Raw genomic sequence first — 144,179 nt, 5'->3', positions numbered from 1 at the left:
AACTACAAGCCAGTCAAGCACTCTACCTGCTGTACTGTTGCTCTGGCCCCTCACCTGTAACTTTATATTTTAATAATACATTAGTAAGCTTAGTTTGATAGGCATTTATTGGGGTCTTTCCCAGTCCTCTCTCGAGTAGATCCCCTTGACCTGCAAGGAGCTATCGCGCAGAGGCCTGAATGCCAAGCCAAAGAGAGGGGTCCAGGTGACTGCTGCTTACTCAACAACTGAAAAATGATCACACGAGCACAGCGGAGGTTGGGGGGGTGGGAGGGGATGGGGGGGTCCTGTCAAGCAGTTCCAACTTTATTAGGCAATCAGCATGGCTTATATTGGCTGAGAATACAGGGGAAAAATGCGAACACTCACATAGTCACAGTGGTCAGAACAAACATGTGTTTCATCACAGATCTATAGATAAGGTTACATTTTTCCTGTGTGATCACAGTGGTTAAACTGTCATCCGCACATCTGCCAGATGCATCCTATCCACAGTTGCACTGAGCCGTGATCATAAGTATGCATTGCAATAGGCTTCCTGAGTGAATCTAAGAACATCCACCCTGGCCGAGCCTAAGGATTAGTGTGGCACTTCAAAGCAGACCAAAAGGGGCTTTTCTCCTAACAAGGGTTTATTTATCTTTAGGCATATCGTTTTTATTAACTATTCAATATTCACTATTTTCATCATCATCATCATCATCATCATCATCATCATCATCATCATCATCATCCTGTTGATCCTCAAATTTCTTGAGCAGTCTCAGTAATGTCTCCATTCGTCCAAGCCCTGAGATTTTAGAAGCCTCTCTCTACTCATCCTTCCAATGATGCCATACTGGAGGCTCTTTCTGGGTCAGGGAAATGAGACCCAGCATTGTTACTGGTTTTGGCATATTAATACACCATGGGGACCTTGTGAAGCTCTCCCATGTTGGCAGGAAACTCCCGGGAGTTTGCCAGTTTCTCCCAGAGGGAGAAGTAGGCTATTAGATGTCGCTTCTGGGAGCTTGCTTTTAAATTTCTGGATGCTGGCCATTAACAGGATTACACGATGCCAGGGGCAGTCCCTGAGTGTGACCACCTGTCACTGTCATCCCGTTGCTCATCGATTTGTTCGAGTGGGCACCAGTAACGTCTCTTATTGAGAGACTTATTGTTACTGTTTTTGGCATATCCAATACACACGGGTAGCTTGCCAGGCTCTGCCGAGCAGGCTCGATACTCTTGGTAGCTTGCTGGGCTCTCCGAGAGGGGCGGAGGAATCAAACTCAGGTCTGCCATGTGAAAGGCGAACGCCCAACCACTGTGCTATCACACCTAGCTACTGGTAAATGGGAAATATGGCCGGAGGAGGCCCAGTCCCATCCGAGCAGGCTTGGAGGTCTCAGCCCCGGGTCCCAAAAACCTGGGTTCTTCTGCTGGTTCCTTCATGCATGGGGCTCGTCTGAACGTGTGGAGAGAGAGGCCTTGAGCATGGCTGTGGCTGGGTTCCGGAGGGCTTCAGCCACCAGGAGCTCTGCTCGGGGTGGGGAAGGAAGCTGGAGCCCATCCCCTTGAAGGAGGCCCCGGGGAAGACAGCCAGGCGCACGGGCAAGAGACTCTCTGCCATTCACTATTTTACTATTTAAATATTATTAATTTTTAAATTTAAATGTTCTCAATTTTGCTTTTGTTTATTTTATTTCACCACCTATGTTTTGTTCTGTTTATAGCAACTTTTTTGAATGTCAATAATTACATGAAGGTGGTACATATGATCCTCAAGTCCATGTGGTACCTCTGCCCATGTGTTGCTGCCGAATGCATGTGGTGCCCAATTACATGTGTTACTTAATATAAATTTTTATTTAATATAAATGGAAAGTATTAAAGATGTTAATTTAATATTTTCATATCTAATGCTGGAATGTGTACTGGGGTTACCTCTCTGTAGGATAACATGGCATTTGTTCTTTTAGTCTTGCTGCAGGGAACTTAGTTTACCTTAAAGCAATGTCCTTTCTGTGTAGACACAGGAAGACAGTTAATAATATGCTTTGTAACTTGGGAGCTGATTGACTCCAATAATATGTACTCCTGGGCATCTGCTTTCTCAACTCAGTTGCCCTTAGTTCCTAGCACCCCAAAATCAGGGTCCTGACAAGGGACAGAATGGACCCAGGGCAAGCCGTGAGCTACCCCGGCATCCAAATGGGCCAGGACAAAGCGCTATAATACTCAACTGTAAGTTGAGAGCATGGTCATAGACAAATGCTGTCATGTCCAAAAGTAATGATGAGGGTAGGACCCTGAGGAGGTTAGGAAGACTCACCTGGCCTGAGGACTGTGGTCTGGAATATATGGTGAATGTCCTCAGGAAGAACCAAAGTCTGATATATCTCTTACTGTGCTCATACAGAATGGCATTGCTAGAAATATTGGAAGTAAATTTACTATAACTAGCTGAGGAAGGAAGAAAGGGAAACACCTCGACACACCCTTGTTTGGACCCCACCCTTGAGCGGATTTCCTAGTAATCTCCTTAGATGAGATTTTATTAATCCTCTTGAGAAATGGTTTTACCCTTCTTTGTTGATTTATTAATGTTCAACTCACATTTGTGTTACCGCCCTATGTAATTTGCTATAAAACTAAGACTCTGGGGGAAGATGGGGGAAGACAGAAGAAGAAGACGGAAGAGACAGAAAAAGACACACGAGAGGGAGAAGAACAGAGAAGACACAGGAGCAGGGCAGGAGACAGAGAAGAGACAGAAGACATAGGAGAGGACACATGGGAAGACACGGAAGCGAAGGAGACAGCAGAGACAAAAGAAGAAGCAACAGGACACAAACAGAGGCAGCAGGAGAGAGAGAAGACACAGGAGCAAGAGAGAAGACACAGAAGCAAAGACAGAGAGAGGTCGGAAGAGACCAGAAGAGGAGACGACAGAGACAGAGACCGAATTAGAGAGATAGACAGAAGAGAGCACAGCGGCACACACAGAAGCAGAGTGCAAGAAGCAGCTGTCCCAATCCTGTCCTTACACAGCGGCTAGAGAACACCGAACTCGTGCGAGAGAGAATTGCCCCAAGTGCCCGAGGACAACAGAACAACACAACACATATCATCTTCCCCTCCCGTGCTCGCCTTTGTAATTTTACACCTCTCCACTCTGGAGAAGCCCAGGTTCTCTCTTGAGTGTATTATTTTCTCTTCTCTCCTTTCCCCTGTCTCCTTCTGTCTTTGACTCTCTCTCTCTCTCTCTCTCTCTCTCTCTCTCTCTCTCTCTCTCTCTCTCTCTCTCTCTCTCTCTCTCTCTCTCTCATTCCCCTTCCTCAAAACTTCCAAATGAAGCATATTTTTCACTTCAAAAATTTCATATGGTGGTAAAAATGAATTCAATTCAATCTTAATTTATATTAAACCTTCACAATTAGAACTTTAAGTCACTGCAAAATGAAAGACAAATTTCTATGCAGGTGGAACCAATGTTTTATATTGAGAGGAGACAGATTTTCACAAGTCCAAGCAAATCAAGGGATTCTTCAGATATTTAGCAAGAAGCAGACATGATGAAGTGTGGATTGTATTGGTACTAGATGAAAAATTGATCATTTTAACTGATTTTAAAATCTTTCAGCATTCAATGACCTATACGATGCTTGCTTGACAGATTCCTGTTGGCATTTCATTTTCTATTATTTATTTATATATTTTATCATTAGCATTTTATAATTATTCTATTTTACATATGCTGAGGTATTTGTCAGGATTTTCAATTCCAAGTGCTGAAACTTAAATTATAAGCACAAGCAAAAAATAGGCAATACTGTGACTCAAGAAAGAATTTATGCCCAGCTCTGGTGTGCTTATTACCATTGATTTAGAAGTTCATGGTGTACACAGGAATTGACGATCCCACTTAGCAAAGCATGCTGGCCAAGAAAACAACATGCCCGGTTCACTGCAAATTCATGCCCATTATTTTTCTTCCAGGAGTCTGCATTGAGATTACATATGCTTTTTATTATGGTTTTAAATCTTACAACACAAAAGTATCAAATGCTGATGCTATTTCCTCTCGGACTCAAATGACTGTTTTATGCAAATCTTGTCTAAGTGTAAAGTGAAAATACTAAAAGTATGGCAAATATGAAAAGTTGACCTCCCCAAACAGTTCATTTAAAATATATGCAATCAAAATAACTTGAAAAAGACCAACATTTAACATCTTAGAAAAAAAATCACTTTTCAGCACGTAGAATTTTAAAATATTACTCTTTATAGAATTATATATAAACAAAATTGCTTTTGGATAATTGATATAGAACTGTATGAAATTGTTCAATTTTTCAGACACTTGTCAGTCAAATAAGGCAAGCATAATTTATTTAAAAACTTTTAGTCATTTATAAATTTAAAGCCCCCAAAAGTTCTGAAAAATAAAATATTTAAATTTGTGATGGTTATTATAAAACTGACTCATGCTGCTTTAATGTTTTAATTATATAAAAACAAGCAATGGGGAAAATTTATTTTTAATAAACTAAACATCTTGACCAATTTAATTTTAGCCTTTCCATTTACAGTTATTGAATATGAGCACAAAGTTTAAAATTAGAAAATGGTAGTGATAATGCACATTAACATTCCCAAGAATTAAAAAAATCATTATTCATTTAATTTAGTTTTTCTTTTTATGTTACTTGTTGATGGGATGATGCATTTTTCCCCTATTATTTTGTCATCTTCTTTACAGCTATTGTTCTTGTGTGTGACTTGCCTATCCTATCCTTTCCTTTTTATTTTGATACTATTCATGGAGACATTTATGATGTATTATTCGTAGCATATTATTTGAGTAATGGTTATTGATTACAAATTAAATACAATAGAAAAGTTGAGGTCAATCCATATCATTTTGTCTGGCTCTGTTATGTTTTTCATGGTATCCTATGATACTCAGAAAAACTATAAAATGTTGCATCAAAATTATCTTTACCTGTAATTTAAAAAAATTATGTTAGTTTTCAAAATTCCTGAGCTTTTGTAATTTAACACTGCTTTGGGAACTTAGGCTTTAGATATGGGTATAATGACTTATTTATACTTTTGTATACTACTCTTACTAAGTATAATGACAAATTCTAAATATTATACAAAAAACAAACATTAAAAAACTCTTAGAGACAAAGAGGACTCATTAGTGATATCAGTGACTGAAGAGCAAAATGACAGTGAATGATTTTAGCTTTCTTTCAGTTCATACTCCATATTTGAGATTGAAGAAACCAGCCTAGAAACCAAAAAGTGCTAAAAAATACACACCACACACACACACACACACACACTCACACAGAGTCCCCAATAGAGCCTCCTCCTCTGTAGTTAGGTGACAAAGAACAGGATTGAGAACTTGTCTAAAAGGAAACTTTCAGACAATACTACTTCACTCGCAATAAAATGGAAAGTCTTAGCAAAAACATAAAAGACATCAAGAAAGATCCAGGTGGAAATTTTGAAACAGGAAATATATACACAACACATAAAGTTTTGTGGATGTGCTTACAAATAGAATGGAGGAGATAGAGGAAAGAATTTGAGACCTAGGAGATAGAACAACACGATGTAGGAAAGTAGAGAGGGAAGGGCCCTTATGGCTATGGACTTCTTAGTGTGTACTAAAATCACCTAGCCCTAGGGCCCACCTTGTGAGCAAGGAAACTAAGACCTGTAAGACTTTCACCTGGCACCAGCAACAGACCCAGAGAAAGTTGGATCTCCCTCAAAAAGATGCTCCAGCAGGAACAAAAGACCAAGAAAGAAATTTCAAAGACTATCTACCACTCCCCACTCTACCCCCTTGGCAACCACCCTAGCAATGAACTCTTACCTAGCTAGAAACCCAAAGTGGAGGCAGGTTGGAGAAACCCTATAAAGGTCACTTTTTTTGTTTTGTTTTGTTTTTGGGTCACACCTGGCGATGCACAGGGGTTACTCCTGGCTCTTCACTCAGGAATTACCCCTGGCGGTGCTCAGGGGACTATATGGGATGCTGGGATTAGAACCCGGGTCGGCTGAGTGCAAGGCAAACGCCCTACCCGCTATGCTATCGCTCCAGCCCCTATAAAGGTCACTTTAAACAAAGAGAGAGCACCTACAATCTGAGCGCACATACCTGAGCACATGTGCTGCTTATGCCCACATGGCCGAGTACATGTGGGTCCCGTAATCTTTTCTCTTGTGATGTGAACTTTCTTGTATGCCCATCTTGTGATGTGAAATATAAATATGCTTTCAGATTTAATGCTGGGATGTGTACTGGGGTTTTCTCCATCTTTGGAGAAGCCTGTGTTCTCTCTTGAGCATATTACTCTCTCACCTTCTCTCCCTCCTTCCCCTTTCTCAAAGCCCTCTAAATAAAATCTGTTTTGACTTCACTGCTCATCTACTACTGAAATTCTTTTCTGTAAGATAAGATAAGAACCCAGTAATCCTGGATAAGGCCTAGGACTGACTTTTCTGTCCTGCAAAGAGCAAATCTTTACTCCAACCTGAGTCCATGGTTCCCTGAGAAATTGGGTGGCATGATCAACTCCCATACCTAGAAGACCAAGTGGACTCCAGGTGTGACTTGACAGCCAACTGGTGGGACTGGTGGGGCTCTGGCCCATGCAGTACAGAGGCTCATCTCAGACCTTATTAGTCCCAATCTTTAGGTCCTAGGGTGGCACAGGCAGATCAGGAGAAAGTGACTATCTCCTCTCCACCTCACAAAAGCCATCCATCGGGGCCCATCGACTTCAGCTGGAAATGATCCTATCTGAAAAACGAAAAACATGCAGTGCCTAAGATATGCAGGGCCATAAGAAAAGTGCCAACAATTATCTCCTATGCATCCAGAAAAGAAGAAAGAAGAAGGAAAAGGTGATAAAATACTGGAGAATAATGATTAAAAGCTTCCAAAATCTGGTCAGAGACATTAACTTACGAGATCAAGAAGTTGAACAAACTGCAAATCAGATGAATCTAAAGAAATTATTTCTAAACCTTATGACAGTAAAGTTCTAAAAACTAAAACTTATAACAATAAAGTTCTAAAAGTTCTGAAATTTGTGAAAGCAAAAGAAAGAAAAACAAAGCCCAATGTATTAATGGAGGAAACCAAGGAGAAAGAAAAGTCAGTTTGGGAAATTGGCTCAGTTGGTTGAAAGTTTGGTTTTAAAGTAATTGGTCAGGGAGCTCAATTATAGCCCAAGTAGGAGGATACATTCCTATCATGTGTAAGGCTGAATTTGATCTCTGTATTACTTGGCCGTGAGCAATGCTGTGGCCTCTGCAAAAAAATAATATTGTTGGTCAGTTGTCTTGTATATGGATGTCAAGACATTTCTATTTCTATATTTGAGAGGTTATTTATCATTCTACAATGCAAAAAATGAAATTCAAAAAATTAGGAGATAGGAAAACTGACTTAATTGGTAAATTAACATGTTGGCTCTGATCCTATTATGAGTTTTGTTGCTGTTTCATCTCAGAAATACACAAATACACAAATACTTTAAGGTAGACCTTAAAGTCGCTGAACTTTTCATCAACATATTGCTTGTATCCAGATTTATAAGTACTTTCTGATATGATTCTGTCTCCTTCACATATGAAGAATGAGATACTGTTCTTAAGAATATCCTTTGAAGATGATGTTGAGTAGTTGATATTCTCACACAAAGGTCTCTCAAAGAAGCATTTTTTTTTCTAATTTCTACTGATTCAAAACTTTTAATAGTTTCACTGGGTTATGTGTACCTGAAGGACAGTCACCTGATCTTAAATTCTTCGAATGAAAGGCAAAGTATGGCATACTGTATCCAGTGTTTATAGAAAGCATGCATGAATAAATGAAAACCAGAATAAATAAGAAGAATATTTGTATAACTAGACACACATATGTTCAAAGTACAAAAAATAAATCTCTCAGAAAATGCAACCTTTTTTTGTACTTTTGATGAGAAAATGAGAAATTTCATGTAAATTTTTGTTTTACTTTTCTAGGTAATTCCCCTGACCCTGAAAGAACCTCCAATCTTTGGGAAAGATGAGTAAGGAGAGCTGCTAAAATCTCTGGGCTGGGACGGATGGAGACATTACTGGCGCCCACTCAAGTAAATCGATGAACAACGGGATGACAGTGATACAGTAATACAGAGGTAATCTTTCTTTTAAAATCTAAATAATTCCTAGCATTATGTGTAACCATGGATTACAAATTAATTTAAATAGTATTGAGAAACTACTGAAACAGCTAAAATATGGAGGTATTTTATAATTTGTCAAGCAATGATTATTGACACTTTATTTTCAGTATTTATAGAGGCAAGGCTAAACATTATTAACATAATTAGGCACTGCACTGTAGTACTGTCATCCTGTTGTTCATCGATTTGCTCAAGCGGGCACCAGTAACGTCTCCATTGTGAGACTTTTTGGCATATCAAATATGCCAAAGGTAGCTTGCCAGGCTCTGCCATGCGGGCGGGATACTCTCGGTAGCTTGCTGGGGTCCCAGAGAGGGACAGAGGAGTCGAAACTGGATCCGTTGAAAAAAGAAGTGAAAAAAGAAGAGGCACTCCAAAAAGGTTATTAGCCAATTTCTCTACTGCCATCAAAAGTCTGAAATAGTTTAGCAAATCTCTTGAACTAGTCTGGGCCTAATTTCCCTGCCATTCTTGTTTGCTGTGATGATGCAATTTAGTATTTTTGCCTGAGACTTCAATTTTGCAAAATGGGAAAGCATTGGAAATGCTATTTTTAAAGCAAATGACTACTAGTCAACTCGGTATTTTGGTCCTTTACATACTAATGATTAGAGCAAAGTAGAAAAAGAACAGCTGGACCATATTATCCAGAGCCTTCGGGCAAACCCAGGCCAAGGACCTTCAGAACAGCTACTTTCCAGCAGAGTCCAGTTCCTGTCCCGAAGCAGATCATAGACAGAGCTATCTTTGAGAAAGGCTCAAGTTCTACCTAACCTTCGGAGAAGCCGGTTAAGCATCAGCATATCAATGAAACCAAATTTGGTCCTCAACCTTTCACCTTCAACCTCCTTTCACCTTCAACCTCCAACAAATGCCACCGGCACTTTCTCAAGCAGGGCGTCATTTCTCTCAACTCCAATTCCGATGTCACCAACCACCAATAGATTTCCGTGAAATGCCATCCCCCCATCCCCCCCAAGTAATAACAAATGAAGTTTCAGATTGCATTGTGGTCAGCGCCAATGAAGTGATGCTTCCAACCTCTGAGGAGAGGTTGCCAGCATCCGTATACCATGGTACTGGAGGAGGGAAAAAATGCTTTTGATGTGAGAGCAAAAGGAGACTTTTGCAAACAAGTGGAGCACAACTGAAACGTGTTCATCGTTGTCAAAAGACGCCAGGGCGGCCACTTCGAGAAAGTGCATTCCTCTGGAGCCGCGGAGTCGGCCCTGGCTCCAACTAAAAATATTATGAATAGTCAGATAATAAGCATCCCAAAGGCAGAGTTGGAACCAAGGGTGGCGGGATTGCACATTGGAGAACTACTTACTCCCCTAGTGGTGAGAAAGAGTCAGAGCACAAATGTGTTTATGAAAGACTAAAAGGAGGCAACATAAACCCAATTTTTCTGGCTGTTTGGCGTCTTTGTCAACTCCGAGCCACTGGGCCATACACAAGAGCCTGGGAATGGAGAGGGGAGCTGGGCCTTTGTTGGGGCCGGGCCATGGCGTTGCACGTTGTGCAGCTAGAAGAATGTGAATGAGGTTGCGGGCTGCCGTAAGTTGCAGCGTAGGACCAAAGCTGCCGCACAGCCTTGGGGGGAAGCTGCCATCAATGGGGCTCTTCTGGATAGCAGCAAGCCCAGATGAAAAGCCCCAAAGAGAACCTCCAAGACAAGCAGTTTGGCCTTTTGGGTTTTCTTCTGCTTCATCGAGGCCCCAGTTGTCCTGTGTCTCCTGCCCCTTGCCAGCAATTGGTGTGCTGTCTTCAGTGGCTAGCCCAAACCCCCAAACTGAATGCTGACTGGCAACAGGGACACAGATGCGAAGAGGTGGGCAGTGAGTCCAATGGATGCTAATATAGCGACACGAGGTGACGAAGAATGAATTGTCCCTGCATCTAACAAAGGACGCTGTACAAAGTGGGAGAAAATGTGTGCAGGCATAAAAAGAGAGAAGAGAGATTTGGTTTTCTTTTTCAAATGGAAGGTTTCATACAACCATATTCCTTTTTAATTATTATTTGATGAAATTTTTTTTTGGGGGGGCACACCTGGCAACACTCAGGGCTTATTCCCGGATCTGTGCTCAGGGATCACTCCTGATAACACTAGTCTAAATATTATATCTAAAATATGTGATATAACTGATTTTAACTAAAATGTTTATTTCTGCTAAATAATTCTTAGTATATAAAATTATTTTGAATGATTTTGGTTCTATAAAGGTATAAAAGCATCTAAACTTTGTATGACAACACTTAAGATGCATTAGTATGTGTGAATACGTGTGTGTTTTTATAACAACTTTATTGAGATATATTTCATGTCATTAAGTGAATTCACTTAAAGTATACAATTCAGTTGCTTTTTAAATATTTGCAGAATTGTTTGATCATCATCACTGCTTAATTCTAGAATAATTTCACTACCCTCCAAAGAAACAGAGCTAATTAGCATTCTCTCTTTATTCTTCTTTTCCCCTAGTGTATTTTAATCACTTACCTACTATTTCTATTGGTAATTTGCCTATTCTGGATAGTTGACTTAAACAAGCATCTTTTGTGACCTGCATCTTGTATTTTGCATAATAGTCTTTAAGTATCATTCATGTTATAGTATATGTCAAGACACCCTCTTAAACTTAACCCTCATAATATACTTCTGCTTACTTAAGTGAACTGGAGGTTAACAATTCTAGGAATAGTCATAAACAGATGAAATAATCACCTCTGCTTATATTGTGTGGTAGCTATCAATTATACCTAACTTATTTATTCTGTCATGGCTGAATTATCACTGTTACAATAGTATTCGTGTCAAAGCACTTCCACTATAAACCAAAGTGCCAAAGACCCTCCTTCACTGTCCTTATGTTATTTCTTCTCTGCCTCTTCCTCAAATACATTCCTATCCCCAACCAAAATCTTTTCCTCCTATTCTTAGAAAACTCAGATCTGTGATAAAAGTGCAAGGGTACATCACTCTAAGTATTTTTGAATTGCAAAATTGTAATATAGGGACACACACAATGTAGTTGACAGATCAGATTGTCTTTCACCTCTTACTATATTGTTTATTGCTAAATACGTATTTGTATGTGGATTCCAGTTTAGCCATCACGTTTCTAATCAGTTGGGCTGGAAACCTAATGCAATTTAGAGAAGACTGCTGGACTAGAGCTGCTACTGACTGGATTCCACGGGACATCAAAAGAATGCGTGGCTGCCCACCTACGAAATGGTCAGACTTCTTCATCAAGACCCTAAATAAGCAGTTTGAGGCTCTTCGTGTTCCTGGAGCAAGCAGATATCATTGGGCTACACTAGCATGCAACAGGGATGAATGGAGACGTTACTGGCACCCGCTCGAGCTAATCGATGAACAACAGAATGACAAGTGATACAAGTGATATCCCATATATGTATGTGTCTTTATCTTTCTCCATCTTTTTTTCAAATGGTGTATAATGTGCTGTACTTTTTTTAAAATTTTATTGAATTACCATGAGACAGATACAAGCTTTCATGTTTGGTTTACAATTACACAATGATCAAACACCTATCCCTCCACCAGTGCACATTCCCCACCACCAATATCCCCAGTATACTCCCCCTTTCCCACCCTCACTCTGCCTCCATGGCAGACAATATTCCCCATACTTTCTTTCTACTTTTGGGCATTATGGCTTGCAGCACAGACACTGAGAGGTCATCATATTTGGTCCATTATATAATTTCGGCATGCATCTTCTAACCCGACTGATTCATCCAGCCATCAAAGTGAATGAAGGGTATGAAGAGGCTGTCAGCTCTAAACTTGTTCAGTCTCAATTGTTACTGCATTTCGTAACATTCACCAATGATGTTATGATTTAAAAATCCTATCATGGTTGAATCATATCAATGAAGCAACAGGTTATTTGCAGGGTGGTTGGTAGCTCAGGGATCAGGGACACATGGAAGGTCCTGGCTTGAAACTTGGCACCACCTGGCCTCAAGCACAGCTAGAACTATCTTTGGTGGTCTGCGCCACTACTGATCATGACTAGCTCTGTGCTGTGGGGGAGAACAGACTTGGCCTGCCTGGTTGGGCAAGTATTGTGGAAAGTAGATCCTGGGCTTTCTAAGCATTACTTGTGCCCAGTTCTGCTTTCACTCCTTCTAAGAAAACCCTCTCATATAATTTTAAACATAAGAGGAATAATGTTTCAACCTAGTAGTTTATAGATGTCCATTTTTAACACCACTTATGGTCAATAATAAACACAACGGAGAAATACGATGAGTCAAGTGGATGAGAATAGATGAAAACCCCAGCTCCCCAGCAGCTGCACTAATGTCTACTTTCAAGAACAACCTGCCAGAAAACCAATTTATCTTGATGGATACTCTGAGAACTACCAGAATCTTCACAGTGAGCATCCTGTACCTGAATGACCATTACAGTTTTTCATTCTCACCCTCCAAGGGGACATAGAGGGAAGCACCAACTGTGTGAAATAGTAGAAACACGGCAAGGGGAGTGAGATGAGATTCAGATAAAGTGGAAAGCCTTCAAAATACCACCAACAATCTTCTAAATCAGACATGTAATATGAAAATAAAAGTTTTAGAAGAAAATAAAGGCTGACATATGTTTTTAAAGAATCAGAAGCTCCTGTAAAATGAAGGTCTTAGAATAAAGCTCTGCAAGTTGCAAATATTCTGTGAAATTTTGCAGATCTTTTTCCGCCAAACAATAGTAGTATGAAAATGTCAGTTGGATTTGGGAGTATTTCATGTTATCTTTGTGGATGATTCGACTGACTTTTGTTATTTGCCGAGGGAACACAAGCTAAAGGATGCAGTTAAGCTTAAAGGCAACAATAATTTGCATGTAAAGTCTGTGATCTTTGTCAAAAGTGCTTTTCAAATCCAATTTACAAAATAAAAATACCAGAAAGCACAGAAAGAGAATTAAATTGCATAACTATTCCTACTCTGGTGGAATGGTGATTAGTTATGAAGTTTTTTCCAGGGAGATATGCTTTTTTTGGGACAAATTCTGCTGTGCTCCGGGCTTACAACTTGCTTTATATTCAAGGATTACTAGATGCTTAAAGGATCATATATGGAGTCTGAGACTGAACCTGAGTAGGCCACTTGCAAAGCAAGTACCTTCTCCGCAGTACTAACTCTCCAGTCCACTAGTTTGGAACTACTTAATGTAATTTTTTAAATTTATTTTATTCCTTAATTAGTGACTCACCATGAGGGTACAGATACAGATTCACATATTTTCGAGCTTGTTTTTCCCTCATACAATGTTCGCAAACACATCCCTCCACCAGTGCCCATTCTCTATCACCAATAAGCCCAGTATCCCTCCCACCCCGAAATTCCATCCACCCCCACCCCACCCTGCCTCTGTGGCAGGGCATTCCATTTTGTTCTCTCTCTCCAATTGGGTATTGTGGTTTGCAATAGGGGTATTGAGTGGCCATAGTGTTCAGTCTCTAGTCTACTTTTGGCACGAATATCCCTTCCCAGGCGGGATCTCCAACCACATTTTACTTGGTGTTTCCGTCTCTATCTGAGCTGCCTTTTTCCTCAGCATGTGAGACCAGCTTCCAAGCCATGGAGCCAACCTACTGGTACTTATTTCTACTATTCTTGGATATTAATCTCCTACTCTGTTATTTTATGTTCCACAGATGGGTGCAGTCTTTCTATGTCTGTCTCGCTCTTTCTGACTCATTTCACTTAGCATGATAATTTTCGTGTTGATCCACTTATATGAAAAGTTCATGACTTCATTTTTTTCTAACAGCTGCATAGTATTCCATTGTATAGATGTACCAGAAATTTTTTAACCAGTCATCTATTCTCGGGCACTTGCGTTTTTTCCAGATTCTGGCTATTGTAAACAGTGCTGCGATGAACATATAAGTGCAGATGTCATTTCGACTATAATTTTTTGCTTCTTCGGGGTATATTCCGAGTAGTGGTATTGCTGGGTCAAATGGGAGCTCAATTTCTAATTTTTTGAGAAGCGTCTATATTGTTTTCCAGAAGGGCTGAACCAGTTGGCATTTCCACCAGCAGTGTAGAAGGGTCCCTTTCTCCCCACATCCTCTCCAACAGTGGTTGCTTTTGTTCTTTTGGATGTGTGCTAGTCTCTGTGGTGTGAGGTGGTTTCTCATGGTTGTTTTGATCTGCATCTCCCTGATGATTAGTGATGTAGAGCACTTTTTCATGTGCCTTTTGGCCATTCATATCTCTTCCTTGGGAAAGTTTCTGTTCATTTCTTCAGCCCATTTTCTGATAGGGTTGGATGTTTTCTTCTTGTAGAGTTCTACCAGTGCCTTATATACCCTTGATATCAACCCCTTATCGGATGGGTATTGGGTGAAAATCCTTTCCCATTCTTCAGACTGTCTTTGTATTCTGGTCACTGTATCTTTTGCAGTGCAGAAGCTTCTTAGTTTAATGTAGTCCCATTTGTTTATCTCTGTTTCCTCTTGGTTGGTCAGTTGCATGTCATCTTTGAAGAAACCGTTAGCTTCAATATCAGGGAGGGTTTTGCCAACCTTGTCTTCAATGTACCTTATGGTTTGTGGTTTGATGTTAAGGTCTTTAATCCATTTTGATCTGAGTTTTGTGCATGGTGTGAGGTCGAGATCTAAGCCCATTCTTTGGCATGTGGTTGTCCAGTTGTGCCAGCACCATTTATTAAAGAGGCTTTTCTTGCTCCACTTCACATTTCTTGCTCCATTATCAAAGATTAGATGGTCATACATTTGGGATTGTGTGTAGGGATATTCCACCCTGTTCCATTGGTCTGAGGCTCTGCCTTTGTTCCAGTACCATGCTGTTTTGATTATTACCGCTTTGTAGTAAAGTTTGAGGTTGGGAGGGTGATGCCTCCCACCATCTTTTTCCCAAGAATTGTTTTAGCAATCCATGGGTGTTTGTTGTTTCATATGAATTTCAGGATTGCTTGATCCATTTCTTTGAAGAATATCATGGGTATCCTTATAAGGATCGCGTTGAATCTGTATAATGCTTTTGGGAGTATTGCCATTTTGACAATGTTGATTCACCCTAACCATGAGCAGGGAATATGTTTCCATTTTCTCACGTCCTCTATTATTTCATGGAGTAGTGTCTTGTAGATTTCTTTGTAGAGGTCTTTTACTTCCTTAGTTAAGCTGATTCCAAGGTACTTGATTTTCTGGGGCCCGATTGTGAATAGGATTGCTTTTTTCATGTCCCTTTCCTCTGTCTCATTGTTTGCATATAGGAAGGCCATGGATTTTTGGGTATTGATTTTATAGCCTGCAACTTTACTGTATAAGTCTATTGTTTCTAAGAGTTTCTTAGTAGAGGCTTTAGGCTTCTCTAGATATAGTATCATATCGTCTGCAAATAGTGAGAGTTTGATATCTTCCCTTCCTATCTGGATGCCCTTGATATCTTTTTCTTGCCTAACAGCTATCGCAAGTACTTCCAGTAGTATATTGAAAAGAAGTGGTGAGAGTGGGCATCGTTGTCTTGTCCCTGATCTTAGAGGAAAGGCCCTTATTTTTTCCCCATTGAGGATAATGCTTGCCATAGGCTTGTGGTAGATGGCTTCTACTATCTTGAGGAAAGTTCCTCCAAACCCCATTTTGGCGAGGGTTTTCATCATGAAAGGATGTTGGATCTTGTCAAATGCTTTCTCTGCATCAATTGCTATGATCATATGGTTTTTATCTTTACTTTTGTTGATATGATGGATTATGTTGATTGATTTCTGGATGTTAAACCATCCATGCATCCCTGGGATGAATACCACTTGGTCATGATGTATGATCTTCTTGATGAGTTGTTGGATCCTATTTGCTAATATTTTGTTGAGGATCTTCGCCTCGGTGTTCATTAGGGATATTGGTCTATAATTTTCTTTCTTAGTGGTGTCTTTGTTTGCTTTTGGTATTAGGGAGATATGTGCTTCATAGAAACTATTTGGGAGAGTTCCTGTTTTTTCAATTTCCTGGAAAAGCTTGAGGAGAACTGGCAAAAGATCTTCTTTAAATGTTTGGAAGAATTCGCCAGTGAATCCATCTGGACCTGGGCTTTTGTTTTTGGGGAGGATTTTGATTACAGTTTCAATTTCCTTGATATTAATAGGTCTATTCAGTTATTCCAAGTATTCTTGGTTCAGTCTTGGAGATTGCAGGAGTCAAGGAATTCATCCATTTCTTTTAGGTTCTCTTGTTTCGTGGCATATAGACTTTCAAAGTAGTCTCTGATGATCTTTTGAATTTCATTGGTTTCTGTTGTGGTGTTCCCCTTTTCATTCCTGATTCGGTTTATTAGGGTTCTCTCTCTCTCTTTCTTTGTGAGTCTTGCTAGCGGTTTATCAATCTTGTTTATTTTCTCAAAGAACCAGCTCTTGGTTTCATTGACCTTTCAGATTGTTTTCTGGGTTTCCATGTCGTTAATTTCTGCTCTAATTTTTATTATTTCCTTTCTTCAGTCTGGTTTGGTTTCCTTTTTCTGGTCCTTTTCTAAGGCCTTGAGTTTTGAAGTCAAGCTATCTGTGTAGGCCCTTTCTTCTTTCCTAAGGAATGCTTGCAGAGCTATAAATTTTCCCCTTAACACAGCTTTAGCTTCATCCCACAGGTTTTGGTAGCTCGTGTCTTCATTTTCATTTGTTTCGAGGTATCTCTTGATTTCTTCCTTGATTTCCTTCCTGACCCACTCACTGTTCAACACTGAGCTGTTAAATTTCCAGGTGTTTGCTTTGATTCTCTGTGTCTGTGTGTGGTTAGCTTCTATCTTCAGTGCATCGTGGTCTGAGAAGGTAGTTGATACAATTTCTATTTTTTCGATTCTATTGAGGTATGTTTTGTGGCCCAGTACATGGTCTATTTTGGAAAATGCTACGTGTGCACTGGAAAAGAATGTGTATTCTTTCTTTTGGGGGTGTAAAGCCCTGTATAGGTCTATTAGGCCTCTCTCTTATATTTTTTCCTTCAGTGTCAGTATTTCCTTGGTGAGTTATATTCTTGCCTATCTATCCAGAGGTGAGAAAGCAGTGTTGAAGTCTCCGACTTCTATTGTGCTGCTAGCAATGCCCTCCTTAAAGTCTGTTAGGACTTGTTTGAAGTATGTTGCTGTTCGCTCATTAGGTGTGTATACGTTTAAGAGTGTGATTTCTTCCTGTTATACATATCCCTTGATAAATAGAAAGTGATCTTCGCTGTCCCTTCTAATATTTTTCAACCAGAAATCTATATTGTCGGATACTAGTATGGCAACCCTAGATTTTTTGAGGGAATTGTTTGCTTTCAGGCTTGTTTTCCATCCTTTGACTTTGAGTCTGTGTTTGCTCTGACTGTTCAGGTGTTTCTTGTAGGCAGCAGAATGTTGTGTTTTGTTTCTGAATCCATTTTGCCACTGTGTCTTTTAATTGGTGCATTTAGGCCATTGACATTGAGAGAGATTATTGTCATGGGATTTTGTGTCATCTTTCTACGGGGTTTGTTGTTCTTGTAGGGTTTTTCCTTGTCTTACAAAAGCCCCTTTAGTCCTTCTTTTAAGCTTGGTTTTGAGTCTATGAAGTTCCTTAGTTGTTGTTTATCCATGAAACTGTGTATGATTCCTTCGAGTTTGAATGAGAGCTTAGCCGGATAAAGTTTTCATGGTGAGGCGTTCATTTCATTGAGCTTTTTCACTATATCCCACCACTGTCTTCTGGCTTGGAGGGTTTCCTCTGATAAGTCTGCTGTGAATCGAAGGGGTGCTCCTTTGTATGTGATTTCTTTTTTTGACCTTGCTGCTTGCAGTGTTGTGTCCCTATCTGTGGCATCCATCATTCTGACTATGATATGTCTTGGGTTCTTTTTATTAGGGTCCCTTCTAGCTGACACCCTTCTGGCTCCTAGGATCTGGACATCTGAATTATCCAGCTCTGGGAACCTTTCAGCAATGATTTCTTTAACTGTGGCTTTCTCATTAGGGTTGCCTCCCTGTTTTTCTGGAACTCCAATAATTCTTATGTTATTCCTCTTGGCATCATCCCCTAGGTCTCTGATTCTCCCTAGAGCTATTTTAAGATCTTTTCCAATTGTCTGTTGTAGCCTGTGGGCTTTCTGTTGCTCATCTTCAAGATCACTAATTCTCTCTTCAGCTGTAGAGAGAATTAGTTCTACTGTTGAGGGCTCCCACTGTGTTTTTTATTTCATCTACAGTGTCTTTTATTCGTGACATTTCTGAATATAGCTTTCCTATTTCTGCTCTCATTTCATCCCGTAATTTCTTCACTGACTGCTCCACCATTTCTTTAAGTTCAATGAACATTCTCAGAATTTCTTCTCTGAGTTCTTTATCAGAGAGATCACATTTGTGGGAAACCCCTGCTGAGGCTTCTGGACTCTTTTCTTCCTCCTCTCCTTGCAGTGCGGATTTGCGCTGTTTCTTCATACCATCATGGTTATATGGAGGTGGGATCTTCCAGTTCACTAGACCTAATCTCTCTTTTCATCAGTTTTCAATATTTTGGTGCAATTGGAATAGGCTAGTGGTTAATTTAGCCTTTTGTGTTTGAGGTAACTGGGGAGATCTCCACAAAGTTAGTTAATGGGGATTGTGACGTCTGTCAAGTACATTAGAACAGGGGTGGGACCCTTCTTCACTGCTGGTGGGAATGCCGACTGGTTCAGCCCTTCTGGAAAACAATTTGGACGACTCTCAAAAAATTAGATATTGAATTCCCATTTGACCCAGCAATACCACTGCTGGGAATATATCCTAGAGAGGCAAAAAAGTACAATCGAAACAACATCTGCACATGTATGTTCATCGCAGCACTGTTTACAATAGCCAGAACCTGGAAAAAACCCGAATGCCCCAGAACGGATGACTGGTTGAGGAAACTTTGGTACATCTATACAATGGAATACTATGCAGCTGTTAGAAAAAAGGAGGTCAAGAATTTTGTAGTCAAGTGGATGGGCATGAAAAGTTTCATGCTGAGTGAAATGAGTCAGAAAGAGAGAGACAGACATAGAAAGATTGCACTCATCTATGGTATACAGAACAACAGAGTGGGAGACTAACACCCAAGAACTGTAGAAATAAGTACCAGGAGGTTGACTCCATGGCTCCGAGGCTGGCCTCACGTTCCGGGGAAAGATCAACTCAGAGAAGCGATCACCAACTACATTGTAGTCGAAGGCCATGTGGGGGAAGGGAGTTGCGGGCTGAATGAGGGCTAGAGACTGAGCACAGCGGCCACTCAACACCTTTATTGCAAACCACAACAGCTAAGTAGAGAGAGAAAACAGAAGGGAATGCCTTGCCACAGTGGCAGGGTGGGGTGGGGGGGAGATGGGATTGGGGAGGGTGGGAGGGACGCTGGGTTTACGGGTGGTGGAGAATGGGCACTGGTGAAGGGATGGGTTCCCAAACTTTGTATGAGGGAAGTATAAGCACAAAAGTGTATAAATCTGTAACTGTACCCTCACGGTGATTCTCTAATTAAAAATAAATAAATTTAATAAAAAAAAAAAAGAACAGGGGAAAATAACTGTGGCTGCTCCCAGAGACCACGCCCACTGAAGCGTGGCCACGCCCGCTACCAAAGAGGCCAAGCCCCTTTTGGCCACTGGTCACTGGCTGGAGATGAGGTCTGGGGGCCACGAGCAGAGCGCAGGGGCACTGACTGCTGGGGAGCTCAGTGAGGGAAAGAGGCGCACCTGGATGAGGAAGCAGGAGGCACAGGTTCAGTCGCAGCGAGGGGCGGAGTCCCTGTCCACTGGACACTGGCTGGAGATGGGTTCTGGGAGCCGCGCGCTCAGTGTGCGGGCACCTTTGGCTGGGGAGCTCTACTCAATGTAATTTTAAAGTATGACCTGGACACAAATAACTGTACTCAAAGTTAATAGTTAAGTGACTGTAGAATTTAGACTAGTCACTTCAGAATTATTTAAAATATGAAGAAAAATGTGAAGAGTCATAAGTTGAACATTATTTTTAAAACTGTAGATAAAATTAAATTTAAAATATCTAAGTTTGGGGTCCAGAGAGATAGTACAGCAGAGTAAGGTACTTGCCTTGTTTGTTGTTGATCAGGATTCAATTCCTGGCACTTCTCTTGGTCCCAAGCCTGCCAGTAGTGATGCCTGAGCACATAGCCAAAAGGAAGCCCTGAGCACCCTGGGTGGTACCCCCCACAACAAATTTAAGTTTTCATTATAAGTATGGAAGTTTTTAATTTATAAGTGGCTAATTTTGGCTTAAAATCCAATTATGAATTGAAAATTATAACTGAATAAACCAAACATATTTTTCTTAAAACTGCCAGATATAAACTGTATTATATTTGTTCACATATTTGTCTCTTGTTTTTTCATCAAGGAATTACTTTTCAAAGTAATCATAATAGTTAGGTTCCTATTTTTATAGTTCCCATGTAACATGATTAAACAAAATTGGTGGCTACCTCATCTCTAAGTGTTGTGTGATAAAGGGTCTTTATTCAATGTGCCCAAGATGTACTTCCTGTGTGCAACAAATTTCTACTCTGGCAGAAAAGACAGACATATTATTAATATTCCATTTAGTATTCTACAGTGTCACTGCATGATCATTCCCATATAAATTTATACAAGGAACACTTTTCCTAGACAAAGGGTCAATTTAAAATGCAGGGGTATTGGCAAGGGAATCTCATCTGGAGGACACTATATCTGAACTGAGATTTTAAAATGCCAACAACAAAATTTTCAGATAAAGACATGGACCCTCCATGTTCTTAGACAAGAAACATAAAAACAAATATGTTTTGAGATGCAGAGAAGCATAATCATTGCCATTTGAGATGCATCTTTCAAAATAAAAATTAGAATAAGTCTTCATATGATACAATCATCAACTTGACACTTCAAAACAATATGGGCTAGAACATCCTTTTTGCCTAAAATGCTGCTATTTTTCATCTTTAACAATAAATAGATTTTTAATGCATAGATCCTTTTATATATCTATATTTGATATGAATGTATGAAATATATTCTACCATGTTTAGAATAAGATTCTAGTAGCATAATTTATATTATTTTTAAGCCTGAACTTAGAATGCAGGATGCATTATGCATTGCAAATCCTAGTCTTATCGATTAATAGATGTGTGACTTTGAAAAATCACTAACCCTTGTAAACATCTGTGAAGTGTATAATTCTGTCAGTTATGGCCATGCTTGATTCTGCCTCTTCTAAAGGAAGCCACTCCGTTTACAGACTCACGTTGTTATCTATGTGACCATTATTTGCATGAAATTATGTGATATTTCAATTTCATTCATTTACCCACTGACTCCTCAGGAAATATCTGGATTATTTCTAAAAGACACGGAGAACTTTGAGAGAACACACCTACAGTATTCACCACAACATAAAACAAATTAATAAGGGCAGAGAGTAGTTGCCAATATTTTTCTTTTTCTTGATAGAATTAAAGGGTAGGAATAATTAGTTACTTCAGGCTGTCAAAATAAACACCCTAGATTGGGTGGCTTGAACAGAAGTTTATTTACTCTCAACTCTGTTTTAAGTTGACAGCATAGTCAGATTCTGGTGGGAACTCACTTATTGGCTTGTACACAGCTGTCTTCTCACTATGTCTTAACATGGCATAGTGAGGGTAAACACTCTCCTATTCTTTTAAAGTCCTTAATCCATCAGGTAATTTCCACCATTGTCATCTAATCTAACCCTAATCACCCCTTAGAGATTCTATCTTCCAAATAGCACAACATTGGGAATTAGACTTCAATATATGACTCTTGGGGGTACAAAAACATTTAGATCATAGCAATACTTATTTTGATTTTTGTTACATAAAGTTTATGCATTAAATCTTAGAGAACAAGATGGGTTAAAAATGATTAGAGTTCCAATAATATCTATTGTGGTTTGGACAGTTTATTTCACTTTTGAGTCTCACCTTTAAAATCTGTTAAATAAATGATAGTCCTAATCTTTTTCTTCCATTCATTGAATATTTGCTATGTAATTTTATTTTTTAATAAAAAATAAAATTTTATTATAAAATGTTTTAAAATTCTGACATGTTTTACTCCTATTTGCAAAAGACACCAAAGCTCAGAGGGATTAAGGGATATTTGTTATCAGGTCAGTGAATAGATATGAACTCATTTGAAACTGATTACAAAGTCTGTGCCTTTAACACTATATTTACTGCCATCATATTAAAAATTGTGAATAATGAATTAGATAATATATACAATGAATTATGATTTTCTGACAAAGAGTCAGTACATAAAAACTGTCACATCCCATTTCAGTTTCCTTTATTTTTTATCTTTTATATGGGCCCTAGAGAGTGGAATGATCAATGTGTTTTACTACCAAAAAAAAAATCATACAACAGCAAAAAGGTCTTAATGGATCACGGAACTCATTTATGTGAGATTTAAAAAATATGATTTCCCTTTGGTCTCCAAAATGAGTTCAAATGGAGTCCTTAACCATTAAAAAATTAATTTTCTTTATGACACATTTTTGATAAACTGGAGAGATTTTCTATAAAATACTAGTGACTCCTCTGCTATCCTCTTGCAGTATTTGACTGCTTCTCACAGACACCCTCAGATGCTGCTGAAGCTAAGTCATGTGGCTGCCTGATTCTCTGGGGGAGAAAAAGGGCTGTGCTACGTGAAGTGCATTTAATGAAAACAGTTATGAGAGAATAAGAAAAGAATGTGTTACCTCACTGACAGTTCAACTTTTCAGATTTTAAGTTTCTGTAGTAAGTAAAAGGAATGAAATGTTAAAGCACAGAAATGTATGTGAGTCAGCCATCTTTATATTCCTTCTGAATTAAAACAGATCTATGCCCATGTCATAAACCATAGATTAGCCCTTATTGCTGTGTGAAGGGAAGGCTGGATTCTCATTGGGGTAAGATGTGCAGTTACACATTATATAAAAGAGCCACCACATTTTTTTTTAACATCTGAGAATATAGCATAGTTTGAGTTATAATAGAGAATGACTTCTCTTTGTTCCTGAAGGGTTCATCAACTTCAGGCTTTAGTTCTAACCAAGATATGAACATAGAAATATATTCAAATATGCTGGAAAATAGTTTTTGCCCTCAGATAATGACTTGGAAATCTCAAGTACGCAAAAAAAAATTTTTAAGGATTTTCGTTGATGGTATAATAAAACTTTTGTCATGTCTGATAGAATATGAACAGATAAATTTATCAAGTCAGTTATACATACTTTACAACTCCCTCTTTGGTAATATTCTAAGTTATTAATTGCAGATGTCATACTTTGAGTTATTCTGAAAGCTGTAGTGACCCAAATTTGTTATATGTAAATATAGTTACAAGTTAAGTTAAAAGTACTTATGCCTTTCCTTCTTTATATCAGTGTAGGAAATGGAACAGAAATAACAACTCTTATGAATTCCTTAGAATATTCAGTTGGACATTTTTGAAAACTAAAATTTGTCTTTCTGATTTTTGCCAAGAAATATCTTTTTTTATGGTCAGTGGTCTGTAGTGAGCTTTAGTATTAGTTTTAGACTTGGAATAGCTTTTTATTACTCCCGCAACTAATCTGGTCATGAGCAATGGGGCAAAAGCAGGAAATCAAATTAATTCAACAGGCATCTCAATAGTTATGAAAAGTCCTAAGGACATGGACTAAAATCCATTGTATTGAATTTTTTTTTCTTTTTGGGTCACACCCGGCGATGCACAGGGGTCACTCCTGGCTCATGCACTCAGGAATCACTCCTGGCGTATTGAATTCTTAATAAAAAGATTCATTTCTTGGAAACAAGTCATGAAATTAAGTGACAAGCCACAATCACTGCATCACTGTCGTCCCATTGTCCACTGATTTGCTTGAGTGGGTACCAGTAACGACTTCATTTGTCCCTGTCACATGCTAGTGTAGCCCAATGGTGTCTGCTCACTCCAGGAACATGAAGAGCATGTAGCTGTTACTGTTTTTGGCTTATCAAATACGTCATGGTTAGTTTGCCAGGCTGTGCCATGCAGGGAAAAAAATAAAATAAAATAAATAAATAAATAAATAAAAATAAAGAGGTCATGTGGCCGCAAATGCGGCTGTGCGGTTCAGGAAAAATTACATTGCTCTCTTCTGGGAACTTTGTTTTATAGTCTCTGGATCTTGGCCTTAGATGAGATTACATGGTGCTGGAGGGGTGGGAAGTTTGTGGGTGTGACTGCCAAGCTACTGGAAAATTGGGGATATAGAGTGGAAGAATGTTGTTTCTGTTCCATTTCCTACACTGACATTAAGTACTTTTAACGTAATTTGTAACTATATTTACATATAACCAGTTTGAGTCGCCAGTCCCGATCTGAGCAGGCTTGGAGATCTCAGCCCTGGGTCCCTCATTACCTGGGTTCCTCTGTCAGTTCCTTCATGGGTGAGGTTCATCTGAGTGTGTGGAGAGTGGCCTTGAGCATGGCTGTGGCTGAGTTCTGGAGGTTTTCGGCTGCCACAAAGACAAGTTCAAATATAATTTTTAGAACACTTGTCGAGTAATTTCTCTTCCAAAGGTGACCTGAGAACAAAATAATCAGTGCTGGAATCTGAGTTGTTGTTATTGTCGAACTGAATATGAAGGTTAAGTTAATACTGAGTTAATTATAATATATTGCTAAGAAGTATGGTATCTTCCCATAATGGTAGAAGGCTAAACAAACCATATTTATCGACTTTGTACAACTCTCTCTACATTGGAAGGTACCTACAATTTGTATTACTTCTCAGTGAGAACCAATGCAGTTTGAGGTAGCAGAAACAAATATTGTTTTAGTGCCTACTTAATTCTTTCCATAACCCAAAGAAGTAAACATATTGCAACTTAATGGGTAAGGGAATGATTGTAAGGTATAAAGTTATGGGGTCTGGACTGATATAGGGGGAAGGGTACTTGCCTTGTATGCAGCTGACCAAGCTTTGATCCATGGCACCCCATATGGCCCTCTGAATCCCTCTAGAAATCCCTGAGCACCAGAGGGTATGGCCCCCAAAGCAAACAAGCAAAATAAAAAGATCTGAAGTATGGTCCCACAATTAGGTACGGTGGAGTCAGGTTTCTAATTTCAGAAGATATTCCTAATAACTCATAGACTTTCTTTTTTTTTTTAATTGAATCACCATGTGGACAGTTACAAAGTACTCAGACTTATGTCTCAGTTATATAACATTCAAACACCCATCCCTTTACCAGTGCCTATATTCCACCACCAAAAACCCCAGTATACCTCCCGCCCCTTCACCCCCAACTGCATAACTGATGAATTTCACTTCATTTTCTCTTTACCTTGATTAAATTCCATATTTCAACACAAAACTCACTATTGTTGTTGGAGTTTCCCCCCAAGAAGGACAGCCCTACTACCAAGGAAGCATTTGATAATTAGTTTTTCATTGCTTAGAATGAAGAGATATGTAGCCCCACTGCTTCAAGTACATAACTCTTTATTTTTTCCTTTTTCCTTTTCCTTTTTTATTTCCCCCCCCCCCTCATGCTCCTTCCCGCGCCTCATAGTATGGTGGATGCCACGCTGCGTTTCTCCCCCAAAATGGGAAACAACCGGGAAAGAGGGATATTTCCTCTTCTCGGCTGACATGGGGCTGTTGCTTAGTTCAGTCTAGGGAAATGGCTGCTACTTTGACTACCTTCAATATTTCAACAAAAACTCACTGTTATTATTTGGAGTTTTCCCCCAAAGTCAGGCCTGCTAAAAAGGAACCATTTCACATTGCTGACAATTAAGAGATGTCAAGTTGTGCGGCTGCGGTAGTGGCTGCGTGGTTTTGGAATTCTGTATAAAGTCCAGGGAAAATTCTGCCAGAAATTGCATAGCCCATCTCACAGTCCCAGTGCATTGCTGTAAGAAGCTGTGCTGGATGCCAAAATGTGTTAGAAGGTCTCTGGAATCAAAGTCTTTAGGCACAGAGAGTTGGTTTTGCTCTCAGCAGCTCCGGATTTATCTGGGCCTAGGACGTGCCGGTTACACCCATTTCCCATGATTCCCTAGGAGCCACAAGTGTAAAAACCGTATACCTCTGGGCTAGGAGTCTTAGAAGGTGGCTCTCACCACGTGGATATTGCTGCCGCTGCCATTTTCCGTGCAGAAAAACAGGGTGGGGAGGAAAGATCCATCCCCGGGCAGCGCGGAGTTGTAGCCCAGCTCACAGTCCCAGCACATTGCTGTAAGAAGCTGCGCTGGATGCCAAAATGTGTTAGAAGTTCTCTGGAATCAAAATCTTTAGGTGCAGAGGGTCTCATAGACTTTCTTGTCAGAGGTAACCTCAGAATTTAGTGAAAGCAGGGTTCTCTACTGTGATCTCAAAAATAATTTTTGGAGGCCGGAGAGATTGTGCAGGGGTTAAGGGGAATCTCTGAACATGTGGTTTATCCGAGTTCAGTTTGTTGTACTACATGGTCATGCCACTGATGGATGGTTGCCAAGATGGTCCCTGGCATTGGATGGCCCAAGCAGCACCATCTCCAATATTGCTAGAAGTAGCCACTGGGGCTCAATATTTGCTAAATACTGCTTAAGAAGTATCTCCACCAAAAAAGAGGACTGTCAAAATTTTACTTAGTTTTTCTGAAAGTACAAAACTCCTACATATCCCCAGACTGGTAGTGTCTTCTTTTCACGCATTCCTCTCTAAGGGAGAAATATTTTTTTTAGTAATCAATAAGACATATGGTTGTACCTTAAAAATCATAACAATTAATATAATTTCTCTATTTAGGGAAGAGTAGAGCCCTGGCAGCTGAAGACCTCCGGAACCCAGCCATAGCCACGCTCAAGGCCACTCTCCATCACTTGGATGAGCCTCACACATGAAGGAACTGGCAAAGGAACCCAGGTGTGCAGGATCTGGGACTGAGATTTCCAAGCCTGCTCAGACTGGGACTGGACCTCTTCCACCTAGATCCCCCATTTTCCAGTAGCTAGGCAGTCACACCCACACACTGCCCCTGGCGCTGTGTAATCCCATCAATGGCCAACATCCAGAGACTATAAAACCAAGCTTCCAGAAGTGCACATCTTATAGCCTAGTTCTTCTCAGAGAACCTGGGAAGCTACCAAGAGTTTTCTGCCAGTACTGGAGAGCCTGGCAAGCTCCCGTGGCATATTCATATGCTAACAACAGTAACAATGGTGGGTCTCATTCTCCTGACCCTGAAAGAGTCTCTAACGCGGCACCATTGGGAAGGACGAGTAAAGAGAGGGTGCTAAAACCTCAGGGTTAGGACGAATGGAGACGTTACTGGCCCTCTCGAGCAAATTGATGATCAATGGGATGGCAGTGATGACAGTGATGATTTAGGAATTCCAGTTTTAGCCTTTTATTTTTTGTGGCAGGAAGTTAAGGATACTTAAATGTTTAATCATATTATTGCTCTATGTGGCATTCCTATGTAGATGTTCTAATGTAGGTAGAGAGAATGTGCCTCATAATTTGTATAGGAATTTAGAATTTTGAGAGATTGGATAGAAAAATTGTTACCCTGAGACCAAATTGAGTATTTTGACTTTTGTGGGGGAGGGTGGGGGTCACAGCTGGTGATGCTCAGGGGTTACTCCTGGCTTTGTACTCAGGAATCACTCCTGGGATTATTTGGAGGACCATATGGGATGCTGGGAATCGAACCCGGCTTGTCTGCATGCAAGGCAAATGTCCTACCCGCTGTACTATTGATCCAGCCCCCTCAAATAGAGCATTTTGAATTAGTCTTTAATGCTTACATAAATACTAGCAATCAATCAATGGTAGTTTGAAATTTCATTTTAATTACTTATGTAAAACCTTCTTCAGGGTTCTCTTTAAAGGTAGAAGTGGCTTGGGTATTGTGAACAGTGCTGCTTTTTCTTTTGGTACTGTGAATTACAATACTGCTGATAAAACTTTAACTGTGTTTTTAAAATTTAAATAATCAGGAACCAGAGCAATAGTATAGCGGGTAGGGTCTTTGCCTTACACATAGATGAGCCGGACTCAATTCCTGGCACCCCATATAGTCCACTGAGCCTCACCAGTAATGATCCCTAACAAAACTGCGTGTAGCCCCCAAATAATAAATTATTTATTTTTTTTATTTATTTATTTTTTAATTATTTATTATTAGCCCCTAAAATAATAATAAAATAAAAAGATTACAAAGATTAAAATTTAAATCATCATTGCATGTGGAATTAATTTTTATAAGGTATATGTGAGGGATGTAACTTAGTTGTTATTTTCCTTTTTTTAATGTAAAGGGATTTAGTTCTATGGTCATTGATTAATATTATTAGTTTTCAAATTCCAATTGTAATAAATCTACTGTGTGCCTTTTAAATTCTTGTCTGCAAACTAACACACTTCAACATAATTTGTTTGATTTAAACATCATATTTCTTTATTTAATAACATGCTAAATATGCATATGTTCCTTTGGAACCATAATAAATACTAATGTTTGATATACAAATGAGAATTATTTATTTTCCCTAATGATTTTTAAATTTTGTATATTTTTAATAGTCACACTGATTACTCTAGTTTTTCCTAATTAGAGATATTGTAAGAGATGGACTACAGGAGTTTCTCTGTAGATTTGGGGCAGTGACACCCCAAAACTGTTTTCATACAACAAAGATAATATAAGTTATAATTTTTTAGAAAAGACAATGACATCTGTTCTGTTAAATATTAATCTGAGAAATATGTCACTGATTAAAAGAATGCCAATTCTGGTTGAGACCATCAATACTGGTAGAATATCAACTCCACATTTGACAGATAACCAGATGGGGATTATTCAAACAAAAGTATAGATATATGCATAAAATTCAGATTAGACAAAAAGATAATAATTTTATCACAAATTATTTAAATATATCTGATGCTGTAGATTCTATGTGAGGTAGCAAGTAAGTTATAAATGAAACGGACCACAGTATCATTTTCATTTTTAATTGAGAGCACTGAACTTCAGAGTACTCTAGTAATTTACTCATTTTAAAGAACCAGTCCATGGTACAGTCAGAAATTGGATTTATACTTAAATTGTTTCATCTAAAGTATGAGCTAATATTTCAGTTTGCTCGTTTATTCCATCTTTCATTTTATACCTATGCTAAGTTCTTCAGTACAGTAATGGCAGATGATAAGTTGAATATTATAATCTAAGAAATGCTTTCCATTGAGGATATCTGTTCAATGAGTACCAGTAAAACTTTTTCTGATACACTGCAGGGTAGTCACGGAAAAGAGCTTTTTGTGAAGTCACTATTTATGTTTAATAAAGATAGAGTTATGGATGAAAGATTTTTGCAACTCTTTTAAAGACATTTATACAATTATATGTATTTGCCTATCGGGTAAAAGTGTAGGATTATCTTAGATTTTTGCCATATATTTGAAAACTTTAAACTCTGTAGAATACGTTTATGTTCTTCATGGTGAACACCATTCTTTAAATTTTAATAAAATAGAGATATTTTGCAATAACAATTTCATTTAAAGGAACAGTTTGAAATTTTCTGGGTATGCCTTCTGGGCTCACTTAATTTATAGACAGACTGTTTCAATTTTCTCTAGCTTGCACCCTCATGGTTCAACTAGATTAAATAAGCTTTAAAAATTGAAAAGAAGTAGGGGGGCTATTTACTGAGTGAAATGGAAAATCGTAGAATAAACTTCGATTGCCCTCACCCTAATTTCCCAGCTGAGGTGCCAGAGGTAAGTGACCGGCCTGGAGATGAAGGTTATGTTAGTGTCCCTCTTGGATCAAGGCTGATTTGGGTTCCTCACTTTGGTTGCCTGGTTTGCTGTATATTGAAGAAACTTGGAGGTGTTGAGTAGAGTGTCAAATCATTTAGACATGACAGTTGTACACTGTGAGCACTTTTCATTTGTTTAATTATCCGTTTCTCCCCTCAAGTGTTATCCATCAAATTAGGGCTATATTTTTCTCCAGGGCAGAAATCAGAAATGGCAGAGCCAGTGTAATGACTCAAACTCAAATGTGTCACCCGTGGATTCCACATTTGACAATGTTAAAAATTAAATATGCTTTTAAGCAGACTACAACAACTAGTGAAAGTTATGTCTAATGTATTAATTGTGCGAAATCCAAATACTTACAGTTTAAGAACTAAACTAAGTCAGAGCCCGTATTTCCATTTTTATACAATATAAAGAACAATTATTTGAATGCTATTAATGTAAAAGTACATTGAAAAGTGTCCAATTCTTTACTCTTGTATTGTAATTTATATTAAAGCTTTCCAATTAGAATTTTAAGAAATCACCACTTCAAAATGAAAGACAGATTCTACCCATGAGGAACTAATGCCTTTTACTGGGAGAGGATCGACTTGCATAAATCCAAGCAAATATAGGAACTCCTTAGATTTTTAATAAGAAGGAGATGTGATAAAGTGATGATGCTATCTGAACTAGATGAAAATTTGAGATGAGAAATATAAGTATCATTTGTTGCAAACTACTCTCAATATTTGACTTTTCAGAAAAAGGAAAAATGCAGCCCAGAGCCAATACCTTTCATCATTTGAGTTTCATTATAAAAATGACAAAAACTTACTGGCTTGGAAATATTAAAGGCAACAAGATAGGATGTTGGATCCTGTTAAGTTTTGTCAAATCTAGAGAAATTCAAGTCAGAGAAGAGGGGAGGTGGCAAATGGGAAATTTCTGAGGCTTTTAAAAATGAAGTCATTATATAACTGTTCCCCAGATTCTCTTTCTCTTTCCTTCTCTCTCTCTTCCTCTATCTCTCTCTCCCTTGCTCCCTCTCTCCCTCCCCCCACCGCCCTCTCTCTCTCTGGGATAAAACTTATTTTCACTGGAATGTTCCCCACTTAAAGATAGACCCAGCACTTACTATACCTTAAACTAGATTTGCTGCACTAACAAAGGCAGTTAAACAGGTTAGCAATGCAAAAGAAGACTTAGAATTGCTAATACAGTGCTTGCAAAACTAGTTTGTTTCAAGAAAAGGGCACAATAGCAACATCTTTAAATATAAGGATATGCATATGCATGACCACCAAAAGTTTTCTGCCTGCAAGGGATCCAGAGAGGACAGATGTGACCTCCAGTTGCCTTCCACTGAAAGGGCCGTTTGGGGAACAACTTTTGTTAAAATCTGGAATCGCTGACATGTGGACACAGACCACCTGGGAGCTGGAAACCCCCAAATGGAGCCTAAATTGGGATTTCTTATCCCCTGCTGGTCATGCAGGCACTTCCTTGAGAACAAAGAGCCAAGCTCCACTTTCACACCTCTTAGCCTCAGGAGCGCCATTGAGACCAGTTGTAAATCACTAACCTCACTATTATCAATAAACAAAGCTGACAAGAAGGCATGAATGACCCTGAAACTTCTCACACTCCTAGCTGCAAAGGCAACACGATTAATCAATATCTCTCATGCTCTGACCAAGAATTGTGCCTTGCAAGGTACTTTAGCAAAAACAATTCAGCTCAATTCCAGGTGGTATTAAACCTTGAAGATAACTACAGATTTACTTGCCTACGGGAAATCACTGTAATGTTGACTTGTTTCTAGGCAATTTCAACGCTATTATTTGTCTAGATATTAGACAGAGAGGTTTTAAGAATTCTACTTGCTGGTTGTAGAGGACAACAGTTGTTGTCACTGTTTGGCTTTGTTTTTAGGGCCACACCCAGTGGTGCTTAGGGCTTACTCCTGACTCTGAATTCAGGAATTACTTCTGGTGGTGCTCAGGGACCCACATAGGGTGCTGCAGGATCAAGGCCATGGGAGCGTGTGCAAGGTGAGCACCTTATGGGCTGTACTATCTCACTCTCATAACTGTCTTGAGAATCATTTTATATACGCCACATTTCTAGAACACAGCCTCCTTTCTTGCTATGAAATTTAAACATTATTGCTCTCTAGGAAGCTCATGTTCTTTCATCCAATATATAATTGAAGTTTCATGAATTAAGAAAAATAAATGTATTCTAGGTTTTTTTTTTTAATTTGGATAATGGCTTTTTTAATTGTGCTAGTTAAAAATTTATTGATTCTTGTCTCCAAGTAAACTCTCCATTGTTCTGTGGAGGACACTGTAATATTTTTTCCTATCACTAGTTTACATAATGCTCATATTTCTCAGGGAAGGACTTAGTCGAGGACCACTGAAAGAGAAGGGGGGTTTCTCTGGGTTGATCTGCTTTGCTTCTGTGTTTATAGTGCTACGCCAGGGAGTAGGACAATCAGTGGAGATTGTCTTTGATGTGCTGAGCAGGTCGTTTTGTGAACTTCAGTGACACTACAGTTGGCTTTCTAAGAAACAAGATTAGTAGTACACCAGTTCCGGGGAGGGGGGTCTCTAGTGGATACAGCAGCTACAGAGAATATAGAGCCCGCACAGCAGAGCCTGACAAGCTACCTGTGTGTATTGGATATGCCAAAAACAGTAACAATAAGTCTCTCAATAAGAGATGTTACTGGTGCCCGCTCGAACAAATCGATGAGCAACGGGATGACTGTGACAGTGACAGTGAGGTACAAGAGCACACCAACTATATTTATGAACCCTTTCCATGATGGATGGTCTTTTTAGTCAGTTCCTGGATAGGTTCTTGGGTTTACCAATTGATAATCCAATTGACTTCCCAGCCAGTTCAACAGTAACTTTGTTCAAATTTGTAGCTTTGTGGAGAAATAGGTGATCACTGAGACGACATTTTGTTTCTACCTTGGCTGCTAATTGGAATAAATCTAGCTCATGATAAAGCAAAGATTTTCTCTGCCATGCAGTGGTTTGTAGTCTACTCCCAGTGAAAATTTGAGTCCCTACCCTAATAAGAAAACTTCCTACCCTCCGTTTCTAAATTTTCCACTTTCCAGGTAAATGTCCACAGACTATAATACTCTTAGAGTGTTTTTTTTTTTTAAATCCCATCGTTAATGGTTTCCCTGTAGAAGTTAGCAGTTCTTTATATTAAACCTTCCCTGTCCAAATTACTGTGAAGTTTCTGGTTCATATATTCATAGCCGATAAAGTTATGAAAGATAAACATGGCTAGAAGGTATTTGTCATGAGGTCAAGGAGCTCTATTGAAAAATGACAAGATACTCTAGCTAAATTGGTAATTAAAAAAAACCTCCAAGAATATCTTCTAAGACTGTAATGCTCTCCAGACTTTATCATCTTCCAATTTAACCTCATATTTACAGTGTAAAATTTCATGTTGCCTGATAGAAGTAGAAGCAGTAGAACACGAACCAGTGTCTTAAGAGTTTATTAGGTTACTTTTGAATAGTCAGTCATATAATACATAGAGTGGACCTTCTTTTATTTCTAGTGCTAATTACGTTTCCAAATCACAGAGATCTTTAACATCATCTAGTACAGAGGTTCACAAACTGATTTTGGTCTGTAACTCCCTTTTCAGGAAAAAAGAATCACTTAGTATCATTCCACCCTTCTTTCCCCTGTCCCCTGCCTCCCCCCAGGCTCCCTTCTTTGAAATTTACCTTTAATCGAACAAACAGAACTTGTCCTGAGTTGCATCCAAAAGGCTCAATCCAGGGCTGCACATTTTGGGAAACTCTTCTTAGGAGGAAAGATGGAAAGCTTTATACGAAAATAACGGAATCCTGGTTATCACTGGCTGTTTTCATTTGAAAAGAACACAGAGTGGGAAGACTATTTTTTAGTATAAAATAGTGGGGATTGAATTTTTTCTGAGTAACAAAAGGTGATAAAACTTTAATCAGATCATCCTGACGGTTATGATCCAATTGATGAGTCCTCCTCCTGAGCCTTTGTACATAAGGAAATGCAATTATGTAAAAAGAAAGAAATAGATGCAGACACTAGATCTTTGTCTCCAATAGCTGGAATAGTAAGAACAGTTTGAGTACTGGTGCCTGTCGGGCTGCTCTGCTGAGTAGTGGTTACCTGTTACCACTTTCCACCAGAGTGACTCTGCCCTCTGCAGGCAAAACACGTTCTTCACCTAGGGTCTTTTTCCATTTTTTCTTTTCTTTCCCTCCCATTTTAACCGCACAACTTTTCAAGCTTCAGTTTCTGACAGCCAGAAAGTCAGAGGTCTCTGGCCAAAACTGTAGAAAAAAAATTACTCCTAATTATTGGAACATTAAAGAGCAGTTCTGGTGCACCATTAACGTTTTCCCAAGAGCCAAATTTTATTCAATTTTAATCCCCTCTGGAGAAAGAGCAATCAGGGAGTCAGTCAGCAGCACACCATTAAGTGCACTGAGTCCTCAAGGAGATGTGACTCAGAATGGAACAAAGGAAAAATGCATTTCATGTACTCATGAAATGGAAGCATCAAGGGTCGGGATATTTTGTTTAATAAGGAGAGCTTTCAGGGTATTACAGCCTTCTGCTACCACCCTCTTTTGTCTTTTATTTCTTCCTGTTTCTTATAGATTGAAAAGGAAGGCTATTTTTCTTTGCCTCGAGGGAAGCCCACTGGCTAGAACCTTGGTTTCCACTATTTTCCAGCTCTTGTCAATAAAGGGGAATGGTCAATTAGAATTTTCCAATGAGGAGCCAAAACCATTGCTTTCATATCCATTCTCCTGTCTTTCTCCCTCAACAGCCCACAATATTGCAAACTCCCTCTTATTTGACATTTTCCTTTTACAGTGACTTGTAATTTCTCACTTCCTTTAGATTTAGTGGTTGCAGTAACCAAGGCACACAAAAGGGAAAATTGTATACAAGTCATACAGCAAGTATCAGACATCACTTCTAAACACAGTACCACTGTATCACTGTATCACTGTTATTCCCTTTGCTCATCAATTTGCTCAAACAGTCACTGGTAACGTCTCCATTGTGAGACTTTGTTGTTATAGTTTTTGGCATATCAAATATGCCATGGGTAGTTTGCCAGGCTCTGCTGTTCAGGTGGGATACTCTCGGTAGCTTGCCGGGCTCTCTGAGAAGGGCGGAGGAATTGAACCTGGGTTGGCCATGTGCAAGGCAAATGCCCTACCCACTGCTGTGCTATCTCTCCACTGCTATCTCTCCACTGCTAAACAAATTACAAAGACAGGACCTGGACGCTAGAATCCCTAGATTCTTATCTCTGCATAATATGCTGTGATTCTAAAGGAGGACAATCTTTCTTTTTTCTTTTCTTTTCTTCTGTTTTTTTTTTAATTTATTTTTTAATTAAGTCATGGTGAGAACAGTTACAGGGCTTTTAGAATCTAGTCTCAGGCATACTGTGCTCAAACACCCATCCCTTCACCAGTGCACATTTTCCACCACCCAAAACCCCAGCATACCCCCCCTCCTACTCCCCCTCTGCCTGTGTGGCAGATAATTTTCACTTTACTCTCTCCTTACTTTGATTACACTCAATTTCCGACAAGAAACACTATCATCATTTGGAGTTTTTCCTCCAACAGTCAGATCTATCAGATGGCATCATTAGATCATATGTTTTCTATTTCAGGAAATATTTGTTTATATTTATGAAATAAACATTCAATTTCAGGTTTGGAGATGTCCCAGTCCCGCATCCTGGAGCCGTGTTAGTAGAAGCTCAGTGTCGCTGGGGCTCCATCTGGAGAAGGTGTGCTGGCTGTACCTTCTCCGTCTGACACTCTGGTGTTGCTGGCCTGGTCTGGGGTCCGGAGCAGTCTCCAGCTTGCGTGCTTGCTGGAACGCCCGGATTATTCCCTGCTGGATGTGGCAAGATGACGCCGAGGCAGGTTGAGGGAGGACGTTTCTTAATTTTGTCTCATATATGTCTTCTCTTGTCTCTAAACATAAACATTTCAGTTTGGAGAGATAGAATAGGAGTTAAGGTGCTTGTCTTCTTGTCTGCCCTGGTTTGATCCCTTGTATCATATAAGGTCCCTCAGCAGCAGTCCTCCCAAGCTTTCCCTACCACTTAAAAGTAAAACTTTTAATGAGTTCCAAGTTCTAAATGCTCTGTACTTTATGTTTGCTTTTTGAATACCTTCTATACAGTCATTGCATCAAGTAATGGAAAATGTCTTAGTTTCTGAATCGTACAGAAGAGCAACTTGCTTCTGTATTCACCAAGAAGGGAATTAGTGAGACCCATACTCACGTTATGGGTACCATCTAGCTAAAGAGTCGACTCTTACTCTATTCAATCTCCTTCTTCCATTCAGGGGGTGGGGATTTAATTCTTGGACATATAATGTTTTGAAGATTCGGGGAGAGTTGTGTGCCTTGTGGCATAGAAGAGAGAGGAACTTAACTCACATGCATTCACCACTAAAATTCATTTTTCTATTGGTGTTTGGTTAGATTTGAACAAGGATTTCAAAATTACATTTTGTTTGTATGTCTTTCTTTCTTGGTAGAGAAAAAGGTATCCTTTGAATTTTAGTTCATTTGTTTTTGGACCACACCCAGCAGTGCTTGGGGCTTGCTCCTGGCGCTGCACTCAGGGATCATACCTGGCAGGCAAAGAATTGAACCCAGGTTAGCATGTGTGCGAGGCAAACACCCTACCCACTGTATTATCACCCCAGCCTCCATTTCTTAATTTATTTTTTGTTTGCTTGTTTGGTTACTTTGTTGTTGTTGTTGTAAGGAGTCTCAAAGTTTCCCTGCCTTGTCATTTCTTCAAGAGATGATATTCTATTTTTTTTTTTTTTTGCTTTTTTGGGTCACACCCGGCAATGCACAGGGGTTACTCCTGGCTCTGCACTCAGGAACCACCCCTGGCAGTGCTCAGGGGACCATATGGGATGCTGGGAATTAAACCCGGGTCGGCCGCGTGCAAGGCAAACGCCCTACCCTGTGTGCTATCCTTCCAGCCCCCAAGAGATGATATTCTTATGCAGTCTATCTTTTACCTACCATTCAGTGTCTACCTATGTTTGCTCTATTCATGAAATTATTCTGAAAGAATTATACTCATGGGTTTTTGGTTGCAACAGGGAAAACTTGGCAAGAATGAATTCCTTTATATTTACCTGAAACGGAAGTCTCTAACCACGTTGATTCTACTCAAATTGGAATTCTTCTATGTTTAAGCTTTCCAGGCACACTTTTATTTGCTTCTTTTTTCCCTTGGCAGTTATCCATCCTAACTTTACTCTCAAGGGGAAAGTGTTAAAGCAAACTTCATTTTGAAAACCAAAACTACTGCTTTTCTTTCTCCAGATTTATCCAGGGAATACAAGTATAATCTTTGCTTCAAAGATTATTTCAGTTACACATCTTCATCGATGACTTTACCAAAGGTTTACCCTTTGTATCCCTAAGAAATGTTTCCAAGGACACATTTTATTGTCCTTCCATCATTTATCCTTTTTCCTAATGTGTGCTTATCTCTTAGCTTTTATATATCTGTGAATACTATAAGATGTCTTAATTATGAAACTTTGGAATCATCTTTTTTTTGGAGCATTCAAACCCTCTAGGGGTAATTTTATAATGTCTCCTTTTGCCACCTGCTTTTCTAAGATGGATTTCTTTGTTCTCTAATACAAACTTTCTTTTATTAAAAATTTTTTTTATTAGTGATTCACTGTGAGGTACAGTTACAAGCTTATGAACTTCCATGTTTGCATTTCAGTCATACAGTGATCATTTACCCATCCCTCCACCAGTGCCCATTCCCCTCCACCAATGTTCCCAGTATTCCTTCCACCACCCTCACCCCAACCCCCACCATCCCACCCTGCCTTTGTGGCAGGGCATTACCTTTTGTTCTTTCTTCCTTTTGGGTGTTGTAGTTTGCAATAGAGGTATTGAGTGGCCATCATGTTCGGTCTATAGTCTACTTTCAGCATGCATCTTTCAACCAGAATGGGTCCTCCCAACATTCTCTACTTGGTGTTCCCTTCTCTATCTCAGCAACCTTTTCCCCAGCATGTGAGGCCAGTTTCCAAGCTGTGGGGCAAACCTCCTGGTCCTTATCTCTACTACTCCTGGGTATTAGTCTCTCTCTCTTCTGTTACTTTATATTCCACAGATGAGTGCAATATTTCTATGTCTGTCTCCTTCTTTCTGACTCATTTCACTTAACATGATACTTTCCATGTTGATCTATTTATATAAAGTAAATTTACATGTAAGTTGCATAGTATTCCATTGTGTAGATGTACCAAAGTTTCTTTAACCAGTTATCGATTTTTGGGCTCTTCATTTTTTTCCCCAGATTTTAGCTATAGTAAACAGTGATGCGATGAACATACAGATGCAGATGTCATTTCTACTATACCTTTTTGCCTCTCCGGGATATATTTCCAGGAGTGGTATTGCTGGGTCAAATGGGAGTTCAATTTTTATTTTTTTGAGAATCATCTATATTGTTTTCCAAAAAGGCTGAACCAGTTGGCATTCCCACCAGCAGTGAAGGAGAGTCCCTTTCTCCCCACATTCATGCCAACACTGGTTGCTTTTGTTCTTTTGGATGTGGGCCAGTCTCTGTGGTGTGAAATGAATCTTTCTGATTCCTAGTAAATTAGCCAGAATTTTTCAATAGCTAGAAAAAAGTATTAAAATTTAAAATTGTCATAGGGAAAACTGAGGAATATAAATATATGATCAAATTAAGGCTAGGTATTTCAGGCATAGATAGATCCAGGTCTTTGGGTGGTATAAAGTATGTTATTTCTTTGGTTTTTGCTCTGCTTTATTCTTTGTTTAATTTGTTGATAGGACATTTCCTTATTCATGAAGAAAGATTATTTACCAGACACTTATTTCCTCTCATTTAATAATTCTTATTGAGTGCCTTTCCCACGATCTTTAGTAATGTTTTGAACATTTATTTATCAATGGTTTGGTCATGGTTATTTTAGGAACCAGAGTAAAGTGATTTCAAATTGGTCTGACACAATCCATAAGGAGTAAGAATAGATCCCCTAGAAAAAAAAAGATTTTATGATTATAAGTAAATAAGATTGACAATAGATTTTCACTACCCATAGACTAGAAGTTCCTAGAAGGTATGGACTTTGTTTTCTAAAAACTTTGTATTGAAGTGACTTTGAGTTATAACATTATGTAAATTTCAGATTTGCATCATAAAACTTCACATATTGGGACCCTCTGTGCCTAAAGACTTTGATTCCAGAGACCTTCTAACACATTTTGGCATCCAGCGCAGCTTCTTACAGCAATGCACTGGGACTGTGAGCTGGGTTGCAACTCCGCGCTGCCCGGGGATGGATCTTTCCTCTCCACCCTGTTTTTCTGCACGGAAAATGGCGGCGGCAGCAATATCCACTTGGTGAGAGCCACCTTCTAAGACTCCTAACCCAGAGGTATACAGTTTTTTTTTTTTAATAAATTTATTTATTTTTAATTAATGAATCACCATGAGGGTACAGTTACGGATTTATACACATCTGTGCTTATGCTTCCCCCATACAAAGTTCCGGAACCCATCCCTTCACCAGTGCCCATACTCCACCACCAGTAAACCCAGCATCCCTCCCACCCTCCCCAGTCCCATCCCCCCCCACCCCACCCTGTCATTGTGGCAGGGCATTCCCTTCTGTTCTCTCCCTCTAATTAGCTATTGTGGTTTGCAATAAAGGTGTTGAGTGGCCACTGTGCTCAGTCTCTAGCCCTCATTCAGCCCGCAACTCCCTTCTCCCACATGGCCTTTGACTACATTATAGTTGGTGATCCCTTCTCTGAGTTGCCCTTTCCCCAGAATGTGAGGCCAGCCTCCTAGCCATGGAGTCAACCTCCTGGTAGTTGTTTCTACAATTCTTGGGTGTTAGTCTCCCACTCCGTTATTCTATATGTCATAGATGAGTGCAATCTTTCTATGTCTGTCTCTCTCTTTCTGACTCATTTCACTTAGCATGAAACTTTTCATGCCGATCCACTTAAATAAAAAATTTGTGACCTCCTTTTTTCTAACAGCTGCATAGTATTCCATTGTATAGATGTACCAAAGTTTCCTCAACCAGTCATCCGTTCTAGGGCATTCGGGTTTTTTCCAGATTCTGGCTATTGTAAACAGTGCTGCGATGAACATACATGTGCATATGCCATTTCGATTATACTTTTTTGCCTCTCTGGGATATATTCCCAGCAGTGGTATTGCTGGGTCAAATGGGAGCTCAATTTCTAATTTTTTGAGAATCGTCCATATTGTTTTCCAGAAGGGCTGAACCAGTCGGCATTCCCACCAGCAGTGTAGAAGGGTCCCTTTCTCGCCACATCCTCTCCAACAGCGGTTGCTTTTGTTCTTTTGGATGTGCGCTAGTCTCTGTGGTGTGAGGTGGTATCTTGTGGTTGTTTTGATCTGCATCTCTCTGATGATTAGTGATGTAGAGCACTTTTTCATGTGCCTTTTGGCCATTCGTATTTCTTCTTTGGTAAAGTTTCTGTTCATTTCTTCGCCCCATTTTTTGATGGGGTTGGATGTTTTCTTCTTGTAGAGTTCAACCAGTGCTTTATATACCATTGATATCAACCCCTTATCTGATGGGTATTGTGTAAATATCCTTTCCCATTCTGTGGATAGTCTTTGGATTCTGGTCACTGTATCTTTTGCGGTTCAGAAGCTTTTTAGTTTAATGTAGTCCCATTTGTTGATCTCTGTTTTTACTAGATTGCTTAGTTCTGTGTCACCTTTGAAGATACCTTTATCTTCAATATCGTGGAGGGTTTTGCCGACCTTGTCTTCAATGTACCTTATGGTTTGTGGTCTAATGTTGAGGTCTTTAATCCATTTTGATCTGAGTTTTGTGCATGGTGTGAGGTCGAGATCTAAGCCCATTCTTTTGCATGTGGTTGTCCAGTTGTGCCAGCACCATTTGTTAAAGAGGCTTTCCTTGCTCCACTTCACATCTCTTGCTCCCTTATCAAAGATTAGATGATCATACATTTGGGGTTGTATGTAAGGGTATTCCACCCTGTTCCATTGGTCTACGGCTCTGCCTTTGTTCCAGTACCATGCTGTTTTAATTGTTACTGCTTTGTAGTAAAGATTGAGGTTGGGGAGGGTGATGCCTCCCATCGTCTTTTTCCCAAGAATTGTTTTAGCTATCCTTGGACGTTTGTTGTTCCATATGAATTTTAAGATTGCTTGATCCATTTCTTTGAAGAATGTCATGGTTATACTTATAGGGATCGCGTTGAATCTGTATAATGCTTTGGGGAGTATTGCCATTTTGACAACATTGATTCTCCCTATCCACGAGCAGGGTATATGTTTCCATTTCCTCATGTCCTCTTTGATTTCATGGAGTAGCGTTTTGTAGTTTTCTTTGTAGAGGTCTTTTACTTCCTTGGTTAAGCTGATTCCGAGGTACTTGATTTTCTGGGGCACGATTGTGAATGGGATTGCTTTTTTTATGTCCCTTTCAGAGGTATACAGTTTTTACACTTTGGGGCTCCTAGGTAATCAAGAGAAGTGGGTGTTACCGGCACGCCCTCGGCCCAGATAAATCCGGAGCTGCTGAGAGCAAAACCAACTCTCTGTGCCTAAAGACTTTGATTCCAGAGAACTTCTAACACATTTTGGCATCCAGCACAGCTTCTTACAGCAATGCACTGGGACTGTGAAATGGGCTATGCAATTTCTGGCAGAATTTTCCCTGGACTTTATACAGAATTCCACAACCACGCGGCCTCTACTTAACATCTCTTAATTGTCAGCAATGTGAAATGGTTCCTTTTTAGCAGGTCTAACTTTGGGGGGAAACTCCAAATAATAACAGTGAGTTTTTGTTGAAATATTGAAGGTAGTCAAAGTAGCAGCCATTTCCCTAGACTGGACTAAGCAACAGCCCCACGCCAGCCGAGAAGAGGAAATATCTCTTTTTCCTGGTTGTTTCCCATTTTTGGGGAGAAACGCAGCGTGGCGTGCACCTTACTATGAGGCGCGGGAAGGGAGATGAGGGGGGAAAATAAAAAAGGAAAAGGAAAAAGGAAAAAATAAAGAGTTATGTACTTGAAGCAGTGGGGCTACATATCTCTTCATTCTAAGAAATGGAAAACTAATTATCAAATGCTTACTTGGAAGTAGGGCTGTCCTTCTTGGGGGGAAACTCCAACAACAATTGTGAGTTTTGTGCTGAAATATGGAATGTAATCAAGGTAAAGAGAAAATGAAGTGAAATTCATCAGTTATGCAGTTGGGGGTGGGGGGCGGGGGCGGGAGGTATACTGGGGTTTTTGGTGGTGGAATATGGGCACTGGTGAAGGGATGCGTGTTTTAATATTGTATAACTGAGACATAAGCCTGAGAACTTTGTAACTTTCCACATGGTGATTCAATTAAAAAAAAAAACAAACTTCACATATTTTTATCATTGTCACTGCCACTGTCATCCCGTTGCTCATCGATTTGCTTGAGTGAGCACCAGTAATGTCTCCAATGTGAGACTTGTTGTGACTTGTTTTAGCATATCAAATACCCCACAGGTAACTTGCCAGGCTCTGCCTTGCGGGTGGGATACTATTGGTAGCATTTGCCTTGCATGTGGCCGACCCGGGTTCGATTCCTCCACCTCTCTCGGAGAGCCCGGCAAGCTACATATTTCTATATTAGATTAAATCTACAATGTGGACTTTGCTTTATTTTTCAGCACATGAATACTTGCTTGTCATTTAACATGCCCTCAGTGTATATTTGACAGGTTTTAATTCTTTTTACATATCAAAGCCTTCGTTATTATTGTGCTTTCCTCTTAGAATGTCTCTCTACTCATCTATATTTCAAATCTACACTTGAGTCTTGCCTTCCTTAGATTACATTTTTAATCACTGCAGACATTATCAAATTCTTATGATTTCTTTTAGCTTTCAAATTCCTTCATACTGTGTTTCATTATTACATCTATGTTTTTATATATATTTATGATGATCAAATCTAAAAATAACTTAAAGATAGAAAATTACACTTTGCCTTCATGAGATTCCCCATGCTATTTCGTGTTGATTTTTCAATTTGGATGCAATGAAATATGTAGTAAAGATGTATAAATGTAATAAACATAATAATAAATGAAATAAGATAAATGCAACAAAATTAAGAAGAATAAACATGCAATAAAAAAGAAAAGACATTATTGCATGGTTTATAAAATTAAGCTTGTTTTACAGCAACAAAAGATAAAGTTTAAGGAGTATTAATTGTTTTTATTTACACAAATGTCCTATAGTACCAGAGCTATAAAGTCAATTTGAAAAAACGTGAGGAGTGGACAATTTAAAATTGTTGTTGGAAATTTTAATTATGCTTTATGGTTTTAAGATGGTTTTTAGCTAGTCGGGCCCGTGCTCGGCTCCGGCAGGCCGGGTTTTCGGCCCGGGCGCCCATGCCCCTGCAGAGCCGGTGGATGTGGAACAAGCGGGAACCAGAGACAGCTTTAGGAATTGGGGTTCCAGCAAGTGCCTGCACCCATGTATGGAGACTGTGAATTAAGCCTTTGCCCCACGCCGGCTAACGGAGGAAAGAACCTTCCTTCTTGGTCTCTCTCCCCTCCGGGAGAAGGCGTGGTGTCCGACATTTTGTGGGTCCGTTGAGAAGGTACGAACTTGGTGGCGCAGAAAAAAAAAAAAAAATGTGTGCTTTGAACTTGAAACAGCCGCAGGATACAGAGCCAGCCCTAGTCGGGCCCGTGCTCGGCTCCGGCCGGCCGGGTTTTCGGCCCGGGCGCCCATGCCCCTGCAGAGCCGGTGGATGTGGAACAAGCGGGAACCAGAGACAGCTTTAGGAATTGGGGTTCCAGCAAGTGCCTGCACCCATGTATGGAGACTGTGAATTAAGCCTTTGCCCCACGCCGGCTAACGGAGGAAATATGTAATTTCTGGCAGAATTTTCCCAGGACTTTATACAGAAATCCAAAACCGCGCGGACGCTGCCGCGTCCGCGCGACTTAACATTTATAATTGTCATCATGTGAAAGGGTTCCATTTGAACAGGTCAGACTTGGGGGGGAAACTCCAAATAATAACAGTAAGTTTTTGTTGAAATATTGAAGGTTCTTAATGTAACAGTCACCCCTGGACTATGAGCTAAGCAAAAGCCCCACGCTGGCCAACGTGGCGTGGAGTACACCATACTATGAGGCGCAGGAAGGGGGATGAGGGGGAAAAATTAAAAAAAAAAAATGGAAAAGGAAAAAGAGAAAAAAAATAGAGAGAGAGAGAGTTATGTCAACTATAGTGAGTTTTGTGTTGAATTATGGAATGTAATCAAGGTAAAGAAAAAATGAAGTGAAATTCATTAGTTATACAGTAGGGGGTAGGGGGTGGGGGCGGGGGGTAAACTGGGGTTTCTGGTGGTGGAATTTGGGCACTGGTGAAGGGATGGGTGTTGGAATATTGTATAACTGACATATAAACCTGAGAACTTTGTAACTTTCCACATGGTGATTTAATAAAAATTTTTTAAAAATAAATAAATAAATAAATAAATTAAAAAAAAAAGATGGTTTTTAGTAAATTTCTATATTATAGTAAAGTTCATTGGTTAATAAATTTCTTCTGTTTGTCTAACATGGAATATATTTTCTTTGCATTATCTTTGGAATAGTTATCATGCCTTTGATGCATCTTCTTTAGAATAACATCTTTATGTTCACTGCTTTTGTGACTTCTATATTAAAACCTTTTCTGCCATATATATATTTTTTCAGTTGTATTCTAGCTACTCAGATCCAGTGGAACTGGGTGAAGGCAATGTGATGTCTTAGATAGAACTTAGAGCCTCTCTCCTGGGTGTCATCTACTCTACCTTTTTGAGCTGTCTCTTCAGCCGAAAACAGATATTCTTTTCCTATAACTTGAGTACAGTATCCTTAGTCATTTATTATGTAGAACATGTTTTACTTTTTAAAAACCCGGTGGTAAAGATTATTGATATTTGCATAAGCACACAAGCCAGAAATGAAACCACAATGAATCAATGATATAATATGATTTTATTATTTAAAGATATCAAACTGTAGCTTGGGACATATACAGAAGAGAAGTTCAATGCAAATGAAATGAAGGTTCTTTATTTCTCTCCCCCTGCTTTCACCTCAAAATTTAAATTGTTATCTGGGTATTCAAATTTGTAATTATAAACATGACTATTGTATACTTAAATATATTTTGAAATTGCATGATATAGTGTTTCTGTGGTGTTTATTGCCTCAGTACTTCATGATAATCAATCATTACCTTTAAGCTAGCAATATTTCTCAAACAGTAGCATTTTTGTAAAGATTAGGTGAAAAAGATCCATAAGGTCTCCTTTGGTCTAAGTAAACTCGTGGAGTCACTGTTTTCCTCTTGAAAGAAGAGTGGAATACTGTATATATGCTTTATTTGACATTGGACACATGTTCCTTAAATACAAAGGTGTTATCACATGAAAAGCAGTCATTTTAATGAGTAGAATATTCAAATTTATTTTCACAATCTTACTTGTCTTCAAAACAAATCTTAGCTCCATTAGCGTGCTAAATTGGGATTTGTATTTTTTTCAGTGAAACTTCATCACCTTTTAATTAGCTGTACATCAGTCTATGACATGTTTTTATGTTCACAGGGAATTAACAAAATATATTTCTTTTGTTCAGCTATTTCTCCAATTCTAATTAAAATGTCTTAATTTTTAAAGTTTTTTTCCCCATTTATTTTTTCATTTTTCTTAGGGAATGCATCATTTAAAATTGAAATCACAGACGATTAATAAATTGCTGTTTAGGACTGGAGAGGCAGTTAGAACTGGGAATAACTAAAAGAACTTTGCATGTACCCCTCCCCGCCCAATGCTTCAAATCTTGCACAGCATGGTCCTTAGAGTAATAAACTTGGAGTAACCCCTGAACATTGATAGATATGGCATACAGATAGAAGGAAAGAAAGAAAGAAAGAAAGAAAGAAAGAAAGAAAGAAAGAAAGAAAGAAAGAAAGAAAGAAAGGAAAAAAGAGAGAGAGAGAAAGAAAGAAGGAAAGAAAGAAAGAAAGAAAGAAAGAAAGAAAGAAAGAAAGAAAGAAAGAAAGAAAGAAAGAAAGAAAGAAAGAAAGAAAGAAGTTATTGATTAACCATTATTCTCATACCCTAGATACTAAAATTTGGGGGAAATTAAGGACTCTGCTTAACTGGGATTCTTTTTCATTGGTTATATCTTTATTCTATTGGTCTCTTTTAAAACTGGAAGTTGACTATGGTCTCTTTTTCATTGCCCCGAAGTTGTATTTAGTACTTTAAGTTTATGGGGCATCTGTAAGCATGTAAATAGTGAGCTCAGATAGTTCTATAGAGTTTCTGTCATAGTTCTAAAATATATTCCATGGAGACCACTTTGAGAGCACTTTCTTAAAGTAGCATCTCAAAGATTCACCAAAACCATTTTGGGGCTATTTAAGAAAAAAAAAATCTTTGTCTAGAGAATGGCTAAGAAAAATATTTGTTGTGGCTGAAATGCTGCATGTGATAACCAGTTACCATAGTTTCAACAGAAAGGAAATCATCCAAAGCTTCTATCTTCAGGCCTTCACATCTTAGTAAAAAGACTCAGAAGACCTTTTCAGGTCTACATTCTGTAGACTTGAAATCGCATAAAACTTCTTCGTAAGTTTGTCATTTGGGAAAACTTATGTAATTTTTCCCAAATGGCAAACTATAGTAGTAGCAAACGACAGACTCTTTGGTCAACTTATTTTCCATATTGAGGAAGCTTTCGTTTCTGACTATATATTTAATAAGTACAATTAATAGATACTTTTTAAATATATGTGCTACCAAAATACAAGTATTGGGGCTGGAGCGATAGCACAGAGGGTAGGGCGCTTGCCTTGCACGAGGCTGACCCGGGTTTGTTTTTTTTTAATTCTTTTATTGATTCACCATGTGGAAAGTTACAAAGCTTTCAGGTTAAAGTCTCAGTTATACAATGCTCAAACACCCATCCCTTCACCAGTGCACATATTCCACCATCAAGAATCACGATATACCTCCCCCTGACCCGGGTTTGATTCCCAGCATCCCATCTGAGCACCGCCAGGGGTAATTTCTAAGTGCAGAGTCAGGAGTGACTCCTGTGCATCACCAGGTGTGACCCCAAAAAGAAAAAAAATACAAATATCCTTCCACCATTAGACCCTTACATCCCTCTACCCCCTTGGTAATCTCAGTTCTAGGGCCGAAGTTCAAGAATCAGTTTTTTCCTGGTCATTGTCTATTCTCTTACTTCATTTCTTTATGTACCACATGTGACTGACCTTATTCTCTATTTGTCTTTCTCCTTTTGAATTTTTCACTTAGTTGATGCCACTAGGCCCATTTGGTTGCTTTGGGGATTTTGGATGCTGTTTCAGTTTCACTGCTCATAAGTGGTTTGGGTTCCCAAGTTCTTCATTTCTTGTTCAGACTTTGAAGAACAAAGTTTAATTCTAATAAAATTCTGTCCATCTCTTCCAAATTATCTAGAGTATTGGGATGTAATGTTCATAGTAGTCTATTATCATCTGTTGTATTTATATAACATCTCTTTTGATAACTTCTCTTTCACTTCTGATTCGATTTATTAATATTTTCTCTATATTTTGTTGAGTCTTGCTAAAGTTTTGTCAATTTTATATATCTCTTCAAAGTACTATGTTTTGCCTTAGGGTTTTTTGGTTTTTGTTTTCTGGAAGACCTCCCAGGAGTGTTCAGAAGGGCCTGGTCCCTGCCAGTGATAATTGGCTAATGCTTCAGTGTGAGACAAGGACCCAAGGATGCAGTATGTTGCTTGGGCCCTGCAGGGATTCTTTGCTGGTCCTCTGTCTTGTTGATCTGTGCATTTGATGCAAATGAACTGTTGAAATTCTGTATTTCTACCATTTTGCTGTCACTGTCTTACTTTAGGGCTTTTGGTCACTGCTTTATATAGTTTGATACTTCATTTGCAGTGTGTGTATTAATAAGTGCTATTAATTATGGGTGAATTAATTATTCTATAATGCCTATCATATCTCTTGTTATATGTTTACTTGAAGGTCAGTTTTATGTATATAAGCTTTGTTGTCCCTGCCTTTGCTTGCAGAACTCTACCCCCAATCTTTTATTTTGTGTCTCTGGCTATTTTTGAAACTCAGAAGCATTGCTGATAGATAGCATAAGGCTCAGTTTTATTGGTTAATTCCTACACTTGCTTTCCGCTTGTGGTCTGTTAGTTCAGACCACTGATATTTGCAAAAATTGTTGATATAAAAGTATTTATTGCCATTTTTATTAATTTCTTTCAGGGTGTTTTTGTCCTATTCTTTTTTCTCTTATTTTCTTCTCTTTTACTTTGATAGCTACTTTTGGTTTTATGTTTGGATTATATTCTCATCATATTGCATATAATTTGTTGTGAAGTTATCAGGATTCTTCCAATAGCTTCACATAGAAAATTCTGGGCTGATAATCTGTTTAAGATTGAAAGCAAATTAATCTCAAGCCCATAGTTTAGTCTCCTACTTCCTTTCTACATATCATAATTTTACTGCTTTGTTGTTTCTAAATGCATTTCTTTAAAGTTTATTAAGCTCCGTTAGAGTTGATTGCAAGACTGGTTTAGTGGAGACAGACTCCTTTAACCATTATTCATAAAGTTATTTATTCTTTCTATTCTGCGTGATATTTTACTTGAAAGAATATTCTTGGCTAGAGGTCTTTTCAGCTAAGCATTTTGAATATTTCATTTCATTATCTTCTGAAATGAAGATTTATGCTGATTAATTTCCTACTTGACTTGGGTGTTCACTTATGTGTGACTCATTGCTTTTCTTTAGCTGCTTTTAAGATTTTTCATTTCTCTTTAATTTTGTTTTCTTAATTATAATGTGTCTTTGTGTACATCTTATTTTGATTTATTGTGATTGGAATGCAAACTATTTTGACTTACCAATTAAGACATTCATTTCTTTCTCAGTTTTGTAAAGTTCTTAACTACTGTTTCTTCAAATAATATTTTTACCCCTTTTTCTTTTTTATTTCTGGGATGTCTATGATATGTTGCTCTTTTTCATACTGTCATAACTTTTCTTTATCTTCATTAATTGTTTTTTATTTTTTATCTTTTGGGTACATTCCATTGTGTACTTATTTTATTATTCTTTACTCCATTAGGTCTATTGTTGAGCATAACTATTGCTTTTTTTTTAGTTCAACTATTATGTCATCTAACACTGTGATCTCTCTTTGGAAATTTTTTATATTGTCTGTGGTGTTCTGTAGTTCTCATGCTATTTATTCCCCGTTATTCCAATTTCAGTATCATTAAGAAAGCTACTTTCAAGGAGTCTTGAGTTTTGTTGCATTAAGAGTTTTTTCCCTCCATGATCCCTGGGAATTTTGCCTTGTTCTATCAGTTGGAGGAAAATCCCCCTTTTTTCATTCTGCTTAGTACTCTTGTGCTTCTTTCTTTGTTTTAGATTAAACAGCTTTTGTTCATAGCCCTAATGCAATAATTTTGTGTCAGAATTTTACATTTCTGCATATTAACTTATGATGTTGACTTAAGATGCTGGGTATATACTTTAGATGCTACGTATATATTGAGATAAATACAACAAGAATGTTGTGTTTATTGAAACTTCAATGTCAGTTTGGATGACTGCAGTTCAAAAGCAGGAGAGGGGTGGAGGCCTAGAACCAAGGCTCATGGTGATGGTCCAAGGAGGTGGATAAAATTCCTTCACACAATCTGAAGACTCACACTTTAAGTATAGTTTCTGGCTTCCTGAGCTATTACCACAAATATATATGGCCACTGTCAATGCAAGGCAGATTTTATTAGCAGAATTTTTCTTAGTAGCCTTTGGGTGCAAGTGACCCTTAGTTGTACCTTAGCTCAAAGGGTTGTTCAAGAAGAATTCTCTTCAGAATCACAGGAAAGAGTGAAAGAGTTGGGGTAGGAGTCTGTGATTTTGACCTATAGGGAGTCATTTGGGGAGATTTTTTACTAGTTACAGGCTAACTTCCTAGACATATGTAGTTTCCAGGCAGAGGATGGTCAGGCATTTCATGGGGAGCTAACAGTGGGAAAATCCTAATAGGTTGTTTTGGTCCTAAAATTTTGTACAAAGTTTTCTCTAGATGCATATGATTTGGAGAAGTATGTCTTAGTAGTCACTGTCACTGTCACTGTCATCTCATTGCTCATCGATTTGTTCGAGTGGACACCAGTAACCTCTCCCATTGAGAGACTTATTGTTACTGTTTTTGGCATATCCAATACGCCACGGGTAGCTTGCCAGGCTCTGCCGTGCGAGCTCGATACTCTCGGTAGCTTGCCGGGCTCTCCGAGAGGGGAGGAGAAATCAAACACGGGTCGGCCACGTTAAAGGGCTAGCCCTAATGGCAGGGGCATGAGAATTAACCCCCTGACTCTGTTTGCTTATTTGATTTTAACCAGTGTGGCACAGTGTGGCATACTCTGTAGTTTCAACAACAATAGAAACTAGCCTTTAGCCAGTTGTGTCTTTATTTACAAAGAGACTGTTTTGTCTTTTGCTCCTTTATTTTAAAAGTGCAACTTCTGTAAAGTCTGTCCTACAGAGAATCATGGTGACTTAGTGTTGTCTTCACTCCCTCTGTAATCAGTCCTCGGAATCTCAAATTCCTAGTACTATTTTATTCTTTTGTGATTTTATACATTTTATTTTCATAAAGCAGTTCACAATAGTTCATTACAGATAATATTCAAACACCCCACCCAAGCAGCAAGCATCTTCTCACCACAATAAGAGGGAAGTGTGTAAAGGTTGTTAATTTTATTCTGGGGCCCTTTAAGCCCGTATATAAGAGAATACAAGCAAGTATATTAAAACCAAATGCATGTGTGCTGCTTTAGGTACATCAGTGGGCTAGAGTATAAGAGAATATCCAGGAAAAATTGTGTTGCTCTCTTCTGGAAGCTTTGTTTTATAGTCTCTGGATCTTGGCCATTGATGAGATTACATTGGGGGATGGGTGGGGGAGGGGTTGGCGGCAGCTTCTGGGTGTGACTGCCAAGTTACTAGAAAACTGGGCTGGGGCTCTGAGTGGAGGAGGCCCAGTCCCAATCCGAGCAGGCTTGAAGATCTTAACCGCGAGTACTCTTTTTGTCGAAAGGAAAAACCTCTGTTTTCCATATCAACACAAGGGTATTCCCTTTTCTTTCCATTTCCCAGTGATGGGCATCTGATGTAGCAGAAACCGTTGAGTACTCAGGAAGAGACTGTTCTGTGATCAGACTCTGTCTCTGACATTTGGTTCAATCTTGGGTTCAGTGCCCTGGGATTGCTCCTCACAAGACTGGCATCTTTTCCCATTGATGGCCACTTTTCCTTGTAATGAGACTGGTCCTACATAGCTCAACCTCCAGTACGATACCTAATTATAAAGAGCACATCCTGACCATCCCAAACACATTAGATCATAGACCACTAGTCAATTCCAATCAAAATATACTGAAAATTCACCAAAATAACAGTGAACACAAGAATCTGAATAAGACTTACCCAAAATAACAGACCCCCTGAAGCTGCAATACTGGACCAACATACGGCAAAAAAGGAGCACCAAAGAGGGAGTATTCGTAAAGAAAAGAAAAGGAGACCACCATCTATCAAGCCCATCAAGAATCCTCTCTTTCACTGTCATGAAGAGGGGGTCACTGACAGTGAACTTGAGGGACTCATCTCCATAATATCACAGCAATATGAAGAAACAGCGCATATCTCTACCATGAGGAGTAAATGAAGAAAAGATTCCTGAAGCCTCAACAGGGAATTTCCACAAATATAATCTCTCCGATAAAGAATTCAGAGATGAAATGTTGAGATTGTTTAATGAGCTCAAAGAAACAGTGGAACAGGCATTCAGCAAAGAGGAAGACACGAAAGAAACAGTGGAACTGACAATCAACAAAATACAGGAAGAAATGGGAACAGAAATAAGAAAGCTACAAACAAGTGTCACTAGTAAAAGATTCAGTAGATGAAATTAAAAACTCAGTGGGTGCCCTCAACAGTAGAATGACAACAGCTGAAGACAGAATCAGTGAGCTTAAAGATGAGCTGCAGAAAGCATACAAGATACAAGATAAAATGGAAAAAGACCTCAGAATAGCACATGGGCGAATAAGAGACCTAAGGAATGAATTCAGGAGGGACAACAGAAGAATCATTGGAGCACCAGAAAGACAGGGAGGCAACCCCAATGAAGTAGCAATAATTAAAGATATCATCTCTGAGAAGTTCCCAGAGCTTAAGAATGCAGGCATTCAGGTCAAAGGAGTTCGAAGCTAAAAGAGACCCTGATAAAAAGACTCCAAGACATATCATAATCAGAATGACAGAGCCCACAGATAGAGACACAATACTGTAAGCAGCAAGGTCAAAGAAAGAAATTACATACAAAGGAGTATCCCTTAGATTTACAGCTGACTTATCAGAGGAAATCATCTGAGCCTGATGACAATGGAGGGATATAGTGAAAAAAATCAATGAAATGAATGCCTACCCAAGAATACTCTATCCGGCTAAACTCTCACTCACACTCAAATGAATTATACACGATTTCATGGATAAACAACAACTCAGAAGCTTCAAAACCAACCTTAAAAGAAGGTCTAAAGGACTAATGGGGCTACTGTAAGACAAGAAAAAAATCACAAAACCTTACCAGCACAATAAACCCCTACAGAAAGATAGAACAAAACCCCATGACAATAATCTCTCAATGTAAACGGTCTAAATGCACCAATTAAGAGACACAGAGTAGCAAAATGGATTAAAAAACTGAACCCCAACATTCTGCTGCCTACAAGAAACACGTCTTAACGGTCAGAGCAAACTGACTCAAAGTCAAAGGATGGAAAAAAATCCTGAAAGCAAACAACTCCCTCAGAAAAGCTGGGTTGGCCATACTAGTATCCGACAGCATAGACTTCAGGCTGAAAAAGATCACAAGGGATAGTGAAAGCCATTTTTCAATAATCAAGGGATATGTACATCAAGAAGAATTCACACTAGTAAACATATATGTAAACATATAGTGGCTTTCCTATGTGCAAATAATGAGAGAGAAGAAAGTGATACCAAAAAAAGACAATACTGTTCACAATCACACCTCAGAAAATCAAGTACCTTGGAATCAACTTAACCAAGGAGGTAAAGGACCTGTACAAATAAAACTATAAAACACTATTTTAAGAAATAAAAGAAGACATGAGAAAATGGAAGCATATCCCCTGCTCATGGATTGGGAGAATTAACGTTGTCAACATGGCAATACTACCCAAAGAGTTATAGAGATTCAATGCGATCCCTATAAGGTTACCCATGATATTCTTCAAAGAAATTGATCAAACACTCCTGAAATTCATATGGAACACCAAGCCCCCACGAATAACTAAGGCAATTCTTGGGGACTCACTCAGCAGTGTTCAGAGCTTACTCCTGGTTCTGTGCATAGGGATTATTCCTGGAGAGGCTTGGGAGACCATACAGAGTGCTGTGGACGGAACTGGGTAGACCATATGCAAGGAAAGCACCCAACCTACTGTACTATCCTTTTAGTCCCTAAAAATTTAGGGTTTAGGATACTTTTGACACTAAGAAGTTTTTATAAGATCACAAACATTTTCTTAACTTTAAGGGTAGCTTTCTAAACCATCTTAAAAATTTTTTTTCCTTACTTTGGAAGAAAAATTAAGTTTTGCTACATAAATTTTCCATATGCCCAAAGGGTATAACCCTGATTAGATTTCATAAGGTTAGAACTATTTTCTCCCTGGGTTAATCTTATACTTCTCTTTACTCCCACATCATAAATCTATGACTGCTTTCTAATTTTTAGGTCATCTCCTTTTTTGCAATGTGATAGCACAAATGGAGTTTGTTTTAATTATTGAGATTCAACTGTTTAGATGTGTTTTGAAGTTTCAAAATAAGGATTTAAGGTATTTTCAAGAAATGAAGAAATTTTAGACTTACTAACCAAGTCTTCTATAAAGCAGAAACTTGGTTTACAACCAGCTTTCATGTTTGGGCAATAGGTCCTTCACTCTGCTTAGGTGATGGAAACAAAGGCTCTGGGGAGAGTGAAGATATATTCCACACAGAGGTGAGTTTCCCAATGGCTAACCTGACAAGAAATTTTGCTACAAATGTAAGGACAAGTTTGGAACTGTGTTAGAATACTATTTCTATTTTTTTTCCATTTCAGGCAGAGGGCTTAATCTTGAAGAAAGAGTTTCTTATTTTTTTTCATGTATTTGTTTGGTTTGGGGGCCATAATTAGTGGTGCTCAGACTTATGTGCTCAGGGATCACTTGCTCGAGGGACCATATGCAGTACTGGGGACCTTACTGGGATTGGCTGCAAGGCAAGCACGTATACCCTGTATTATCTCTCTAGCCTGTCCTGTATGCTAAGAGATCGCAGATGTTAGGCATACATAACATATTGTTGTGAGTGAGGTAGACCATCTTCTTAGTTCGTGGTTCTTGCTTCTGTTTCCTGGATAGTTTCCCAAATAGAGATGTAGGCATTTTATTCTGCCAGAAATAGCGTAGCTAAGAGAGAAAAAGAAAAAAAGAGAGAGACAGAGAGAAAGAAAGAGAAAGGGAGAGAGAAAAAAAGGGAAAGAGAGAGAGGGAAGAAGGGAAGGAGAAAGAGAGAGAGAGAGAGAGAGAGAGAGAGAGAGAGAGAGAGAGAGAGAGAGAGAAAGTGCCTGCCATAGAGCAGAGCCATAGTAGGGATGGGGTGAGGGTGATGGGAGGGAAATTGGGCGCACTGGTGCTGGGAAATGTTCACTGGTGGAGGGATGTGTGTCGGAACACTGGCTGACTGGACCCTAATCATAAACAGCTTTTCAAGAGTCTATCTCACGGTGATTCAATAAAAATAAATAAATAAATAAATAAATAAATAATATAAGAAAACAAAAGAACGAAACTCAAAAATCAAAGAAATTTGAAGGGTGCTGTCTCTGCAAAGTCCGGAAATTTTAATTAAGCCTGAATGATATTTAGATGCAATTTAGAATAATATGGCATTTATGTGTGAAGCAGAGAGATTATGATCTTTTGTACGTAAGAAAAAGTCAACATGGACATTGGGTGAATATGATTTATTTATGTTTGGGTCTGAATAACCCAAGAGCCAAATGCTGGAACAATACCAGTGCAGAGTCATCTTGCCAGAGTTCTGATTTTGCTGCCTGGCATATTTATTCTTTTATATGTATTTATAAAGAATACTCGCTTTCTCAATAAAGCTAAACCATATTGTGAGAAAACAGCGCTTTCCTAGATTCTTGCTCAAATAATGCAAGTCTTGATCTTGTGCCTTTGACCTAATGATGTTTTGCTCACAGTTCACTTCATTATAATGATCCTACTGCTAGTGCCTGCATTTCTCCCAGCCCGTCACAGCCTCAGGCATATCAGCACACAACCCGCTATCCTGCATGCTACCCAATATCAGTGGCAGCTCAATTTTGTCCCAAACTCTAGGGAATAGTGGTAATAAATGGAATTTTTCTGAACGTTCCATTATCAAGGCATAACGCGTCCTTTCCCATTATTTCAAACCTCTGGGGAAAAATTTTCTCCTTTTCAAAAGAGAGAAAGGAGCAGATAGATAATAGAAAGCGCAGATAAAAGAGAATTCCTAACCTCAGGCTTCTGAAATTTGACCTCTTCTACAGCAGTTGGTTGCTTCAATGGTTGATTATATTATTAGAGCCATCTCTTTTTGAATACGAATCCTCTATTCAAGGACATGTTGTTTTTTAACATAGGTGAGCACCAAGGACAGGACAGGTAATGAACAAATTGGGGGGGGGGGATAAATTAGATTCTAGTAGTCTTTAAATTCCATGTATTTGTTAACTTTTGCCTTCAGTTTAATTTAAAATAAAATTGGTTTGGGGGCCATACCCAGAGGTTCTCAGGGCTTACTCTTGGCTCTGCACACCGGAATCACTCCTGACAGGAGGACTATATGGGTTCCTGGGGATGGAATTCTGACCATATGCGAGACAAGTCAGTCAGTACTACGTCTCTGCTTTACAAACTCTCTGCCCCCACCTTGTCTTTAATTTAGAGTAGCACTGTCGTCACGTTGTTCACCGATTTGCTCAAGCGGACACCAGTAATGTCTCCATTGTGAGACTTGTTGTTACTGTTTTTGGCATATCAAATATGCATAGGTAGCTTGCCAGGCTCTGCTGTGCGGGCGGGATACTCTTGGTAGCTTGCCAGGCTCTCTGAGAGGGATGGAGGAATCGAACCCAGGTCAGCCACGTGCAAGGCAAATGCCATACCCACTGTGCCATTGCTCCAGTCCTAATTTAGAGTAATATGAGTTAATTCAATCTCAAGGAACTGGTAAATTATTTTGGATCTTTGTTCTGCCATAAAGATACAGATAGATACATCTTCACAGCAGGTTTTGGAGGAAAGCATTGATGTCTGCTAAGATGAATGTTCATGCCTTTCCTAAGGGTAGAAAACTTTGGAGTCCTTTTTGAAGCTGAAGGGAAGCCATGAGGACTGATAACTGTCAGGTTTCTTAATAAAAATCTGAACAAAAGCCTAAGTGAGAAATAACCTGTTCCATGTTAGTCATATTTGGTATGAAGTTATATTTAGAAAATTTCTGCCTTTCCTTCAAAAGTTAAATAGATTCAGAATTAGCGCACACGGAGTACTTTCCTGCCAAGTACAACATGGTGAAATGACCTTTATGTTTAAAGAATCTGCAGATTTATTAATCAAAAGCTTGATATCAGGATGTAATAAAAAAAACAGACAAATGACAGCCACTTACAATAGCCACTCAAGTTTCAGTGGGATAGGAAATGTCAGCTCGGTCTCTACTGGGCCCACAAGTCAGTGCTGACATGAGAACTGTGATTCTTTTCCCACATCCGTTTAGTGACTTTCAAGTAATTTCCTGGTACACTGAGAGTGACCCTTGAGCACAGGGCCAGATGTTGCCATCAAGCACCTCTCGGTGAGGTCCAAAACTAACAAAAAAAAAATAAACAAAATGTTATTAATTCATTTGCTATTTACAAAAAAATAGCGAATATATTTTCTGCATATCTCATGATTGATATGATTATCTTCTTAACAATATTTTTTTCTTTTGACTTTGATGCCATTTATTCTTAATTTTCATCTGGCTTCTCATTAAATTTCAGATATTAAAAGGGCTTTCTTAATTTATCTGCTGTTAAGCCATTGGTGTCTGTTCAGGCTATTGATTGTTCACAAAACTATTTCAAAAACTTAATGGGTCAAAAATGCAAGCAATGCAGGTGATGCTTCACTGAACAATATTTCTACTGCACAGTGATGAGGTTACTTAGTAGTGGCTGCCTGGGACTGGTGGTCCCAAAGTTATTTTACTTAATATTTGATATTGGGAGGAACTAGCAGGAGATGGACTCAACATGGTCTTTTTTTTTTTTAAACTAGGCCTTTCCAGTAGAGCGGTGGACTTTTTATTTGTTGGCTCAGCATTCAAAGATATTATGGATGATTTTCTCCTCAGTTATAGTTTTTTTTTTGGGGGGGGAAGAGGGGCACATACATCAGTGTTCAGGGCTTACTCCTAGCTCTGAGCTCAGGGATCACTTCTGGTGGGTTCAGGGGACCAGATGGATAATTTTACCCTTGGATAAAACCTGTGTCTGCTGCATATAAGGCAAACACCCCACCCGCTGTTCTATTGCTCCAGACTCTACAGATCATTTTAAATGTCAGTTTGACTGGACTAAGAGATGTCTATATAGCTGGTAGAGAAATGTGTTCCTTTTGTCCCCTTAAAGCTTTGAGTTTCCTGTCTTGCTCAGAAAGAATTATCTCAAGATTTGTGGCAAGAGAGTTGGCTAATAGCAGCACAAAATAAACACACCTTCCATAATGTTCTTTAAGGAAAATAAAATAATCATAAACATGTCACCATATTGAGTTCAGTTTAGAATGGCTCTATTATAATGATATATGGATACCAACTTGAAGGATTGATTAGCACAATAAGAAGCAAAAGCCTTTACATGAACCACGCTTTGAAAAAGATCTTGTTATCTCCTGGGACTTCATTTAAACCAGACTCATGGCAGCCGTGTATCATTTCCCCTGTGTGCAGAAGTTGTTTAGCCCAGGGAAAAGCCCTTATTCCTTCCTTCTTATAATATAAGGCAGATCCTTGTCAATGGTGCACTGAAAAACTACTATCTATGCAGAAGGTGATTAAAAAATTGAATTTTCCTGCTATTTTGCTTTAACTTCACATTGGCTTTGGACATTTGGACAATCAGTTTCTTCTCTCCTGATGCCTACCGTCTCCTCAGCCTGTCTCTGCTTTACTTGAGTAGTTGAAACCTGTTTGACCTATTGCTGAGTTTGTCCCATGAACTAGACATGATCTTTATGTCCCTAAGCTACATTTCTTCAGATAGTAGCCACTACTCACAGCTCAAGGCTTTATATTCCTTCAACTCTGCCTGCAGCGATTTTAGGGACCATAAAAGTTGAATGAGAAGCCAGCCTAAAATTATTGACAAATGCACTGAAACCTGCCTATCTGCTAAGAAACTAGGCTAGTTTGTAGGAGTTGGAAATGGACACCACTAATACACTGGAAAATTATGGGAATTATTTTCTTTTCCTAAACTTTTCTTGCCCCTCATTCAGAGCATATGTTCACTGACCTCCCTTCATGTAACTCTATCCCATGTCTTGGATACTAGATTAATTTTTTCTTAAGAGCTATTAATGATAGTAAAAATACAAACTTATGATGGAATAATCATAATTATAAAATCATATAAGCCTAATCTCAGTACTGTCTCTTATGAAGTCGGGTCATGTAAGCTACTTTAAAGCCTTGAAAATATTAACATAAATATTAACAGTCATCAAATGATATGTGGAAGTTATTGGGAACAGTCTTTGAATCACTTTCAAATGGTCAATAAAATGGTAAATTTATAATACCATACCTCTTCAGATTATTTTAATACATGTAGGGGACCTAGGGCTATGCCTTTAATATTTCTCAGGGACATTACCCAATGAAAAGAGATTTCCAAAGTATATTAGCATTACCCAAGGACTCCGGAGAGGAAATGAGCAGAAAAGAATCCAAACAATACTCTAGGGTACATTCATTTTAAAGTTCTGCACCTCAAGTTTTTCTCACTGGCTGGCTGTATCACTAAAACTTTAATGTTTTGAATTAACAAAATCAAAGTTTTAAAAATTTGTTCTGCCACAGAACATGAATTTTTGTCTTAACAAATCAGAAAAAAGAGTATCTTTCATTTTTGTAGTCTATATTTAACCCTGTATTTATGGGTAAAATTTTAGGAAAGGAATAAATAATCAATAGAATTCCAAGTGATAAAATGAGCCTCTTGAGCTCAGTTCCAGGACCTGAACTTTCTCTGTCTTCAAACTTTTTTTTTTTGGTGGGGGTTGGGGGCTTTCTAAGTAGTACTCCAGTGGTCCAGAGAATACTCTTGGGGAATATTCAGCCTGGCTCTCCCCATCAGAGAGATCAAACCTCAGGCTGGTGATATAGAACTTTTCAGGTTCAGGGGGGTCTGGATGTCACAAAGGCTACCCGTGTTGTCCGTAGGATCCAGTCAAATTTTGCAGTGGAATCTGTTGCTTAAATTACTATTAGGTCAAATGTGAAGATAATAAATTATCAGGAGATAATTTAGGAAAGCATACCATATGACTTATTTACCTTTAAAATGTTTCATCCTGTTGTCAAAATTCAATGCTCAAATATTGTGCTTCCTAAAATAGTTAAAAATTTATTCTTTTACTCCTCTGGATCCTCAACAAAGGCATGTCTACATTCTCTCCTTTTCCCAGGAAGCAGTTCTCAAATGATACAGCAGAGATATGTGCTAGTTACCTGTTATCGCTACACTTTGGCCTCTACAAGGCTGATCATTTTATTTTAATTGCTTGATCCATAACTGTAATTAGTACTACCAGCTGTGCCCTCTCCTGGGTTTTCTTGATATAGTTAAGTCCATATGAACACTAATTAGAGATACTTGGATTGATCATATTATCTCCCCTACACAATTTTTGTTCCTGATATGATCAGTTGTTTCATATAAAAGGATAGAGAAAGGGAGCTGATAATTATAGCTTGCTTCACTATCTGTTGCTACAGAATGCAAATTCCTGGACTGAATGATCTGACAAGTCTAACATGCTCAATGAAGAGTATGACCTGGGAATGATCTGTCTCATTTTACATTTCCTGGCATTTATGCATGGTCAATGCCATTACTTTATCCAAGTGTTGCATGGACAACTTTTAACCTTACTAAAATTTTAATTGCTCAGGGATTATACTACATTTTTTTTTCTTTTAAGTTTCCAATACCCAAGATGCTTGATGTTTTCATGTTGAAGGCTTAATATAAATTAATAGAGACACTCAGGCATTGCTTTATGATTTAAATTATCTTCTTTGTCATGCCACTCTCATTACTGCATTTATATTTTATAATTCCTTACTTCTGTTTCCAAAGTTCTAATGTGTTATGATTCTAACTTTAAAATTGGAAATTAACTGGTATATTCTTTCCTGTCTAATAAGAAATGTGTTTAAAGGAAATGTCTTCTCATTATTTTTAACTTCATCAATTATATGATTAATATTTCAAATATTAACATTTCTACTAAGATAAACATATTTTTACTATGATTAAACTTAAGGAATGATAGTATAAGACCTTAATTTAATCTGAAGTCCATATTCAGATTTTGTTTATAATATAATATGTTTTTACTATTTTGACATATAGTTCCAGGACTACCTCTTGTATTTTGTTAGCATGCCCTTTAGCATCTTCAGTTTGAAACATTCTTTAATATTTCTCTGACTTACTTGACCTTAACACTTTTTCAGAAATTGAGGTTCTGTGTATATAGGATATGTGTATATGTGTGTGAACGTATGTGTGTATTTCCTTGTGGTTAGATTTGATTTATTAGTTTATACACATTTGGATAGCTATAAAAATGCTATTGTATTCTTCTTAGTGTATTATACCCAGAAGCTTCATGATAATGAATTGTCTTAGTAATAAGTTAACTTTGTTCACTTGGTACCTGCTATATTTTCCATTGTAATTTTATTGCATTTCTCTTCACTAATACGTAATTTATGGAAAGTCTCTTTGAGGTGATGAAAGGGTTTATTTCTCATCAAACATGTCTGACTACTTTTTCTAGATATTTTCCTCATTATTTCTTTTGTGTTTGTTACCTGTTAATATGCAATTAAAAAGAGTTTTAAGAGACTGGAGAGAAAGTACAGTGGACAGGACACTCACCTCGTATGTGGCCTACATAGATTTGATCTCCATCATCTCATGGTTCCCAGAGCACTGCCAAGGGTAATCCTTGAGCAGAGAGTCAGGACTAAGCCCTTAGAAACACTGGATGTGCCCCACTCAAACACATGAACTAAGAAACAAACAAAAGGAAGAGTTTTATTTTCTCGCACAACTTAATTTTCATTTATTTGATGATAAATTCATCCTCAAAAAGCTGAATACACATTTCTCTCAAGTGTACATGGGACATTCTTCAAGATGATAAAAATAATTGGTCAATGGAACTTTTTCCAAATGGGTTTTCTAACTTTTCCATCTGTTTTCCTCACTCTCTGTTCACTTTCTTTTATTTTGATTCATTGAGATGTGGAACTATTTACATTTTTTGATATGCAGGAGTTTATGAGAATACTGACTTTTGTGATTAAAATCTCCTATGATTTTATATCTGATTTTTTGGTAAGATATAGTAGATATAGTTATTTTATACTTTTAAATAGATCAGACATTTATTACTTCTAGCTTCTAGAGTTATATAAATAAGGCAATTACTAATCAGGGTAGCTGACTATCAGGAAATGTTGATGCATGAGATATATGAAAACTGCTCTAGTCTGGAAGACAGTCCAGGGAAGGGAATTTTTATATATTTTAAAACTAAAATTTTGAATTTGTAAGCCTGAAAATTATATCATTAAAGTAAAATATTTTTATTAAGTATTTAGTCAATATAATTAAAGTGGTTAAAGTCACAGCTGTTAAAATAAAATAAACTTGTGTATTTGTTTGGATATAGTTGTTAGCTTGCATCTTATGAAAAAAGTATACTGACTTTTTTTCAACTGTACCATTACTTATTTTCTAGCTCTGTCACTTACTACATGGGAATCTTGAACAAATGCTCACTAAAAAGGAGGAATGATAGGGACAAAAAGGGAGTAACAGGATGAGATGAGAAACATAGCTCTAGGAAAAAAAAAGCTTTGGTTTGGACTGAATAATCTAGGCTCTATGTGATAACCTAGATAACCAAATAATCTGGACAATGGCCATCAAAAAATAATCATCTCAGCCTCTTCCTCAATTTTGTTTTTATTGCTCACATTCTTGGAACTCAATAACAAAATGTTTACTCATTCTCATTTGTGAAAAAGGTATAAAAGGAGAAAGGTTTCTAATCTCTGGAACCATTCTGCAAGAGAACTTTTCCCTTCCTTTCCCTTCTTTAAAGTAAAATAATTTCTGAATTTGCTATGTAAGTATAGATATATATGACAAATTTAGAAAAGGTTTTGTTTTTGTAAATTCATTTTTATTTATTTATATTTTATGTTTATAATAATATATATCAGCTGCAGCTATTTAATCTGTAAGATGAATATAATTCTGCTGGTCTTATATTTTGTTCTGAAGATTAAATAAAATATCTATGTTGTGATTAAGACAATGCCAAACACCTGGTGTGCATTCAGTGTTCATTCATATTAACACATATTATTATAGTTTTATGAATTTTAGAAAAAAAATTTTTTTAAGTTAGATTAATCTTAATTAACCCATTTTGTCATATATGTCTTTTGAGGTCTTTTTTAAAAAAAATTCAGGTTAAGCACTCATTACTGGAGATAATACCAGTGACTGAAAGAGATAAGATCCAGCAAATCTCACAGAATTTACAGCACATTACTGAGAAATGAAGCTGAACATATTTTTTGTGTTGAGTTTTAAAAACATTTTTGTGAAATTAAAATATTAATGAAAATATCTGACATGTGACCTTATAAAAATTTTGCAGCAATTCCCATGTAAATATTTTCCATAATAAGAAAATGTGCATTGTTAGAATTCAGATGTTCTGTGATCTTGATTTATGTCAACTCTCTCCTCCTATCTGGATATAGCCAGTATTCTGAATTTTATAAACAAACCTAGTGACTTTTCCATTTTCTATTTTGGCTTATCATTTTACTATGTTGTCCTATATAGATTAGTTTAGCAATATTTCTTTAATTTTTTAAGTAAATAGAATCGGTCTACATGTTTTCCTTTGTCTTTCTTTTTGTATCTGTGTTTATCTTCTGTCCCCTAAACTTTATGTTCATAAGAGCCTTCCACCTGGCTACTTTTTGCTCTGTTTGCTCTAGTTCATGGGCACTAGGAACATTCTCATTAATTGTTACTGTGTTAGATTTCTCTGAACATTCAAGTACATGCTTCTTGGTTCTGCATATATTCACATTGGATATGCCTAGAGTGAAATTGTTGGGTCATATGATAAACATAATTTTCTATTTAGTAGAAATTGACAAAAATTATGAAGTACATACATATGTTTACACCAGTGCGTTATGTATTTATGAAAAACATTGAAAGAATAGAATTAAAATCTGATTAAATAGGTTAGGGAACCAAATGGAACTTTTAATAATTTTATCCTTGCTGCTCTGCTCACTTTATTTTTTACTTTCATTTGACAAGAGACACAACCTCCTTTTGTCCTGTCTTTACATAAGTCAGATAGCAATACCCTGTGTATTCTGAGGTGCTTCTTTTTCTTAGATCTGCTGTGACAAAGGAAGCTATTTACCCAGTGCTCTGCTTCCCTGCTTTGCCGCTATTTCAATTACCTGAATTCTTTGAATGAACCATATAGAAGGAATCTCAACGAAGAAGGAAGAGTGCAGAAGGGACACAGGAAAGATTTCTTTTTGGATGTAAAGACTTTCATGCTATTCATAACTGGGTAATAAGACAAGGATTTGTAAATTTTCTGAGTTTTGCCCATTATCCAACCAGTACTATTGCATTTTATTCTTTTCACTATGGGAATTTAGAGCTTCATTTGGCTTTTAATATCCCCATTTATTCCTGAAAGTAAAGTTAATTGCTGTAACAGACAAAATCTCACATTTCACTTGTCTCAATTAGTTGGCTTGCATTTCTAAGAACCTACACCTGTGTGACATTCATGTTATTAAGTATTTACCCTATTAGAAAGTGGTCCTCAATTTTAATTTCTCATAGTTTACTTTAATATTTTGAGGTCTCTCTTATATGTAGGCCCACTTCTGCAAAATTTAGCTTAAGACTCAAGTTTTCAGGTATAGACTACTGAATCTATTCATTACAAAGTGCCTTCTGCAATGCTAAGTGAAAATTTTGGAGTAGGGGGAATTTCTTTTTCACATGGAGAAAAGCATATAGAAATTCAGACAACAAAAGATTAATCAAATAAAATTGATGGATTGAACTAATTTAGACATCATAATGTCATATTCCTAAAATAGGGTATTTGACCTAATAGTGTGTCAAAATAGTATTGCTTTTTATTTTTAGAATATAATTTATCAAAGACTAAACTTAATCATTCATCAATACTCAATATTCTTTAATCAGCAAAACACCAGTTTCAAGTTTTGATGCTGGACATTTAGGATACATGGAAACAAGGACTTGCAAGTGTTTACACATTGGTGTGTTTTTAATGCTCATTGTATTGATGAGACTATAGCATGTGAATTTAGTGAGATTTGTTGATTTCAAATTTTTTTAACATGCTGACTTATGTTCAGATGAGTCTAAGAAAAGAAGTAGTCTTGAAAATGACCTTTCTAATAATGGTAATACACACCTAATTTAATTACATATCTCTGAATTATTCTATTATAGTTAGGGTTTGACACAAAAGCAACAAGAAGAATAGAGTTGATAAGTTTCAAACTGTAGCACAAAACAATATTTTCTTTTTATTTCTTAAAATAAAATGGTAAAAAGAGAGACTTAGTTGCTTTTATAGTTAAACTGTTTACCATAGCTATATGGTGCCAACTTTGAACTAGACTTCATTCTTGTAGTTTTCATTGGACTCCAGTAGATGGCAGATTTATTTCCTTTATCTTTAAACCAGGAGTACTCTATTTTTCTTCCAGTTATCTAGAACATAAAAATTCTTTTTCATTGTTTTGAAAGTTTCATTAATAAAGTAGTCTTATTCAGTTTACAAAATTTAGTCACACTAGTGGCCATAGAAAATAAAAATATGATGATTAAGTTCTGCTTGAAACAAATCAAGATGTGTGCCTATATGATAACTCTCTGAGTTTTCTTGGAAGTTAGGCACAGATGTAGGAGATTTGTAAAAAATTTCAAATATAATTTATTTGATTTTATATAGTTTTAAAGACACAGATAATAAATAAAATTAAAATTTGATAGAACTATCAAAGTTAAAAGCTGATAAAAATAATTGATCTAAATGTCTAAATGGAAGCTAGATGATCAAGCCTTGAACTGTCAAAACTATTTGCAGAAGTAAGAACCAGTATAGACTAGAAACCAAATAGATTCAAATTCAAATTCAATATTCAAGGTAATTTAGGTTCTTTTTTGTTGTTTTCTTTTGGCTTTGAGTTCAGGGATCACTCCTGGTAGAGTTCATGGGACCATATGTAGTGCTGGGGATCAAACCCAGGTCAGACACATGTAAACTAAATGCCCTACCTGCTGTACTATAAATCTGGCCTGAGATAATTTAGGTTGTATGTCCAGACATTCTTCACTAGTTTCCTACCTCTGTTATAACAGACAGCCAGATATATTTTGATCAACTGATGTTTATGATCTTAGAGTTTTGGAAATCAGAAACTAAAAAAATACATTTTAATGATTGAAATTAAGGTGTCATCAAAGCTTACATCTTTTATGGGTTCTAATAGAGAGCCATTGTCTTTATTTTTGGCATTTCAAGACACTGCTGATATTATTGGGATCATGGTTTCCTTCCATCTTCAAAGCTAGTAATGATGTACTGAATCTTTCTCAGAAAACATATCTGACTCTGATTTCTTGGCTTTTATTTAACTTATAACAACCATTGTGATAATGTAGTACTCAGATTTCGTATTAGCTGATTCAACTTTATATTGCTTTAATTCCATCTGCAACCCTAATATCCCTTTACTCAATAACAAAACATATCCACAGGATGTTTGGACTCAGGCATAGGCATCTGTGACCTGTTATTTTGCCAACATTAGCATGAATTACTTGAATTGAGTTTTTTAAAAAAAATAGTGCTATCAACTGAATGTTTGTATATCTCCAAAAATCTTACGTTGAAAATTAAACACCAGTGTGAAGACATTAATAGATGGGGGCCATTAGTGCCCTCATGGATGGGATTGTGCCATTATAAAAGAGAGCCTGGATAGTTCTTTAGCATTTTTTCTGCCATGTGAGAATAAAATGAGAAAGCATTTGTTTGGAACCTAAAAGAGGGCTCTCATCAGATCTTTGGTACCCTAATACTAGACTCCAACCTCAAGAAACTGTGAAAAATACATTTGGTGGTTTATAAGCCACTGTGTCTATGGTACTTTGTTGAAGCAGTCAAAATGATGAAGAAAAGTAGTAAAAGTAATACAGACTAGATCAAATACCCATAGTATTCTATGGTGATATCTGACTCAGATCATTTACAGACTAATGTTCTGCCCATTGAACAAAGTGTGGAAAAGTTGGGCTGGATCACTTTTTAAGCTGTTTAAATGACAGGCACAAAATTCTTATGATTCTCCTTTGTTTTTTCAAATATGAAGTATCTTTTCACTAGCTTTATGTTTTTACATTATGGCTATGTTGTTTTCCTTAAAGTCAGATAGGTTAAGTAAGAGACACAGCATTGTTCATAATTTACTCATTTAGATATTCAAATTAAGTAAAAAGTTGGGTATTGGGTGTTCTTTTTCTCCTGTTTTTAGGGGTGTTGACAGTCAGAGCTTCACCTCTGATTTTGTTTAATAAAGCTTCAATATCTAATGATATGTAGACATGCAATATTCTTTTTTTAAAAAAAAATTTATTGAGTCACCATGTGGAAAGTTACAAAGTTTTCAGGTTTAAATCTCAGTTATACAATGCTCGAATACCCATCCCTTCACCAGTACTCATATTCCACCACCAAGAATCCCAGTATAGCTCCACCCCGCCCCCCACAACCCTAACCCCCCCACCCTTAGCCCCCCCGCCTGTGTAACTAATAAATTTCACTTTACTTTCACTTTGATTGCATACAATATTTCAACAAAACTCACTATTATTGTTTGGAGAGTCTCTCCCCTAAAGTCAGACCTGCTGAAAAGGAAGCATTAGATAATTTGTTTTCCATTGCTGAGGATGAAGAGGTACGAGGTCGAGTGACCACACTTAGCGGCCTCTCGGTTTTGGGTTTCTGTATTTTAGTATTTTAGCAACTAAGTCCAGAGAGATATCTGTCAGAAGTTGCATCATTGCCAACTTGTACTTCTCAGTTACATTATATTCCACATATGAGTGCAATCTTTCTCTGTCTGTCTCTTTCTTCCTGACTCATTTCACTCAACATGATACTTTCCATGTTGATCCATTTATATGCAAATTTCATGACTTCATGTTTTCTGACGGCTACATAATATTCCATTGTGTAGATGTACCAGAGTTTCTTTAACCAGTCATCTGTTTTGGGGCACTCTGGTTTTTTCCAGATTCTGGCTATTGTAAACAGTGCTGCAATGAACATAGAAATACATATGCCATCTCTACTATACCGTTTTGCCTTTCCGAGATATATTCCCAGGAGTGGTATTGCTGGGTCAAATGGAAGCTCAATTTCTAACTTTTTGAGAATCGTCCATATTGTTTTCCAAAAGGGCTGAACCAGTCGGCATTCCCACCAGCAGTGAAGAAGAGTCCCTTTCTCCCTGCATCCACGCCAACACCGGTTGTTTTTGTTTTGGGGGATGTGGGCCAGTGTCTGTGGTGTGAGATGATATCTCATGGTTGTTTTGATCTGCAGGCATGCAATATTCTTATAAATTATTAAATAAATCAAGAATAATCTCACAGTATATAGACATTCTCTATTTCAATGTTCTCAAGTCAGCCTTCTCACTAGAGATATGTGGGGATTTACAAGGAGTATTATATATAGATGCCACTGCAACTCAATTAAGTTAAAATACTTGGGGATAAAGGCAAAACATAATTATTTAAAAGTTCCTTGTATATTTTAAATATATTTTAGCCACCCTCCAGAACTCACGTTGCTTCTCCTGGAAGGGAGCATAAAATTAGTTCTCCATAACCATGCCACCAGACTCCGCACTAGGCTATTTTCACTCGGGGTACCCCAGGGGGGCTGGGTGAGAGCCCTCTCTGCCCCAAGGGACCCAGCCACGGCAGCCGACCTCCACTACCCAATCGCAGCTATGATGCAGGTGCTTTTCACACGCTCGGGCTGAGCCTCACACATGAGTGAACATATTCCACACATTATCATAGAGGGAAATAAATATATATGCCTCTCGAAGAGCTCAGCAAGCTACCAAGTGTATACCGCCCGCATGGCAGAGCCTGACAAGCTCCTGGTGGCATATTCAATATGCCAAAAACCTTAACAATAACAGGTCTCATTCCCCTGACCCTGAAAGAAGCCCCCAATCACTTGGAAAGACGAGTAAGGAGAGGCTGCTAAAATCTCAGGGCTGGGACGAATGGAGACATTACTGGCACTGGCTAAATTGATGAACAACAGGCTGACAGTGATACAGTGTATATTTTGAATATGTAGCCACAGATAGGAATTCTGCTATATACTTTTCTTCCTATTTTTTATTCTTCCTGTCTGCCTTTAATTCCCTTTACTATGAACTTTGTTAAAAATTACTTTTCCCCTGTGTAATAGAAGGAATTAATTGGAAGCCTCTGTTTTTATTGAAACTGCCAGGATACATTTCCTGTGCAAAACCAAACTGGCTTACTACTGACAGCAAATGTTTTTCCTGTTTCTTTGAATCAACTGATAAATAGGGGCACAAACATATTCAAACAAATAACAATAGATATTTCTCTACAAGCATAAGGTGCTATTAAGTTACTCAAGTATTTTATATTTGATGAGACTATTTTTAACAAAGAGATGCTGACTTATGATTACCATAAACCAAGGGCAAAGATGCCATTTCAACTTGAAAGTATATGTGCATTGAGAGTCATTTACATTTATCTCTTTATCACTCATTTACATTTAGCTTTTTATCACTTGAAACCATCCATATTTAAAGTACTTGGAACAGACTTCATAACAGATTACTATTTTGTAGAATGTCTGGATATGAAAAATGTTACAGGCACCAGAAGGTGTTACAAAAATTAAGTGCCTCTTGTATTATGGAATCTCAGAGTGTTATTTTATTTGCACAGTTCTGCGCTCCACAAATATTTGATGGATACTGTAGAGTGGTGTTAGGGTATTTTATTAGAGAAGATCATGAAAAATATAACATATAACAGAATTAGAAAAAAAAGCTAACACGTAATGTCATACGATACCTAATAAAGTTAATCTACTTATTATAAAATTAGGAAATAGACATCTGTATCTCATATACATATAGCCTAGGGTATAATTATACTTTAAGTAGATTTAAGTACAATAATAGATATTATCTTTTAAAGATATATTTTTATTATATTACAAATCATTTGACTTTATATGAAAGTTCTTCAGCTTTAAGCCTTCTTGATCTCCAGCTAAAGTAGAGGTTCTTGCTCCTTCTATGGAAGTATTCCCCGAATGAGAGCCTAAGTAGCATCCAAATTATCCATTTGCTCCTTTGTAGATTTGTCCTGCATTCTCACTGCATCAGTTTGTTGAGGACTGATTTATATGTTGAACTGCAGTTTTCCAGGGAGACGCCCATCTGGGTGAAGTACTTGTGGAGCTCTAGGACTAAATCATCAAAGCAGCAGGAAAGAAGGGTCTTTTCTTCCTTCCAGTACCCTCCAAGGGGAAGGATTCATCCTGAAGAAAGGGGGGGGTAAGATGCATAACAGTAGATGGGTGCAGTGTGCACTTCTTGTAAAGTAAATTATACCAACAGCTTTATTTTTAAAGAAAGCTTTATTCAAAACTATGGCAGTAGGAGAGAGTAATTGGCTTCAACCATAGCATAAGAAAACGTGGGACAAATCTTTGAACATTGGGATGAGTGTAAGGTAAGTCTTTGAACATTGGAAGGTTGGCATTAAGGGATAGTTGATCAATGAGATAGCTGTGGAGCTTGTAATTTTTTTCCTGTTTATTTTTTCATTTTTATATTTTGGCTTAAGATCCATATCTGGTGTTCTCAGGGACTACTCCTGACTTTGTACTTAGGAATTAGCCCTGTTTGGTGCTTAGGAGATCATATGGAATGCCAGGAGTGAGACTGAGTCAGCTGGGTGCAAGGCAAACTCCTCACCCACTGTACTATCGCTCTTTTTTATTATGGCTACTATCATCACCCCTTTACCCGTTTATTAAGTCCTCTCTTTACCAATTGGTACCCATCAATGTTAGGCTTCTACTCTTCCACAGAGACTGAAAGATAGAGATGTACCCTTTCAGTGTCTATAGTTTAGAGTATTCCCCAGGTTTTTGGTTGTTTTTTTGTTTGTTTGTTTGTTGTGTTTTGGCCACAGTTCAGGGCTTGTTTCTAGCTCAGCGCGCTCAGTGATCTCTCTTGGAGGTGCTTGGTGGAACATATGTGATGCTGGGTATCCATCATAGGTATGGGCAGTATGCAAGGCAATTTTGCACCCTTTGTACTAGGTCTCTAGTCCCATCTCCCAGGGTCTTGAGAAAGACATTTCCTGGGTCATAAAGCAGGCTAACAAATAGGAGAAGATATTCGTACACTTAGAAGTTGAAGAGAAAAATTTTACAATTGTCAAGTTTTTTTTTTTTAAAGACTGAAAAAAAATGTAGGTCGGGGATTGTGGTCAGGAAGAAACCTGTGTAAAGTTCAGTCAAGCTAAGGGGAACATTAGGTCATCTTTACCACTGGACTAGTGCTAACCTCTCAAGGACTAGTGCTAACCTCAATAAAGACTGGTTCAAATAAAAAGTGATGCTTTGAAAGTTCTGTAATAAAGCAAGAGACCTAGGGCAGTGCTGAGAGACGAAGGGCATTTCTCTACACCATATTTACTCAGAAATTGTTGAAGCAGAAAGGAGAAGTTTGTGTCAGGGACAATGAAGAACAAGGGTTCATGAGAGATCAGCAGGAAGTAATGGCAGTGCCACCTTTGCAGTGAGTTGCCTGCAGGCTTCTCCATTTGGGTACTGTGATGTTGAATCCAGGAAAATCACTGGAAGCCATGGGAGATGGAAACTATTTCTCATGGTTATGTAAGTATTTCATGAAACACTGTGAAATGAAAGGGAAATATTTGGAATTAGTTACGGTTTCAGTGACTGTATTGGAAGAGTGAGCCTCAGAGGTTACCGTATTTGTCTTTCGAGTCTTCGTCTTCGGTTCCTTTTAGATGGAAGACTTGGGAGAGTGCTTTACTAGAAACAAACAAACAACAGCACACAATCTAATCTAATCAAAATTCCAATTTCAGTTTTCCAATATACATGTTTGTTATCGTGAATAAGTTAATTAAGGCCCCTATGTTTGAAGTATATTTATTCTTCTGTGGAGTAGAATTGAAAGTACTTATGGTGAATGATTAGTATTCAGTGATATATATAAAAAGCATAAAATTCAGTGCTTGGTATACAAGTCCCCTGCAAATGTAATCCTCCTTCCTTCATTATATTTATATGAATTTACATAGATGGTAAAGAATTAAACATATCAAAGCATCAAACATATATCAACTTATCTCTATAGTCATCAATTTAACAGATAAAAACCTGATTCATGAATCACACGAATCACGAAATCCCATTGATTGTCAATTTCTTGAGCGGGCTCAGTAACATCTCCATTTATCCTATCCCTGAGATTTCAGAAGCCTCTCTCCTCTCAGTCTTCCCAATGATGCTGCATTGGAGGCTCTTTCAGGGTCAGGGGAATGAGATCCAGCTTGTTACTGGCTTTAGCATATGAATAAACCATGGGAAGCTTGCAAGGCTGTCCCATGTGGGCAGGAAACTCTCAGTAGCTTGCTAGTTTCTCCCAAAGAAAGAAGTAGGTTATAAGATATCGCTTCTGGGAGCTTGCTTTTACATCTCTGGATGTTGGCCATTGATGGGATTACACACACCTGGGTTCCTCTGCTGGTACCTTCATGCGTGAGGCTTGTCCAAACATGTGGAGAGGGGCCTCGAGCATGATTGTGGCTAGGTTCCGGTGGTCTTCCACTGCCAGGAGCTCTGCTCAGGGCAGGGAGGGAAGCTGGAGCCAATCTCCTCTGAGGGGCCCCAGGGAAGAGAGCCAGATGTGCGGGCAAGAGACTCTCTGATGAAAAGAAAACCTGATTAAATAATTTTATTTCCTTAGACATTCTTATACACAAAAATTTTAGAGACTTGAGGATATCTTCAAATTTATATGAAAATTTTGGTCTCCATTACTCTTAGACTGCAGATAAAAAGATGCATATTTTCTGAGAATAATGACCTCAAACTGCTGATCAATTTTGCATGTTTAGACATAGCCAGTGAATAAGAAGAAATGGAATAAAATAACTGCAATTTGCAACTAAAATATAACTAAATTAGTTCTAGTAACAAATTTAGACAAGAAATTTTATCATGCCATCAAACAGTAATACATTTGTAAGAAATTACTTTTTTCTCATACTTTAGTAAAAGAATGATGATATAGTATATAGATTGAACACTAATTTTAATTTTATTGTATCTAAACTATGGGACACATGAAAATTTGCAATCTAAAGGGAATATTGAAATGTGTTTTGCCATTAATAGCACTAAGAAAAAAATTCAAGAAAAAGCATAAGGTTTATGACTCTCAGCAGATATATATATGTGGGGAGTGTGGTATGAACTGAATCAATCTTACTTTCTTGGTCTAGACCGTTGTAACTGAGTATTTTTTTTAATCCTTGGAGTTATGTAGCATCATTTTTTTGGTTATTATAGTATAGTAACCTACCAAAAAAGGGTATAAGAGATGAATAGAAACTTCCCTAAAGAGAATATATATGTATGTATATATATATGTTGTGTGTACATGTGTATATATATAGTAGGTTATGAAAAGGTGTTTATTATCACTTGCTATTAAAGAAATACAAAAATACAAAAATGTTATGTAGCATCACTTTTTTGGTTAGTATGGTATAATACCTACCAAAAAAGGGTGGAGGAGATGAATAGAAACTTCCCTAAAGAGAATATATATGTATGTGTATATATATATGTTGTGTGTACATGTGTATATATATATATATAGTAGGTTATGAAAAGGTGTTTATTGTCACTTGCTATTAAAGAAATACAAAAATGAAGATAATAAGATATAATCTCATACCAGAGAAATGGCATATACCAAAAGATAAAGCAATCAGTGTTTGCCAGGATGTGGTGAAAATGGAACCCTCTTTCACAATTGAAATATTCTTTGGTCCAGCTTCTATGAAAAGTAGTATGGACATCTCTTAGAAAAGTAACACTAGAGCTTCATTTAACTCACTTATTCTACATCTTAACATCTACTTCTCAAAAACACTTTATTTTATAAGGGAAAGTGCACAACTATGTTAATTGCAGTATTAAGTATAATAGTTAAAATAAGGAAACAATTTACATATCCAATGATACATGAGTGGATAAAGAAGTTTTGGTCTATATACATAATGGAATACCATGCAACTATAAGAAAAGAGGGAATGTTGCAGTCTTCTGCAACGTGGATTGAACTGGAGGGCATCATGTTAAGTGAAGTAAATCAGATGAATAACAGCAAATGCCAGTTGATCTCATTTATCTGTGGTTATAAGAAACAAGACAAGGCAACAACCATTATATAATGATGACATCATATAAAATGACAACCTTTGAATGTGTAACAAAAACTATCAAGAAGTGGGGAAAAGAAGTAACGTAAGGATAGTGGTGGAGGGTCTTGGAGACTTTTGTGGTGGTGAAGGTGTTGTACATCAGTTAAAACTACTGTTGGTTAAACTGCAATGTAAGGAAAAAAACATGGTATGAAATTTAATCAGTGGTATAACATTTTAATTTTTCAAAATATAAATAATGAATCTCACTATTAAAACCTACTTTGGTTATATGTTGAAAATGAATGAAATATTTATAATTTAAAACTTTATTTATTTCCTCCTAAACTACTTAAATGCCAGAATATTCTCATTAACATAAGAGAATTTTTAATTACTTGATCCTCGAAGGTAAACTCAGAATAAACAATAGTTTACTGACAGTGCTAGTTAATGTTCTGGTTCCTAGATGTACAACATTAAAAGAAAAATTCCTACTGTATACAAGGAACTTTAAATGAAATAGAAGAAATTAATGAGTAACTAAATATTTAATAACAGCTGTTATGCACCCATATGAGATATACTATGGTAGTAATTAGTTCTTTGGTGTAGAGATAAAGAAACATGAAAACATAGAGTGAACATGTGTGTGATCATAGAACAGTGCTGATGAAAACAATGGACCTAAAATATGATTGGTAGTAACTTGGATGTAGACATACACATATTAAGTTTCTTTGAAGTCAAAACTTGAAATACAATGAGAAATTTGAAATAAAATTTAAATTGGGAGAAATTCTTGCAAAGAGCAAATAGTAGCTCAGGGAGTTTATAATTTTTAGCATAAATGGTTATACAAGGCAAGCATCCAAATTAAACAACTCTAATTTCTCTTATATTGCATTTCAGAAGAGGGAAAAATATAGAGTAATAATAGTGCATATTAGAGAAAACACTGAAATAGTTATTAAACATCATTTGGTTGATTAAAAGATGAATACAGAATAGCAAAGAGCAATGTGTACCATTAAAATATAATGCAGTACTGATATTTATAATTTTGATATCATGATGCCATGTTAACCAGCAATATTTCACTACTTTTATATATTCTAAGTAAGTAAAATGTCTTGAATGGTAACTGCTCATGTACATAAATTTACCCAGGATCATCAGAATGTTCTTGTGGACCAAGGATAAATTTTCCCAATTTGGTGAACACAATGATTATCAGATTCCATCCCATGTTCTAAAGTAATTAAGATATAATGTTCTAAAGTAATTAAGATACAAAATATATAACAATCCAACTCTTTGAAATCAACAGAATGCAATAAGCCAAATATTATACTCTAAGTGGAAGATAATCTTAAAAAGCGAGGATTTTGGCATGGCAAGTACATGAATCTTCATGAAAACTGTGGTATACTCAGAATGGAGGCACACAGATTCCCCTCCCTGACAGGCCGAAGAGCCACTACATCTACATCCTCCAATATATAAATGGCCTAGCTCCACAACTACAAATTATACTGACATTTTATTAGGACCATAGAAATTTTTTTTAATAATTTTTTTTATTTTTAATTAGTGAATCAACGTGAGGGTACAGTTACAGATTTATACATTTTTGTGCTCATGTTTCCCCCATACAAAGTTCGAGAACCCATCCTTCACCAGTGCCCATTCTCTACCACCAGTAAACCCAGCATCTCTCCCACCCTCCCCTGTCCCGTCTCCCCCTACCCCACACTGCCACTATGGCAGGGTATTCTCTTTTGATCTCTCTCTCTCTGATTAGGTGTTGTGGTTTGCAATAAAGGTGTTGAGTGGCCATTGTGTTCAGTCTCTAGTCTATATTCTGCATGCATCACCCTTCCCCCGAACAACCTCTGACCACATTTTACTTGGTGTTCCCTTCTCTGAGTTGCCCAGAATTAGAGATCAGCCTCCAAGCCATGGAGGCAACCTCCTGGTACTTATTACTACTAATCTTGGGTGTTAGTCTTATAGTCTATTATTCTATATTCCACAGATGAGTGCAATCTTTCTATGTCTATCTCTCTCTTTCTGACTCATTTCACTTAGCATGATACTTTCCAAGGACCATAGAAAATTTGATGGAAAAGTTGCAGAGGAGTCCATGAATCCAATGAGTAAAGACAGTAAAACATAAGTCAATGAGCACCAACCAGTTCAATAAATCCTCAGACAATGACTTTATTAACACTATTGTGCAATATAATAATTATCAAAAATTGCCCTTTAGTGATCTATTTTGTGATAATTCCATTTGATATTTTGCTGTGATAATTACATTTGACATTTTGTTGTAACAAGCAATATGAAGTAAATTTGATTTTGCCTGCTTAGGGGGAAAACTGGAGGTGGGTGGGAATCTGGAGACTTTGGTGAAGACAAGGTCACACTGGTGGTAGGATTGGTGTTGGAACATGATGCCTGAAACAACTGTACTACTATAAAATCATGGTGACTAAATAAAAAATTTTAAAAGTTGTTTTAAAAGAGAATTCAGGGAATAACTATATATGAATAAGAAATCATTGTATGTATACAAATGTACATACACATATATGCAAATATCTGTTTCTATGTATAAATACTACATATATATCATATTTTCCATATATCAAATTTTATATATTATATATTTATAATAATTTACAGGTGCGGGGTTTGTCACTTGCTTTTTGGTCACATCCAGTGATATTCAGGGCTTACCCTTGGCTCTGTGCTCAGGGATCACTCCTGGAGGGGGTCAAAGGACCATATTTAATGCTGAAGATTGAACCCTAGTTAACTGTGTGCAAGACAAACACCTTACCTGATGTTCTATCTCCCTGGCTCCTAATTTACAGGTTTTAATGACACAGAGCTTCACAATGTATACTGGTTTTCGACTTTACTAATTAAGTGAAAATGCCAATGTTAGAGTTTGTCAGATTTATGCAATAATTCCATTAGCATTTATAATTTTTTTCAGATGATCAACCATTAAATTTGAAAAAACAACAAAGATAATTCAAGACATATGTTATATAAAGGGAATACAACATGGAAGAAAGTGGGTTCAAAATCTCAATGAGCTTAAAATAGATTAGGAGGAAAAGTAATACAGTAGAATGAGAATCAATTCTCATTCTCAAGCTCAGAATTATTAAGGAAGATGGAAACATTTTAATTAATATAAGAATGAATGGCCAAACAAAAAGGACTTGAAGATCTTTGGAGTTGAGGTCAAATAATAATTATATTTGTGTTTATTAATTTGGGCTTTAAAATTACTTAGAATTATGAAAGATATGGGATTGACACTTGCAATGAACCATGGTATAGAAAATTTCAAAGAGTGCCCATGAGATTGGTAAATACTGGGACAATGAGGAAATAATGTTGTCATTCAATCCCAAAGGGATGGACTTTGAAGGAGACTTATAATAGTAATTGCAGCAAAGAGGTTTGTCAAAAGAAAAAAATCCTTTCTCATTTCCTGTGAGTATAAAAACAGTTGCTTCATTGGGAACATCCCCTGGAAAATTGGAGTAACTCAGAGAGAACTTGGTTTTAGTAAAGGTTAACAAATGAATAAATGAGACATGAATAAGAATTTCACAGTGTGTATAATAAAGGAGATAGACTATTGAGCACTGAGGGATGAGAATGGGAAAGAGATATTGCAGGGGGACTAGCAGTTTAAGAGGTTATCACAGTTCCTAGAGGTGTAAATAATTGAGTTATTAATGTCTTGCTGTTATAGACACATCCTTGGAAAACAGCTTCAATGTTGAAGAAAACTAAGACCACAGGTATCATTAGAATCCAGCTGGCAAGCTGGTCTGTATTATAAAAGCTATAGGACAGAGTTGGAATAAACCATGGGTGGCTAAATCTTCTGCCTGTAGTCACTGAAGTTGTTTCAAGAACAGATGTCAAGTGGCAAAAAAAGGCAGTAAGGAAAGTATAGTAAACTCCATGAGGTCTGAGATCATGTATCTATATCTATAAATATATAAAATATATTCTTGAATATATGTAGGTTAGACATATATTTCTCAAATATATACTAAAGAATATATTTTATTTTTAAGTTTACTTTGAATGGATGATCTTATTCACTAAGTGTACATTTATAGAACAGCACAATAGCTATTTAATTTTCACATCATGACGCTAAAATGTCCTAATGCGTCAGAGGCTATGTGCAAAGATTAACAAAGATAAAATTTGGGAAAATGAATATATTCACCGATTATATTAATGGAATCCACACAGCACAGAGACCCTTTTTTAGCTTTTATTTTCCTTGTGGAATTAACTATACCCGCTTATAAATTTTAGCTTGGAGATAATAAAAATCTTCAGAGTAAGAATTAATACTCGGTACAAGAATCTTACTGCTTATTTTAAATAAGAAGCTGACCTGCCCTGTCTTTTTAATAGGGCACGGTGATAATTGGTAGAGTGGTGTGGTGGCAGGTTTACTCAGCTGGTCACCTGCACACAGCACAGCTTTCCTATTAAAGTGAACTCATCCATGAAGGACCTTTGAATGTGCTGCTTCTGCAGAGTGGGTGCTCTGCTGATGCATTTTGCTCAAACCCCAAATGAAGAAACGCTTGGGTTGTTTTTGATTCAAAGCAAGCAAGGGGGTGATAAGCAAGTTCCTGTTCAGTTGGAGCATATGCTTGCTGAGTTCTAATTCTCTTCTTACTCCGGGACCAGATGCTGCTTCCCGGCAATTTCCCAAAGTGACTGATCTTCAGAATCATCTGGCAATGTATAAAAATATAAATATTCAGGTTTCCCTTAAAAATTATTTAGTTTATATTTTATTTAAATATAAATATATAAATATTTATCTTCATTATATACTGACGGGATAGAGAAATTTGTGTTTGAAATCAATAGAAATGAATTTTAGATTTAAAGATGGAAGCTATATGATATCTGTGGTTCACTATTTTGGTTTGGAATTGGGATGGGAAACTGCATGTTTGTACATGCCCCCATTTATGATGGGGTATGTACAGGGTATGATAATTTTACACACCATCTCTAAACCTTCCATTACATAAAAAAATCATTGCTATTGCTGAATACAGTGATATAAATGATGGTGCTGCTTTGGTATAATGTTTATGAAAGTATAAAATATTATCCGGCATGCACGGCAGAGCCTGGCAAGCTACCTGTGGCATACTCAATATGCCAAAATTAGTAACAATGATGGTCCTCATTCTCCTGATCCTGACAGGGCCCACAAAATGCCATCGGGCTACACTAGCACGTGACAAGGATGAATGGAGACATTACTGGTGCCTGCTCGAGCAAATCGATGAACAATGGGATGACAGTGATACAGTGATACAGTGATGAAATATTAGTCTCTCATAAGACAGAACTCTGGCTGTTGCCTCTTTATGGCATTTACCTTTCTTAGGATAAAGGCACTGAACATTTCAAGTTCCTTGCTCTCAAATTGCATGTTCATGATACAACTAGATTGTCTTCATCAGAAAATCATTATGAATGCTTTTTTATAATCCAAGCTAATATCAGTGTCTAATAGTACCCCTAAGGGAAGAATTATGTGTAAAATCTAAGACTGACCACTTGCTAATAAGACCATTTCTGAAGGTAATAATCAAGGTTTAGGATTTTAGAACTGTGTCTCAAAGATTTTTAATTTGTGATTAGCTCAGAACATACTGTTCCAAGAGCGAGAACACAAATTTGGGTATAACTAAGAAAGAAAATTACAGACCAATTTCCCTGATGAACACCGATGCGAAGATCCTCAACAAAATACTAGCAAATAGGATCCAACAACTCATCAAAAAGATCATACATCACGACCAAGTGGGATTCATCCCAGGGATGCAAGGATGGTTTAACATTCGGAAATCAATCAACATAATCCAGCATATCAACAAAAGTAAAGATAAAAACCATATGATCATATCAATAGATGCAGAGAAAGCATTTGACAAGATCCAACATCCTTTCATGATGAAAACCCTTGCCAAAATGGGGTTTGGAGGAACTTTCCTCAAGATAGTCGAAGCCATCTATCACAAGCCTACGGCAAGCATTATCCTCAACGGGGAAAAACTAAGGGCCTTTCCTCTGAGATCAGGCACAAGACAAGGATGCCCACTCTCAACACTCCTCTTCAATATAGTACTGGAAGTACTTGCGATAGCTATTAGACAAGAAAAAGAGATTAAGGGCATCCAGATAGGAAGGGAAGAAATCAAACTCTCACTATTTGCAGACGACATGATACTATATCTAGAGAAGCCTAAAACCTCTACTAAGAAACTCTTAGAAACAATAGACTTATACAGTAATGTTGCAGGCTACAAAATCAATACCCAAAAATCCATGGCCTTCATATATGCAAACAATGAGGCAGAGGAAAAGGACATGAAAAAAGCAATCCCATTCACAATCGTGCCCCAGAAAATCAGGTACCTCGGAATCAGCTTAACCAAGGAAGTAAAAGACCTTTACAAAGAAAACTACATAACGCTACTCCATGAAATCAAAGAGGACATGAGGAAATGGAAACATATACCCTGCTCGTGGATAGGGAGAATCAATGTTGTCAAAATGGCAATACTCCCTAAAGCATTATACAGATTCAATGCGATCCCTATAAGTATACCCATGACATTCTTCAAAGAAATGGATCAAGCAATCCTAAAATTCATATGGAATAACAAACGTCCAAGGATAGCTAAAACAATTCTTGGGAAAAAGATGATGGGAGGCATCACCATCCCCAACCTCAAACTTTACTACAAAGCAGTAACAATTAAAACAGCATGGTACTGGAACAAAGGCAGAGCCGTAGACCAATGGAACAGGGTGGAATATCCCTACACACAACCCCAAATGTATGACCATCTAATCTTTGATAAGGGAGCAAGAGATGTGAAGTGGAGCAAGGAAAGCCTCTTTAACATATGGTGCTGGCACAACTGGACAACCACATGCAAAAAAATGGGTTTAGACCTTGACCTGACACCATGCACAAAAGTCAGATCAAAATGGATTAAAGACCTCAACATTAGACCACAAACCATAAGGTACATTGAAGACAAGGTCAGCGAAACCCTCCACGATATTGAAGATAAAGGTATCTTCAAAGGTGACACGGAACTAAGCAATCTAGTAAAAACAGAGATCAACAAATGGGACTACATTAAACTAAAAAGCTTCTGCACCGCAAGAGATACAGTGACCAGAATACAAAGACTATCCACAGAATGGGAAAGGATATTTACACAATACCCATCAATAAGGGGTTGATATCAATGGTATATAAAGCACTGGTTGAACTCTACAAGAAGAAAACATCCAACCCCATCAAAAAATGGGGCGAAGAAATGAACAGAAACTTTACCAAGGAAGAAATACGAATGGCCAAAAGGCACATGAAAAAGTGCTCTGCATCACTAATCATCAGAGAGATGCAGATCAAAACAACTTTGAGATACCACCTCACACCACAGAGACTAGCACACATCCAAAAGAACAAAAGCAACCGCTGTTGGAGAGGATGTGGGGAGAAAGGGACCCTTCTTCACTGCTGGTGGGAATGCCGACTGGTTCAGCCCTTCTGGAAAACAATTTGGACGACTCTCAAAAAATTAGATATTGAATTCCCATTTGACCCAGCAATACCACTGCTGGGAATATATCCCAGAGAGGCAAAAAAGTACAATCGAAACAACATCTGCACATGTATGTTCATCGCAGCACTGTTTACAATAGCCAGAATCTGGAAAAAACCCGAATACCCCAGAACGGATGACTGGTTGAGGAAACTTTGGTACATCTATACAATGGAATACTATGCAGCTGTTAGAAAAAAGGAGGTCAAGAATTTTGTAGTCAAGTGGATGGGCATGAAAAGTTTCATGCTGAGTGAAATGAGTCAGAAAGAGAGAGACAGACATAGAAAGATTGCACTCATCTATGGTATATAGAATAACAGAGTGGGAGACTAACACTCAAGAACTGTAGAAATAAGTACCAGGAGGTTGACTCCATGGCTTCGAGGCTGGCCTCACGTTCCGGGGAAAGGTCAACTCAGAGAAGCGATCACCAACTGCATTGTAGTCGAAGGCCATGTGGGGGAAGGGAGTTGCGGGCTGAATGAGGGCTAGAGACTGAGCACAGCGGCCACTCAACACCTTTCTTGCAAACCACAACAGCTAATTAGAGAGAGAAAACAGAAGGGAATGCCTTGCCACAGTGGCAGGGTGGGGTGGGGGGGAGATGGGATTGGGGAGGGTGGGAGGGACACTGGGTTTACGGGTGGTGGAGAATGGGCACTGGTGAAGGGATGGGTTCCAAACTTTGTATGAGGGAAGTATAAGCACAAAAGTGTATAAATCTGTAACTGTACCCTCACGGTGATTCTCTAATTAAAAATAAATAAATATAAAAAAAAATATTGAATGCAAAAAAAAAAACAAATTTGGGTATGGAAATCACTGTATCACTGTCATCTCGTTGTACGTTGGTTTGCTCAAGTGGGCACTAGTAACGTCTTCATTTGTTCCTGTCAGTGCTAGTGTAGCCCAATGGCATCTGCTTGCTCCAGGAACACAAAGGGCACGTTGTTGTTACTGTTTTTTGGCATATCAAATATGTCATGGGTAGCTTGCCAGGCTCTGCTGTGCGGGGGCGGGGGGGAAAGAAAAACATAAATAAAGAGGTCCAGGAAAAATTGTGTCACTCTCTTCCAAGAGCTTTGTTTTTATAATCTCTGGATCTTGGCCATTGATGAGATTACACAGCACCGGGGGCAGTTTGTGGGTATACTGCCAAGCTACTGGAAAACTGGGGATCTGGGTGGAGGAGGCACAGTCCAATCTGAGCAGGCTTGGAAATCTCAGCAACAGGTCCCGCATACCCCGGTTCCTCTGTCGGTTTCTTCATGGACGAGGCTTGTCTGAGTGTGTGGAGAGTGGCCTTGAGCATGGCTGTGGCTGGGTTCTGAAGGTTTTTGGCTGCTGGGGCTCTGCTTGGGGCAGGGAGGGAAACTCAGCCCCCTCTGAGGGGGCCCCGTGAAGACAGCCTGGCACAGGGGCGGGAGATTCTGCATTATTAAAGTCTTAAAGCAAAGTAAAGATGAGAATGATTGGTTTTAGTCCAAAACTCGGTAATTGATGTACTAGTGTAAGAGAAAGTCAGTTAATAAATGACTGGAAATGAGATTGGATGTCATAAATTAAAGCCATGTGAGGGTTAAAATTTTTGCCCAGATACCAGGATTGTTCTACTCACATTTTTTAGACTGAGTGGACACCTCACTAATGACTGAATCATGTATTATAGATGGTGAAGAGTTGTGTAATTAATTATATTTTTTACACTGCTTCTTTTCCCCAAAAATAATCACATGGACATAAAAGGTAATGACTTTTGTCTGCTTAGCATTGATTACCTTTCGTTACACATGGCATTCTGATTTCTTAGGGATATTAACCTCTTTTTTGAGATATTATATCATGATCACTAAGTGATAGATATTCCACCAATTAGGTCCAATGAAACATTACTTAGCCATTTTTTGAAATATTTATGAGAAAGAGCTCATAAATACCTATCAAAGAAGAGAGTCACTCTAAGGAAAACAGAAGCAGTGAGCTTATAAACTGAATTTAACAATGCCTCAAAATGATAAAACCTGAGCTTATCAGAGATGTGGGGCAATTTATGTTTGAGTCAGTTTGAATTAGATTTTCTATTGCATTCTAATTAAAATAACTCTGATTATTTCCTGAAAGAAAAATTATTTATTTTTTAAACACTATATTTAGTATCATGCTAAGTGAAATGAGTCAGAAAGAGAGAGACATAGAAAGCTTGCACTCATCTGTGGAATATAGAATAACAGAGTAGGAGACTAACACCTAAGAATAGTAGAAATAAGTACCAGGAGTTTGACTTCATGGCTTGGAAGCTGGCCTCACATGCTGGGGAAAGGGCAACTCAAATAGAGAAGGGAACACCAAGTAAAATGTGGTTGGAGGCCATGTGGGGGAAGGGTGATGCGTGCTTGAATGTAGACTAGAGACTGAACACAACGGCCACTCAACACTTTTATTGCAAACCACAACACCTAATTTGAGACAGAGAACAAAAGGGAATACCCTGCCACAGTGGCAGGGTGGGGTGGGGAGAGATGGGATGGGGGGATGGGAGGGATTCTGGGTTTATTTGTGGTGGAGAATGGGCACTGATGAAGGGATGGGTTCTCGAACTTTGTATGAGGGAATCATGAGCACAAAAATGTATAAATCTGTAACTGTACCCTCGTGTGATTCACTAACTGTACCACGGTGATTCACTAATTAAAAAATAAATAAATTTAAAAAACACCACATTTATTTCTTTTTAAAATTTTTTATTAGTAAATTACCATAAGGTAGTTACAGACTTATGAACTTTCGTGTTTGCATTTCAGTCATACAGTGATTGTTTTCCCATCCCTCCACCAATGCCCATTCTCCTCCAACACTACATTTGTTTACGGCTGCAGTATGACTACAAAAATAATTATGTAGAAAAATGCTGATGATGTATTAAGATAGTGGAGCTCAGTAAGGCTAATTAAATAAAATGTGAGAGGCAGTGTCAAAATGTGCTTGATATTTCCTACGTAGCAAAGGAACAGAGGAAAAGATTAAAGGAAGCACTGAAGAAGAAGTTGAGAGCAATTTTATAACTGACATAGGAAAAAGCTAAAAACACATAAGAAAATTGAAACCAAGAAACTTAAGAGATGATGTATTCTGTAATTTAATGATCTTTTTTTGACCCCAGTGCTTTCATCTCCTAGTTAGAGACAGACAAGAAGATTTAGTTATATATAATACTCTTTAAGTTGTTGCTGGCTATTAGCTATAATAGACAAGTATGAGAAAAAGTAAAATTGTCTTTGGGGATACTGATTGGAAGCAGATTATAAAAGAAATAGAACTATCTTGAAAACTTCTATTCTCTTTTTTAGTTTAAGTTGGTGGTAACTATTGCTTAAATTCTTTAGGTACTGGGTAAACTCCATGGAAACATGAAAAATTTCTGAGGCAGAATGGACTTAGAGGGAAATAAAGGTCCAATGCCAAGATAACACACTGGGAAGGAGAGATGTCACAATGTTAAAGTTGCTTAGTAACACTCAGCTAAAATATTTCTCACCTTATTCGAGTTATAACTTATGACACATTGCAGGGTTCTGAGATTAAAGCATGTTATATTCAAATCAATAATAGTGAGTTTTTTTGTTGAAATATTGAATGTAATCAAAGTAAAGTGAAAGTAAAGTAAAATTTACCAGTTACAAATGTGGGGGGGTGGGGAGGTGGGGGGAAGGGGGAAGTATACAGTGATTCTTGGTGGTGGAATATGTGCACTGGTGAAGGGATGGGTGTTCGAGCATTGTTTAACTGAGACTTAAACCTGAAAGCTTTGTAACTTTCCACATGGTGATTCAATAAAAGAATAAATTTTTAAAAAACTGAAAAAAAAGCATGTTATACTCAGTTTTAGGTTTTAACATCTCCACCCATGTTTGGAGAATTTTTTGGTAAGAAACTCCCAAAATGATAATTAATATGCTTGACTGATAGAAAATTTGGGAAAGAATTCACCAGGAAGAATGACTTGATAAATCTTGTGGTTTGGAGAACAGAGATTTGGACCTCCACTGAGGTCTATAGATTATTCTTCATTCTCTAAATCTAGCTGCATGTCAAAAGGATTTCATAGGGATGTATGCATAAACAGTCTAAAAAGTAAGGTGAACTTGGAGTGTTTTATGCATGAAATGCTACCATTAATAGTTTTGTAAGCCACGGGTTCTAAAATAAAAATAAATTAAGAAGTAAAGTGTGGACTGGAGGATAGTTTGATAGGCTGGAGCACATACTTTGCCATCAGAAGGCCTGTTTTTTCTTTCTTTCTTTTTTTTTTTTGAATCACTATGAGACACAGTTCCAAAGCTTTCATGTTTGAGTTTCAGTCATACAATGATCAAACACCCATCCCTCCACCAATGCGTGTTTTCCACCACTAATGTCCCCAGTATACGGCCCCCTCCTCCCCATCACCCTTCCCTCTAGCTCTATGGCAGACAATTTCCCTCTTTCTCTCTACTTATGGGCATTATGGTTTGCAATACAGAGAACGAGAGACCATCATGTTTGGTCCTTTATCTGCTTTCAGCACACATCTCCCATACTGAGTCCCGAGGGATCCCTTCAATTGTCATTGACTCAGTGATACATTCTCTATCCCAGCTGCCCTCTCCCCCAGCTCATAAGGCAGGCTTCCAATCATGGAGCAATCTTCCTGGCCCTGTCTCTACTGTCCATGGGTGTTAGAGTCATGATATTTTATATTCCACAAATGAGTGCAATTATTCTATGTCTGTCCCTCTCTTTCTGACTCACTTCACTTAGCATGATACTCTCCATGATCACCTATTTATAAGTAAATTTCATGACTTCATACTTCCTAACAGCTGCATAGTATTCCATTGTGTAAGTATATCAAGATTTCTTTAACCAGTCATCTGTTCTTGTGTACTCGGGTTCTTTACAGGTTTTGGCTATTGTGAACAGTGCTGCTATGAATATACAGGTGCAGGTGACGTTTCTACTGTGCCTTTTTGCACCATCGGGATATAGTCCCAGAAGTAGTATTGCAGTATTCAGGTTGTTTCCAGGTTCTGGCTATTGTGAACAGTGCTGCGATGAACATACAGGTGAAGATGTCAATTCTACTGTGCTTTTTTGCACCATCAGAATATATTCCCAGAAGTGGTATTGCAGGGCACGGAAAAGAGATCTGTTTTGATGTCTGGCATTGCCTTGTCTGCTGAATACTGACAGGAGCTACTCTTGAACATTGAATCTGATGTAGTCCCTGAATAAGTCCTTGGTGAGGCCCTAAGACAAACAAAAATAGATTAAACTGCAAATAATAAAGCCATAGTAGTATTTTTTAAAGACGTGTAAACACTAGAATTCCAGAAAATATCCGTATAAGGTGATAAAGAAGTGTGTCCATTTGCGTTTCAAAATAGAGCTGCCTTCTGTTCTGTAAGGGACTGCTTACACCTCAGATAGATGCTGAAAAGCACATACCAGAGGTAGAAGTACAAATCAAACGTGAAAGGCTGTTCTCTCTGAGTGATGGATGGTGTCAACTGTACCAAAGGCCATCTCAACAGCAACAAATACCCATGGTGGATTTCCAAGTAGAACTGAGATAGGCTTTCTTAGCTTAGATACCAAAAGGTATCTAAGTATTATTGGAATGTCAAGCTGACAATGCAATCCTCTATTTAAATCAGCTGCCAGTTTAATAAAATATATTTTCCAAGATTTAAAACAATAACATATGAACACTAGTAAAGAGGCATTGACAGCTACTGTAGCATGGCCTGCAGATCTCTGGGCAGTTTTAGTGGTAGAAGGAGTACTGTGTAATGTGTAATAGAGGACAACAGTGGCACAAGCAAAAGTAATTGACATGGTACTCAGAAGCAAAACCACAGTAGCTTCTTACTGTTTTTTGGAGGTAACGAGGGCCATATGCAGTCATTTCAGGATCTAGTATTGAACCCATAGACTTGCACATGCCAAAATATTTGCTCTACCACTTGAGCCCCAAACAAAAGAAATTTAATAGAAAAATACTTTTAATTATTTATTTGCCCAGACCATTAGTGGTGTATTGTGGGTAACTCTAAACCTAACGGGAGAAAAAAAATACCATACCTATCATGGAACCATGCTAAGAAAGGGATGTCAGGGCATGGTGCTAGTACAGAGAGTGTCTACAGGATGGATTGAAACTCAGCTTATAATGTCCACATTGTCATAGCAGAAAGCGAAGAATGCCCAGCAATTTTGAATGCAGCAGAAAAATGAATGGGTTCATGTTGAGACCCATGACTACTCAGTTGGGCTTCTCGAGGTAATGACATTCATCGTCTTCAAAGTAAGAATAACAAGGGAAGAAGCAGAAAATGCACACAACACACACTAATATTTAAAAGAGCTAATTTCTATATGCTTTTAACCTCTAGTTATAAAGTCAATTTCAGTTTCTATGAATATTGAAAGAGAAACTATCTTCCCCCATTAAAATTAGAGTGATTTTAAAATCATTTAGACAGCCAGTTGTCAGCAACATGGGTGTTAGGCTCCAACAACAATAAAAAAAAGCTGTTCATTTTATTCTCTATTTTCCTAGAGCAATGAATTCACATAATGCCATTGTGACATTGCAGAGACAAGCCTATTAAGATATGAATTTATGGTTACTTTGACTTCTATGTTGGTCCATTTAGCATAATAGTTGCAATTGACCTAAATAGTAGAAAGTACATTTTATTCTAAGTGTTTGAAATTAAAATGGATTGAATGATTTTCTCGTATATATCATTGTTGAAGTTTTTGTTACACTCTGAATTAGTACAAATAGCAGTAATAACACAACTGGATGCACCTGGCATGTATTATTGGATTCATCCCAGGCCACTTTTTCTTAATTGGGAATTTCTATTTGTGTAACTGAAACTCAGCAATGTTTTTTAATGCTTTAAAATCAGAATGTTTTAAAAATCAAACTTGCAGAAGTATAATCAATAAAGGAAGCAAGCAAGAGTTTTGGCACCCTGTTAAATAAGAATTTACCACCTTTTTGAAGTGTGTTTTGGCAATGTATATAAAAATCCTGTAAACAAGTATATTCTCATATCCTTTGATCCAACATATTTCCCTGTAAGATTTATTCTAAAGACATAATTTTAAGTGTGCATAAATATTTTATTAAATTCTGTTCAAAACATTTTTATGTAGCTAACTATAAATAACATATAAAATACCTTCTCTTAAAGCATAAATAACTTTGTGGCTGGAGAGATAGTAAAGTGTGTAAGGGCTTTGTTTTGCATGCAATTGGGCTAGGTTTGATCCATAGCACCCAATAATGTCCCCTAAGCCCTGCCTGGAGTGATTGGTCCATAGCCAGGAGTAAACTCTAAGCACCACTGGATGTGAAATCACCCCCCCCCAAAAAAAAACCCAAACAAAAATAAAATAAATGATAAGGAACTTAAATATGTAATAATAAATTAGGACTTGAAATTATGCACTATAACTCCCAGAATATTACTTTTTAATATTGATTTTTTTTGTTTTGTCTTCAAGACTTATTTTTTTGTATATCCATTTATTTTGTCATCTTAATTTTTTTTTTAATGAATCACCATGAGATGCAGTTACGGACTTACAAATGTTCGTGATTACATTTCAGTCATACAATGATCAAGTACCCATCCTGCTACTAGTGCCCAATCTCTACCACCAATGTTCTGGGTATCCCTCCTGCTACTCCTGCCCCATCCCTCCACCCAGCCTCTGTGGCAGGCATATTTCCTTTTACTCTCTTTTTGCTTTTGGGTGTTACGATTTGCAATACAGGTAGTAAGTAAATGGCCATCATGTTTGGTCCATAGTTTACTTTCAACACGCGTCTCCCATCCCAAGCAAGCCCTCCAAGCATCATTTATTTAATGGTCCCTTCTCTATCCCACATCTATACCTTTTACCCCAGCATGTCCAAGACCAGTTTCCAAGCTGCGGAGCAATCCTCCCTTATCTCTACTATTCTTGGGTGTTAGTCTCCCATTCTGTTACTTTATATTCCACAAATGAGTGCTGTCATTCTATGTCTGTTTCTCTCTGACTAATTTCACTCATCATGATACTTTCCATGTTTATCCACTAATATTCATAATTCAAAATTTCATCTTTTCTAACAGCTGCATAGTATTCCATTGTGTAGATGTACCAAAGATTCTTTAACTAGTCATATGTTCTCGGGCACTCGGGTTTTTTCGAGATTCTGGCTATTCTAAATAGTGCTGCAATAAACATACAAGTGCATGTGTCATTTCTACTGTATTTTTTTCATCTCTGGGATATATTTACAGATGTGGTATCGTTAAAAATTGGACATCCTTACAATTGTCACCCCTGGAATTTTCCATGTTCTACATTTCAATTAGATTCTATTTAACTCCATGATATTTTGATATTTAGAGAAATTGCTATTTTGATATTTAGAGAAATTGCTTTCTTATCTCTTTATTAATTTTATCATCCAGCTTTTGACTCTCAAACATTGTATTTTTGACTTGCCCATTAATACTACAATTAATGCAGAGCAATTTTTTATGTTATTTTTCTTAGGGGCAGCTCAGAGCTTACTCTTGCCTCTGAGATCAGGGATCACTTCTTGTGGGCTTTGGGTACCATGTCTGGGGCAGGGATTAAACCTGGGTTGGTTGCTTGCAAGGCAGGCTCCCTACTCATTTTACTCTCACTCTGGCCCCTTATATGTCTTTTAAATCTTATATAATTTTCATGTTTTCTTTTATATCTTGCATTTTTTCTTTTTCTTATGGTTTATATGTTGAAGATACTGAGGGCATTTTGACTGGTATAATTTAAAATAATTTTGTAGACCACGTATTCTTGGTGCACTTCAGCTGAATCTTGGAACATGGAAGCTACATCCAGAGGCCTATTGAAAATTATGCTCATAGGCCCTACATAGTATAGGGAGCAAGGAGTTTGCCTTGCAGTGGTCAACTTTGATTCAGTTTCTGGCACCACGTATGGTCCTCAAGAACTGTCAGCAGAAATGATCCCTGATCACAAAGCCAAGAGTAAACTCTGAGCACTGCTGGGTGTGACACAAATCTGCATTCCCCTCACCTTCTAAATTTGTTTCTGCTTCATTTTGAAAGTCTGTAGGGATCAGTTTGTTTCTTCTTTAGTATGTGCATAGTATCTGCTGGATTCATATTTTATAATGCTTGTAGTTATTGATGATTTGGAGTTGTAAGATGGTAGTGATGTGTGAGAGTGCTATCACTCTATATCCAAAGCACAGTCTCAATAACACTGAAAACATGAGATCTGAACTGAACTGTAACCACAAAGTTTTGAAATGTCCCTCTCAAGGAGGCAGGGTGGGAATGGAGGAGCATGGTAACACTGTGGAGGGAAATAGACACTGGTGGTGGGAATGGTCTAGAAATCTTGTATGACTAAAATCCAGCTATCAATTACTTTGCAAATCGTGGTTCTTTAAATAAAAATTTAAAATGCTTTTATATTTTTTTTTTTTTTTTTTTTTTTTTTTTTTGCTTTTTGGGTCACACCTGGCGATGCACAGGGGTTACTCCTGGCTCTGCACTCAGGAATTACCCCTGGCTGTGCTCAGGGGACCATATGGGATGCTGGGATTTGAACCCGGGTCGGCCGCGTGCAAGGCAAACGCCCTACCTGCTGTGCTATCTCTCCAGCCCCTGCTTTTATATTTTTAAACTTGATAAAAAAAACAGAAAGACATGATTGATCGTATCCACTTTTTAATAACTGAAATGAGAAACACATTTCTGTATTCATCAGTTTAAAACTGTTTTTCTGGTCTGGAGTGAAACACAGCAGGTAGGGAGTTTGCCTTGCATGCAGACCAGCCGGTTTTGATCAATGGCATCTCATATGATCCTCCAAACACCAGAAGAAGGAGTAATTCCTGAGTGTGGAGCCAGAATTAAGCACTGAGCATCACTAGGTTTGACCCCAAAACAAAGCACACACACACACACACACACACACACACAAACACTCCTGGGATTTCTTAAAGTATCAAAAGACTAACAAAGATTGAAAAATGTTAGCAAGACTCACAGGGAAAGAAAGGGAAAACTGAAATGGATCAGACATGGAGAGGGAAACGCTAGGCATTGTCCCATATACATTTATTGTCCTGGCTCAGAAAGAAACTACCAACCTTAGTCAGTGTCTCTAAAGTAATTTTGATTATTTGAGGTTACTTCTCTAGTGTATTTCTTAGGAAAGTATCTTAAAAATCATTTACTACCTACAGCTGTTTTTCTAAAAGTATCAAAAGACTAACAAAGATTAAAAACCTGAGTCTCAACAAGAAAACAAAGGTAAAACCAAAAGAGACATAAATGAAAAGAGAGAAATTATAACAGATATCTCAAATATACAAAAGTTCACCAGAACTTATTATGAACACTTTTATTAATAAAATTGAGTCACTAAGCTGAGAATACAGAAAAAATGGATGCATTTATCAAATCATACAACCTCCTCATACTTAATCAGGAAGATACAAAACCTGAACAGACTTATCATGAGTAAGGAAATTGAAACAGCAATTTAAAATCTTGCCAAGAACAAAAGTCCAGATCCAGATGGGTTCACCAGTGAGTTTTACCAAAACTTCAGAGAAGATTTATTACCTGTGTTGCTCAAGCTCTTCCAAAATATCAGAGAGATAGAAAATTCTTAGCAACTTTCAAGAAGATAATATTACCCTAAATACAAAAGCAGAGATGCTATTAAAAAATAAAATTACAGGGAGATATCCCTGATGAATGGTATTTCAACAAAACTCAACAAAATATTAATGAACCAAATCCAACAATTTATAGAAAATAATATATATTTTGATTAAGTAGAATTCATCTAGATTGCAAGGATAATTCAATAGATGCAATTCACTTAAGGTAATATATCATATAAACAAAAATAAATATAAAATCATGTTATATATCAATAGATAAAAAATGTCTTTCAGTTATGAATGGATATTAAATCTTGTCAAGATTAATTATTCATATCAATACTTACCCTTGAAGATAAAATACATAAAATAGATATAGGAGGAGTATACTTTAAGGTAGTGACAGCCATATACAACAAGTCAACTACCAACATCACACTTAATGGTAAAAAACTTGGCCTTCCCTCTGAGATCTAGTACAAGATTGGAATTTTCAATTTTCCCATGACTATTGTCCCACAAAACTATAATATAGTTTTGGGAAATATTTCCACATAAATCAGGCAAGAAAATTAAATAGAAGGAATTAAAATTGGAAAAGAAATTTATCATTTTTGCAGATGACATGATAATAAATATAAAGCCCCTTATAGATCTCTTTAAAAACTCTTAGATAAATAACAGACTACAAATCAATATGCAAAAATCTGCTGCATTGTTACATATGAATAACATGCTAGGAGAGAAAGAATTAAAATATAATCCCATTTAAAAAAGTACCCCTAAGCAGCTATGAGTCATGAATCATTTTAATAAAGGAAACAAAAGACATATGTAGAAGGCTGTAAGTTGCTCTTGAAAAGGAGACAAGAAATGGAAAAGTATTCATATTCATGGGTCAAAAGAATTAATATCATCAAAATGGCATCCTCCCCTAAGCATCATGAAGGTTCAATGAAATCTCTATCAAAGTAATAATGACATTTTTCAGGGACATAGAAAAAGTCTCTGTGAAATTTTTTTTTGGAATCAGAATGCTCCACAAGTGGCCAAAGCAATTCTGAGAAAAAGAAGACAAAAGTTATCACATTTCTTGAATTGAAATCATACTATAAAGCAATAGTAATCAAAACTGTGTGGTACTGGCACATAGGCTGTACACCAATATATATAAAATGACTTTGACAAAGCAGCTGGGTCAAAGAAGTAGAACAATGAAAATTTTTTAACAAATGGTATTGGGGAAGCTGATGGCCACTTGCAAGAATAAAAGTCCCCAAACAAACAAAAAACCATCCTGCATCCTTTCTTACATTATCAATTGAAATTAACTAAAAGTAAAGTTAAGGTATTTAGATTATACCAAAATCCATAAAATCTATTGAGGAGAACATAGGTAGGACTCTCTAAGATGTGAACCTCAGAGGTGTCTCAATGAGTCAACGTCATTATCAAGGACAACAAGACCAAAAACAAATGGAATTACATTAAACTGCAAAGGTTTTGTATGGCAAAAAAATTTGACTAAAAATCAAGTTATCTTATTAAACAGGAGAGAAAATATTTGTGCACTACAAGTGCTAATATCCAATAAATATTAGTCGTTTAATATCCATAAAGGACTCGTTAAATTCAACAGCAAACTCCATAAAAATAGACGAGGAGAGGAGATGAATACCTTTCCTGAAGAGGAATAAGGTTGTTAGTAGGTAGGCACATAAAACAGTATTCACTCATTGGTGGAAAAAGCAGATTCACCACCACTTCGTAGTGGAATGTCTTCTTATATCAATGAGAATGGCATATCTCAGAGACTAGATGCAATCCGTGTTGGTGGGATGTGATGAAAAAGAACCCTCTTTTACTATTGGTGAAATGATGAAGTAGATAGGAATGTTGGTGGGAATGTCATCTCATTCAGTCTATATGGAAAATAGGATGGAGACTTTTCAAAAGAAAAAAAAAAGAGTGCTTTCACTGCTCAGCAATCCTGATTCTTGACAAACTTTTGACTTTTGATTTCAGGGTTGAGATTGCCAAAGTGGAGTGGGAAGAGTCAGACTAGAAGTAACATAGGAGAGGGGTAGAGGTTCTTGGATCCTGGTTATGGAGAAGTTATAGTAATACTGTACATCAAAACTATAAAATTAACACTATTGTAACCATATTAGCGAAACTAAAACCTCAAAAGAAGTTACTTGAGGGACTGGAGTGATAGCACACCAGGTAGGGCGTTTGCCTTGCACACGGCTGACCGGGGTTTGATTCCCAGGATCCCATATGGTCCCCCTCAAGCACCGCCAGAAGTAGTTGCTTGAGTGTATGAACCAGGAGTAACCCCTGTGCATCACTGGGTTTGACCCCCCCCCAAATTTTATTTGACCCTTGCTATTGGTAAAATGAGTTTATAACTAGTTTGATATTGTTTATAATTTTTATTTTCCACATTATTATTTTCTTTACTTTCTGTAATAATTAGAAACTCTATGGTAGTGTTAATATATTATTAATTTTTATAATCTATATAAGACATAGGCAACAATAAGGAAAAGGATAAAATAAATGCTCTGAGTTACACATTACAGTCTACATAAAAATGATCTACTACATTGTGTTGTCTGACTAGTAAACTTAAATTTCTTTTTTACATGTTAAGATCATTAGGTCTTATTTATTGGATTTATTTATTATAATCATTAGCCTGGTTTTATTTATTTTTTTTCCCCTTGTGTTTTTTGTTGTTGTTTTGTTTGGGGGCTACGTCTGGCAGTGCTTAGGGCTTACTTTTGGCTCTGTACTCATGGATCATTCCTGGCAGGGCTCAGAGAACCATATAGAGGTTCAGGGGATCAAACCTGGGTCTGGGACATGCAAGTCAAGTGTCCTACCTCCCATACTATTACTCTAACAATTGTTAAGCACCCCTGAAGGCTTTTCTCATTTCACACTCTTCTGATATAGCTTCTCTTACTGTTATCTTTACTTTTCAGGTTATTTTGTTATTCTCATTGGACTTTAAGTCCTTAAAATTGTTTGGGAAATATCTTTTTACAGAAGCATATTATTTAAAGAAAGTTGTTTCATTTTGTATAAGGAAGATAACATTTAATTTCTTAATATTTTGAATGCCATGTCTATTTGTGTGGAACCCAAAAGAGCTATATTTTGTGTATTAATTTATTCTATAATATACTGGGTACATTTTTATGCCTTAATGTATAGTTCACAGTGGTATGATTTATTCTTCAAATAAACCATAAAACAATAGTTTCTGTAGAATCATATATATAGCTTACTCAAGTAAATATAAAATAGTTCATGAAACAAATAAAGATGATCTTGTGAAAGATCATGAATTTTCCTGTAAGATGAAAGTTTTCTTTCACAGATGAAGAGACAGACTGACATCAACAATAAATCACTTTATTTGCTTTACATCTTGACTTTAAAACTGGTAAAAGATGAAAAAAAAACTTGGCTGCGGAAGTTGCTCTTCTAGCTTACAATGTAAGAAATGTGGGATCAATTTTTTAAAGCTGAATAATTTTAACTACAAATAATATACCTCCAAAACAGTAAGATAGAGTCTTGTAGAAACCAATTATAAAATAGTTTAAATATAAAATATTGAATAGATATAAATAGTAATTAATAGCTAGGCATGAAAAGACTAGTTTTTTGTTATTTATATTTGGCTATCTATTGAGATCACAAAGGAAAAAACTTTATTACTTATTCATTTCTTTTTAATGTAGGAGTGCTGCTATTTATTCAGCCATTGATTAAGCTGATTGAATTTGGCATGAACTTCACATTACTTTTTCTTTTTTCCCCCTTTTTTACAATTAAATCACCATGAGATACAGTTACAAAGCTTTCATGTTTGAGATTCAGCCATACAATAATGGAACACCCATCCCTCCACCAGTGCACACTTTCCACCACCAGTGTCCCCAGTATATCACCCCTTCATCCCAGTCCTCACCCTGCCTCCATGGCCAGCAATTTCCCCAATACTCTCTCTAATTTGGGCATTATGTTGTTTTGTTTTGTTTTTGTTTTTTTGTTTTTTGGGTCATGCCCGGCGGTGCACAGGGGTTCCTCCTGGCTTTGCACTCAGGAATTACTCCTAGTGGTGCTCAGGGGACCACATGGGATGCTGGGGATCAAACCCTGGTCGGCTGCATGCAAGGCAAATGCCCAACCTCTGTACTAGCGCTCCAGCCTTTACTTTTGGGCATTATGTTTTGCTCGAATTTTCCCACCACCGGTCAAGCCTGCCTGCCAGGGGCTGATGCTAGGTTATTCATTGTACACTGCTCATTTTGAATGTCTTGGGTGCCATGACCATGTGCTTCTGGAATCTTGGATTGTAAATTATTGGTTTCCAGAGTCATTTTTGTAGGGCACTACAAAATCCCAAAAATCCATTTTGAGATTCAGTTGAGTGTCTCTGGACTAGGACTGTTGGTATGCTAAGGTGGCACTCAGGGGCACATTGTGGGTGTGACAGCCAGGCGGACGAGCAGCCAGGGAGTGGAGTAGGTGAGGAACAGACCTTGTACCTCTGTCACCATGCAGCATGGAAATTTAGTCCTGGATCCCGAATACTTGGACCTTGCTTGTGGAAGCTCTCGGTTGCTGGGATTCCATCTGGAGAGGCAGGGAGACTGCACCTGCTCCGTCTGGGGTCCCCCAGTGAAATTGGCTCAGTAAGGGGCCTGGGGAGATCTACAGCTCTATTGATATCTTCTGGGACTCATTGATGTGTCTGTGTCTCTGCACCAGGTCTGTTGGTGCGCTAAATGGTGCCTGGAGACACATTGTAGGCATGACAGCCAGGACGACGAGTGGGCAGGAAAACTTTAAAAATCAGTTTTCATTTTTCATGTTAAGAATTTACTGTTTAGAACTAGAGTAATAGTATAGTTGGTAGGGTGTTTGTCCTACATTCAGTCTACCCAATTTGTTTATCATATGTGATTTCCTGAGCCTGCCAAGAGTGATCCCTTAATTCAGAGCCAGGAGTAAGCTCTGAACATAGATGGGTGTGTCCTCAAAACTCAAAACAAACTAAAAAATTAACACCACTATAAGAGTTTAAAGTTCATTCTGAAATCTGTTTATATCACAACCTCAATTTTTGTTTGTATCATCCAAATAAATGCAAACTAAAGCACTCATTTTGTCCCTAACTAAGCCTGAATCTAAGGACTATACTCTGACATTTACTAATATGCTTCTTTCCCCTACCAAACCTGATCACATAGAATCTATATCTCTATAGGTTCTTCTACTCTGATAACAAATAATAAAACCTTGCTTTGTCACCCTATCCTTGGACCACTGTAAATATTTATATAATATAAACTATTAACTGCAGCAAATCAAATTTTCTTTTTCTCTATTCACAGTGATTTCCTGTGATCTAGTATTAGAATAATTGATATCTAGACTTTACTTATATATTGGTTGCCTTTATACCATATATATGTATAACTAAATCAGAAATAAAGTAATCTAATGACACTGGATAAAGATTTTATATATATATATATATATATGAACACTGGAGCTTTATATGTATATAAACACTGGGCTGGAGCAATAGCACAGCAGTAGGGTGTTCACCTTTCACACAGCTGACCCGTGTTCAATTCTTCCGCCCCTCTCTGAGAGCCCAGCAAGCTACCGAGAGTATCGCGCACGCACGGCAGAGCCTGTCAAGCTACCCGTGGTGTAGTGGATATGCCAAAAAAACAGTAACAATAAGTCTCACAATGAAAGACGTTACTGGTGCCTGCTCAAACAAATCGATGAGCAACGGGATGGCAGTGACAGTGACAGTGATATATATAAACACATATAATTTAGGATTACTATATATAGTATCTGTAAATAAATCCTATCATTTAATTTAAAACTTTACATTGGGAAAAATTTAGTTCACCAAAGCTTTATGGGAGACAATATAGCATATGAGAGTTTTCACTATCATTAGCCTTTAGGGAGGAGCATGATGAGACATGACTACACACCTATTTAACTGGCTTCAATAAAAAGTACTTCTATGCCAAGTCTTTGAAAGTTTTTCAAGGAAATGGAACTCTCATGTATTGCTGGTTAGCATATAAAATGGCACAGCATTCTGGAAAATAACTAAATTTTCTTATAAAATGAGCCATATAATTAACACTCATTCCAGAAATCCTGCTTCAGCAAAATTGAAAATTCATCTTCACCCCAAAGAATTGATGCATAAATGTTTTTAATGACTTCATATACAAATTTCAAAACCTTGAAACAGTGTATATTACTTAATGGTGAATTGATTAACTGTAATACATCTATACAATAGAATTCAGCAGTAATCAGGAATGAAATGTTGACAAAAATGACAATTTTGATAAAATCAAAACCAGTAAACAATTTAAAGAAGTAAACTGATCCTAGAACATTACACAGCTGCATGATTCCATTTATATAGCCTGTTGGAAAAGGAAAACTGACAATATCAGAGAATAAATCAGTGGTTTCCAGGGTTGGGAAGTTTCTTTAACTATATCGAATACACCACAGGTAGCTTGCCAGTCTCTGCCATGCGGGCGGAATACTCTTGTTAGCTTGCTGGGATCTCCAAGAGGTGCAGAGGAATCAAACTCGGGTTGGCCGCATGCAAGGCAAATGCCCTACCCGCTATGCTATCGCTTCAGTCCATAAGGATGATATGAGGATATTTTAGGTTTCTGGAACTTTTCTGTGTCTTGGATGAATCTACAGTTCTGTTAAAATTCATAGAATTATATAATAGTTTTAAAATAAAATTAAAGAATAAAACATGAACCCTTATATCTCAAGATATGTGTATCAACTATGCCCTTTGAATAAACATTAATTAATCTTCAAAATATCACGCAGCAATTTTCCAAGGTGATCTTATGTTGGAAAATGTATCTGTATCTTCTCTGGTTAAATGGAGACCAATTCTTAAATATAATTCTATTACTAATGATACATAAACTTTTTTTGGCTTACCAGTCATAGCAGGTCTCTTTGGGGTTTTCAGCAGTAATAGAGTTTCAGTCCAATTTTGTCTTCCAGAGTTATCTGGCCCAACTATCATGCTGTGGTTACTTTCCTTAGTCACAATATATGGTACAATTCTTTATATCTATTTGGTATCCACTAAAGTCACACATTTCTTCCTTAATGATGAAGTTTTATTTATTTCACAATGCTATTATCTAATCAAGATGTGACAAGGCCCAACATTATCAGGGTTCATCAAATCCTATTTTGGTCTTCTCAATCATATGAAAAGGTCACTAGTTTAGTGCTTTCTTTTATATTTTTGTTCTGTGATACATTTAATGTTGATATATGACCTTGCGGGGCAAAAACTGGTAGAGAAGGTCAAAATCATCTACTCAGTGTGTTTGCTTCTTCTACTTCTTTGCTCCTTTATGTTTTGGATCATGAAGTTCTGAAGAACATAGATATTTTCCAGTACTGGGCTTTCAAAGAGCTATTTTATTGTTTCTGGTGGTAGGGTGACTGGTTATGTTTTGCCTTTTGGTATTGTGTGGTGGTGAGGATGGTGGTGATGTCAAGGGGTTAAATTTTTTGTGGTGCACCAGAGTTCATACTTTTAGTGTCATGGATTGAACTTAGGGCCTCATATACAATATGTGTTAGAGAGGTGCTTTTCTATTAAACCATAGCCCTAGGCTTAGTGATTGTGTGTGTATTTATAAGTATATGTATACATACATGTATAATACATATATTTCCAAGGCATATATACAACTGTTACTAGAAAGATATCTAAGAAATATTTCAATGCCAATAAATAGAAATTTTGTAGCAAAAAAAGTAGTAGTACATCTGTTATCCTGTGTTGATTAGCAAAAATTGCTGCTTGAGAATCATTTGGATTCCCTAAATTCACTGAGCATTGGTTGGGTTAGTTCCAAACACTCTGATTGTGATCACTTCAGCTCTGTAGGTTTCTCTGGATGTTGCCAAAATTTGCCTTCAGACTGTTAGTTTTAAGTGGGGTTGGAGCAAGAGTAATCTTAGAGCAGGTCCAGGTTGTGCTACAAGCTGCCCTGCCACTGGGCCCTTTTTGACTCAGCACAACGAGTATATTGGAAAAGTCTGTGGCAATCAGTGATGCTGTACAGAGCCTCTGGCAAGCACTAATAAGATCCCTGAGGTATTAGAGCATGGCTGGAATCAAAACAGACACAGGTCAATAAAAACCAAACTGAGAGCTCAGAAATAAATATATGAACAAATATAGAGAAAAAATTATGGTAATAGAAGGAAGAGCATGAAATAGTAAAGAAAGTTTCTTCAGTGAATACTTGAGAAAACTGGACCATCACATGCAAAAGAATGTAATAACAAATCCCACACAAAATATTAATTCAAGGTGAATTAGAAATGAGTGTAGTAATGGAAATTTAAAATACACAGAAAAAAGTTTAGGGGTTATGCTCCTTAACATTAGCCTCAGAGATGGATTTGATGAGGGAAGCCAAAGCAAAAATTAACAACTGGGGGCATATCAAACAAAAATTTGTATAGTGAAAGAAAATAACATCAAAATTTAAAGATATATTACTGTCATCCCATCTTTCATCAATTTGCTTGAGCAGGCACCAGTAACATCAACACTGGGAGACTTATTGCTACTGTTTTTGGCATATCGAATATGCCACGGGGAGCTTGTCAGGCTCTGCCATATGGGTGGGATACTCTCGATAGCTTGCCGAGCTCTCTGAGAGGGATGGAGGAATTGAACCCAGGTCGGCCACGTGCAAGGCAAACACCCTACCTGCTGTGCTATCGCTATTACTAAAGAAAAGGTATTTGGAAATGATAATTTAATATGAGCTAATATAAAAAACCATAAAGAACTCATATGTCCAAATGCATATGAAAATAAAAATGTTTAGCAATATTATTAGGGAGATGATAATCAAAACTGTAATGAGATCATCATTCAACACCTTTGAGAATGGCTATTTTGCCCAATGATAAGAAATTAAGCCATTGGGATATATATATCTAGAAGGAAAATGACCTTGGGAATGTAAGCAATGAGCAATTATCATAGACAGCAGGAAAACAAATTAAATAAGATCCAGTTATCCCACTTCCCTGTATTTAAAAAAATAATAAATAAATACTAATCTGAACAGATATGCACCTCCCTGTTCATTGTGACAATATTTACAATAGTCAGGGAGCAAATTCAACCCAAATGACCAGTGACAGATGATTGGATGAAAAGTTGTGGTATACATATGTAAGTTTCCAAAGAGAAAAGGGTGATATGATGGGCACGTGCTCAGGACTTGAGCGTTCAGTGGCCGAGAGCCTCCTCCCCATGCTGGTCCACAGAAATTGCAGACAGACCAACAGGCAAAGGAGATGAAGGAACAGGAACTGAGCCCCAGGCTGGTTGGTTGTCGTTTTATGTCTCTCTCCTCTCCAGCGTAGTCCCATCTCTCCCTTCATGGTGCAGTCATAGTCATACTTTTGGTCACAGTCCCAGTTATCAGAATTCCATCATCCTAGTCTCCTCATAGTCCTCTGCTTCCAGTCATCATCATTATCTGGTTCTCCTTCTAGTCCCAAAGTCTTAAAAGTTTCTGTTCTCTCCTTGTCTTCAATGTCTCACCATCAGCTTTCTAGTCCTCAGCATCTAGTCTGCAGCAGTGAGTCCTGACTTTCTCGGTCCCAACATCTAGTCCCAGCATCTCCTCTCCATATCTTTTCCAGGGTCTAGTCCCTCTTACCCCTTACAACATAGTTATATAGAAATCATGAAGGGTGGGGATACAAAGAAGGGATGGAATATTATCATAATAACAAACAGAAGGAAAGCCCCTCCTTCAGGAGATTAACTCAAGGACAAAATCTCATCTGAGGAGATTATTAAAGATTACTAGGCAATTCTAGCTCAAGGGCAGGATTCCATCCAGGGTGTATTGCTTTCTCCTTTCCTCAAATAGTAATCCATTTAAACAGTCATAGCAAATTTACTTCTTATATTATTTCTATCAATGTAATTTTGTATGAACACAGTAAGGGATTGATTAAGCTTAAAGGTTGATTCTTTTTGGGGTCATCTAACTATATATTCCAGGACCATAGTCTGCAGGCCAGGTAAGTCTTTCCTAACTCCAGCAGGGTCCTTATTCAGTTACTTCTTTTTTGGGTCATGGTAGTGTTTGTCCATGACCATGTTCTTAACTTATAGTTAATTATTATAGTTATTATAGAGCTTGGCCTGGTCCATTTTGATGCCAGGGTAGCTCACAGCTTGCTCTGGGTCCAATAGTCCCTCCTTTGGACCCTGCTCTTGGAGTGCTAAGAACTAAGGGTAACTGAGTCTTAAGTCAAGAAAATATGGATGTCCAGAAGTAAATATTATTTTGGAGTCAAGTAACTCCCATGTTACATAGCATAATATCAACTGTCTTCCTGTGTCTATACAAAAAGAATATTGATAAATAAACCATAAAAATGACATAAAGGAAAGAGAAAAGCAATATAGAATTATTAGTGCTTGATAGAATTGGATGTGCCTCAGGGGCACTCTTGTGGGAGTAGCACAATAAAACTTAAGCTCCCTGTGGGAACAGCAAGGACAACCCAGTTTTATCCAACGTGCATACTATGATAAAAAGTGATAAAATCTGCCATTTGTAAATATGATGAACCTAAAAGATGACATGATTTGTGGTGTAGTAAATTGGACAGAGGAAAACAAACTACATCTAAGTTTACTAACATATGGGACATAAAAAGGAAGATTAAAAGAATAAACTAATGAAACAAAAGCAAATTTAAGGACCAAATTAGTAGTTACCCCAAAGGAAGGGAAATAAATAAATCCAGGAACAAGGATAAATTATATAGTGAAAGATAGAATTGGACTTTTGGAGGTTAAGATAGAGTACTATAAACATTTATTGATTTCTAAGTCTGTAGAGCTGAAACATACATAAGTCTAATGTTACTTCAACACAAAATTTAAAAATTTCCAGCATGTTGGAATAACTATCGTTATCTTTTGCAGACAACAACAATCTTTATTTGATGGCAAATTTCTGTGAATAAAATCACTAAAACTGAATGCATATTATTGAACACCAAAAAACTATTTGTTTCAAACTTATAATCATGAAATATGATGACTTCCTACCTCATTGAAATATACACTTTAACAGTCATTGGAGCATGCTTTTTAATTTTTATTACATATAGACATCAGTACTCAAGGAAGTCCAAAAGGATCCAAGAAGTGCTGCAAGTATTTTTAGGGTGCTTTTTTTATCATTGTTTTACTGTCTCTCTCTCTCAGCCTATGTTTCATAAGGAATTCACTTCCAAATTTTATTAGAGAAAAAGGTAAGCTTACATATTTTTGGTACTATGCAGAAGTGAATGATTGTTGCTTAATATTCACTCAGAAGAATTGTCTCTAAATTATTGAAAACCTATTGGTATCTTCTGGGGTGTTGCATTTTATTGTCTACTTCATATGGAAAGAATAGTTGTATGAGTTGTCCATTATCCTGTTTCAAGGACAATTCCTAATGACTTGGCTGACTTTTGTGGAACTTTTAAAGTTTAAGAGAAAAAAACTGATGACACTGAGGTTTCAAGAATGGACTTCCCAGAATAGGGATTTTTATGACCTACATAAATGTTTCCTGAGTGTATTTATTGCTAGAGGAAACTCTTAATGACATAAGTTGTTTTTTTACCATTAGCTTTCTCTTTCTCTCCCTCCATCTCAAATGTTAAGGAAGACTGCCAATGCTCTTTAAATCTTGCTTTTCCAGAATATTTAAATAATTTCAAACTGCCATTTTGAGGTATATACTGGGGTATTTCTTTTGGCCTCGATTTTCTCAAGGTGTCAGTTTTGAGATATGTCTTCAGTACTGTTTGTCCTTCATTTTCCCCTTGGATTAAGTTCCAGTTTCTCACTTGGTGCTGGCAGCCCTAAGGGGTAATCCTCCTTTGACTGTATTACTTCATCATTCCACTGCCTCTTTTCCCCACATTTTCTAAGTAAAACACATGCTCTCAACCATTTTATTTTTTGTTTCTACACAGACCAGAATTGTTTTGGCTACCATTACATCTGAGCGCTAGATTTTCCAACAATAGAGGCCAAGGGTAAATATACAATATGTCACCATTTTTTATGTATTCCAGTAAAATATCTCAGATGATTATATTAGATGTTCTCCATATGGAGGTGATGGTGATGTTATACAAAGTGAAACATATTCCTAGTTCACAGTTGCTCCCTAAACATAAAGTCCTTCTGCAGTACCATCTTTACAAACGTGTTGTTCATTAATGTAGTATCCCACATAACAGTGTATCTGTCCTAGGGCTATACTCGACTCAACGCAAATGACTCATCAAGGGAGAGCTATTTACTCTCAGTACTCTGTGGTCTACTAATAAAAGGAAATTAGTCTGCCATTCGACTGATATTAGAATGCAATAGGTTGTTAAAACATCAAGTGGGAGATATATTGTAAGATAAAGACACTGTAGAAAAAAATTATGTTCAGCATCAGCATCTTGTCACATGATATCAGACTCTGATAGAATGCAGAGGTTGAAAGCCAAAGGATAAAAATATGTGTGGCCATACAGCTTCAAAAATTTTGCTACATGCCTCAACACCTTTCAACATTAGTCAACTTGAAGGTCTTTATATCATGGGAGGACTTTTTTGTTCTGTGAACACAATTATGGGTCAAGTTAACTCCTTTTTCTTTTGAATTAATGAATAATGGAGTCATTATAGCCCCTTTCAGTTACAAAATGTAAATGTAATTTCTGAACTGCAATGAGGATAAGAAGGATTATTTCTAGCAACAGATTATCTAAAAGACCATTCAGCATTTCTTTTATAGAGTTTTCATATTCAATGAAAAAGGGAATCTTAATCTTATTGATTTAATGAAATAGACAATAGAAATAGTTATAATTAACTAGGCATTATGATCAGTTACAAAAAAGGCTATTGAAATGTACTTGTTTTATGATAATTATTTCTTTCCTCTACATACTTTTTTACATTATCTAAAGAGCTGAAAGTTATTTTTTTTTCAGAGAACTCTCTGACCAAATTAAAATACTCTTATGATAATAGAGTAGTTGTTGAAAATTTTATAACTATTTTAAGAATTTAGATTTTTAAGCAAGATTTTTTTTGTGGCATCATGTTTTGTAGTAGTATTATTGCTAATTCTTATAATGCTACTGTACCATACATACCACCAGAGTGTCAATAGGTGAGATTATCTGGAATTTATCTTTTCATTCTCACTCACTTCGTTTATCATGACACCCTCCAGATTCATCCAAGTTGAAGCAAAATGAAAGGTTTCATTCTTTCTCATATTTGGGTAATGTTCCATTGTATAGACATAGCCACGATTTCCTATTCACTCATCTTTTGTTGGACATTGTGCTGTTTCAAGTTTTTGGCCCTTGTAACTAATGCTATAATAAACATGTACATATATATTTATGGTTATATTTTTGTTTTCTTGTGATAGATGCCAAGAAGTGGAATTGCTGGGTCATAGAAGTTAATTTATAATTTTTTAGACATTTTCATTTTATTTTCCATAGAAGTCTAATCAAATAGTCCCATCATCAGTGAAGGAGGATTTATGTTTTGCTAAATCTCCACAAGACTTTTTGACATACTATGTCCACTGTTGCGAAGTAATTTCTCATCATAATATTGATAGTATTTATCTGATAATCAATGATGTTACTTTTGCATATGCCTGTTACCAGTATGTCTGTCTTCATTAAGAATTTTTTTTTAAATAAACAGATTTTATTTAGAGGTTTCTGAGGGAAGGAGGAAGGGATAAATGGGAGAGAGAATAGTAAAAGTAATACGCTCAAGAGAGAATGCGGGCTTCTCCAAGGGTGGAGGGAGCTCTACACACATCCTAGCACTGGACAGAAAAGACATCATTTGATAATTTGTTTTCCATTGCTGAGAATGAAGAGCATATGAGGTTTTGGATTTCTGGTATTTTAGTAATTAAGTCCAGAGAAATTTATGCTAGAAGTCGTGTCACTGCAAGCTCATAACTCTGGTTAGTGGGCTCCATAAGATGGCGGTTGCCATGCCACCATGAGGGAAAGGAAAGGCCTAGAGAGAAAAACCTTTCCCCTCCCGGGGTGGCATGGGGCCATAGCCTAGTCCACAGTCTAAAGACATTTCTGCAAGAAGCTGCTGGGTGCCAAACGTAGTTAGTGGGCCTCCGGAATCATGGTCTTTTAGAAGCGGAGGAGCCGTTCGTGTACGTGTGTGGCCGCTCAGGGTCTCGTTTGGTGTAGCTATCTTTTATCATAGTTTCCAAATGTTTTCCACTGACCAGAAACTAGCTTGCACCTATTGTTGACTATATAATATTTGTATTTTTCCATTTACTTCTGTTTTTATAAGATATCGTGCTGGAATTTTTCCACTTACCAGAATAAAAATGCTGAGTTTCTTCTTTACTCTTTAAATTTACTGAAAATGTTAATGTATACTATAATGAGAAAATATACTTGGATTCTTGAAAACAAACTATAGTTGGTCATAAGTAATTAAAAAATATGCATTGCTCTTAGCATTACAAATATTCAGAAATAAGATTTCAACCATTTTAATCTTGAATTGTCCTATTTGTTTATGAAATTAACATTTGTCTTATAAAACTCATTTTGGCAGGGAGTATAATTCCACCAACAGGTCAGTACTGTACTTGTGGCCTGTGAGGTGAGTACTTCAGCAGCCTGATGGTGCCTTCAGGCTCCCTGACACCCCAAAATTGCTGCTGTGCTTTTAACCAGACCCCAATAACTTTTGACCAAGTTACCAAGAAATTAAACAGCCAAAAGTTAGGTATGTGGGAGCCATGCCCACAAACCACCTAGGCTCAGCTATACAAGCTTATTTATTGGCCTTATCTCAGAGACCCATAGATAAATCTCAAAAGAAATCAAAAGTCCAAGTTAATATCAGCCCCGTGCATGCATGGAGGACCAGGCTGGGGTAAATCGGAGGGGGGCAGGTTGGCCTGTGCCTGCCCAAGCAGAGACCCCAGCAGCCTCTTGCTTCTACAATCCAAAATCGCCACCATCTCAGGACAGACCTCACCAAGATACAATCTGCTGAAAATTCGGGTATGTGGGTTTTGTGACTGAAATCTCCAGGCTTTTATGGAGTTGGGGTCAGCTACCTCCCCCCACTTCCCAACTCACATGGAAGCTCTGACAGTTATACCCACGAACTAACTCCAGCACCACACTGGTAAACTCTATTACGGGCCTTGCTTTAGAAACCCTTAAATAAATATCAAAAGAGATCAAAACCCAGAGACAGAGGGGCGAGTTCTGGAAGACACCACAGAACCACAGATCTCTCTGGGCCCCATACTGAGCTAATTTCACTGGGGCATCCTAGACAAAGCAGGTGCACTCCCCCTGTCTACTCTAGATGGAATCCAGAGACCAAGAACTTCCACAAGCAAGACCCAGTATGCAGGTTCCAGGATTAAATCTCCATGCCAAATGGCAGCAGAGGCACCAGGCTGTCCCTCCCCACTCATTGGTCTGGCTGTTACCCCACAATGTGCCTCCGGGTGCCATCTTAGAGCACCAACAGCCCTGATCCAGAGATGCCCAATTGAATCCCCAAATGAATTATTGCCCTCAGAAATGTCTTTGGAACCCAATCATTTACAATCTAGGATTCCAGAAGCACCGGGCAGCAGCACCCAAGATATTAAAATGAGCAATGGACAATAAATGATCTAACATCTGCCCCTGACAGACAGCCTTGAATGGTGGTGGGGAAATTCGAGCAAAACATAATCCCTAAAAGTAGAGAGAGAGTATTGGGAAAATTGCCTGCCATGGAGGCAGGGTGAGGACTGGGATGGTTGGGGGAGATATACTAGGGATACTGGTGGTGGAAAGTGTGCACTGGTGGAGGGATGGGTGTCTGATGATTGTACGGCAGAATCTCAAACATGAAAGCTTTGTAACTGTATCTCATGGTGATTAAATTAAAAATAGAAAAAGTAATGTGGAGTTCATCCCCAATTCAATCAGCTTAATCAATGGCTGAATAAATAGCAGTACTCCTACATTTAAAAAAAACCCCACATTTTGGCATCTTATGCTTTATATTCTCTAGAACATTTGAAATAACAAAATGATTATATTCATTACATTTGGAGGTTTGGTAAAATTGATATCTAACCAAGATGGTGGGATTGGTGCTTTTAAACTATATATAATGTATGATTCTACTTAAAATATATACATTTTTTGGTTCCTGGCCACATCTGGTAAACTCAGAACTTATACTATGTGAGTGCAAGGGCTCTGTGAGTGCCCTTATCTGGTAAACTCAGAACTTATACTATGTGAGTGCAAGGGCTCGAGGCTCTGTGTAGGGGAATATATCTAGTGCCAAGGATGGAATCCAGGTGGGCTGCATTCAAGGCATTACACTCACTGTATCATCTCTCTGCCCTATCTTAAAAGTATTTTAATTATTATATATCACTTCATGTTTTATATTTATTTTAGCCAATTGAAAGTTTTATAGTTTTGCTCTAACTCAGTTCTATTATATTATTAATCAAAAATCAATTAATATTTAACATATCATTTAATAATTTCCTATATTATAGTTAGGTTTCCACACTTTCACTTTGCATCTCAATTTCTCTCCTTAATCAGTCCTGTGAAAGTTTTGTGCATTGCAAATGATTTTTAAAAAATGCCTAATGTTTCTTATTTTCATGTTTGATTCGTTTTATTTGCTATATTATTTTTTACTTACCCTTTTACTTGGAGAATCTTCTTTTTTATTTTGACTGAAATATAATTTATTCCTAATATTTGTTCTACTATTGAGATCTCAGACTATTGCTTTCCCTTTAACTTCCCATTATTTTTGAATCATTAAGTTATGATATATATTAAGTATATTGTTATTGAGCTATAAACAATGTATCCCTTATGATTTATCTTCTGACATTTGAATTGTTAGGTGTATGTGAGTACATACATATGTGTACTTAATTTCATCAAATTTAAGAATCGTCTTTACCATGACTTTTTAACTTCATTGCACTGTAGCACTGCACTGTAGCACTGTCATCCTGCTGCTCATCGATTTGCTCCAGCGGGCACCAGTAACGTCTCCATTGTGAGACTTGTTGTTACTGTTTTTGGCATATCAAATACGACACGGGTAGCTTGCCAGGTTCTGCCGTGCAAGTGGGATACTCTAGGTAGCTTGCCAGGCTCTCTGTGAGGGACAGAGGAATCAAACCCATGTTGGTCCCATGCAAGGCAAATAAATGCCCTACCCACTGCGCTATCACTCCAGTATTGATAATTGAATAATTTTACTTTTATTTAGTTTATTTTCTTAGAAAATAAATAAGATGCATTGAATTGAACATAGGTCGGCTGCATGCCAGGCAAGTACTCTACATGCTGTACTATCTCTAAAATTGTATAATTTTATTAATATTTCTTTGTTGAATCGAGATATTCACTCATCAAGTATTTGTCAAATTACAGTGATATGGCCTTTGATTTTTTTTTTAGGTTGAAAAAATACATTTCCGATAGAAATGAAGTTGGGAAAGAAAAATTTTCTCAGATCTTATCACCTATTATTTTTCTAAAATTATGAAAAAGATATTATTTCTAGATTTGGGAATAGCAGCTAATTATCCCATTGTCTCTTAAAAATACTAATAATTAAATCTATTCCTCCTATTGTTTTAAAGTACTATTTTGCATACTTCAATTAATATTGGGACAATAGGTTATTTTCTCCTTGATTTTTAAACAATAAAAACACACAAAAATTAAAATTTTACCTAGAAAAAACAAAAATAATGAAATCGTTGAATGGTTAAGTTTTTTAATTAATATCAAAATAACTAGAGAAATAATTTTTAAAGAATGAAATACTAATGAGAGAAAAAGACAGGCAAAGTAATTAGAAATTCTGTTTCTAATATATTTTAAAATCAACTTCTTAGGACTACTAATGTGTTATTGATCATTTCAAGGCAATAGTTTTTAAGACTCTAAGAAGTAATTACCTGTGCTATAATTTTTAGTAACTCCAATAATATCTATAAGATTGTGAATCAATAGAGGAGCATAATTAAAATTATTCAGCTTCAGTCTCAGTTTTGATGATGATATTGTGTTGCATTGATTTTATTGATTTTTAAAGAACAATTCCAAATATTTTGTGAATTTAGTTAACACTAGGCAAAAGCTAAAAAGCAAATTTGATTTTTAACATCTACTTGTCTCTATTTTATGGCAAGTAAACTTATTCTTTCCTCTGTGCTTCATTGTCTATATCTATGTTTTTTTAAGAAAGTTCTTACAACTTTAACATAAACTGACACTTATCTAATTAGTCTTAGGCATTTAACATCTAATCTTTAATACAAGATTAACTGTCCTGTGTGATAATGTCTCTCTCTCCCCCCTCTCTCTCTTTCTCCCTCTCTCTCCCTCTCTCTCTCTCTCTTCTATGGTTCAGAGAGTCATGCATTATTTAAGAATGTTTATCATGTTATAACTAGTTATTGTTCAATGAGTGAAAATTCTGTGAAATCTTGATTGATAATTATATTAAGAGCCAGTTTCTGACCACTTAGGTGTTGAAAAGTCACCTCAAATTCAACGTATCCAAATCCTTAGTAAACCATCAACAATGCTGCTTAGTCAGAGTTATTAAAACTGTCTTTGACTTATTCCTCCATTTTACTCAAGCCAATTTCCTTGCTAGGCTGTATCTAGCAAGGACTATATCTGAATTGCTTATGACTGCATTCTAAGTGTTATAAAGTTGCCTGGCCCATGATTAGGTTATAGACTCCATGGTTCTTTGGATGGCAGACTAAATAGAAATTCACAGTAATCCAGTGAGAGGCATTTATTCACAGAAGTCCAAGGTGGCATTTACTGAAGTTTCTGCTGAAGCATACCTGAGACAGCAGAGGAAAACCTCTCTTGGTGTCCTCTTCTCTCCCTAAACGTGGGCTAGGAATATCATTAAAAGAGTAGGGGTGACTTTTTTTTTTCTTTTTTGGGTCACACCTGGCGATGCACATGGGTTACTCCTGGCTCTGCACTCAAGAACTACCCCTGGCCGTGCTCAGGGGACCATATGGGATGCTGGGATTTGAACCCGGGTTGGCCGCGTGCAAGGCAAACGCCCTACCCGCTGTGCTAGCTCTCCAGCCCCAGGGGTGACTTTTAAGTAGAGTGGAGATATAGGAACTGGGCACACAGGTTCAGTGGACAGAAAATATTCCTTTTACGGGCTGTAAGCCTCATTAGCATGTTAAATTTCCACCACTCAATGTGATTTTAAGTTGCAACAGAGGGGAGTGGGGTCAGTAAAGGTCAATATTTGCACAAATTAGTTCCTTTGGTAGAAGTCAAGTTTTGGATAATATCCTCCTCTGCATGTCTCTGAGATATGCTGCTCAAGTACCTTTGAAGTGATAAGTACAATTGGACTGTGGTTGAGGAAGAGGTGAAGGCTCCTACACAGTCCCTAGATGACTTCATGTAAACGTTCTGAAATAATTTTAGAATAAACTTTTAATATCATTGATCCTGTACTCAGAAAATCTTTCATTAAATCTTGGTTCTATGACTAAATCATTAACTTGATTAGTATTTTCTGTCCATCTCCTGGTCTCAAAAATAAGTAATATCCAGTTTGCTTATAGGATTCAAGTAGAAATTAATTTAGATAATGCATGTTAAATATTTGGTATCTGCTAAATATTCAATAAATATCAATCCTTAGACAAAGAAAATTCAGACTATGGGACCTATGGTGTATGTGTTTTGTGTACTTTAGTTCCATGGCAAAATTACCTAAACAATTGAAAAATTATTAAATTCCCATTGACTTCTTAGTGTAATGTGTTAATGGTTTTCTCTACCTAGAAAGGCTACCTATGAAGTATATTCTATGTATTTATTTAGCTTGAAGCTGGCATTTCATCTTCTTATAGAGTTATTTTCCCTCACTGAGACAGAAAACATTGTCATCCTACTACCAATGTAAAATGATATGGATTTTCATATGAATGTACAATAGTTGTTAATATGCTAAAATAAAGTAATAGATTTGAGGAAAACATTTATTAGTAACCAAAATTCTCTTTGATTTGTGGCTTACATTTTCAAACATAGGGCTTATTTTTTGTTCAATCACTAAATCACTGTCATCCCATTGCTCATCGGTTTGCTCAAGTGGGTGCCAGTAACATCTACATTCATCCCTGCCGCATTCAGGGTCAGGGGAATGAGGCCCATTATTGTTACTGTTTTGACATATCGAATACACCACAGGTATCATGCCAGGCTCTGCCATGTGAGATTCTGCATCACTCTCTTCTGGGAGCTTTGTTTTATAGTTTCTGGATCTTGGCCGTTGATGAGATTACATGGGGGGGGGGACAGTTTGTGGGTGTGATTGCCAAACTACTATAAAATGGGGGATCTGAGTGGAGGAGGCCCAGTCCTGATCAGAGCAGGCTTGGAGATCTCAGCCACAGGTCCCGCATACCTGAGTTCCTCTGTCGGTTCCTTCATGGGTGAGACTCATCCGAGCATGTGGAGAGAGGGGCCTTGAGCATGGCTATGGCTGTGTTCTGGGGGTTTTCGGCTGCTTGGCGCAGGGAGGGAAACAACCCATCCCCCTCTGAGAGGGCCCCAGTGAAGAAAGCCTGGTGCAAGGGCAGGAGATTCTCCTTTTATTTAATATTTTGGTAAAATGATTCTAGTGCTAAATCATATAACAAAATATGCTAATCATAATATAAAACAATATTAACTTATATAATTTTAATGTAGCAAAATGTAGTTAAATTTTTTCTCTTTAATCTTATTTCATTTTGTTTTTTAGAAAATGTCTGAAGTACTGAAAAATAAAACTAAGTACTTCACATATAATTTGAATTACAAAAAGGTAGATTATGCATTATCTTTATTATGTTAGTTACCTGATCACATCTTCTGTTAATTTACCCAGTTTTGAATGTGAGTAAAATAAAATAATTTGAGGTAATTCTGAAGCAATTCATAACCAAGGAGCTTCAATTTTCTTAAAAAGTCTACTCCAGATGCCTTTTCATCTCAAAGGACTAATGTGGTCTTTCAACAAAAATCTACCATAAATCCTATTGTAAGAATATAATATAAAATAAGATGCCATAGGCCAGAGTGATAGTACAGTGAGTCGAATATTTACCTGGCATGCAGGGAACTAGGTTCAATTCATAGTACCACATCTGGTTCCCTGATCCCCACTATATATGGACTACCAGATCCCAAGAGCACAACCAGGAATAAAACCTGAGAACTGTAGCTGTGGTCCAAAAATAAAAAACTAATCATAATAATAAGATGCCATCAAATCGTTGAAACAAAAAAATCAGTAAAATATACAGTATATAAATAATTAATTATATATTAATATTTTTATAATAACAGACAAGAAATAATGGAATGGATTCAAGTATTCTATTATGTATATGTTTGGGGGTTCATTTTTCTGGGATTGTATTAAAATTGTTAGAAAGGTGAAACAAAGGTACAAACTTCCTAATGAGTGCAAGGGGGAGAGAATCAATGAATAGCTGATTCAAGTTCTTCAATAATTAATCTTTAAGTGGTATTTATGAAAATAGTTTCTGATGAAGAGAGGATTAGTAACATGGAATACTGTTTACTAATATCAGAACACACACAGTCAGACCAAACTTGGGGGTTGGGGAAAGGATAATAAAAAAATAAGTATAGGAATGTATACTTACAAGTATACTTAGATATGGATATGGATACTTACATATATAAGTATACACATCGAAATATATACATATATACAAGTATTTATATAGAGATATAAAAGTGTTATTATTTGTGCCAGACTTTCATTAATGAAGAGAATAATAGGTCAAATGAAAAATTAATAGATGACAACATTTCCAAACAGATTAGGGACTAGAAATATCATTGAGTGAAAGTTAGTATAAAAAATGCTGTAACACATAATAATAAGCACAAAAAATAGAAAAAAGGAAAAGAACAATGCCCCACCATGCAAGAATGTCTAAGGTATTAAGAAAAATATGGCTGAGGCATTAATTTTAAAGGGGAAATAAAATGGTGTTCTTACTAGTAACCTAAAAGTCAGGTAACAATGGCTGATATTTTTTTCCTTAGTGAAGCAATGAAGTTTTTATTGAAACTAGTTTGGAGAAATGTAAGGTTGTGAAAGAAAGAAAGATGCCTGTTCAAGAGAGAACATGACCTTCTCCGGAAAAGAAAATGCAGAAAATGGCTTTTGGGAGAACTTTACATACTATTTCTCCAAATTCTCTTGGTCTTCAGGTCTTTGCATACATGAAAGTAAATCTGGGCAATGTTGTCACAGTGAAATCCTTGGACTCTTGATTGTCCCCTTATATTTTTATTAGCTTTAGATTCTTCAGTAGCTTCTTTTCTGAGGCTTTCTCATTCCTTTGAGTGCACCCGGTTTTGCCATCTCCAAAGACTTTGGGGATATGTTTTTATTCCCCAAAACCTATTAACTGGATATCCCTCTCTATCTCTCTATCTGCCTCCTAGAGATTTCACCCTTAAAATCTTTAAGGGGTACACGGCTGAAGATAGTCTTTAGAATTTTTTTCATGATGCCAAAAGGGCACAGAACCTGCCTATGTAAGAGAGTGAAATCTCATACTAACTCAGAATTAATGCGGCTTGTGCATTTATTGGGTTTCAGAGCTGTCGTTTTGAAACAGAAATAACATATGTTAGACAGTTTTCTTAACCTTTATACCTGGGAGGAGAAAATCTTTCCCTCAACCAATGAGTTTTAGAATGTTTAAGGAAATAAGGGAATTATGGCCATAGGATAAACTTTGTTCCCTTTTGCATTTTGATATGTCTTGTTAAATTGTTAAGGCTTTGCTTTTACTCAGCACTGGGTTTTCTTAAAAGAGGTGTTTCAAGTTCTTCATTGGTTCACAGCAATACTTTGGTTCACTCTCTGCCAGAGTCTGGTGAGTAAATAACACGAGTGGAGTTGGAGGTGCTGGTTTTATCCTAGAAAGATTAACCCAACTAAAAGCTCAATTAAGTTTTATAGCAGTGGGAATGCTTAAGATAACTTGATAAGGTCCCTTCCATGTAGGCAGTAGTTGATCCAAAGATGATACAGTTTGCCATATTTTTTGTAAGACCCAATTACGCAGACTGAATTTTGGTTGAGGTTAATTCCCTCTTTGCACAAGGTAAAATAGCGTTTCTACATTGGAACAGTACCACAATTTCCAAAACAAAACTAATGGATGGATTATCAAACAAGGGAAACTATTTATTCTTGATCCAATGCAGTGGAAAATAGTTAAAGGATGGCATGAGACTTCCCACTTAGGAAGAGATGCTTTAACAACATTAGAAAAAAATATTTACCATGGGAAGTAACTTAGAGTGGTGATACGTGCTAATATTGAACCTAGTGAAAATCCTAGACCTACTTTCCTGGCAGCACACGTTCAATGTGGAGGAATCTACCCAGTGGAGGACTGCTGGCTCCATGCTGGCTAGACTTCAAACAAATGCAGAAATGCTCAAGGTACAAATATTAATTGGTTCCTGTTGTCCCTTTCACTGGGTGAATAGAAGTGTTACCAACCTATACTGAAAAAGTCAGAAAAGTGTCTTTAGTGTTACTTCAGGAACTCATTTCTAATTTTAGCTTACCCCAGGAGACTGCATAGTGACATTAGTATTTCTTTCACTTCTACAGAGACCGAAGATTTACCCATTGCCTTAAAAATAAATTATCAACCCCAAACATCCTGAAATTCCAATTATCAGGAAAATTTGAGAAAAATTGAAAAGATATTAATTATATTTTTACAAAATGTTAGTTTTCAAAAAATTATGTCAAGAAACTTCTGCATCTTCATTCTCACTGTTGCCTATAGGCTACTAAAGAACAGAATAGTCACTGTCACTGTCACTGTCATCCTGTTGCTCATCGATTTGTTCGAGAGGGCACTGGTAATGTCTCCATCATGAGACTTTGTTGTTACTCTTTTATGGCGTATTGGATATGCCACAGGTAGCTTGCCAGGCTCTGCCATGGGGGCGAGATACTCTCAGTAGCTTGCCAGGGTCTTCAAGAGGGGTGAAGGAATCGAACCCGGGTTGGCCATGTGCAAGGCAAATGCCCTGCCCGCTGTGCTATTGCTCCAGCCCAAAAGAATAGTAACTATGGCAAAAACTTCAGCTTAATCCCTGAGAGCTAGTGTATGGGAGACTTTGTATTGGACTTTTTCATTACAAGATTTGTATTGGACTCAGTTTGAAATTAAGTATGTTATTAATTTAGGATAGGTGCAGCAGGCAATTCAAAAATATAAGAGGTACTTTTTAAAAATGGTGAGTGAAACTAATTGCTAGAGAAAATTACAAACCGAAAAAAATTCCCACAAAAAGATATTCCTAGACAATAAACAGGTAAGATGATTGATAGTTGAATGACTAATTCCAGTAAAGTTCTAAATAAACTTCAGTATGTAAATGAAATAGGATTCTCAGTATGAGCAGAGAAAGGAAGAAAGGACAATTGAAATAGATAAATATGTTGAGAAATCAGTGAATATTTAATATAAGACAATGATTAACATTTTCTTTGAAGGTTCAGTTAAAGAAGAACATATGTTGGGCCAGTGAGGTAGTATAGAGGTAGGGTGTTGATTTAAACAAGGAAGATCTGGGTTCAACCCTTGATAGCATAAATGTTCCCCTCAGCAGCATTGCCAGAAGTGATCCCTGGGTGCAGAGACAGAAGTATATCCCTGAGCATTGCTGGGTGTATGGGTGTAATCCAAAAGTCTTTTTTTTTAATTGTGATAGGGTCAGTATAAAATATAAGAGGGTATATTAAGGAAATGTTATAGAAATTTCTTTCTTTCTTAAAGAAGTGGTACTCAGATACAATAAAAAACAGCAAGATATGCCTGTATTTAAATATCTGATGCTAACAAAAGGAATAGTACAACATATAACTTAAAAATAATATTAGCTACTCATTTTTCTCTCTGAATTTATAGAATTTATAGAATGCCACATATTGCTCTCACCCCAAGAATAAGATGCTATTATTAGGTTGTTGTAAAACTAGAGATTAAAATCATTAGGTTAAAAAGTACAATGATATTTTAAATAACTTTTTAGTTTAAAGTAGCTAGGTTCCAGTGGTCTTCGGCCACCGGGAGCTCTGCTCAGGGCAGGGAGGGAAGCTGAAGCCCATCCCCTCCGAGGGGCCCCTGGGGAAGACAGCCAGGGCAAGAGACTCTCTGCATCGCTCTCTTCTGGGTGCTTGCTTTTAAATCTCTGGATGTTGGCCATTGATGGGATTACACACACCTGGGTTCCTCTGCCAGTACTTTCATGCGTGAGGCCTGTCTGAATGTGTCCAAACATCCAAGAGTCTCTTGCCCGCACGCCTGGCTGTCTTCCCCGGGGCCCCTCGAAGGCGATGGGCTCCAGCTTCCCTCCTCACCCCGAGCAGAGCTCCTGGTAGCTGAAGACCACTGGAACCTAGCTACAGCCATGCTCAAGGCCCCTCTCCACACGTTCGGACAGGCCTCACGCATGAAGGTACCGGCAGAGGAACCCAGGTGTGTGTAATCCCATCAACGGTCAACATCCAGAGAGAGACTTAAAAACAAGCTCCCAGAATCGTTCAGCCGCTTTGCGGCCGTGATATCTTGTAGCCTACTTCTTCCTCTGGGAGAAACTGGCAAGCTTCTGAGAGTTTCCTGCCCACTTGGGACAGCCTTGCAAGCTTCCCATGGTATATTCATATGCTAAATCCAGTAACAAGCTGGATCTCATTCCCCTGACCCTAAAAGAGCCTCCAGTGCGACATCTTTGGGAGGGCTGAGTTGAGAGAGACTTCTAAGATTTTTACACTTTGTGTAGGAAAAATCATTTTATTGTTTTATATTCTTTATCCTCTCAGATACTAAATAATAAAACATTTCTTTTAAGTTTAATCTATATTTGAAGACATCAATTTAAAAATCTTGAAATGTGTTCAAACCATTTTGTCAGGACGTGACAATTGTGAAAATATTAATTTATCTCTCTTTTTTGTCAGAAAGAAATCAATTCTGATGAAATTGGCCCTCTATATCTTCATACATATCTCAACCCTAATTAAAAAAAACCAACAAGCCTTTTATGTCAATAAAGAGAATGTGTGAAAAGACTTAGGACCTAAAAGCAGACTAGGCAACACCCATCCCTTCACCTGTGTACTTTTCAGACCACAAAATGTCCCTGTATGGAACGATTTCTTGCTTCTAAGTATATTCTATTTATTAATGTTTGTACAATAATAAATAATGAATTGGACTTTAAGTAAAAATGGTAATTGAGTTGGACTCATATATATTCTAAAAATCTTATTTTTCTTCCCTTTCAAACATTAAGCTACTTTACTCACAAAATCAAATTTAAGTTCATAATGAACCCATTTTTCCATAAAATTTAAACTATCTAAATAATGTGTACCTAAATATTGACAAAATTAGTATTGCCCAAATACTTCTCTTTTTCTCCATTTGATAGCATAGAAGTATCATATGTAGTGGAAAGAATTTTTTTGCAATAACCTATATAATTCTTGCAAAAACTAATGGGGTTGACGTGTGATTTCTATTTTCAGAGGCAAAGCAAATTTGGCTCTAGTGGTAAGTAATGATCACGATCATTCAATTCAAAAATGGCAAAGTCACTTACTGATACTAATTTTGTCTGACTTTAAAACCCGTATGTGTCAGATGATAGATTATGCCTAATAACCTTTAAATATTTTTCATTGTAATACAACTCAAATTTTATTTGTATATACAACTTTGTTGGAAAATATAATTTTTCTCATTACTAATATACAGTATATGGAAAGTCAACAAGTGTACTATATGAAAGTGTACTTGTAACTTATTTAAAGAAAAAATTACTTTTCCACCTTACCTTTCTTTTATCTAAGGCCAAGGATGTAGGCATTATATATCTACTACTTGGATAATAGCATATGAATGTCATAACATCAGTATCAACAGGATAAGGCCTCCTTGGTGATCAGGTGATCATGGGCTATTCTCTCTTTCTTGGAGTGTTTTCTGAACTTTTTATGAGGAAGAATGAAATTCGTATTTTTATGTTTGATAGATCCAATATTCAATAATTGATATTTAATTTATTCTAAACTATTGATTAACTAGATTCATCTCATTTTATCAAACTTTTGTTTTAAAATTCTAAATATGCTCACAATTTTTAAAAAATAATATAGGTATTAATTTTATTTTACCTCTTAATGCTGAAAATTTACCATATACTACATACATTGTTATGAGAAATTTTGTTTCAATAATACGTATGACTTTGAGGCTTAACTACAATTAATTTTCAGTCTTTCCCTATTTTCTTTTGTTTTTTTAATGAAGATAGATACAATGCCATTAATATACAGCATGCCAATAATTTATGCTTTAATTTATTTCATAATGTTGAATCGATTATAATTTTATTATGCAAGAATGTGAAAGCAGAACAAAAGATATTTTAATCAGTTTTCAGGGCAATTATACAGGCTACTGAATTTTTGTGAGTTGGAATTAAGCCAGAACAGAGGCAATAACAGCTGGGCAAAAACCCAAAACTCCAGGAGAACTCCCTCAAAGGAAAAAGTTCTTCCTTTGAAATGATACTTGAGAGGTAGTGTTAGACACTGACAGACTAAAACTTGTTTATAGATAAAGTCTATTGGCTATCCATCTTCATAAGAACTATTATTAAAATATCTTTGGGGAAATATACATTATTGAAAATAAAATTAAAGGCTCAATATGGTAGAATTTGTTCGTTTGAAACCAGATAGATCTTGGTACGAAAGTCAGTTAAATTAATTAACCCTGTAATACAAAATATTTCCCTTATTTTTCAGCAAAAATATATAACAATGTCTCAGATTTATTGTGAGAATTGACATATAATATTTATAAGTATGCAACATCTAAATATATTAGTTCCTTTGTAGAATTTCTTTAACCCTAAGTAGCTGAAGAGAATGACCAGGGGGTTCTTTGAAATTCTATGCTTGGAATTATTAGGGTGTAGTTGTATTTGGGAGTTGATTCACAGGAGTCAAAGTGAGACAGTGGAAAAATGAAACAAAAAAATTGCAGACACAAGTATGATACTGAACTCACTACTATATTGGAACTAACATGGGAACTCAGCCCATTTGGAGATCCACTGAGAATCATAAAGAGTTTATCTCCAGCTGATCACAAACAACCAAAAAGTAATATGTGGAAATATAGTATATAATATATAATATAATCACTGTATCACTGTTTCACTGTCATACCGTTGCTCATTGATTGGCTCGAGCGGGTGCCAGTAACATCTCCATTCATCCCTGTCACGTTCAGGGTCGGGGGAATGAGGCCCATTATTGTTACTGTTTTTGGCATATCAAATATGCCACAGGTAGCTTGCCAGGCTCTGCCATGTGAGAGATTCTGCATTGTTCTTTTCTGGGATCTTTGTTTTATAGTCTCTGGATCTTGGCCATTGACAAGATTACATGGTGCCAGGGGCGGCTTGTGGATGTGACTGCCAAGCTACTGGAAAATGGGAGACTTGGGTTTAGGAAGCCCAATCCTGATTCGAGGAGGCTTGGAGATCTCAGTCATAGGTCCCGCATACCTGGGTTCCTTCAAGGGTGAGGCTCATCTGAGGGTGTGGAAAGGGGCCTTGAGCATGACTGCGGCTGGGTTCTGGAGGTTTTTGGATGCTGGGGCTCTGCTTGGGGGTGGGGAGGGAAACTCATCCCGCCCTTCTCCCAGGTGCTCTGGTGAAGACATCCTGGCAAGAGAGCAGGAGGTTATATAATATATAATATAATGTTAATATATAATATATTGATAGATATCTCATAATATATTACTGGATATCCACTGATGACTTGCCTCTCATTGGTAACTCTCCGTCCTTGTAGGTACTAACTCTCCTCTGGACTGTAACTATTAAAGACTAGATGTCGTTTTTATGACGAGTTAAATCTGAGGCAAATAAGCAAAGTAACTTCTTGGGTTATTCCTGAAGTGGAATGCTGTTATTTGCATGTTACTTTAAAAAATTCTAATGTGTTATTTTTCATGCAGTTACCATACTGTTAAAGTGTCCAGAATTGATGTATAAAATATCTGAACTTGGGACCTGTACAGGGGTTAGGTGTGTGCTTTACATAAGACCAACACAGGTTTATCCCAGGCACCACATCATATGGCCCTCTGAGCAGGTGTGATCCCTGAGCACAGAGTAAAGAATAAGCCCTAAGCACCTCTGGGTGTAGCCCTACAAAAACCAAAAAATAAATTACCTAATTACCATCAAAGGACCCACGACCCTCTAGCATATCCTTATATTACCTCTAATCTAGTCTTCTTCCTTCACCCTCTCTTTATTTGAGACTAGGTTCTGTATTATGATGTCTTGGATTTGTCACTACTCAGTACTATGTTTTCTCTTGTTTACTATCTATTCTCTTAGGTAGTCATCATCATCATCATCATCATCATCATCATCATCATCATCCCATTGATTGTCGAATTTCTCGAGTGGTCTCAGTAACTCATCCTAGCCTTGAGATTTTAAAAGCCTCTCTTTACATGTCCTTTTCAATGGTGCCACATTCGAGGCTCTTTCAGGGTCAGGGGAATGAGACACATCATTGTTACTGGTTTTGGCATATGAATACGCCATGGGGAGCTTGCCAGGCTCTCCCATGTAGGCAGGAAACTCTCGGTAGCTTGCCAGAGGGAGAACTAGGCTATAAAATATCGCTTCCGGGAGCTTGGTTTTATAGTCTCTGGATGTTGGCCGTTGGTGGGGTTACACTCTATTTCACAGATGAGTGAAATCATCATTATTTATCCTTCTTCCTCTGAACTTCCTACTAAATATTTCCTACCCCTCCTATCCCTTTGCTTTGGTATCCAACATAGTTTTCAACTGTTTAGCAGCGAGCTTTGTTGTTTCTTGTCAACATTGTTGCCTTAGTAGTAACTTATATTCCATTTATCAGTGAAACCATTTGAATTGGGAAGAAATAGAAAATTCAAACACAGCCATCACAAGAGCCTAAATAGAAACAGTAATAAACGTCTCCTTAAGAATAATATCCCAGGATCAGATAATTTCACCAGCGAATTGGACAAAAATTTCAACCAACTAATATACACTATTCAAACACATCAAAAAATTGAAGAGGGAAGAAGAATTCCAAACACAGTGTATGATGCCAATATCATAAGATCTGTCTAATTCACAAGCCAGAAAAGGGTAAAACACAAAAAAGAAAACTATACACTAGTATTTCTGAAAATCATAGATGCGAACATCTTCAGCAAGATCTTGGCAAATCATATCGAACAGCACATCAAGAAAATCATTCATCATGACAAGTGGGATTTATCCCAGGGATGCAAACTATAAAAATGTTTTTCAAATTCACTGTCTTAGTGGTGCTGCTCTGATTAAGCTGTTTAAAATTACAACCTGCCTTACTCTTTTAACTCTTGATTTCTCTCCCACAATGTTATACAAGTTATACTGTGTAATTGACAAAATTATCACAAATATTTAAATTGTGAATTTGGCAAATTTTGACAAATTCACATGTCTACAAAAAGAGGAAAATGAATAAATGGCAAATATCCTGTGATTCCTGATAATTCTGACTCCTCTCCTACTCACTCCCCAAATCCATTAAAGTAAATCACTGATTTTCTTCTATTGCAAAAATTTGGTTTTACATTTCCTAGAGTTTTATTTAAACAAAATCACACAGCATGTCATGTTTAGGTATGATTTTTTTATGTTTGAGATTTACCATATTGTTATATGATAAAAAGTTCATTTTTTAGAAAGAGAGAGACAGACAGACAGAAACAGAGAGACAGAGATAAAGAGAGAAGAAAAGTGCCTACGAAAGAGGCAGGAGGGAGGGGTGGAGGTGGGAGGGAAACTGGAGACATTGGTAGTGGGAAATGTACACTGGTGAAGGAATGGAGTTGGGAACATTATATAACTTAACCCTAATCATAAACAACCTTGTAACTGTGTACCTCACTGTGATTAAAATAAAAAATTAATTTAAAAGAAGTTCATTATTATTGATGGATGGTATTCCACTGAAGAACATTTGTATCACTATTTATATACTAAATATATTATATATATGCATATATATGCACATATATATATATATGGCAAGCTACCCGTGGCTTGTTCGTTATGTCAAAAACAGTGACAATAATGGGTCTCATTCCCCTGACCCTGAATACGACAGAGACCAATGGAGACATTACTGGTGCCCACTCGCGCAAATCAATGAGCAACGGGATGACAGTGATACAGTGATTTATATATTAACTAATACTTGAACACAAATTTAAATGGTCTCCAGTTGTAATCCATTACAAAAAGAATAACAAGACAAACAAAATATTTAAAAGCTATGGGGACAGGTATATATAACTGTGTTCACAAACAGCCACTCTGGGAAGAGCATGGGGAAGAAAAACCTGCTCACCACAGACCCCAGCTGATTAAAACTCAATCATTGCTTCACTAAACTTTCACCTGAGTTTCTTCTTATTGATCATGTCACAGAAGTATTTTCTAGCCTAATTTGAATAGTACCTGTTAATTAGCCATTCATGGTCTTCACACTCTGCCTTTCATAGTTAAGCAGAGAACAATCCTGTTTCTCCTGTGTGTGTACAAGTTCTATTCCATCTGGACAATTTGGTACACTACTCAAAGACTTCTTGTTGTTGTTATTGTGTGTGTGTGTGTGTTATTTGACACACTCTGCAATGCCCGGGGTTTACTCCTCCCATGCTTGTGGCATGGTTTGAGGTGCCAGCGATCAAATCCTATTTTGCCATATGCAAGCTATACTATTGCTCTGGCCCCTCAAAAACTTGTTGAATTGTGTCCTTTGAACTTAATCCTAATAACATGCCAAATGAACACACAATTTGCTTTAACTTGGAATAACAAGAACTTCTTTTGGAACAACAAGAGCCATTTGGAACATTTGTGTGCGAGATTATATATCAACATATGCTTTCATTTCTCTGGGGAAAATACCTATGAGTGGGATGGATATGTCAGATGGTAGAACTATGTTTAACTTTTCATGAAATTGCCTAACATCTTGTCAGAAACAGTTGTATCATTTTACATTCTTCTCAACAGTTTGTGACAGTTTCTTTACATGCTGGCAAATACTTGGCATAGCCAAAAATTTTAACTTTAGTATCTTATCATGTGCTTTACTTTTTTTATTTTTCTTTTCCATCTGTGTATTTTACTTGGTGGTGTCTGTTGAAGTTTTGGTTAGCTTTTATTTTTATCAATTAGGGTATTTTTTTGTCTAACTACTGAATTTTGAGGATCCTATACTAATGATCTATCTGACATCATTTTATCAGATATAAGATTTTTCAACTGCATTCTACCAGTCCAGGACTATCCTTTTATTCTTTCATCTGAGTCAGAATTCTTTATTTCAATGATGTCAAATATATTATTTATTTTTATTAGCTTGCTATATTTTTGCTTGTTTATATTTTGGGGCCATACCCAGCCATGCTCAGGGCTTACTCCTGACTTATGTACTGAGGGTTCACTCCTTTCAGGGATCTAACCTGGGTTGGCCACATATATGCAAGGCAAGTATCCTACAGCCTGGGCCCCAGCTTGTACATTTCTTATCTTATCTAAGAAATCTTTACTTAAGCCAAGACACCACAGTGACAGTAGGGCATTTGCCTTGTATACAGCTAACCCAGGTTTGATTCCCGGCATCCCATATGATCTCCAGAGCACCGCCAGGAGCAATTCCTGAGTGAAGAGCCAAGAGTAACCCCTGCACATTGCTGGGTGTGCCCCCCACGTCCAAAGAAAAGTTCTCATATGTTTTTCTCTAAAATTTGATAAGCAATGAATATATATTTATGATTAATTTTGCATTTATTTTATGTATAGTGTAGTGTGGATCAAGGAGTTCTGTGTTTTGTATTAGGATATACAATTATTTCACATGGTTTATTGAAAATAGATTTCTTTCACCACTCAAATGATTTTTCATCTTTGTTGAAAAATAGCTGTCTATGTATATTTCTAGATTATTTGATTTGTATGACATATTTTTCCATTTGAATGAAAATAATTTATTACATTCAATATTTCAACACTAATCCAACCACCATTACACCTTCCCACCACCATTATTTCAAATTTTCCCACCACAACCCAAGCCTGCTCCAAAAGCAAATCTAAATAATTTATTTCATATAGCTAATTATGGGACTGGAGCAATAGCACAGTGGGTAGGGTGTTTACCTTGCATGTGGCCGACCTGGGTTCAATTCTTCTGTCCCTCTTGGAGAGCCCAGCAAGCTACCGAGACTGTCCCACCCATGTGCCAGAGCTTGGCAAGCTACCTCTGTTGTATTTGATATGCCAAAACCAGTAACAAGAAATCTCACAATGGAGATGTTACTGGTGCCCACTTGAGCAAATTGATGAACAACGGGAAGACAGTGCTACAATGCTACAGCTTGTTATGAACAGTTGACTAAAAATCATCCAAAAAGGTTATCAGAGGAAAACATGAGAAATTGTTGCATACATTAAGCCCCTGTATAAGAGATCACTAAAACGTTGTTACAGGTTGAGCCTTGTATGATATATATATGTATATATATATGCATACACATATATTATACACACATATATGTATGCATATATGTATGTGTGTATATACATATATGTGGTATATATAGGTATATATATATGTATATTTGACCAAGATTGGTTGCCTTTTACCTTACACCCCATCAAATGTGGTGTGCTACTCTTGGTACATCAGTGGAAAAAGTATGAGATGTTGTGTGCTACAGAGATTCTAAAATTTTAAATAGGGTGCTAGAGCTAGACTTAGACTTTTAACTGGATGGTGATTTGGGGGTCCAAAGTATCTCTGCAGTGTGTTGCTCTCTTTCAAGATTTATTTGTGAGTCTCAAATCACATCCATTAATGAGCTTATATGGCACCCAGTGTCAGTTCATGGGCATGACTGCCAGGGACCCGGAAGCACAGGGAGATGGGGGAATATCACTCAATCCCAACTCCATGTAAATCTGGAGGTTTCAGTCAAAGGACCTCATAGCTGCGTATTTCAGCGGACTAAGTCTCATGCATAGGAAATTCATCTTGAGCCTGTGACGATCAGCTCTGAGCATGGCAATGATTGGGTCCTGGATGTTTGTGGCTGCTGGGGCTCTGTCGGGGCAGGTGGAGAGGCACACCTGTGCCCCTCAGCGATACCCAGATGAAGTTAGCCTGGCACTGGGTGAGGAGACCTCTCTGTACCATATTGTTCTTTTCTGAGATTAATTTGTGAATCCATCTTGGCTATTTTTAATCCTTTATATTTTCATGCAAGTTTTAATATCAACTGAATTTAAATTTGTCCCAAAATGTCTGCTGTGAGTTTCTCTGTCATTTTACTAATTCATCAGATTTATTTAAGAGAACAGAGATCTCAATTTGTTGCAACAAGAACAGGCTTTAATATAAAACACAAAAGAATTTGCAGACTTTCTAGTTATCCTCAAATACTAAGCGATTTATTAAAAGGAACGGAGGAGAAAGACACTGCATGGGGATAAGTATGGACAGGCCCCAAATGCAGATAGAGTGTTAGTCTTTATTCTGTTCTGTATTGAATATGGGGGAGGAGGTATTTTAAAGAAAGGGGTGGGTTATATAGGTGCTTTTTTTTCTCTATAAAATTAAACTCCTTATTCTAGAGCTGGGTTACCATCACTTTTCAACCCTCTATGGTTAACTGAAAATTGTCCTGGAAATTTGTAAGGTAATAAAGATATTTTTCAGGGATCCTTTAGGTTAAAAAAGAATTTCTAGACTGAAGATAATGGGAGCTGAGCAATCAGCTTCCTTGCAGGTTACTAATTTTGTTGTGGATAATGAAGGTGAGGCTAGCCACTCAGCAGAAGACAGGGTAATTGTAGCATTTCTATAAGTTTTTCTTCTTTTCTTGATGAAAAGAAGACAGAGATTGAGGTCTTTTAAAATCTATAGGCTAACTGCCTTGTTAAAGTAGCACAAAGTTTTTCTTTCCAGGGAATTATTTTCTGTTCCAGTCAAATCTACAGTTTAGAATTTTTAAAACTTCTTTAGTGATGTGTCATTATGTTTCAACATATTTTTCATGCATTTATTAGATTTATCCCTAGAGACTTCATAATTTTGACTCAATTGTTAACTTGTGAATTTTTGAAATTGGAAGTTCATAAATATATATTACACATACATATGTAGAAGTAGTTTAAGGAGCAGTAGTGCTCTGTTGCCCAGGAATCACATCCTAGCAATGACAGTTTGATGTTTTATTTTTATTTATTTATTTTTTAAAATTTATTTATTTTTAATTAGAGAATCACCGTGAGGGTACAGTTACAGATTTATACACTTTTGTGCTTATACTTCCCTCATACAAAGTTCGGGAACCCATCCCTTCACCAGTGCCCATTCTCCACCACCCGTAAACCCAGCGTCCCTCCCACCCTCCCCAATCCCATCTCCCCCCCACCCCACCCTGCCACTGTGGCAGGGCATTCCTTTCTGTTCTCTCTCTCTAATTAGCTGTTGTGGTTTGCTATAAAGGTGTTGAGTGGCCGCTGTGCTCAGTCTCTAGCCCTCATTCAGCCCGCAACTCCCTTCCCCCACATGGCAAGCAACACTGCCCAGGAACCCACCAGGGTGACATTAGGCAGTGCTTGGGGTGGGAATGGGGCATGCAGTCTCAAGGATTAGCTCAAACATTTCACATACTAGGTGTTCTCCATTGTGACCTGTCTCCATGGCGAGAGGAGTTTCTTCAAGTGTAGGTCATCATCATCATCATCATCATCATTGTCCCGTTGATCATCGAATTTCTTGAGCAGTCTCAGTAATGTCTCCATTTATCCAAGCCCTGAGATTTTAGAATCCTTTCTCTACTCGTCCTTCCCAATGATGCCATATTAGAGGCTCTTTCAGGGTCAGGGGAATGAGACCCAGCTTGTTACTGGTTTGGGCATATTAATACACCATGGGGACCTTTCGAGGCTCTCCCATGTGGGCAGGAAACTCCCGGTGGTTTGCCAGGTTCTCCCAGAGGGAGAACTAGGCTATAAGATATCTTCCTGGAGTTTGCTTTTAAGTCTCTGGATGCTATCCATTGACAGGATTACATGGCGCCAGGGACAGTCCTTGGGCGTGACCACCCAGCTACTGGGAAATGGGAAATCTGGGCAGAGGAGGCCCAGTCCCGAACTGAGCAGACTTGGAGGTCTCAGCCCCGGCTCCTAAAAACCTGGGTTCCTCTGCCGGTACCTTCATGCATGAGGCTCGTCTGAATTTGTGGGGAGGGGCCTTGATCATGGCTGTGGCTAGGCTCCGGAGGTCTTCGGCCGCGGGAGCCATACTCGGGGCGGGGAGGGAAGTTGGAGCCCATCCCCTTCGAGGGGCCCTGGAGAAGACAGCCAGGCGAGCAGGCAAGAGACTCCTATGTATCAATTTTAAATTATTTTATTTATGGGTTTCATACCTGACTGTCCTCAGGGCTTACTCCTGTCTCTGTAGCGAGGAATCACTCCTAGCAGGACTTGAGGAAGCCTATGTGGCCTCAGATATCAACCCTGAGTCCACTCTGTGCAGGGCAAGCAACTTAGTCACTGTACTATCTAGCCGTTTAATTTAAACCAGTAGCCAGGTCTATCTTATCTCTCACTATTCACCTATTCACCAGCTCATTAGTTAATGGCTCACTACTTCCCGTGTTTTTCAATACAGCAACAGTTTCTACCTTATGACTTCTTGCTTCTAATATATTATAAATTAATAATAATACCTATGATAAATTCTATGAGCTAAGAGTTGCTCTTAAATATCATTAAGTGAATGAAATTAGAGAAAAGTTCATGGAGGTGACATAAAAACTATAACATATTTTTGTGTATATATTATTCAATCCATACTGGTAGTATCAAGGCATACATTGGATATGGGCTGGAGTGATAGCACAGCAGTTGGGCTTTCGCCTTTCATGCGACCAACCCATGTTTGATTCCTCCGCCCCTCTCAGAGAGCCCGGCAAGCTACCAAGAGTATGGAGCCCGCACGACAGGCGTGGCAAGCTACCCGTGCATATTGGATATGCCAAAAACAGTAACAATAAGTCTCTCAATGAGAGACGTTACTGGTGCCCGCTCGAACTAATCAATGAGCAACAGGATGACAGTGACATTGGATATACAGTCTACATACAAAACATACTAGATTCCTCTTTTTGTAACATTTATGAGCTAATAAATGAAACTGAACCTTATTCTCTTTCCTCTATTTTTAATGCATCCAAAGTTTGTGTGGAAAAATCGAACATCATGGCTACTTGAATAGTGCATATCATTATGAATAAATGAATGCCGAGCGAGAACTTGAGTAACCTTTCTTTGAGAAAAATATATACATTTCAGTACATTTTTAAAACAACCTTCTCTGCTTTGTGGTCCATTTACTTGAGAGGAGACAGTTCTCCATGTTTATTCCTGGCTTTTCATTCAGGAATCGTTCCTAGTAAGGCTCAGGGGACAATATGTGGTGCCATGGATAGAACCTAGATCAGCTGCAAGGTAAGCAAGGTAAGCACCCTGCCCACTGGACCATTTCTTTATTCCCCATTTGATGTACTTTAGTAAACAGGAACTACAACACAGCCAATGACAGAGTTTCATGCATCAAGCATTTCATTACCAACCCCCCACCAAATTGTCCATGTCCTTCTATCACTATCTTAGGGTCTCCCCATCCAGCCCCATCATGGTAAGCTCAGTTCTGTAGATTAATTCCCAGATTTTGTTGCTTTAGGCCATTTGTTATTCCCTTCATTTGCCTCTTTATATTCCATATGTGAAAGAGGTCCCTATACTTTCAACCTACTTCTTAGTTGTGTTTTAAATGGGAAAATATATACAATTACAATTACAATCTTTGAACATGTATTTTGTTGCTGTGCTTGCTTCTTCATTCTTTTTCCAAAATAATTATTTATGGGATAGCAATTGAGGGAAAAAATACAACCTCTGGTAAAATATTATTAAAAATTGTGGGGATATTCTGTTTTGACACAGCTAAATTATTCTCAGTGCTTATCTCTCATTTTATAGCGTATTGTTGTTCTTGCAATTTTTGAGAAGAGACTAAAAACTGCTGCTTTCTAGCAATTTCTAGTAAACACACCCAGAAGCTGGACTCTTTTATCTCTTTACTAGAGAAATTCTTTTAAAGTTTTCTTCATCTGAGTAGTTGGCTGATGCAATGAGTTTTCTGTGTAAATGAAATTATAAGGCCTCAGAGGAAGTGGTTGTGCTTTTTAAGTAGGGTTTAATACAAGATCATGCAGCTGCTACTCAGTAAACAGGAGACGTGTGAGTTCTAATAACCAACCAGTAAGCTGTTCTGCTGGGGTGATGCTGTTGGTGCAATGCCAGTTGATTATGGATATTTGCATAGCAAATTCCATCCGACATTAACTTATATGCTTCATCTGCATAAACTACCACTAAGGCTGTTTGGCTAGGAGAGTTTGCATATTCTCTCTATTCAACTCTGTTCCTTCTTTTGGTTACTCCATCTTGACAATATCATTACTCGCTCAGTAACACAAGCCGATCACTAAGCCAGGTTTCTTATCCTTTCCTCACTTTTACTCAGCTATTCAGTTGATCTCTAAACTGAATTTTAGAAATACATTTTATTTGAGTTTTCAGGGCATCTCTGCCTTCAATGTCACAAGTAGTGAACATATCTTGGGAGTGATCCTAATTGGGGGGGATCTTGGGGGTTAATCCCACTGATATTCAACCAAATGGGTCTCATGTTCAATGATCCACCAATACAAAGTTATTGGGGGCTACCATGGTTACCTATAATGGTTCTCAGGTTGATAAAGGTGGGAATTGAGCTCCAGACTTTGTGCCTGTCATCAAATAAATAAATTTAAAAAATTATTTTTTGTTTTGGGGCCACAGCTGGCGGTGCTCAGGGGTTACACCTGGCTCTGCACTCAGGAGTTATTCCAGGAGGTGCTCAGGGGACAATCTGGATGTCGTACCCAGATCGACTGCATGCAAGGCAAGAGTCTTACCCATTTTACTATCTCTCTGGCCCCTGGAATTATTTTTTAAGATCTCCAGCGATTAATACTTATTGGACCCCAAATCATCAAAATTGTCTTTAATATAAATTCATCCAATTATTAAAAATACATATTCAATTACTTTAATTAAATTTGAAAGTAGTGATCTTAAATGTCATCACTTTTATTTATTTCGTTTTTTAAGGGGATCTCCCAACCAGTGACCAGGAGGCCCTACAAGAATGATTCTCAGCCTGCTCTGTGTCAGTTCAATGCAAGACTCCTTTAGTTCTGCCGTGCTGAGATATTTGAGCCACACTCTGATGGTGTAAGAGTCTTCAGGGCATTAGGTGGTGCTAAGAATCAAGCCTGGTGTGGTGCATGACAATCACTGTTTCCCTTCTTACTTTTCTGCTCTAAATTTCTAGCTTACTTTTTCCTGTTTTCATTTCCGTGCTTGGCACACTGGTAAAAGTCTATAAAAGATCATTCTAATGCAGAATTATCTTTAAGCAAATTCATTTAGTGATCAACCAAAATAGCAATCTGTTCCCATGGTTGAGGAAAACTCGGGCATATTGACCTTACTGAGAGATGGTGCTTCTGATGATATTTTCAAAGCTAATTCTAAGTCTATTAAACTGTTATCCTATCTACCTGACCCCTACATTAGATATCACTTTGCTCTGGTGATGTTCGTGTTGCCCCAGAGTTCGATGAAATGTTCAGTACACTAGACCTCTCAATTCTAATATATGGTTCTCACTTAGTAAACAAACAGAAAAAAAGTACCTAGCATAATCACATTTCCTCTCCATTGACCATGGAATTCATTTAGCCCATAGATATATCAGTTCAATTTTCATGAGGCATATTTTTAGAAATTTTTTTTAAATTCATGAGACAAACACCTCACTGCTTGCTGCACAAGTTCAAATACATAAACTATGGCAGTAAACACACTTTAAATTTAGTTAATTTCCACTAGCTATATAATTATATTGTATTTAATTATAATTCAAAAATAGAGAAATTTGCCTAAACTTACAGTTTACTGCTACATATGAAATTTGAGTGTTGACATTGATAAGTTACTTTATTATATATATGTATGTATATATATACATATATATACATAATTATATATACAATAAAACCATATGCATGTAGTTTTTAATGTGAATTTATGCATGTGAGTCAGATTTTCTGGGCCAAATCATCTTCAGTTAATTTTTATTTATTCATTTATTTTGGTTTTGGGGCCACACCCAGCTGTGCTCAGGATTTATTGCTTGCTCTGTGCTCAGGGATCACTCCTTATGAGTTTGGGAGATCATATTAAGTGCTGGGCATTGAACCTAAAACTGCAGCCTTATATGCTGTACAATCTTTCTAACCCACAGTTGGTTTTTAAAGTTCCAATCATATTAAGGAGAGCCAATGACATACCCATGCTCAAGGCCCCTCTCCACACATTCAGATGAGCCTCATGCATGAAGGAACCAGCAAAGGAACCCAGGTGTGCGGGACCTGGGACTGAGATCTCCAAGCCTGCTCAGATTGGGACTGGGCCTCTTCAGCCCAGATCCACCATTTTCCAGTAGCTAGATGGTCACACCCAGAAACTGCCCCGGTGCCGTGTAATACCGTCAACTGCCAACATCCAGAGAATAAAACTATGCTCCTAGAAGCATGCGGTGGCGAAGCTTATAGCCTAGTTCTCCCTCTGGGAGAACCTGGCAAACTACCGAGAGTTTCCTGCCCACATGGGAGAGCCTGGCAAGCTCCCCGTGGCATATTCATAAGCCAAAACCAGCACCAATAATGGGTCTCATACCCGTGACTCTGAAAGAGCCTACAATGAGGCACCATTGGAAAGGAGAGTAGAGAGACTTCTAAAATCTCAGGGCTAGGACGAATGGAGACATTATTGAGATAGCTCAAGATCAACAGAATGATGATGATGATGATGATGATATATATATACATATATATATATATATACATCCACAGTCTGAATTGCTGGGCAAAATATTAATATTGATGTTGGCTTTCAAGGGTTATTACATTAAATTAAATAGTGGGTGTTTTAAAGTTCTCTCTAAAAAGTTAAAGTATTATAATAATCAGCAATATTCATAGTGAGTTAAAGGGTCAAACATGTAATAACAATGGGATAACCTATGATATCCAAATTTACTGTGTTTATTACTGTGATTTCAGCATTCATTATAAATCTTAGACTCATAACAGTTAAGGAAGAAAGGTGTCTGAACTACCAGCAAAATTCCCAGTGAAGTTGAATTCTCTAGACACAAAAGAATAAGCTTGATCTTATTCTGAATATGTTAAGCAGCATGCATTTGCAAAGGTAATGCAAACATGTTTTTAACAGAGATTAGCACAAAATCCTCTTTTAGATATTCAAATCTCCTAAAACATATTCTTACTTATATTTGCTATCTCTTCAGGAAATATGAGCTTATTTTAATTTTACCATCAAGGTAACTGACAGCTATTGTAGCATTGACTTAACCATTTTACAAAGATAGTGAGAAACAAAATTAGAATACAAATCTTATAAATCCCCGAATAATATACTTTCCAGGATAATATCAGTGAAATGGATAAACTCAATGCAACTTAACCAACATTTTCATAATGCAAGATTATAGGAAAGAGTAGTCTGATACTCATATTGGAAATATTTTGTTGGATGTGTATGTGTATAGATATGTTAAAAATACTTGGAATAAGAATCATTTCTAAAAGTTTTTGAGAGTGCTATAACTTTTAAAATATAATACACTCTTATCAGAATGTCTTTTGGGGAAAAAATAAGCACTATTAGTTTTGTCTGATTTTTTTTTTCAGCATTTTTGGATCACACCCAGTGATGCTCAAGGATTATTCCTAGGTCTGCACTCAGGAATTTCTATAGGTGGTGCTCAGGTGACCTATGGGATGTCTGGGATCAAATTGGTTGGCTGTGTGCAAGGCAAATACTCTACCCTTTGTAATATCACTCTGGCCCCTTTTTGTCTTATTTTTAATTACCATAGTAGATTCTTACCCTAAAATCATTAATATGTTGCCTCTTAACATTTCTTGATTTTTATCTTTCATTCTGCTGTTGGAAAATTAGAAAACATTCCCATTTAATTTGGAGTGTTGGAGAGATAATATAGAGGTTACGGTGCTTTTTCTTGCATGTAGCCAACCCAGGTTTCATCACTGTACCACATATGTTTCCCTACAACTGCCAGGAGCGATCCTTGAACACAGAAACAGCAGTAAGCCATGAGCATCTTTGGGGGCAGCCCCCAAATTTTTAACTAAACAAAATCAAACAACAACAAAAATAACTATTTGGAAAGTCATTCCCATGATTGCAGGTTTTATGCTAAAAAGCCCTATAAATAAGCAGAATTTTACTTTTTGTAAATTTATTTATTTTTAATATTGAAATGTGAAAAATATTGGCATCAAGATATACTCAAATACAAGTTTTGGCCCCATCATTGAAAACTCTTCCAATTTAACTATTTTTGTTTCAGTTTCTCAAAATATAAGAAGGATTGTTATGAGCTCCAGATTCTTCAATAACTATTCATTACTCCCACTTATATTCTAGTTACTAAGCTGAAGACTATAAAGATGAATGAGAAACTATTTCTCTTTAAGGAACTTGCGTTTTTGTCACAGGTATATATTGAGTATACTATAACTCAATTAAAGTAATGTACATGCTTTTTTATATAATTGTCAAATTCTATGAGAATATAAGGGCTGTGTATATATGTGTGTGTATATATATGTATATATATATAGTTTGTAAAGTGGAATAAGCAGCTACTTGTATTGATTTGAAAAGTCCCTCTTCATGTATATTCTCAAAATATATTAAAATACTGCAACAATTGTTAAAACAGCTGCTTCACATTGTCTTTGAGAAGTTGACTGATAAACTCAAGGATATATTCCAGTTTAGATGGTTATTGGGAGTAAAAGTATGTTGGGAATGAAGAGAGAATGCAGCAGAAAGTTAGAGCAAAGGAGGACAAGAGAGCTATGCATTAGTATTCGATCCTCATGTAGGACAAGAGATCTATGCACTAAATTTTGATCTGCAAAAAGTAACATTGTTTTGTGTTTATCTGCATATAAAATTATTTTCTAAAAAGAAACCCAGATATGAACAATGTAGGAAGAAATCCTATTTGCCTTGATGAACTGACTGGAAAGCAGAGATACATAAAATAAAACCAGTTCACCAGGAAATAAAGATAAGTTTCTGCATTTATCTGTGGATTATGTTTTTCTTAATGCTGCCCATCATCATTTTTTTCCCAGCTCATTCCCTTGGTTTACAAATTTACTTTTATTGTGAATAATTTCCACCAGAAGTCTTCATTCCAAGGAAGGCAGTGCCTATTTGCTATAATAAATAAAAGAAATACAATAATTATATTCTAAAACACTTATTTTCTTTGTGTAAAGAATTACTCTGAACTTGAAACATACTTATTGGTGAATAGCATATAGAAATGGTACATATGTTCACTTTGCATTCAGAAGACAAAAAACTTTCTCTTTCCAATGGATGGCTGCTAAACTCATCTTCCATTTCTCTTTAGCCACACTGTCATATTGCCAGTTTATGTTTGCAACTGAGCAAAAGAAAAGTTCTGATTAGTCACTAGATCTGTCCCATCATGGTCTTTCATCATAATGCACAGTTATCCTAGATGCTGAACTAAAAGCATAAAACTGACAGTTAAGACTCAGAAAACTATTATTTTGAATTATGCTGTGCTGAGAAACTGAGAAAAGCATCCACAGCACTTATTCAAATATGTTTAGAAGTTTCCTTTGAAGTTCACAATTTTGTGAGTAGGGACTTATAGTATATAATAACAACTCAGCTGGTGCTAAAATCAGTCTAATGTGAGGCTAAGGGAAAGAACTATGAACCCTAAATGCAAAAACAGAAAAGAGATACATTTCATTTTTTTTAAAAAAAGGGCACAGCCAATGAATTTTCAGTGTCATTAGATGAAAATGTATTTGTTATTAAGTAAAAATTTATAATTTTAGCTATCAAGTTAAACTTTTATTTGTAGCTCTAATTATATTATGATATTAATAAGTCCTCCTTAAATGCTTTTAGGAAATACCTATTAGGTTGACCTTGTGACCACTCACTACTTTTGGACTAGCCAGCATAGTGGGTAGGACATTTGCCTTGCACGCGGATGACCCGGGTTTGATTCTTCTGCTCCTCTCGGAGAGTCTGGCAAGCTACCGAGAGTATCTCGACCGCAAGGCAGAGCCTGGCAAGCTACCCGTGGCATATTTGATATGCCAAAAACAGTAACAACAAGTCCCACAATGGAGACATTACTGGTGCCCGCTTGAGCAAATCGATGAGAAACGGGATGATAGTGACAGTAACAGGAAATACCTATATGTTTTTAGATTTTGCTTCTCAGCACTTAAAGTTCATCCTCAAGATTAAAATTATGGGAAGCTGGAGAGATAGTTCATGAATTCATGCTCCTGACCCTGCTTCATTCCTGGTGCCACACGATGCCCCAAGACCTGCCCAATGCAGTCCTGGGAGCTCTCAAGCACATGGAGGTGGTCTGAGTGATTCCTGACACACGGGGTTTGAGCAGCACTGCATCCTCAGAGCCATCTTTAATCTAGCAGTTAAGCTGCATGAGAATCTCTGGGAGAGGCAAGGAGGCCTTCTAAGCACTGCTGGAGAGCCTGAAACCCCCAATACCTAAATGATAGATAATCGCCTTGTTAGGTACTACTAAAAGATTACCTACCAAATACTCAAAATATATACTCTTTCTGCAATTTTATATAAGAAATTACATACTGTTGAGTTTTTAAATAAACATTTTCTACTATTCAGTGACTATACTTGCATTCTGCAGGGTCACACCCTTACAAATGGGTTCCAGTTTATCCCTGTGTGGTCTGAACTGTTATGACGTGCTCTAGGACAGAAACCTATTCTTTTTATTATTCTCCATTTCACACTTTTATTTTACAATGAATAGCAATGGGAATAAAATCATTTGAGAGCAAAAGAGAATGGCTGGAATGTTATGACTACACGGCTGCTTTTAGCTTACAGCCCTCCGTACTTTTCCTTTAATCCTAGAGGGGGCGCTCTGCCCAGCACTTTTCTCTAATCACAGCCTTGGCATTTCATGACATTCCCCCTTCAGGGTGTAAAGGGCTTTCTACCATCTTTGCAAGACAAAGAATTGCTAACTCTTAAGTTAAAGACTCCCTTTCCCTTGCAGCCACCCCCACACACACTGAGTTCCTAGAATTTGCCTGAACTGATCTGATAAACCTGAATTTGTGACAGTACTTGAACTGCACTGACAGGCTTATGGTTAATATCCTGGGTGGCCAGGGGAGGCTCCGACAGCTCTCCCCCTCGCAGTTCAAGTTGGGTGATCTTGGGCCGCTCCCCGAGCCAGGGCGGCCCGTGCCATGGGGCAGGTGGAGGAGGAAACGAGGGCCAAGGTGGATGGTTGATCAGTTGCCTTTATTCTATTCTCCCCACGCCCCTGTTCCAGTCTCTCTGAGCCCCCTTCTAGTCTCACACTGCCCTCATTTCCTCCTGTCTCTCCCGCTCATGGCTCCCCACTCCATCTTGCTCCCTGCTCTGTCTCCCAACAACTCCAACTCTTTCATCTCTCCCCACTGCCTAGCACTCTGGGCCAATGCTATACTCAGTTGGTAGCAAAATCAGCTTAAGAAAGTCCTTCCTTCTACAATTCTTGGGTGTTAGTCTCCCACTCTGTTATTCTATATACCATAGATGAGTGCAGTCTTTCTATGTCTGTCTCTCTCTTTCTGACTCATTTCACTCAGCATGAAACTTTTCATGCCGATCCACTTAAATACAAAATTCATGACCTCCTTTTTTCTGACAGCTGCATAGTATTCCATTGTATAGATGTACCAAAGTTTCCTCAACCAGTCATCCGTTCTAGGGCATTTGAGTTTTTTCCAGATTCTGGCTATTGTAAACAGTGCTGCGATGAACATACATGTGCAGATGTTGTTTCAATTATACTTTTTTGCCTCTCTGGGATATATTCCCAGCAGTGGTATTGCTGGGTCAAATGGGAGCTCAATATCCAATTTTTTGAGAATTGTCCATATTGTTTTCCAGAAGGGCTGAACCAGTCGGCATTCCCACCAGCAGTGTAGAAGAGTCCCTTTTGACTCCATGGCTTGGAGGCTGGCCTCACATTCTGGGGAAAGGGCAACTCAGAGAAGGGATCACCAACTATAATGTAGTCGAAGGCCATGCGGGGGAAGGGAGTTGAGGGCTGAATGAGGGCTAGAGACTGAGCACAGTGGCCACTCAACACCTTTATTGCAAACCACAACAGCTAATTAGAGAGAGAGAACAGAAGGGAATGCCCTGCCACAGTGGCAGGGTGGGGTGGGGGGAGATGGGATTGGGGAGGGTGGGAGGGATGCTGGGTTTACTGGTGGTGGAGAATGGGCACTGGTGAAGGGATGGGTTCCCGAACTTTCTATGAGGGAAGCATAAGCACAAAAGTGTATAAATCTGTAAATGTGCCCTCACTGTGATTCACTAATTAAAAATAAATAAATTAGTTAAAAAAAAAAGAAAGTCCTTCCTGACTGCCCATCAAACTCAAGGGCAGAAACACATCCAGGGGTCTTCCTCTTCTCCTAACAACTTAATTAACATCTTAATATTAGTTATTTTTGTATGGACATATAGTAAGAGATACATTGAGGCTTGTAGGGTGGCTCTTCTGGGAACATCTTACCACAGACTCAGACTACAGTGCTCAGGCCAGATTAATCATTCCTAACTCTGCCAGACACTGAATCTAGTTATTGCTTTTTGGGTCATGACACCATTTGTCCATTGTGTTAATTTATAGTTAAGCATTATGGCAGTTACTTGAATTGATTTGAAAAGTCCCTCTTCATGTATATGTTCAAAATATCTTAAGATACTGCAACAATTGTTGAAATTGCTGCTTAATATTGTTGTTTCTGCTTTTAGAAGTTACCTGATAAACTCAAGAGTATATTCCAGTTTAGATGGTTATTGGGAGTAAAAGTATGTTGTGAAGAGAGAAGGCAGCAGAAAGTAAGAGCAAAGAAGGACAAGAGATCTATGTATTAGTATTTGGATCTATGTATTAGTATTCGATCCTCATGTAGGACAAGAGATATATGCACTAATTTTTTTTTCTTTTTGGGTCACACCCGGCAATGCACAAAGGTTACTCCTGGCTTTGCACTCAGGAATGACTTCTAGCAGTGCTCAGGGGATCATATGGGATTTTGGGGGTTGAACCCAGGTCAGCCACGTGCAAGGCAAACACTCTGCCCGCTGTGCTATTGCTCCAGCCCCATATGCACTAAATTTTGATCTGCAAAAAGTAGCATTGTTTTGGCCAGGCCCGTTTCGATGCTAGGGTCACCACATACCACACCACTTACCCTGGGTCCATCCAGTACCTCATTGGACCCTGCTTTTGGGGTGCTAGGAAGTAAGGGCAACTGAGGCTTAAGCTGAGAGAACAGATGCTCCAGGAGGTAAATATCACTGAGAGCCAGTTAACTCCAATATTACAAAAGCATGGCATTTACTGTCTTCCTATGCCCATACAAAAAAGACATTGCTCTGAGTTAACTATGCAAAGGTCTTAAGTAGAAGAGAAAAATAAATTTACAATTTAACAGAGCACAAAGAAAGAAGTTACACATAAACACAGAGGAATGGGAGCACTGTGATGGGAGTAACCCAATAAACTTAAGCAACCTGCGGCAAGACAGAAAGGACAAACAAATGTTATCCTATAGGCTTACACTTAAATTTTGTTTCCAGAAATCAAGGATGTTAATGAGTGTCTTGGTCAGCCTCCCCTGCCCATATACATATCTTCTCCCCCTTTTCTCTTATCCTAGTGAAATTGAGACAAAAATACAGACAAAAATAACTCTACCACCCACAGAAGGGGCATTCAAACTGACCCTCCTGCTACATAACAAGTAGAGCCATTTCTCATCTGTCATGTGAGAATTGATTCTATGTGATTGTAGCCACTTTGCAAAAGTGATGGACTCTGTTTTGTGACTACTTCCACTATTTACTTGTACCTCTTTGTTCCACTTTATTTTCATACTTTATGTTCTCTTCAGGTTTGTGTTTATTTTTCTTTTGGGAGTGGGAGGGGTTTGGTCTGCACCTGGCTGTGCTCAGAGATCATTCCTGGGGTTTTGGGTTATAGGTTGTGGACAGAAATGTAGTGTGGAGATTGAATTGGTGTTGGTTGCATGCAAGACAAGCACCTTAACTCTGGCACTATCTCTTCGGTCCTGTTTTCTTTTTATTCTGTCTCTACTCATTGCATTGCATCATGATGTTGGCTGTTTGATTATCATGAATCACTTTTGGGACTAAATTAATAAAACCCTGGTCTTAATCAGGATTTAGCATACAAAAGTTAATTCTCTGTTCTTTAAGGAAACTGCTACCGTTTAAGTCAAATTTTACCTTATTTATTGATAATAAGTGTCAATAAAATGATTGGAATAAAATAAAATGTATTAAATCAATAAAACTGGTTGCAGTTATGTCTTACAAACATTTCATGATTGCAGTACTTGTGGGGGAAGCTGAAGACTCCTTTGATACCATTTCTATTTTTAAATCAAATTTGGTGGTTTGTAAAAAAAAATTGTCTCCTCCTCTCCCCTCTTTTGTGATCATCTCATGTGGATACTAACTTGACATCTGCACTAATGAAGTGACTGACTTCTCTGCATATACGCCAAACCAATTGGTTCTTTGTTTGAAACATTTTATTTTATTCTTATTTTGTGTGTGTGTTCCTTTTAAAAAAATTTTTTAATGAATCACTGGGAGATACAGTTACAGACTTACAAACTTTCTGCTTACTTTTCAGTCATACAGTGATCGAGTACCCATCCCTCCATCAGTGCTCAGTGCCCATTCTCTGCTACTAATGTTCCCAGTATCCCTCCCTTCCACCCTCTACCCCCTGCCTCTATGGCAGGCACGTTCCCTTTTACTCTCTCTCTCTCCTTTTGGGTGTTATGGCTTGCAATACTGGTATTAAGTGGCCACAATGTTTGTTTTATAGTCTCCTTTTAGCACACATTTTCCATCCCAAGTGAGCCTTCCAAGTATCCTTTACTTGGTGGTCCCTTCTCTATCTCAGCTGCCTTTTCCCCCAGCATGTGAAGTCAGCTTCCAAATCAGGGAGCAATCCTCCTGGTCCTTATCTCTACTATCCTTGGGTGTTAGTCTACCATTATGTTACTTTATATTCCACAAATGAGTGCAGTCATTCTATGTCTGTCCCTCTCTCTCTGACTCATTTCACTTAGCGTGTTACTCTCCATGTCGATCCACTTATACGCAAAGCTCATGACTTCATTTTTACTTTGAAGCATTTTATCCTTGCACTATTCCTTCTATTTCTGTTATCAGTTCTCATTTCTCTTTAGTTAAACCAGATTAAACTAAATAAGTTTTATCATATATTTGTATATATACACACATATCAAATACATCATATATACATCTTTATATGATGCATATATCATATATGTGTATACATACATGCTTATATATAACTATAGCTAAACAAGTTTTAATAAAGTATGTTTTGAATAACAAAACCTGGCAAAGCCATAAAATTTGCACTCTAACAAAATAACACCTAATCTTAGCCCTAATTCCCTTTTAATTACTGCTTAATTTTTCTGCTGTAATTTCCAATATAACGACTTAAGGGAATTATCTATACTCATTATTTCTACTTCAACTCTTTGTTCAATCTGTTCCACTAAAGGTTTGATCAGGACTACTCCACTGAGGCTACTGCTATCAAGGTCATTGTTACCTTTAGAGCACCAAATCTCCCTTAATTTCTGATTTATACCTTAAATTCTAGTCATAAGAGACATGAATGTCCATTCCTCCTTCATGAATTGATATTCTCTTGCATAGCATCTTCCTTTCCTATTTTCCTTTTACCTCAAAAGACATTGACAACTATCATTTGGGCTCATTTTGCTCTTAGACACAAAAGTGTTAGAAAAATACAGGATCTTATCTGATTCCCCCCAATCTCATGGATTTATCTTTCTTTGTTTTTAGGCCACACCCACAGTGCTGGTGGTGACTTCTGGCTGGGAATTCAGAGCTCTCCAATGATGCTCCGGAGGATGGGCACTTTGGTGGTGTTGCAATAACATAGTATTTCAAAACTAAAATCCTTAGTAGTGATGTTGGAAAGTTCTTTTAAAAGCTGATTCCTTGAGATATAATCTGTTTCATCTGCAAACCTCAAAAAACTAAATGTTAGGTTTTGGTGGGAAGGGTAAATTGGGGATAATCTGTCCTTATCTTATCGCTTTGGGACAAGGACGGTCATTCTTGATCTTGATCCTGCCTTCATCGGTTTCTATTATATATCAAAACTGCCCCCTTAATGGCAAGAGAAAAATAAGTCTGAATTAGTTCTAAAGAATAAATATCGAGGCGCAAGCAGTGTTTTAAGTGAACATTTTCCACTGTCACATATAAATGCATTTTACAATACAAATTCACTATATCACTGTCACTGTCATCCCATTGCTCATCAATTTGCTCAAGCGGGCACCCATAACGTCACTATTGTGAGACTTGTTGTTGCTGTTTTTGGCATATTTGAATATGCCATGGGTAGCTTGCCAGGCTCTGCCGTGCAGGCAAGATACAATACAAATTATAACATTCAAATGC

Source organism: Sorex araneus, chromosome 1 (assembly GCF_027595985.1).
Source record: "Sorex araneus isolate mSorAra2 chromosome 1, mSorAra2.pri, whole genome shotgun sequence".
NCBI classification, from domain to species: Eukaryota; Metazoa; Chordata; class Mammalia; order Eulipotyphla; family Soricidae; genus Sorex; species Sorex araneus.
The sequence above is the reverse complement of the archived record's forward strand: the minus strand, read 5'-3'. Positions refer to the sequence as shown.